General features: G+C 47.2%; 1 protein-coding gene across 3 annotated transcripts; it reads left to right on the top strand.

Moving 5' to 3' along the window:
- Positions 1–73,235: 73,235 nt before the first annotated feature.
- On the top strand, positions 73,236–142,438 carry LEF1 (lymphoid enhancer binding factor 1). 3 transcript variants are annotated; one of them, XM_059817412.1, is made up of 11 exons: positions 73,236–73,445; positions 74,365–74,428; positions 75,922–76,055; positions 113,993–114,125; positions 118,109–118,199; positions 120,448–120,531; positions 122,392–122,514; positions 123,247–123,409; positions 126,043–126,150; positions 129,934–129,982; positions 130,639–130,673. In XM_059817412.1, exons 1-11 carry the CDS (start codon positions 73,236–73,238, stop codon positions 130,671–130,673), a joined length of 1,194 nt encoding a protein of 397 aa, XP_059673395.1. The 3 variants fall into 3 exon arrangements, with proteins under 3 accessions (XP_059673395.1, XP_059673396.1, XP_059673397.1); XM_059817413.1 differs by lacking the exons at positions 120,448–120,531; positions 130,639–130,673 and adding an exon at positions 142,359–142,438; XM_059817414.1 differs by lacking the exon at positions 120,448–120,531.
- Positions 142,439–143,306: the final 868 nt, after the last annotated feature.

Below are 143,306 nucleotides of genomic sequence, written 5' to 3'. Positions count from 1 at the left end.
TCCAGCACACCAGCTTCAAACAATGTTTTAAAACTTTTGTGGAATAAGAACAACCACAGTTTAAATATTATTTCTTAGTACTTGAAGAGTATCTCGCAATTCTTCCACCTTCACAGGAAATTATCCACATCCTGATCAGCATCAAAAGCCTCAGGCAGTATTGGCTGGGAAAGACACAGTGGTCTCTAACACTAATTTGGATGCATAATTTATTCTCAGACTCATGCAAGAGAATCTAGTGTAGAAGACTGAGTGAATTCAAGCGAGAATGGTCTTTTAACCGAGGGAGGTGTGAGCATAAAGGTCTTGCGCCTTATTTCCGCTGCCAATATCTGACACGGCATTGGCTGAGCCACTCGGTGTGACTGCAGACTGGGCTCAGTGGATCAATTTTAGACATGCCAAAACTTTCAACCATGCACTAACCACTTCAGAAAGCAATAGAGCCAGTGGCACCAATTCACCATTTCAACCAAACTCTGCGTAATGCAGAAATGGAGGAAAAGAGGAAAAGGTTAAGCAAACTTCGTGCCCTTTTCCTTTTCACATTAGAACAGCCTCACCAACTTACAGTAGATCCAAAGAGGGACTCTGACAACCGGAAAGAAATAGGGCAAGGCACCACAGATTACTGGTTGTATGGTGGCAGTACTGAAAGGGCACATCGGACTGGCTGACCGTGCTCAGAAAATGCGTTCATGGGACTTGCCAGACCACTTTCCATGTTTTAGTTCTTGCGTACGAGATTTAGATCTCCTAACCCACACATCCCCTCTCTTGCTCTGTGGCCTCTCGTGCTAGCTTCACCTGGTAAAAAGGGCCTCGGGACAGGAGGCAATGATGCTCTGCAGCTAGAAATAGTCTATCAGACTGGGCCCTACCTCAAAGGAGCTGAGTTGGAAGGTGCATGTTTCCTGGCTGCAGCCTCATGCTCAAGTCCTTCCACCCCAAAACCAAACCCATGGAGACAAACATTAAGCAGCTTTCCTCCTCGCTGCTGGAGTGCAAAGGAACTACAGCAGGATGAAGAACTGACATCACAAACACATTTTAACTGGAGAGCCATAGTCCTACGGTCTTATTCCCTTCCCAACTTCTGTTTCTGGACTCACATCATTAACAATCTCCCAGTGTTCCAAATTAAGAGCAAACGAAAGGTTAACAACCAGAACTGATGGCCTAGTGTTGTTGGATGTTTTGCTTAATTTACTAACCCCCTTTTTTTCTTCCCCTGCTGAAAACAATAGGCTAATTCACTCAACCACATTGGGCCTGTAGTGTTGTGGTCCAGGTGAGAGAGGTTCTCAGGAGTCCTCCACAGGTCCTTCACCTTGCAAACTGTTTCGTCCCAATTTTTTCAGGAAACCACACAGTTTTATATCAGAGATAATATATAACAGTGTACCAACACTAATACCACATTTTTTGTGGTCTAAATAGGGATGCTCTGGATATGCACCCTATATTGTAATTTCTGTCGCACTACACTTCAACCACTTCTCATCCATGCGACATACTGGGCAACTCTGTTTACTTATGTTTAAACTTGGTAAAATACTCTTCAGCAGGTATAGCTATCATAACTCATTAATGGATGGTGTATAGCAGATCTGTCAATAGAAAATGAAATCCTCTCACTGTTTCTGTCCAGTTAGGAAGCTTTCTTTATTCAGGTAGTAAAGAACTATGATTGGAAGCACAGGCACCAAGAGTCCTCGTTACAAAGTCAGCATAAGCTATTTGGGTGAATGACACATTACTAGTGGAGCTTGAAGAACACGGATCTGCTGCACAGTACAAGGCACATTGGACTAAGTTCGTTTATCTCTTGCAGGGTGAAATTTTGCCTCCACTTACATCCATACAACACTATTAATTTAGACAGCAGCCGGCCCACTAGCCTCGTGTTAACTGCTCAGCAGCCTGTAGTGTGAAAAAACTCATAAAGCGTTGAGACCACCATGTAGCCAGAGCCACAGAAGGGCACTACGCAGCAATAGGAGAGACAGAGAAAGCCATGCAAAGGTTTCTCATGACAAGCCATGATACTGGAGAAGAAAACACCTCTACACTTCTTTTGTCCTTTCCAAAGAAAAGAAATTTCCAGCTGTCAGATGTCTACCAAATTCCACAAGGCTGGAAGCACGCTGGTAACAATACCACCACCACAATGCTTGATCTTACTTAAAACCTTACTATGATGAAGACAATCCACCTACCAGTATTGATCACCAGTATAGCAGGTTCAGATTCTCAGTATGAGCCGCAGAAATTTGAAGGCATACCAGAAATTTTAAAGAGTGCTTACTCACTTCCAGAACACTGACAACACAACGAGGAATAATAAAAGAACGTCTGCTGTACTTGCAAATATTTTTCCGTCTTTTAAATAGCCCTTTCATTCAACTGATGAGGTAGGTACAGAATGCTTTTGGCCCCATGAATGCAGTACTATCACACTGAATTTTTTTTTTTTTTTAAAAGCAAGCATTAGAGACCCAAATTTCAGAGAGCAAATTACAAGAAAAATGTATCTTTTAACCATGAGTTTAAGGCAACTTATGATTGGGAGCAATTGGAGTTGGTCATGCTGCCAGCTGCTGTATGTACCTTTCTGCATTCTGTCCTCAAGCAGCCATATCAGCAGGGAGGCATGGTACAGCTTTTTAGTTATTCTAACCTGCTTTGTTGTTTTCTGTAGCACAGAGATCATTAATAAAGAAGTTTTTCAGATACAGAAAAACATAACCCAAATTTTTAATGACCTCTCTATCTCAGTTCCCCACTGTGTATGCAGCTAATTATTTTTCACTTGCACATTTCCTGGGCCTTTCTTCATTCTGGTCAGTCATGAAAACCTAAGAGCTACTCATCAAAGGTGACCACCCCCCTAAATATTCTGGCACCTGGGGAGAAGATGTGCTATGCACCCAAGCTTCTTCCGCTCTTAACCTTTGAAAGTTCTGAAGACAACAGAACAGAGGTGGCATCTCCTCTAAAATCAGACTTTCCTGTTTGGATTTGGATTCCAAACCAAGGCAGGAAGAGCAGAAGCAACTACTGCTGGGATTTCCAAGCTGCACCTGGCTGTGCCTCCTTCAGCATTCATTCCATACACACAAATGAAGAAGACAGAGGAGGCTCTTTCAGAGCAGAGGGGAATTTTGCAAGCGTTTGGGGGCATAAAAGTAAGTCAGAAGCATTATAACTCTGTCAATAATGCATTATACTTGAAAGGGCCTGGGTATATCTATCACTTAGCAAGTTACAGTCTCCCTTTTAGGGGAGTTTCTGAATAGAAAACCCTTACCTGATTTGATGGACCAGTGCTTTCAAGCTAGTCAGCACCTGCTCTCAAAGTTGATGTACTCTCAAACTGTTTTAAGTGAAGCCAAAGGATCAAGACTTAATTAGCAGTGAAATACTTCTTATACCGATCGGTTTGCTCCACATCTCCTGAGGGACATAGATTTGTCTCTATCTGGAATCCCCACCCTACCCTCAGCTGCTCGTTAGGAGGTTTGTGTTTTGCCGTTTGGCAGACACTTACCTGCCCCGCGCGCTGCGATGGAAGAGTGCTTTGGGCAGCGGAGGCTGCGCGGCTCTGGGAGCAGGGGAGGCAAGTCGTAGCAGCTTCGTCTCCTATGAGCGCTCCAGCTCTGCCAAACCAAACAAGACAAGGTGACACGCTTTTCTTGCTGCTCCTTAGTAGACAGACTCACTAGTTATTTGTTGGTCCCAAGAGGGTTTTTTCTTTTTTTTTTTTTTTTTTCTGCAGGGATAACAGTCATTCAGGTGTAACACTTCAATTAAAAGGCTTTCCTTCTCTGGCAGCCACCTCTGCTTAGGAAAAGAGCTTTGCTTCCAGCAGAAACGCAGAGGTGAAGGTGTAGCCATTACAAGTGGGATTCTCACAGGCGGTATCACGTGCCCAGTTCAGTCTCTCTCAAGGCCAGAGCAAACTTTTTAGCATCTCAGGCAACACACAGGTACAAAGTATTGTTACGAGCAAATGACACTGGCAAGAATTCAGGCCATAAGGGTCTTAACATCTCTGCTGAACAGAGTGTGTTACTAACAGAAAGAACAAAACAAACTCCATCACAGCCTACAACAGCTGGGCCCTGATGTCTCACTCACTTGCTGTGGCTATGACTTTTATTTTTGGTCACTTAGATAACACAACGTGAGCTAACCTTGTCATTCCCTTAATTTTTGCAAATCTCTAAACACATCTGTCTAAATATCCATGACCTAGAGGGGAAAACTAATATATTTAAAATACAAAATGGGTGCCAAATCTAACTCATCAGTCTCTGCTGGGATTCCTGAGAGTCTTGGGAGGTGGGACCTCAAGCAGTTTATTTTGGCATCGTTCTCAGCTAGGGAATCTTTTGATGGCAGTGACTCTGGAAGGGACCTGTGCTTTGAGAAGAAAGCAGGGTAAGCATTAATGTGAGAGCAGAGGAAAGTCTTAGAGTGCAAAAGCAGGGGAAAAGTGATAAAACTCATCTGACTTTCAGTGTTTTTCATTCAAGGAGAATAAGAAGGCAAGAAAAGGAATAAAACTCTGTTTAAAGTTGTAAGAAAGTCCTTATCTAGGTAATCCTTTCAACTACACAGGGTCACCCTTACCACAATGTAAGTGTTTTGTCCACCCTTCCTTTCAGTCTCCAGATGGAAGGAAACCGTCCCAATCTATTTGTACTATCTTTGAGATATTTTTCTTTGATTAAAAACATTTCCATCATGCTACTGGCACTGCCTCTTGTAGCTCTGCCCCAGGATTCAGCCCCAGAAACAAGGGAAATAAAGAAAAAAGTGCTCCTGTAATTGGAAATCTCATTTACCTTTTGTCTTCTATATTCATTTTATAGTCCCAATGTTTTTTAGCATACTGTCTGACCTGATGAGAGGGCCTAAGGTCCTACTAAAGTCCAGTTTTCCTTTCCCGAGCATACAACCAACTGAGTAATCAAGGTAACTATCAGTTATCATCTTTTTCAACTTGTAGTTGTGACTAGGATGTCAAGACAAGAACCGGGCAAAAGGTTTTTTGGCTAACTGTGGTTTCTTATCTTCCCGCAGCTATTTTTAACAATGTTTTGATTGTTTTGTTTTGTTGGTTTTAGCTTTGGGAGGGTTGGGGGGAAGTGAGAGAGAGAAGAAAGTTGTTGCTAGATTTGTAAGTCTTCCAGAGTAGCTGGAGAGCTGTCGCTCAGGCACTCGGCCGGGCTGTAGCAGAGCTGGGTCCCATCTCTGCCTTGGCCTGGGCAGCGTATGAGCCAGTGTCTGCCAGGTATTAACCTACCTGCTGGGCCATCGGTTTGGGGTCAGGCTGTCTCGGCCTCTCCTGCTCAATCTGTTCTATTTTACATAGAAGAAATCATTCATTAGGGCTCAGCGCACAAAATAACTTCATCACTAAATGGCAGAAAAGGATTGCAGTCCCTGCTCCAGGAGATGTTTCCACTCTTAAACTAAGTAGTCGGCGTAACGCAGCCTGGAGCACAGATCTCATTTCTCCTAGGTGAGTGCGCTAAGCCACAAAATTATTGTCTCCATGGCCTCCAAAATATTTCAGGTATTTTCCCAATAAAAGTAGAACAAGAGGAGTTAAGAACTTCTCTCTCCTCCACCTAAATAAAGCCCTAATATCCGAGTGATAGCGATTCAAATGTCCTCAAGGTGAGGAAGGAATGTAATCCTGGCCTCCCACATACAGAATAAGTGCCCTAATCACTGAGTTCTTGGATGAAAGGGATTGCATCTACTTTGTCATTTCCTCTCCTTAAAAGTGCCATAAAACAAAACATTACATTTGACATTGAGTATTTTGTCCCAAATGAGAAAAATCCATTCACATCCTAGTGGAACAAAAAAATATTTCGCTCAGCTGAAGTTAAACTTTTGTTAAAACTTCCAGTTCAACTGAGCTGAATTTCTTCTCTAGTTTTTCCCGCTTAGTTACCAACCCAATCTGTAATATCAGTGATTCACACAGGCATAGCTCAAATCTTTGTTAATCAATGAGATGATTTAACTAAAACCTTCTGTAAACAATCTCTTCAAAAAGCCAACACTTTTCTGTGTTGGAATATCCAGCCCTCCTTTCTTAGGGACTTCTGTTTGAACATGGGAATTGAAAAAAAGCAGTTCTTGATTGAATCTTGTCTTGTGCAGTCTCAGCTTGTAAGGAATTTTGTTTAATTAAATTGGCTATAAATATATATAAATATGTATATACATGTGCGTGTATGCAGTTTGCTTTAAAAGAGAGATCAGCTAGGAGACCACCTGCTTTCCCCACTTCCCACTGCCGGAACCAGATTCTCACTATCGTGCAGTCCTCACACGGATTGCTTGCACGTGGTTCACCAGGGAACTGCGTTAAACATCCCTGCCCCACCAGCCAGCTGGACTTGTACCGTCAAGTATACCGTGTCCAGGATTTCAATTGTCATGTTGGAAAAAATGTAAGTTTCTTTTTTTGAGAGGTATGGGTTACTCCTTCACCTTGTGTCTTACTTTTAATATTTTCATCACAGCCTCTCATCTGCTCCTGCTGTTCAGAGACCCTAGCTAGGATCCATCTCAACTATTCTCTGCTACTGACTAATCCAGCAAGACACTGAAATCCTCAGCCCCCACTTTCTAGATTCAACCACTGGAATGGCATCTTAAAAAAATATATCATTATTTATTCATAACTGGGCCAAATGCTCTTGCCGTAGGTATTGACAACCTCCATCTCATTACAAGTTTTGGACTTGGATACTGAAAGTTGCTGAAAACATTCTCAGTTATTAATCCAGACAGGAATAGGGGTTGGGACAATCAAGTACCAGGACAAACACAAGGGAAAATTTGCCTTTTTATGGCCTGTTTTATAGTCCTCCAGCTCTTCTAGGATTAGAGAGAATCTGGAGAGTCTTGAAAAAAATCTGTGTCTTTTCCCAAAAACAAAGGAAGGTTTCTGAAAGAAGATTGGTATTTTTCTCGCTGTCCTTGGGTAGCCAAAACTAAAAAGAGTTACTCAGCACTTGAACAAAACAATTGGCCATAGTTTACAACCACTAAAAAGAAAGAACTCGAGCTTGCTGAAAACAGAACTTCCATTCAAAACTCTTTGGTATGTTAAATGATGAAAAGAGGAGAAAAATTAAAAAGTTTCCTGTCCTTTCAGGAAAGTTGGAGCTCCAGGCAGGGACCCCTATGCCTCCAGGGGCAGGCTGGGGGGAATCTGGGATGCCAGACTGGCAGGAGCGCCAGCAAGCCTTCCTCCCCAGCTGTCAGTGAACTCAATGGGTTCCTGAAAGACACATTGATTTCACCCAGCCAGCCCCAGCAAAGTGTTAAGCTTGAACATTTGGGCTGAACCACCCTTGCTTCCCAAGGGCCCAGTTCCACATTTCTTCCATACCCTGTCTTCTCGTGGGCCATACAGGACATTACATGGGGCTGGTAGATGCAATTCTGCATGTTACCAGTACTTTTTAATACCACAGAACAGTACAGATGCGGTTCAAGGGGATGCGAGGTAGTTTATGCACAGCATATTTTGGTGGCAGAAAAAATTAGAAATGTTATTGCATATCTAGTCAATGAAATACATCTTTCCTGGAAGGAACTATCTTTTAATTATCTAGAGACCTCAGTCAATATCCGGTTCAGGCTGTGCTTAGTGCAATGGGTACACGTGTGTGTGCATGGAGATACAGACCTGTTCGTGTGTAAACAGAGCTGCAGCCTCTGCCCTGAAAAGCCTACATTCTTTTAAAGCTTTTAACATCCTTCATCACACCTATGGCGTAACTCTGCCTCTCAGCATCCTGCTGACCTCTGCGAACTCCGAGAGCTAACCCGCTTCTTTACACCTGCTTGCTGTGATGGTGCGTCCCTTCAGGACTGCTGTATCAGGCACAGACGAAGTCGGCGTGCCAGGGACCTCAGCGAACGCAAAGACACCAGCAAGCTTGTGGTTTTACCTTTGAAGCCTGCAGACAGGTCTGCCAAGCCCCTTTTTTCCAACCATAGCTCCCTGTGGCCTATGGTTATTCACCATTTAGGCCAGTTCAGCAGCAGAACTAAAACACAGAGGCAGTAAATCCCGCTGCAGTCTTCTCCATGTACGACACACTTTATTACAACAGAATAAGGGGTTCAGCTCTGCTGGACCAAATCAAGTTGGCCTGTGTTAAGTATCACATTTTCGATTCAAATCCCTGCTAAACCCTCTGCTTATGCTCGTGGTTAACATTATTTTTGTGTCTGTCTTCAGAAATGAAAGACAGCAGCAGCTCACACATAGCAGCAACAGCATCAGCAGCTTTTAAAGGCCGACTCCATAGATTAAAGGGTGATACACTGAGCACTGAAATCCCACCACCCCAGTGTCTACTGATTAGGTTGGGAGAAAAGCTGAGTGACAAACATGTTTCCAATCTGCCTAGCCCATACAGCGAAATGGAGCAATCTGGCCTGAAAAGGGATTTAGACTTTTGTTGTGCGCAAGGGGGGAAAAAGCTGATCTAAATCCAGCAACAATGCTCTCCCTCTTGGTGATCTCGGAGATAAGGAACAGAGTCTGGACACAGTTCATATCCTACCTCTCACCAGGCCCCACACTTCCACTCAAAGACAAAAGCTGGCAGATGAGGGCAAACGATGCTGCCTTGCTATTGAGCCGCCCGCTCATACGAAAACACGTTGTACAACGCATGCAGCCTGCCTGGGGCATTCCATCCAGCAGTTTTTAAAGAAAGCGTGAATCCCCAGCCCAGAGGAAGAGAAATAGATGGCCTTCTAGTTCATCAAGACCATTGCTGTTAAGACATGTATAGGACCACGGGTGCAAAAAGGATCTTTCCGGACAGAAAGGTCTTGCTCTAAGCTGTTTACAGCCTGAACCAGGCAGGCGTTTACACCGGAGAATAACAGCAGCCTACAGCCGGTGCAAGCGCGGCAGAGGCAAAGAAGAGACATGGCAAAAAAAAAACCCACAAAGGAAAAGGAAATAAGGTTTCTAAGAGAGAGCTATTAGATCCCCTTACAAGGAAAGCAGATCACATGGTTTCCTTTATCCTGGTTATTTAATGTATGCCATCCCTGTGCATTTCACTGTGACTGCCATAAGGAGTGAGCCATTATATTCTCTCTTTATCTCTTGTCACAAGGACTGAGAATGAGGCGATAACCCATTTTTCTGAAACCTCTCTCAGACCCTTGGGAAAAAAAAAATATTTTGCCTTGTTTTATCCAAGAGATGAAAAGGTTAAAAAAAATACATTCCTGGTTGCCTATAAGCAAATCTGATCTTTGCTCATCTTTAATTGTACTCATTTTTTTAAATAAAAGTAAAATGAAACAGCCACGCAGGGATGCAGACGGGAAGTCCATCCGTGCAAAAAGCAGAGGCTTGTTTTCTCGTGGCAGAAATGCAGATGACGCCCTACGACAGTGGTGAAGAACATCAACAAAATGGTTGCTGGAAAACAGCAGCAGCAGCCGCTGCCACCATCACCTCCGTTACTCTACGGATGCCCCTTGCGATAGGCATTAGTGCAGAGCTTTCTCGTTCACAATGATTAAAACAGACTTCAGCAAGCCCTTATTGCTACCATCTTTGGAGAGCAGTATTCAGATGCAGATTGCCTTAAATCCCATCAACCCATTCAGGCATTTGTACACAAGTGTGTCTGCCTCTGCGTGTGTGTATGCACGCGTGTGTTTAAGTACGTTTATACACATACACAATTCTCACTATGCGCACACCTTCTCTCCAGCCTCTCCTTCAGAGAGAAAGAGCTAAAATCGTCAAAGACGAGAATGTGTATTTTCCAGGCTACTTTGTCAGATGCTCATGTGTGCGTCTTATAAATATTTCATACCAAATATTTAACATTATTCCTTCCCCAATCGGATCAGCTTTGAAATGCTCCTCAAAGTGAATTCTCCCCTAACAATGGCTTGACGCAAAAGCCTTTTTTCTCTCTTAAGAAGAGGAGGCTGCACATGGTCTGCTACCATAGCAGCATGAATAGTTCTTATTTAATGGAAAATAAAAGATACTTTACATTAATTCAGTGGGGGATGGAAAGCTGGGCACATGCGTACCTTGTGTTTCAAATATGGAGGAGCATCATACCTTGACCTCCCCTCTCCTGGTCCCATGATTATTACCCAGCTTGCATTAGAACCGTAATGGGAAGTGACAAGTTTATGTAAATGATCCACACAAGGATTTTGCTCTTGTAAAACAGAGCAGTTACTCTGGGCTTTCTAATTATTTCATGCCTTGTGGTTCTGTGATGGGGCAGAGATGACTATTACTTGAAAAGTATATTGTGATTGACAAGCCACTATCCCCCTGGAACTCATTAAGGCCTGTGCTCTGCAAGAGGGGGTAGAAAACCCTACCAGGCACACCACGCACGCACACACACATCCTCGCCCCAGTGCCGGTTGTTCTTTCAGATCATTTGTTGGGATTTTTGCACCGGTAGAGAAAAGCATAATCTGCATGTATCTCAAACAAGTACCACCTCCCGGCTACAAATTGACCAATTATCCTCTGCTTTCCTATTTTTCTTTTAAAATCTGTAGGATCACCAGCCACACACCTGTCAAACATGCAGCGGTCTTTGGATTTCAGTGCGCCGGATGGAAAAGTCAGTTGTTTCACTGTACACAGGGAGCAGAGAAGGGCTGGGACAGGGAACGAGGGCTGCCATAAAAACTGCCATCAGTACATTTCTGCTGCTATGCCATTTGTGCCAAGTGCCTTCTAGGGTGTACAGAGGGCCATTCTGCTGCCCCTGCATGACCTGTTTGCCTTTCTTTCCTAATTGATTTTTCTGGCTTTTACATTTGCAAACAAAATGACAATTTGTTTGGTGAAAGTAGAGCCCCATCTTTTGAAACGTACACCGTACTCCGACCACGGAGAGGGTAAAAATCCTATTCAGGCAGCTGCATTGATGTTTCCCATTGTAGAATTGAGTTTGAATTCTGCTGCTGGTTTGGGATGTAACACAGTTTAGCATAAAATCAATTCATTGTTAACTCCATTGTGGTTGGATCTTATGGGCATGCAGCATTTCTTACTTTTAGTTACATTTGATTTGTGATTGAAGTAAATCCTCTGGAGGTACTTACGAAAGGCACATGGCCCACTTCAATTCTTTCATTAGAAAACATTGGCACTTTGGTTACTTCAAGCTCCCTCAATCTTTGCAAACAAAAAAAACCAAAGCACCAATCAACTTTTTGGATTTTCAGTTTCAATTTAACCAGGAGTTGGGTACTTAATTCACAACCCTTCCAGCAACCCACCTGACTATGTCTGCAAGAATTCAGCAGGGGAAGTTTATGATTTTATTATTACCTTCCATAATAGAATTGCATTGAAATAACAACAGCAACCCATCAACCCTGTCTAATACTTTTGTTGTGTCTAATTTACCAGTAGATTTTCCCCCCAAACTTCTGGGTCATGGATATTCAATAAACAAACCAAATCCTCAGGATCCAACTCATCAAGCTTAGGCCAAAAGCTGTATATCATTGACAATCAATCAGCATAAAGATAGAAATACAGGAAGAGAAGAGAATAATAAAAACAGCGAAAAAAGGGAGGAAGACATAGAAGAGTCTGTGTCAGCTACATTCTGAAGCAGTGAAAAGTGGATACAGCAGGGACTAAGGAGGATTTTCAAGCATGATGAGCATTGGCTTGTCTCCGTTGAGGTGGCTCCTACGTTACAAGCCTCATAAGCACAAACACAGGTTAGTGCAAAGATTGTCAAGCTCTGCCTTTTGAGTATGTGCAGTTTGCAAGCAGCTCAAGTGCACTCTCAGGCTGAGAATGAATCACAGGGCCAGGAACTAAGCTCAGCAATCACGTAACCCCTCTGCCAGTCCAAAATGGCAGCTGTAGAAGGAAGCGAGGTAGCAGGGAGAGCAGAGGCCAGTATTGCTAAGTTTCTCTGGCATGCGGCTTTATGCCCTCCGTACCTGCTTTTGCAGCGAGAGGCCACAATCGTCTCCGGCTGGTGAACTGCACCCACCGCCTCCCCTTCCTTGGCTCTCCAAGACACAAGTCTGGTGGCTCTCAGCTACTTGAGAAACTTGGCATGCTGCTCATTGGGAGAGGAAAGTTGCTCACCCTTGTTCAGTGTGCTCACCTGGTGCATATCTCCGTTGAGTCAGACTTCTTGGGAGTGACAGGAGGAACCTCATTTGACATCTCATCTCTTTTGGAGGCCAGCAGCTAGAAAATACATAGTTTTACACGTAAGCTGAGCAAGTACAAACGGAGGGACTCATGTTACGTAAAGCAGAACTGTCCACTAATCATTTAGCACCAGCACAGTACTTTTCTACTAAGCAAATTTTATCTTATCTCTGCTCAACCTATTCAAGTTAACACTCCAGCAATAGCTCACTCTCTCCTTGAGTGTCCTTCAGAGGCAGCAGTGGAGAGCTACTGGTTTTTTATTGGAATATTTGTATCGCAGCTGAGAATCTATTGCTTATGCATCTTCAATAGCAGAAAATACATGGGCTGCAGGTAAGCCTTCTGCTATGATTCCCATCCACAGTTGGATTACAGGGCAGTTCTTAAATATCTATTTGAAACTGAAAACAGAGGGCTCCATGAAACTGAATCTTTTTGGGAGTTTGGGCCCCCCTGGCTCCAGGGGATAAGCAGACACTTTTTCAGTTTTATTGAGAACCTTTTGTCACTGCTGTAACCATTAGCCTCTGACCACGGAGATGAAAAAAGAGCAATAAGTACTTATGACAGAAAATATTTTAATAGTAGTCACTGTAGTCACTTCTACAGAGATTATCAAAAACTTAATGGATAGAAAAAGAGTTTAACAACAATTTGAAGAAAGCAAGCTCAACTAAATTCACCAAGCGACTTAGAACAGGTCATTTACACTGGAAGGGCATTGAAAGGGCCTGGCCAAAATCTATCAATTACGGTCGTAGTCAGCATGCCTTTATTCTAACAGCCCAATTGCTCTAATGAGGTTTCATTATCATTTTGAAGAGTACAAGTTGTGATCACGTACATAAAGACCGAGCTCTGGGAACTCTTGATCACGAACACGTAGCATCAGCCACAGCCGCTAACTCCGTGGAAAACGGAACAGAGAAGAAAATAACAATTTATTCAGAAAACACCTTGGAGAGTTTGATTGTAAAGAAAGATTAAAAAAGGCTGAACCATTTGCCTCAGTGCTGGTGGTAATTGGGTCTATTATGTTATATAGGGGAACCGTTGTCAGTCAAAGGCATGGCATAAGTGCCTACAGCTGTACTTCACTGAATGTATACGATTATCTACGGAAAAAGTTAAGATGGCTCAGTTCATATAAGTAGACTAGTACAAATATTTATGTAAACTGTGCCTTTAAAATCATCTCAGTTACAATTCAAGCTAGCATATTTCTGGCATGTTTATCTAGCCTCAGTGGAAGTGTCTGACCTTTACGTCCTTTATGTGGATAATGGAAACTGCTGTTAATGACATATTTTAAGTTAAATTCTGCTTATTTTGGAATGGAGCAAGTCATATCGTGGAAGTAACATATCTTCTCAGACTGGTCAAGCCCAAACCCTGCTTTTTACTAGAAAAAAGTGCACTATTTTACTAAGTGCATCTGTATATATGCATGTATAGATTTATATTATATAACTATTTTTGTATATTAAACTATATACATATAACTATATAGTTAACTATATACAGGTGTTTAAGGTCTTTAGACCTGGCTACTTCAAGTTCTGTAAGTTTGATAACCTTCCACAGGTTGTGGAGCTTGGGGGTTTGACTTCCTTTTGCAACACTTAATCAAACCAAAGGACTTATTCACACAGGGAAAACGTCATTCTCTCCGTTTCATAAACTGAGTTGAAAGCCTCCCCAAGCCATTTCTACTTGCATTTTTTCCCCACATACTTTTCCTGGTTTCTGAATTCCAGAAACAAGAATCACAGCACGTGCAAAAAAAACCCGAAGGGAGCAGAGCAAAGCTCATGTCAGCTCAGGAGGGCTGCCCCCTCCGAAAACCCCAGAGAACACGGCAGGGCTGTGAGGCTGAGGTGGTCACAGCCCCTGCCTCTTGGAGGGAAAAGCTGAAATGCTTCGGAGAGCTCAAACCATCCACACATCACCAGCGGACGCAGCCAGAGAAAGTTTTAAACTTGAACTATCCGTTGAGTTTAAATACATTATTAACAGCAGAGGCCACAGCTAAACGCATCGATAACCTAAGCCCTGCCTTGACATAACAAGACAAATTCTGTCAGCTTCATTTGCTGAAGGTTAGATGAGTTCGGTGTGAAATACAACCGCTTCCTGAAGGTCTCAGTAAAGAACATTCACAAAATACCAGCCTGAAGCACTTGGGAGCACAACAGACACCGCCCCGTTTCATCACAGAACAAAAATCATGCAAAGTTTCAAATCTAGCTGCAATTAAGTAATTCAGATCTAAAGTCTATAGTGGCCTTTCCGTATACATCTCTGTTCTTTACCTTGCACCCATCCTGCTGTGAAATGTGCAATAATTGCAAAGCAGATGACTTTTGTTTTCTAAGAACATGACATGGCCATTATTAATGGGGCCTGGTATTAGTCTGTTTTCCTTTTCATCTTTATCAGACATCTATATCTCTCTCAGAGGTCTTGTTTACATAAAACAGTGCACTTGGATGCATGGTGCTTAATGAGTTTCTGTATAACCAGGACAGAGTGAGTAAAGTACACTACTCTCTCTAATTATGAATCATTTGGCTGTGTTAAGAGAAAGAACTTCAGCAAATGGTGCCAGAAAGCTTCTTTCCAATTTTTTTTATTGCTATAAAGAACAGCCATAAACTACGAGTTAGGACAATGTTGCTTTGGCTCCAAGCAGAAGCAGTAGGAAGAGAAAAACCCCCGACTGTGCTCATATTTCATGCTCCAGGATCAGTGAGCGGTTCCTTCCTACATCTACAAGGTTCTGCTGAGGATGGTATAATGAAGCCGGTCAAACTCTGGTCTCAGTGGGTCTGACTATGCTGGGGATGCTGAGAGCACTCCCCAGCTTCAGGTTCATATTTTCCCTTGGATGCTGATGAGCCTTGGGCGCACACCGCCCATCCGACACCTCCTGCTTTCTGTCGGAAGAAAACCCAGGGAAGGGGGCAGCAATGGAGGGGTGGTGTGCCAGCACCCTGGCCTCCAGCCCACTGCAGAGCTCGCCAGCCTCACAGACAGGGGCAGCCGGGCAATCCGTGACGTTTTGATGGCCCTGGGTATTTTACCGCACACTCCAAAAACTGAGGGTTTGGTGTGAGAGCAAGACACGCTCACTCCATCGTCCACACACCTACCAGCGCATGGCTAACCGGCTCTACGCCCTTAGCAAACAGCAGTTTCCACAAAAACCTACATCAGAGGACATGAGTTAGCCCCTTTCTCTAAATGTCACCTATCTAGTTATAAGTTCTTCCCATAAGTAAGGCAAACAATCACAATGTTTGTTACTACTGCCGATTCCCTCGGGTGAGCGCTGCATAGTACAACCGTGGGCTGTCTTGTGCAAGCTCCCGTGAAGCCCCAGCACAAAAGCACACCAGAGGTTGGAGGGGCAGAAACAAGGTCCCACAGCACATGCTCTTCAAGACTACTCTGGGCCATCTCACCGGGACAGAAAGCATCACGTTTCCCACGAGAGCTGCAGGAGCAGCAGGAAATCAGAGGACGTGAAGTTCCTTCGAGGCTACCTTTGCCTCCCTCCACCCTCCTTTCCCTTCCCTACCCAGGGCTGCATCCCCCAGGAGAGCCAGCCTGGCTCTGCGGGATCTCCAAGGGAGTCCAGCACTACCAGGGTAGCCAGGGGCATATTTTTTTTATTTTGCAATACAGTAAAGTGAATGTGTCAGATTAGCCAAAATTGGCACCCTCAGCCCAGAAGCCCAAATTGGATTTAACAGTGAATAATAGTGATATCATCCAGTAAATAATGGAAAGCCAACTTGCCTGAACCGGAAAATTATTTCAGAGTGTTATGCTGATACTTACTTAGGGGTAACGGAAAACTTCCATTGCAAGTCAGCAATAAACTTTGCTTTTGTCATCAAAATGAAGTAGGAACATTTTCATATTTTGAATTTTTACATGACTGTTAGGTAAGCTATTCCTTCCTCCAGCAGAATTTCCTGTTAAAATGGAAGCCTTCGCTAGACGTGAGAACAAGGTAGATAAACTATCCTGACTTCCCATTTAACTCGTGGAGCATTATGCCCTTGTTAAGAGGTCAGACTGTTGGGAATATCATAGGTCATGCTGCATGTAAGCACTCTGGAGTAAGAGACATACTATAAGAGGTCAGAACAAATAAGGTTCAACAGCAGAGAAAGAGTTAACCCAGTCATCTGTTAGAGAAATAAATGCTCAGTGCTTTAGGAAATCTCTTTGGATCTGCTTATAGGTGTCATTTGGCCAGGACATTGTCAATCCCAGGCTGGAGAGACATCTTTTCATGCTAATTGTTTTGGTTTATTTCTACATGCATCATCTTTTTCAGATTAAAGAGGTCATTTTTTTAAACTATATCCAAGTTATTTCCCTGGCCGAAGACTGATACTTTGCAAGCATGCCGGATTACAAGGCATGATGCATGCTTGATAAAATAGAAATATGTATGTAAAAACAATTCCAGATAGTCACAAAACAACATGAAAATTGAACTCTATGTGTGCATTTAAAAGACTGATCTTGCCTTTTAACTATGAATGTCAGCACAGAGCAGATAATTCTTGGTATTCTAACTGAGTGAGGAACATAAAACTGGCCGTTTCCTCCAGAAATACCATTTAGAGGGCTTGGACCTCTCAAGGACATCAGTCCAAAAACATGGGAGAACAAAAGCCTGTAATTGCTACAGAAAGTCTGAGCTGATGTAGGGAATATGGTAAAGAGAAGCAAAGCAGCAAAGGGTTCAGGAAAACAAAAGTCTTTCAAAAGTCAGAAGATGTTCAGAAACCCAAAGTAGAAAAGGAAACATAGTAAGTAAACAATAAAAACAGTCATTCTTTTTTTAACCTACAGAAAGACTTATTTTGAGTATGAGCTGATGCTTATGGAGCAGGAGGAGGCAGGGTCCTTTTTTATTTAGCTCATGGTTGAATTCAAAAGCAACTAGAAAAGAAAACCCAAGTATGTTGGGTGCTTCACATGTTCATCTTAGGTTCAAATGCTCCCGAGCAGTGTGCTGATCCATTTCAGTGCAGCAAGAAAAAAAAATCCCAGGCTTTCTAGTCAAATAGGATATTTATTTCTGCAGCACACAGTCTGATTATTATGGATGTGCTCCCACAGGCTTCATACAACCCCTTCCTTAAGACTATTTCCTATAGCTCCATAATCCACAACGCTGTTCCACATAATAACAGGCTAATCACTGCCCTACTTTTAAAAATGCAAAAAGTTTTTGACATGCTACATAACGGTACTTCCCAAACAGCCCATAAACCTGTCCAGCAGATACCTCCTCCATTTCCTTGCTTGGTGTTATCTCCCTCAGCATCTTGTCTCGTAGAGTTCAATTTAGATTGCAATGTCTTTGGGCCAGAGACCACATAAATCACCCACGGCTCCACGCAAATATTGAATAACAGCAGAATCTGACTTTGGAGCCATAAAATGCTTTCCAGACTTTAAGTCCTACAAGAAGTCTCAAACTTTCAGGCATTCCTAGATGGATAACTGAAAGGCCGTACTCCGCAAGCTATCTAATAAATTAGAATAAAAGGTAAGGAGAAAATGGAAGTTTCAGAGCCTTCTTGAGCATTTTTGCTACATTGCACAGTTAAGTCTTCAAGCTATAAATTTAGGTTCCTGATCACATGGGTATATATCAGTAACTCAGTTCCCAACTTTTTCAAACTAAACCTTTAAATCCTGGCTCTGTTGAAGTCAAAGATAATTTTGTACTGTCAGGCTGAGGAGATTTTGTGTTTAAGTGATGAAGGACTCCCACAAAGGGTTGCCACCATGAACTCTGCCATCAAAACTACTAATGTACATGCACTGAACTTGGCACCCCTTTCACAGTCGCCTTCCTTTACATCGTTAGGCTCTATAGTAGGTCCACATTTATCTGATAAAATTATATGTTACATGACAAGTGCTAAAAGTCCAAATTTTACCAGTGTCTTCAAAAAGCTGGGGCAGGGAAAAAGCAGCCTGAAGCAAGGAATGTGTAATCCAAGCATACAATAAAAGTGTTGAGATCCTAAGAAGGAGGAAGGAAATTTCTTACACCCCCACATCACCATGTGATACCCCAGTGCCCAATCACATGAAACAAGGTACAGGTAAACACAAAGAGAAAAAGGAGGTCATCTGATCTTGAGTGAAACCTTTGACTGGGGAAAAAAATACATTCTGGGGCATCCAGACACCTCATATCCACAATGCAAGAAAAACTTGCTCTAGGAACTCCACAGGGCATAAGAGCGATAAAATAAATTACAGAAGTTAGTTTTCAGACAGACTTGTAGAGTGTGTGCAATAATTTTTCCCTTTGAGCTGCTTTATCCAAAAAATTTCCCTGGCATGAAACAAAGGTGGCATTCAGAGATGTGCCTCACTGGTCCAGGTCAGTATCCAATGGTTGCCCGCCATTGTGGCGTGAACCAAAGCCCACTGATCCTGTTGTATCAGCTTCACTGAGCTTCTGATCAGGATTTTGCTATCTGTGAATGAAATATAAGGATGAGGTTAGGAGTCCTGCCCCTAGAGCTGTTTTTTTTTTTGCCCTTCAGTCACAGTAAGAGAGTCAGCAACCCACATCCCAAGTATGAGTCACAGAATACGTACAACCATTGTTTTAAGCTGTCCTAGGGCCTTGAATTGCAAAGTCCAAGATTTGGCTCTGAATTTCATCCCCCCCCAAAAATCAGAGCTGTTCAGATGTGGAGTTTAATTTGGTTTGAAGCCTGTGTAAGGGAGGTTGGTCCTGGTACACCACAAAGGCCTTGTGTCTCCCTGGGGAGAATCCCACCCTTCAGACCGTAATACATGGGAAATGAGGGGAAGAGAATGGAGACAAGCAAGGCCAAAACCCCCTTATTTTGCCTTGGGGGGTTGTACATGTGCAAACTGTTCAGTCCTCGCTGTATGCTGCACCACATCAGGATGGGAGCCCAGTTTCCCATGACTTTTTACTGGTATGCTGGACACAAGCACTGAAGGCTGATGCAATGAAATGAGAGCATGGATCGGGTAATTTACGTCCTTCTGCTAGAGCACAAGCAACTTTATTAATAATGTGCCTTCTAGGCTCAGCCCTTTCTCTAGGGCAGTTCTGCTTTACGCAGTCTGATCCCACATAAAACACTTTTCATCAAAATGCAGTTAGGTTTATCAGCACATGCTGTATAGATACAAATCAAATAGTCTTTGTATAATAGGGTGCCCAACTCCTAAATTCCTTGCTGGGAGATGGAAGTTACCTATTCACCCCAAACACATTCAACTATTCCAATATAAAAAGTGCTCTTATTACTAATGAAATATGCAACAGTACCTCAGTAACGTGTTCTATGCTTGGGCTCTCCAGTTTGAGATAACTGACAAATATAGATACATATTATTTTTCTTCTTAGAGTTTTGAAGTTGCCATGGATATCTGGTTCATATAATAATGTCCCTTAAAGACAAACAGTGGCCCCAGAATTTATCTCAGATACCAGACACCTAAAAAGGGGTGCATGTGAATGGTGCTCCAAGAGGTGAGCTCTGACATTCAGCTCCACAACTCCTGCAAGCAACCACAATTTTGATCTGCTCTGAAGAGCTGATACGGTGCCTGGCTGTCTCTTTGTTGTAAGAGTCTGGGAATTTCCTGCAAAGCATGTAATATGCTTGAGGCATCAAGTTTTTTTACATTTATTTGCCAAAAAAAGGGTGTATTATTTGGCATTTTTCCATGGTGACTTAATTCAAGGGCTATGAACAAAATGGAAATGGAAAACACCTTTCAGTTACAAAATGCCACTCACACGCACTCTGAATCTTGATAGTTTAAACCACAATAAGCATCGTAAGACCTGAGATAAAATCCCAAAGAAATTCATAGCAGTTAACTGCAAGCATCATTATTAAGCTAAGCACAGCAGAGCCCTTCAGTTCAGAGGTCAATGCAATGGGGTCAGAGTGAGGAATAGGGGGGTTTGTCCTCATACTGTGATCCTGGGAGGAATAACATCACTGCGTCTTCTCTCAGCTTCCCCACCACAGGCAGATGAAACGTACCTACCCTGTGGTCAAAGATGAGGCAGAATATAATGCATAGTACTGCAAACTTATTTTGTCTCATGTCCTGTGTTTAAAGTTTCTTATTGCCTTCTCTGGAATTACAGGATTCTGTAAAAGTCCTCCTTTGCTTAAAAAAGGTTTCGGTCTTCCTTCGTTATAAAGTGTGATGCCACGAGCCTTGAGTTTTCAGGGAGGTGGCCACATTATCTATGAACTAATCTGGTTTAAGAGCTTGCCTTGTTTGAACACAGAGATTGCAATACCACGTACAGGAAAAGTAGTTTTAAGATCCCTAAATGAAACACTCTAGAACCAGGTATTTTAGTTATATTTTGTGATTTCTTCATGTTGAACTTAAAATATCCAAAAGTACTAGGAGGGGCAACAACTGAGCGTTTAGGTGTTTTTCCTTTCATCATACTCCTTTAAACAGACTCCACAGATATAGAGGTATTGTTATTACTAGCAATTTCAAGAAAAGTCTTGGTCCCAGCCTCAATTTGTGTTTTAACAGGCCTAAACATTGCTAATCCAAATCTTATGCTACCAGGATAACCTCAGGAATACCTCCAGTTTGGTACAAAGTCACCTGTCCACAGACAGGCCAAATACAAGACTGTCCTTGAAGTCTTTCAAAGCCCCATTTTCTTTACCTTTTCAATTTAATAAGCAGAGGAAGTTAATTTCTCTCCTTTAGAAGGCCTACTTTTCCTAAACCACCAGGAAAAATTGCTTTTGGTTTTTGTAGCATCCTTGAGGCTGAAATTGGGATATTTCACAGGTCTCTGAATACAAACAAGATAAAGTTGAATTGATGGTGTCCATCTGCAGTGATGCGAGACCACATAGCTGTTGGTGAAATGAACCCAAAAGGCAGGGAAATGCCAAATGGGCTGTATCTTCATACTCCTGGGGCCTGTCTGTCCTTTCAACTTCAGCCTCGTTCCTATGCTGCCGGTCACTTCGTGGTCAGAACCACTTATTGGATTTACATAAAGTAACATTAATTTAACTAGCCACTTCTATCCAGAAGAGGTTTTGGCTTAGTTTTTTTTTATAAAACTCTGCAATGTAGGGAATAGGGTGGTCCCATAACACTCCTTCCCCATGGAGACCCTGAACCCGCTTGTCTCTTCCCACCTTGTTTCTCAGATTGGGATTTCCTGCAAGGGATGGTGAAACCTGCGAGCTGCTCGAATCTGCTACATGGTCCGGTGAAATTTTCACAGACAAATTGTCATGTCTGAAACATCAAGCTATGGTCAACAGTTGTAAGCGTCATGAGACAGATACAATGCCAGCAAGGCAGTGAGAAGCAGACAGTAATCAACCTTTTGGAAAGCCAGGATTTATCTCATGGTTATTGCCAGAATTTGTTTAAGAGTGAACCTTTAATGCAAATGTTGAGTGCAGATTTCCTTGAGGTAACATATTTGTAAGACTAAGAGTTCACACATGGCAATAGCTAGATTGATCATTAGACAGCAAATGAGGGAAGAGCGTCCTTAGACTTTCTACAAAGTAATGCTCTTCCAGTTGCCGTTTATGTTTAATTCCAAGTCCTGATATAAGAGAAGCTATAGTATCCCATCATACACACAAGCATTTCAAAGCCTAGATCACTATGCAGTTTTGTAGCAAAATGCTACAGATTTTTAAATAAACTATTAAATTGCTGTTGTCATTGTCTTGACTTTCATTGTCTTGTATTTCATACAGCCAGCTGATGTTCAAATGTGTTTTGTGATTTTAATCTTCTCCCTTAGGCTTACCCACAAAACTCTACCACATACTTATTCAGCAAATTAACTAAATTATTTCCTTCCCAAAGAAAAGCTTAGATCTTCATGGGGAAGGCTGATGGGCTTTGGCAGAAAAGTATGGAATTATGGAGTCACCGACTAACTGTAAATCAGCTACAACCATGGATCAAGGAAGTGTGGATTCAAAGAAGGCCATCGTGAGACAACTCCTGATTTTTTTTATAATCTGTAGCTTCACTGACATCAGTTGAACTACGATCAGATTCCTTCAAATTCTCTTGCCCACAGTACACCGAGTTATACATATGCAACACAGAAAGTTTATTTTCACCACAGCCAACCCACTTGGCCATCTTCTTCCCTTTTATATCTATTAAAGGTACAGATTATAAGCAATATATATTTTAAATTACAGGTTACGCATCTTCTTTATTTTTAAGAAGCATTGTGAAGTTCATTACATACAAAAACTAGAACAGGGCAAATTCTCACTCAACATGTCGGTTTTGAGGTGCTGTATTTAAGCAATAAACAATCCTTCCTACAGCCGCGAGGTGCAGCACGCGAATCACAGACGGCCTTGGAAGAGAGACACGTTGATGGTCAGACAGCCATGCCAGTTGGCTGCCTGCCTTCTGGACAGGAAAGCTTGAGATCCTTATTTCCTAGGCACGAGCCCACTGCCACGTCCCACTTACACAACCTCAGCGGGGTAACCTATTCTTAGTCCTCTAGAAATAACATTGACCTACGCTGCCCGCAGGTCAAAGGTGTGGAGCCTTTCAAGCTAAGCAGCCCCCTCCCCTATAATCCCCCTTTCCCTTTTCCCTGGGCTGCTGACAGCTCTGGGTGGGCCCTGCGGGACTCGAAGGTGCCCAGCCGACCGAGTGGGCATCACCCTTCTTTTAGCAGTGGCAGGAGAGCTACCTCACTGCCGCCCGTCCTGCACACACAGGCAAGGGAAGAGGGATGGGGGTGCCGGGGATCACGGAGCCCACGCGACCCCATGCAGCGCTCGTCTCAGTGCTGGTTCAGGGGCTCTCGGTTGCAGGCTCACGCCTTGACCATAACGTTCAGTGCCTACCGCTCTCCAAACCTACACAACTCCTGGGTGGCCTTTTAGGCAGTTGCTGGAGACCGTCCCCCACAGGTACCCCAGGGGAGAGAATGCCTCCCAGGGCAGGCTGTCTGCACCAGCGCTGGGGATGATGACGGAGGGTCTCGGTTTCCTTCATTTGTAATGGAGGGATTTGAGTGGGAGCTGAATCCTGTCAAGTGCTTCCTGTCCTGCACACACCCTTGTCAAAGAGCTCTTTGGAGAATACAGAAAGAGGATTAATGCTAATAGTTATCTGCCTGTCATTTGAAAATCTCAAGCAGCACTTGCTGGATTTTCCTCATGAATCTCTAATGCACAACACTGCAAGGGCACCTGAAAGGAAACTTCGCAGGGAGTACGCACGGCGAGCGACAAGGTGGACGAATGACCCTGCAGGGTGCGAGTGCAGATCACAGCCTACACACCAGATGCGGTGAAGCCTTTTGGAGTAGGAAAAAAAGCATGCATTTGAAGCCGTTTTGCCATCAAAGTAGGTTTACCCAATTCATTCCTTTCAATCATGTGCTATAATTCATTCTGCTATGCATTTTAGAAACAGTCACCCTGGGACTGCATTCACTTAGTAACAGCACACTACCCAGGCAGTCCTCCTTATCCAGCACCAGCACTTAGACTTGCAACCATATAACAGACATTCAGTTTCTCAAACCAGTCTAACAGCTTCATCGGTCGGGTCCTAACGAAGGGTCCAATCTTAATCCCATAGGAACCTTCAATAGGAGTGATTTCTGACCCTCAGGAGTTCTGTGTTTTACTTAAATAAAATAACCAGAGCATTAGCATAGCCCTTGGAGATGCTGCATGTAATTCTTGGAACAAGGCAGCGGAAGAAAACACAAGGTGTACAGAATTGATAAGATGACCAAGAGCTCACCAGCTGATCATGCACATTAGCACTCAGGTCTCAAAGAATGAGGCCACTATCCAAAAGCCCTGTGGATTACTGACATTGCAGGAGGGAAGGACATCCATTTGCAGTGCCTTGAATTTGTTCCCTTTACTTTGGAAAGGGGAGGATGGTAAGGACATTCATGCTGACCTCTTTGAAGAGCACCCTAACAACTCAGAAAGACGCTCCTTTGGCTCCGGAGGCAATTCCTTTACAAACTGTACTCAGCTGTGCTCTTATCCACAACTTCCTTCCTTCCGCCACGCTCCGACCTCACCTTCTGCACGTTCTCCAGCTATCCTAAAGAAGCAGCCTTGCAAAATGTGAAGCGAGGTGTGAAATTTGACTTCATAGTCTCGGACCATGTGCCCTCTACTGATGATTCACCTTAGTCAGGTTGCCAAGTACCCAACACCTACTCTCCCCTTGACATGCTTCTGCCCTGTTGTGGGTTAGCCCTGGTAGGCAGACGAGCCCCACACAGCCGCTCGCTCACCCTCACACCCCCCAAGTGCAATGGGGAGAGAATCAGAAGGGTAAGCATGAAAACCATGGGTTGAGATAAAGACAGTTTAATAGGTAAAGCAAAAGCTGCACACACAAGCAAAGCAAAATAAGGAATTCACTCACCGCTTCCCATTGGCAGGTGGGTGTTCAGCCATCTCTAGGAAAGCAGGGCTCCATCGCACATAATGGTTATTTGGGAAGATGAACACCATGACTCTGAATGTCCCCCCTTCCTCCTCCTTCCTCCCAGCTTTTATTAACGAGCATGATGTCACACTTTGGTCAGTTGGGTCCCCTCCCAACTTCTTGTGCACCCCCAGCCTGCTCGCTGGTGGGGCAGTGCAAGAAGCATAAAATGCCAAGACATAAAATGCCTTGCTCAGCAGCAACTAAACCATTGGTGTGTTATCAACACTGTTTTGGTGCCAGATCCAAAACATAGCACCATGCGAGCTTCTACAACTAACTCTATCCTAGCCACGCCCAACACACATCCTTTTCACAAGCACAAAAGTAACACTAGGATTTGTATTATACCAACAGCAAACAGTTTCCCTTCATTTCATTAAGGGAAATTTTTTAGGGTTTTTTTTTTTTAAACCTACAGAAATGTAAAAATACGGCTTTTTCTTTTTTTTCCATCTCCCTTTGGTTATGCTCTTGGAAAGCAATAAAAAGGCCTGCAAGATACATGCTTAAAAGTGCTAAGCAGAATGTTTCAAAATAGAGACGTCACCAGCCACTGAGGTTCAGTGCTGTTCCTACACAATTAAAAACTTCTACAGCTTTTGCAGATTATGCTTTATTTACCTGCATGAATTTTAACACAGAAATGCAAGAATTTTTACAAAATGAGCGTTTCTACAAAGCTCAACGCAGCCAGACTACGTGTCAGAAGAAGCACGTGGATGTATTTTTAAGACACTGCTGGAAGTAGACATTGTATAAAGTATTTCAATCGGGTATGGGGGAGAAAAAAGAGTATCCGAGCCTTAGCTGTGAAAAAATGGACTATTCCAACTGTGTCTCTAAAAACAAATGAAACTGCAGAGAGCAGAGAAACTGGCTGGGGTTGTAGTTGTGAAGGCCAGCGTTCCCCGCCAGCCCCAGGCCGGCAGGCTTTTACTCTTTAATGGCTTCATGCCCTCTAATTAAGGTTTCCAAGTACAATCCCTTTGAACAAATGTTTACATTTGTCTTGTTAATTCCCATTACTTAATAATCAGAGGCCCCTGCAGTTACCTCCACACAGGGAAGATGAACGAAAGACATGATCATATCAGGGGTTTTGACATTTAAATACCTGATTTGCACAAACATAACAAAAGCGAACACCTGCAGATGTGAAAAATGAATGAGCAAAACTGACGACGCACATTTAAACTCCAAGTCTGAAAACACAATTCGTGGGATTATAAACTAAGGTATGACATGATAGTCTCACAACAGCTTATTTAGTGCTTTTTAAAATTATCTTGCCCAACTTTTTCTTTAAAAACAATGAGTTAGCCAGAAAAGAAGGAAAGTCGCCTTTTCCTTATGACAGATGGGACTCAGTCATTTACTGTCTGTGCTGTTCTCCTTTGGAGAAGTCATTAAATCTCATTTGGGCTATATTTAGTGAAGTAAATGGGGGCAATAGCACTTCCCCATGTCACCAGAGTGCTGTAAATGAGCAGACCCTTTAACAGATGTGAGCCACTCAAAGCTGGGTTGAGGGAACTACAGAAGCACCTGGACAGCTGAGATAGAGGCAGGAAAGTCAAGCAGATCAGAAAAGCCAACCAGGGAAAGACCTCCTCATGCCGAATGATTTTTCTCTCTTGAGAGGGCATTGAAAGCTGTGCCTCTAAGAAAGAGAGCACAGAGCTACAGAAAAACATAGGTGTGTGGGAATGGGTAACACTGGTTTGTTGAATTTTTCATTTGTGGGTTCTTGTGATGCTGGGAGACAAAAAACAACATTGTTTTGCCTGCTTTGAAAAAGAAAAATCAAGCCCCAAACCAGAAAAGATAAAAGCAGAGTGGAAAGACAAAAGAAGCTAAAGGGGATGGAAAATGTGTCATGCCATTTCATGCAAGAGTTGAGGGTATGGAAGGTTAGCAGAGACAAGAAATGACTTGGTCACAGGGCTGTATCACAGCAGTTGTGGTAACCGCCAGTTCAGCTGAGGGCTAGCAGACCAAAGTATGCAGTGCTACAGCCAGCTGCCACCCTGTGCAGGACAGCTAATGCGAGCATCACACAACCCCTCCGGGCAGTCAGCAAGGTGACAGACTCAACTTTCCACTCAGTCAGGAGAACGAGGGTCCCCGCTCTTCTCCACACCAGGCATACCTTCACTGCAAGTCTACTAGATAGCGCCAAGCTACAATATTTCTTCAAAATCATGATGCCCACTCATAGCTTTAACTTGTAATGCATGCTTACATTTTTCCTCCCTCCTATCTTATATATCACATACCTGCCTAGAGCAACATTTTATGGACAAATATAAAATTTAGATAATGAAGGTTTATTGTAAAAATGTGGCACAACTGTTACAAACATGGGACAAACTGGCGCCACTATAATTAAGTAGACATTTAAATGGGCAGTTGCTTGTTCAGTAGCTATTCGGCTGCACAACATCTAAGCTATTCCTCAACACCTCATGCTACCACCTGACCCAGCCAGCTTTCCCAAATAAATAACTGCAGCAATTTCCTTTTTGCTGTAGAAAAAAGAAAATACTGGAATTCTCACGTTCTCCTGGCATGTTCCATGCCAGGAGCCACATGCTCATCTTTACTAGATGCAGCCCAACAGAATGGCCATCTGTCCTTGGCACTTGAATCACAAAATTTTAGGAGTCCTTCCCCTAATGGCAACCTGTGTTATAACTGTGGGAAGGTACACCTCCACCTATTTTCTGCTCTTTCTCCAAGGGGCCTGCTTATATCTTCTGTGGGCAGTATTTCTTGATTCTGCTGCATTCAGCAATGCCTACGCTGTGCCCGCTTTGCCAGCTGTACCATGCCAGCAGTAATACCAAACCACTCCAGATCCAAACACATGGAGATCAAGGTGGGCTGTACAGATCTGCCAAGAAATCCAGCTCTTACGTGCACAGCAGGAGCCACATCTCCCAGGATATCAGGTAGCCAAGCGGCTTGCAGCCCAGTGCTGCCAGCATGGGGAACATGCATTATTCTGATGCACTTGCTGTACTGGGTGGAAGTACTCAAAAAAGCCTTTGCTCTCATTTACCAGGTCCAGTTGCCAGTTCCTCCATCCAAGTCAGACTACAACTAGTCAGTGATCAGTCAGACAGTCTTAAAACAAAATCCGTGAGGTTTTTTATTGGTAGCTTTTTAAGGAAGGTTTTAAAGCACTGAAACAACTATAAACAGCTGTATGGACTGATTTTCTTATGGTTTGCTGGAAGGTACAAAAGAGACCTTGCTCTGCATAAATCCTCTTATTTTTCTTACCGAAGTGAAAAGCTGAGGCAGGAAAAAAGAAATTTACTGGCCTGAAACAATGTCTTGGCTTGACTTGTAATTTCCAAGCCTTTTGACACAAAAATTGAAGGGCAATGTTTTAAAACAGTCTTAGAAGAAAACACAACTCCTTTTGCAATGATTTTTTTTTTTAAACAACTGAAAAAGACAAAAATAAACTCCTACAATACTAATTGGCATCACTGAATTCCCATTTTAACACGCACTTCCCCCTGCTCTGCGGGTGAGAGCCAATACGCTTGCTATACGCCTATATGCCCGCTTCTTCCAGATGCTGGCATAGGCAAGCTCAGTTTCCTCAGACACCCATACTCAGCCTTTTAGCAGATAGGTGCTCTAGGGTTTCAAACAACCAACCATCCCCTCAGTGTTAAGACACTGGTTTTTTTTTTTTATTTGCTTCTTGTTTGCTTGCTTGTTTGGTCTTGATGAGCTCTGCCTCTTTCTTGTTTTGGCCTTGCCCCTTATTACTCAAGCTTCGAGAAGTAGCTTATCTTGCATCTTTTTCTCTCACCTATTTCTCTCCATCCCCCTGTATTAAATTAAGCAATATCATTATGCAGTAAACAGCCCAATAACCCCAGTCAGCATATGGTATTCATAAGTTCTTACTGTGCAGCTCTAAATCTGTCACAGCCTCCATTTAAATATCCTGAACTTTGCAAAGGTCTGAACCATGTGGTAAAGATACAACTTCAACAGCAGTAGAAAAACCGTCCCATTGGAGCTGAACAGCCATCCAACAGTCAGAGACATCATATACGGACAAACTGTGAAGGGCATGCAGGAGAAGGGATGTCCAACTCCACTGGAAAGCACTGGGCCTGCTCTACGCATGTAAATCAAATCATACCGTGCACGGGCATTAAGACTGGCCACAAAGCACAGCCTGCTTCTGCTGGTAGGTCCGAGCTCTCCAGTCCCCCCGGCCAGAACATCTGGGCACAACTGCTGTCTAGCACAAGGCAGACAGGAGAGCAAGCATCCCCTGTGGCACAGCCTGCCCAGCAAGTAGCATGGTCATGGGACAATCACACAGAATCACTACGGTTGGAAAAGACCTGTAAGATCATCAAGTCCAACCATCAACTAACACCACCATGCCCATTAAACCATGTCCCACAATGGACAAATCCTTCCTTCTCTTCTCCTCCTTCAATGCTGATGAGCAAAGGGGTATTGACAGTCCCCACCATAAGAATAATGCAAAACATTTTGTCGTTGATCATTAGATGAAGGAAATCTCTTTAACATGGCCATTGCATCTGACAGCTGATTTAGTTGTATACACACAGAAAGCAGCAAACAGAGCAAGAAAAACAAAAAGGCACAATCCACCCCTATGTTGTGCTTGGTGGTGCTACACAGGTTACACTGGGAGCTGTATTAGCATATGACCTACATTTTAAAATTAATTTTGTTCTCAAGTTAGGTGTTCAGGGTTTTTCACTCCTGCAGGCAATTGGTGCTATTGTATTTGTATTAATATATCAGCTCCACCATGTGCTTCCCCTCCCCTCCAGTGTTTGCAAGGGAGGTTTTAAGTAGCAGGAGGAGGATCTTCTCATAATCAAGGTCCAAGCATTGCTGACTCTCCCGTTCTGCACACTGCAACACTCGTGTCAGCAAAGCTGCAGTAGCAACTGATGAGTGTTCACACGGGACCACTCAAAGCTCCAAGGACAAAGAATAATCTGTATTGAAATGGAGGAGGAGGAAGAAACTAAATGAGAAGGCAGAGCCACTTAAGGTTTGCAAGGAAAAAAATAAAAGGCCATAAAAAAAACCATAAAGGAGAAAAGGAAAAACAAGTTGATCTGAGCTGGAGGAGGGTTAGAAGAATGAAAGGTTTCTGCAAGTATTTGAAAGAGGCAAAGCACAAATTTCAGGAGAAAGAAGGATATGAATAACTAAAATTATTAGCATCATAGATGCCTTTTTGGAATTGCCTAGCAAGAAGCAGAAACTTTGAATGAAGTAGCATTTGATTTCTGTTCATTTATTTTTACAGGCAAGGTTACATACGGAAATGCTATGGGCTGGGATGACATTTATTTTAAAGGGTTTGGGGAATTAAGACATGTAGAAAATTAGAGAACCTCTGAGAAATACTTTAAAAGAGCACTTGGGAAGTGGGGAAAATATCAGGAGGAAAACACAGATACACTGAGTTTGAAGCAAAGAAGAATGAGTGATCATAGCAATTGTCACCCAGCAGAGCATTTAAAAAATACTTATTTCAGTCAGTAATTTCAGACACTGAGAAAAATTATAGGAATTAATACTGTGGACCAGATCTGAGAGACATCATCATACCCACTGGATCAGTACTTCGTAGGACGCTACAGCAGCTAATACAAACTGAAACAGGACACTTCCACAAAAACTAAGTCTCTTTTAGCTGAAGAAGAAGTTCTCCCTTACCAATCTGGGAAATTTTGGTCCATCTACTATGTTGCATGGCACCTTGTAGCATTTGCATTGCCTATAACCAGCTGCAGAGAGCTCAAGTTCCTCATATTGCTGGAATTATTAGGTCGATGTTAAAGTCTCCTTGTTTCCCTTTTTATTTGGTAGTGGTTTTGAACAGAAGTTGTCTGGTTACTGTGACTAATTCAGTGAGCCCTAACCAATACAAGTAAGCTCTAGTCTGAACTAGCCCTTCAGCCTCTGGCGAGGCATTTTCAGGCACGCGAGAGACTGCTTCGGAGCTGGTGGTTTTAGGTGCTCTTTGCCTGGAGGACCGTGTTCTCACCTGGGACTTGTGCGATACTTGCTTGTATTCCTGGCTGTCCTGCTGGGACAGAGAAGGCTTTTCATTTCTTTGTCTCCTCTTTGTGAGCTGGACAGATACATGGAGTTCAGTGAATTGGGGCCAGTTCCACCTATGAAAACCTAAATGGAATAGGTAATAATGCTGTTTGCAATCTGCTTCTTGCAAAATTAAGATAGGCAAAGAAAAAGGGTTTTTATCTTGAATTTGCAAGTTTACAATATGGTTTTTTTCCTCTGTGGATGAAAGACTAAATGTTCTATTAGCACGAACGCTGAATTTAGTGGCTAGCCTGCATCTGAGGGGGACAATTTGTTGAGACATAACAGCCTCTGATAGTCACCTTTGGTGGGGGGTGTCTACATCAGCACACCTTCCTCAGCACATGGCCAGATACGTACTACTCACAATTAGAGGTATTTAGTGGGTCCCACCTAAATAATTCCCTAGCTGGAGACAGGAAGGACTGTCATGCAACTCAGATCAGGCAACCTATTACGGATGCACATGCTCCATCATATGGCACCACATGTGCTCCTCATGTGAGCAATGCTGTCATTTTGATCAAAGAGCAGGAACAGGTCCCTGTGCTCACGTGCTGGGACGGGGGGGATTTGCACAGTTCTAAGGTTGGGGCAGTAGATAAGCAGGACCAGGGGACTGCTCGCCAGGGAGCCCTGGCACATCATACCCACCCCACAGGCACTGGGACACTATCTTTACTCTACACAATACCCTCCGCAAATTGGGATGCCCTCTTGACCTACGTGATAGAATTGTTTATCTTCTTCATGCCTTTCTCGTCCCTTTTTTCCCCCCCCAATAAAGCTTGAATAATCTCCATGTTTTCCACACCTCTCAGGGGAACTGTGGGTATTCTTTAATTTTCTTTTCTCAGTTTGGATAACTCCAAGATATATTTAACAAGGAACTCTTTCCATAATGCCCTCAGGATAAAGAGAAGAAAAGTGAGGTTTAAAAGGAAATGAAAGACGACAGCCAAATCTTTCAAATCATAGAAACACTAATCTCTGTTAACTACAGTATCTCCAAATCACAGAAGTTCACTGATCAGAGCACACTATTTGTCCTTCTAGGTAGAGAGAGATGCATTTTGAAAAGCTCCAGTGAGCCAGTGGTATTGTATTCAGTGGAAATAATTAAAACGATAACTGTAATCACTACCAAGAAATACTTACAATTTAATTAAAGCCAAGGATTCTTTGTCAGTGTCTAACTAGAGCTCTCTATGGATGTGATTTTCAGAAGCACTGAAATTTCAGAGGGAATAAAGTAATTTTGGTCTTTTTCTTTGCCAAGTTTCCAATTCATGAGAAAGGCTGACAATATACAAGCGTATCTAGTTCTCAGAGGGATTTTTAGGTCATCAAATCCAGTCCCTTGTTCCAGAAATCAAACGCATCGTATAACCTTTTTTTATAGATGCGGACCCAAACCAGCGCCGGCTGCAGAAGCATCCTTCAGCAGTACCGAGATGCCTGCTAGCAGGTAGTGAGGCTGGGTCACAGCTGGCCAGCTGCTGTAAGCACCTAGTCCCACAGATGTGGGAACATGAAGCTCCTTGAAAGGTCTGAAACAAATGTCTCTGCTTTTAGATGTCATGCTCAGCAATGCAAACCAAAACAAGCAACACTCCTGCTCTCACCCATTATCATCAGCAGTGCTTGTCAAGAGATGATCAGTATCATTCCTATATGGGAAGCCAAATGAGCATTAAACACATTCAAGCTTTAGGGCTCTCTTTTTTGCAAGATAACATCAGATATTAGCCACCATTTCTTGCCTCATCACATGCTGATCCCCTCAGTAATCAGGATTTTAATTACACAAATCTGTCTCTGGATATTTTCTTGCATAACTACTAAAAGGCATGAGCGTACTGAACTTGTGGCTATAGCAAAGATGTGCGTTACAAACAAAACCCAAATCCAGAGGAGGTTTTCAAACCTTCCAAAGTTCGGGGGTGCTGAGCTCTATGGTTTTGTATCAGGGTGTTTCAAGATATGGTTTGGTGGCTTTCTTTTTACCCTGACCTGGAAGGAGTTTTGGTAATTAGAGACATATGCATATATCTGCATATGCAAACATTTGCCAGCAATCTATGAATGGAGATGTTTACGTTGGCAGTTTGCAGAGTGCTGGCTCTTGCCTTTGGAAGCTTGTTGCAGGGAAACCTGACAAAGCATCCGACCTGTGACCTTCCACTCCTGACAGGATAACCTCAAGCAGTTCAGAAGTCTGGTTACTTCTGATAAACACTCTCCACTTCGATTGCTTAATAACCTCCATCTGGTGAGCCTTCAGCCTGAACCAGGCAACCCTTGGGTTCCAGCCCTCTCACAGATTTCAGCATTCCCCCATTCAGTCCCCCAGTCCCAAACAGAACAAAAAAAAGAGCCTGACACTATAAAGATAAAAATCACAGACAAACTTGGCTCTGTTGCCAGGGGAGCAAAGGCAGGGGTTTAATCCTCCTCCAAGCGTAAGGACCTTGCACATCCCTCTACAGGGCCTATGTTCCTATCTCTTCAACATAGACTATTTTTTACAGCGATACATGGACAGTAGCTACTAGTTTTTAGCAGGGTAACCAAAATCAGAACTTGACTTGAGGTACCAAGAGATGAAATTCCTTACCTGATCTTTTCTCATCCTACATGAGGATGACAAAACACACCACCCATTCCACATACAGCCTGCCTGAAAGCACCACTGTTCCCATGCTTCAGCACCAGTTAAAGTGATGTGCCAAAAAGCAGTACCTGCTTGCTTCTTTATTGGTATGCCACAGGTGGATGCTGTACTGACTCACTTCCTTTCACATTAAGCATCCTCTTAACATTAAGCATCCTCTTAACATATTAATTTTTGCACTGGTTTAAGTTACTAAGAAAAAAATTAATGTTTGCTAAGACTGGAGCCAAAATGGTTTCAGTCTTTGTGACGCGGGAGGCTCACTAGCATCCCACATGAGCAGCTGACAGCATCCTGTGCTAGGAAATGCTTGGAACAGAGCTGGACTCGGAATGACCCAGTCCAGGAAAACATGTGATGGATGCAAGCCTCAAGCCCTTCCCGCCGCAGAAAAATTAGTGCAGTTCAACTTATTAGCCAGCTTTTACTACCACTCAAAGACGATACATGGCTTAAATTAAGATCTTTAACAAGATAGTTAAACATTACCAAAACCCTGGAACTGAATTAAGATTAAAAGATAGGTTCGAGGGATGTGGGGAGGAAAAGGTAGACAGTGATGCTCAGTAGAGGTAAATATCCATGGAGGCAACTGAGGAGCAGAGCTGGCCACCTTCTGTTTTTGTGATATAGCTTGGTGAGCTTGGAAGGCAGCACGTTGTGGCATAGGGAAAACAGAAGTTCAAGCTACGTTTTCTTTGCTATTTGCAATTTTTTTTTACATTTTATTAGCTTCCATTATTTCTCTCTTCCTATGCTCAAGGTGTTAGGCCCCATCTCTTTCAGTAGTTTCACAAACAAGAGTTTTTCAGGTCTTAATAACTTTAGGAGGGATGTTACAGATGCTGTAGTTCCAAAGCTCAGAAAAAATTTTGAAAGAGGTAGGCTTCTAGTCTAGGTACTCTGAGTCTCTCCTCTGAGGAGCCTGTCTCTGCATTCACTACAAGGAGATTAAGCTCCTAATCAAAGCACTTCCGATGCCTGAAGCTAGATGATGCAAAGCCTCCCCGCTTCATCACCACTCCTGTTCCCCCTTAGTGCATCCCGTGCGCAGCGCTCCGCACGCCAACTTGGACGGTCACAAGGAAGACCTTCAGTTTGCATCCAAACACACGACTTAGAGCAACGCTGAGCACTTGCCAACTTAATCTCTGAAGGCAAGGCCGAGGGACTGTTGGAGATCATTCAGAGACAAAATTATAGGAAAAGTCTTTCACAGTACCACAGTGCTAATGTAGCCGCATCTTTTGAAACCGATGGAATGACACCTCTGCTTCCATATTGCTAGAGCCAAGCAGTGAGCAGCGCAGAAAACACAACTCCCCTCAAAGCCAACTCTTCTGCAGTAGAGCAGAGCTCATACAAAAAGACGACAGCCTTGGGTTGCTTTTAATTTGTATAATATACAGCTTGCCCTAGTTTATAGACACTGCAGCATTAGGCAATTAGACATGCTGAAGTATCATTATTCGCCTGACTCGCAACTGAGCATCCTCCGTCTCCGCTCCCCTTCTCTCCCCTGAGTGTGGACCATTATCCTCATTTTTGCAACTCTCACAGAATAGCTGCCCCACAACTATAATTAATCCACTGCTTGTTTGTTTTAATAGCTGTATTTTCTAAATCAGAAGTGGCATTCTTTTCTCAACAATCTTGATTATTTGCAAATTTTTGCCTAGGATATTTCTTTCAATCAATAGTTTTTCCTCTATTTTCACATCTTTGTGTGGAAAGGAAAGGGCTTAATTGAAGTTAAGATTGCCAAACTTAACTTCTGAGCTTAAGTATATTATAGGATTACGATATTTTCAAAAATTATTAATCTTTCACAGAAAGTGTCAAAAAGCAGAAGAAAAAAAGGGGTTGGAGAAAAAGTATTTGCAGCTGTTTTTTATAAAGCAACTCTAAGGTTTACAACTTTTTCCCAAAGCATAGAAACAATGCTTCCCCTGTAACCTGAGTAAAATTCATATCATGGAAGGATCACCAACAGTAACATATATATAGCCAGATACTTGTAAAATGTCTAACTGTTGATAAACTTCGCCAGAGAGACAGCACATGTAAAATGCACAATATATAGCAAAATATTGTGAAATGCAGTACATATGGAATACTCTGATGGGCATCGGAAAACTTTTTCACGCTATTTTAAACGACATGCTACTTTAACTTAAAGATAGTATCCCATACTCATGCCAACAAATTAGGTCATGTGATCATGTATTCCTCTTTATTTACAATATCAGATAATGTTGGAGAGACTTTTAAAATTGCTTGCTGGGATTACTTTTTGTCTAAACCTACACTGCATTAGTTACCATTAATCCTGCTGTGTAGCTCCCAAATGGCAAGAAAAATAGCCACTTATTTTGAAAAATGCCTAAAAATGACACTACTTTATCATCCATCATCTTGCTCCTTTCTAGCCCTAAGGAGTTCTTGTGTAGTCCTTTGGGAGGCTTAGAATATCCACCACTAATAGTAGAAACACCCTATTTTTAGATCTACATGCTTGTGACATATAGCTTCCTAAATCTAGTTTCAGTTTATCCCTAAATATTTTCTTTTTTGTACATCAGGCATTTGTAGTATTAAGAGAGGCAGGTAGGAGGAAGAAAACACTCAAGCTACAATTTCTTAGCTGGCTACCTAAGTTCTTTTCTGAAGATTTTTCAAGGAAATTCTGGGGACTTTAATGTGATGGCAAAAGTGAAGCAAGTAAAACTAATTTATCACATGACATCTACTATGCCAAACACCGAAATCCATGGAGCATTAAGACAGAGAAATAACTCAGCCTACAAATTTAGTATTTTTCCTATTCATTGAATAATATTAACTAGCAACTCCCTCATGCTGGGGCAAACATAATCTTTGTATGTCTTTTCTGACACGACCCATGTATTGAGGCTCTATCACTTCCAAGGATCAGTATTCCTGAAACTGGACAGACATAAGTTCCCACGTTGCCAAAAGTACAAAGTGAAGAGTAGCTCAGCACACCCAGACCAGGCAACTTCAAGTTCTGCTCAGAGTCCTTTCAAAGACTACAAGGCTGGATTAAATTGTGGATTTGTTTGGAGGGTTCAGAGCTTTCCTGTCTCAAGGGAGACTGAATAGCTCATGCTCTGTGTATAGCTCAAGTAGTAGTATCTTCTCAGGCAAAAGCTGGTGAGCTTGCTACAGCTAAGCTTAACAGTTCAGAGCCTCCTTATTTCTTTACTCCATCCACCCAGGCAAGACACAGGAGTCCTGGGAGTTGAAATCTGCAGGGATTTCTTTCTCCAAGCTGAAGAATTGCATTGCTCTGAAGATCTATTCCATTTTTACTAACAGTTGCTCAGTGGAAGAGTCACATTTGAACAGAGATATGGTCACCAGGGGTGTAGTTTTTCTCCAAATAAAGCCATAAAAAAATTTCAAACCATGAACTAAAATGGCTAACCTCAGAACACTGCAGCACTTAGTTAAAAAAACAAGAACCCAAACAAACAGTCAGTCAGGTACATCACCATTGCAAGCACCCAAGAAGCATCAGGAGTTACATGGCAATCTCTTGTGCCATTCCCAGTTTCTGGGAGCTCAGCACAGCACAGCTTCTCAAGGATGGGGAGGCAGACAGCCCCGGTGGGGAGCCCAGCAGGCTCCCGTTGTATCTGTGTTCCTCTCTCTCCTACGTGGACTTCCTGCAGCAGAAGGGAACAGGATGCTCACCATGAGTCAGCCACCATCTGTAGCTAAAACATCAGATGGCAATGAAATAGGAGAGGGGAGTTACTATTCTCTTCCAACCCTATTCTTTCAACAAGATGAAGGTGATGTTCAAGACATGAGATGAAAGGAAAGAAGATGACCATGGCAGAATAGAATTTCAGTCTACAGATTCAGGTGGTCAAACAGCCAAAGCTCATAGATGGACAGTCTCAGGGATGCTCTAAACCCTATTCTTGAACACTCCTTGAGAACCAAATATCAGAAAAAGCTATATTTATCTGCAACAGTGGTCATTGGTTGAGGCAAAATATATATTTTTATTTAGTCATATCCCAGAATAAAAATATGCAGGCAAAAAAGGGATATTATGCAGAAGAGAAAGAAACTCACAGCCCATCAAATTGAAACACTATTTCGAAGTCCCACATCACTGAGGATCATGATAAAAAACCAAAAACCTGCTCTGGCCCAACAAGTGCAGATTTTTTTCATTAAGGATCTCAGTAGCCAGTCCATGAAACTGTTTAATTGCCATAGGGGGTTGGTAACAGAGTTTAACTTTGGGACTGTTTCACATGGAAACTTGTTTCAAGAGACCCAGACAGCAGAACAAGCCTAGAGAAAAAGAAAAATCTGAGCTTGTGTATTTTAGCCACAGCCTTTTTAGCAGAAGCAAAATGATCGGTGATCGTGATGTGACTCGATGACTCACATGAACATGCACCACTATTAACAGAACTCTTCAGCCCCAAAAAGAACCAGTCGGCAGGAAGGTAACCAAGGATCCAGCAGCTTGAGACCTGTATTCTTCCAACACTATGCCAGTGCTCAAGGAAGTTAACATGATTTGGATGGGCACTTTTCAAGTCTCAATCTCTACCTGTTGGATGATAGGCCAGCCTTTCTTTTTTCAGCTTCACAGACCTCTGAATATTCACACACACTCACAACCAGGGGAGCAGAGCACCTGCGATGGCCTGTTTACCTGACACAGTAGCCTACATCACAAAAATGGACTGGCCCCCTAATTAGTATGAAGATAATAAAGTAAGTTTGGAGGAATTATATCAACTCTAGGCTTACACTGGCCTGGGCAACTGAGAGGAGTGCATTAACATAGAGACGAGAGAACCTTCAGAGTACCTAATTGATTCCTTTCACCTTTCCTATCTTTAAGTGTTATTCTTAGACCAGTTTTAAATATCCCACGCTATGTCTCCAGCACTCCTGGAATTTAATCCAACTTATTTAGAGCTATCTCTAGCATGTCTGTCCCACACGGCAGTGTAAACAAACCTGGGGACAATGGGGCTTCTCCATATTCTTAGGAAGGTAGAAGCGACTTAGGATGCTTTTAAGAATCCTTTAGGAAAACCATCCCACAAACACACAGATTAGACTATGGGAAGTCACCCGTATTGCTCTCAGTTGTGCCATTTGGCTCATCTTCAACTTTTTTCCCCATATTCTTCAATGAATATTAGATGTTTATCAAGTATAAAAGGAACAATCATTAGAATTCTCGTATATCAGAATTTTATATATGCAAAAGTACATATTAATGAAAGATAAATTAACACTGAGTGGAGACCATATACAACATCTAAAACTATTTCACTGCTGAACTGCAATGGAGATTAATAAAGATAGAGCTTTATATAGTATTTAGCATGGATAAATAATGCAATTAATCATGTGCATGTGAATTTGAAGAGAGAAAGAGAATATTATCCCTTCATGTTCTGTAACACTGGCAGCCTTAGGTTAAATATAATTTCAAAGTGTTTCTTGGCTGAATCTGGTATTCCACTCTTTTGAGGAAAGTTGTTGGATCCCACTTAAAAGACCGATAATCCTGCAAAGAGGAAGACCACATTACCACAAGCGACTAAGAAACCCTCCAACTATCAATTATTAGACAACATTCACCAACAGGCCTGGCGTGCTCTAAAATAAGTTAACATCATACTATAGTAATTGCAGGATATGTTGCTGTTTTAATCACACACTAAGCACAAGAGATTCCCAGCAAGAAAAGTCTCTTGGGTAGAAGCTCCAAAGCCCTCACTCACCACAGTAAGACATGTCCCTTCATGTTGGCATTATGCCTGGAGCTGGACTATGGGAATAACTTATTTTTCAGGTTGGCAACAAAACAGGGAGGACAGGGCAGGGTCTTGACTGCAACCCTTCCAAAATTTTCACTTCTTTTCTCCCGAGAGTGAAAGCAAGCCATTTCACCAGGCACAAAACATGTTCTCAGTATGAAACATTTCATCGGTGGGGGCTTGGAGGAGAATCAAATGAAGCAAAGGGCCAGATGCACAAAACCGCAGAACACCACTGCACGTCCCACTTATTTAAAAGTGGGCAGAGCACTCACCCAGTCTCAAATCCTCCTCCACCTGAGAGGGCATGAATCCTCATCACCTACACAGGAGTTTGCTGGTTAGAGGCAGTACAGGAGACAGGAACCCAGGAAGGTGGTGCTGGTGGGTACTGCACGGTCCAATATAAATCAGGAACCAGTTCACAGCGGCAGAGACCAGAACCTCTCTGCTGTGTCCTAACAGCCTCGCAGCAGTGGGGGTGACTGCCTCCGAAATGCTTGGCTTGCAGCTTTCCCCAAATTACAAGTCTCACATATAAAATACTTCGCTATCAGTTGAGAAATCAGGGGGATCAGGTATTTTTCCTCAGCCAGGAGTCAGGACAGTTCCTTCAGACGTAGGACCTCTCAGCTCTAAGCTTCGCTATGCCTTCTTAGCATCAGAAGAGAGTACTAATGGGTGCCCTTGCTTATCTTCCAGCCTCCTCCTGCCTGCATCTAGCAGGCTGCTGGAAGGCTGCAGCTGTGGGTTCACACTCCCATCAGCAGCAACCCACCGGCTTCCACAGCCCCATCTCTTGCACTAAAAAAGGTGACTGAGATAAACGCTTTTGAGAGCAGCCCTCCCCTTACCACCTACCCCCCACCCTCCATACACCCTGTCTACCCAAAAAGTCTATTATAAGCTGGATAACAAACCTTACCTAAGATATCAAAAGCCTGTAACTTGGGGGAAATACTATCTTCCATCTACATTTCCTCCAGCCTGCTTTTATTGCTCCCTTCTGTGAAGAGGCAACTAATTTGGAGGCTGGGTCAGGCCAGGGGACCTGCAGGTCTGCCCCCAGAGAAGGTGATGCCCACACTTTCACAAGCAAACTGGCTGGAGACTTGCCTGCATGTATGGTCATCCCAGCCTCATCCCAGCCTCCCGAGGTCTTTTGCTTCTACGTCCAGAGAAGGGTGACGAAGCTGGTGAGGGGTCCGGAGCACAAGTCTGATGAGGAGCAGCTGAGGGAGCTGGGGTTGTTCAGTCTGGAGAAGAGGAGGCTGAGGGGAGACCTCATCACTCTCTACAATTACCTGAAAGGGGGTTGCAGAGAGGTGGGTGTTGGTCTCTTCTCCCAAGTGACAGTGACAGGACAAGAGCAAATGGGCTCAAGTTGCGCCAGGGGAGGTTCAGGCTGGATATTAGGAAAAAATTGTTTACTGAGAGAGTGGTGAAGCATTGGAACAGGCTGCCCAGGGGAGGTGGTGGAGTCACCATCCCTGGAGGTGTTCAAGGAATGTGTGGACGAGGCACTGTGGGACACAGTTTAGTGGGCATGGTGGGGTTGGATTGGTGGTTGGACTTGGTGATCTTACAGGTCTTTTCCAACCATAGTGATTCTGTTCTCATGGGAGGGGAGGGATCAGCCCCCACTTCCTACACTTGGGAGACTGAGCCTTAAGGCTAGACTGTTGTGTCGTATTATCGAACATCTCATCGTTCCGACTGCATCACTCATCACACTAACATGTTCCTGCTTTGGCGTTCCAGAAAGCCTTCTGTGACCCTCCCTCGGCACGCTCTGCACCCCGGTGCTCTGCAGCCACCGGATAGCATTGATGTCCCCTAATGAAAACAAGCCCTTCCTTTTCCTGGCTGCGAGGCAGGCGCTGTGACTCAGCAGAAGCTACTGTACCAATAAAACACGGTGGGCCAGATCCGCCTTGACACAAGCAGACCTTTGGCACCCTTCTGGCGACGCCAGAGAGCCCTAATGTGATTGCAATGTGCTTTATGCCCGCTTGAAGGTATTTCTGCAGTGCCAGGGACATGCGAAGTAGCCTCCAAATAAATGAAATCAGGCCCAGCAAGGACAGAAATGCTACAATGGCATTTCTGTGGGAACTTTCCCAGAAGTCATCTCCCACTGAAACTCTACTCTAGGCTGATGCGCGTTCTGCTGGTCACATGTGGCTCCCAGATCTTTTCAGCTCATCAGCCTCTGAACATATGTGATGGCGTCTCTGTGTGGTGGAAAAAAAAAAAGGAAAAAAGAAAAAAGGTGGTTCCGCTTCCAACTCCACAAAGGATATGAGCAAGCTGTGTATGCCTCTGCAGTCCATGTCACTCAGTAAAATTAGATCCTTACAGCCCTCTCCCATGAAGACATGTAACCAGCTACACATCAGGCTGTACAGGGCTCTGTTAGAGGCACGAGTGCAGCGGGAGAACGGTAAGAAGAACGCTGGCTTGGTTCTACCATCGCCAGGGTCTTTCTGATAGCTGGTCACCTCAAAGAGAGCGCAGCGGTGGACAGGCTGCAAAGGCTACGTAGATATATAATCGGCGCTTCTCAAATTATTACAGTATAAATATATACAGTGTTCTCTATTACAACTTTCTGATGAGCTTTTTGAAGTAAAAGACAGGAATAAAATATCTGCACGTTTTTAATTATTTTAAATTATAGATTCATGGCTTTGTTTTTCTTGCTTCCTTTTGTTTGAGTTTTAAGATGAAAGCAAACAGTCCAAGGTTATCCTGAAGAGAATCTAGGTATGCAAAGCTCTTGTTAATTCTGCCTATAGGGAAAAATAGGCTGCTTCTCTTCAAACCTTTAAAATAAGGTTTCATACCATAACCAGTGCAATAGAATGAACTGATTGATTGTTTGAGAAGGGCAAGAGGGGCTAATCTTCCACAGACATGGCCAGTACTGTCTATGGTGTCTATGCTGAAGATTATACTCACAAGCCTTTTACAGCACTGCTGCCATCCCATGCAAATTCCTTTGCTAACTGTATATTAGAAACATTCACAGTGGTCTTTTTAACCTCTGTCTCTGTGTCCCCAGTAAGAGGGAAGTTGACTGAAAATGCAAAGACCAATGAGCACTTACTTCTATGAAATTTAAACTGAGGACACCCCAAAGAGGTATGTCATTTTGGACATTTGCTGACTGGTTTTCCCCTTTAAATTAAGTCAAGAGCTTTAAAAAAAGAAAATAAATTAGGAGAAAAGCCTCCCGAAAGGGTTAAATTTTTCCCCTACAGCTTCTCTAAGCGGAACTGATATTCTTAGTCTGACTTAAGGATATGGAATAGAAAGGCTGCCAACATCTGTTGTGGTCAGAGACAGATAAAAGAGACTAATTCAGAGCTGGAAGAACCCATGTACAGCATTCTGTGTTGCATTACCCTTTTCATAAAAGCACGCAAAATAGTATTTGATAGTACCCAAGATAGATGCTCACCTAAACTTCTTCACTGCAGAGACCTAGGAGTTTCACGTGTATATAGGTACCCTCATCATCACACTGAGAGACAGAGAGGAGAGCACAACATGAAATGCTAACTTCGAACTGGAGATTTCCAGGCTGAGAATATTTCAGAAACACCGAGTATATAATCACGCTGCTATATAATGGGAACGAACAAAAGAAAAAGAGACAGGTGATTTGTGAGCTTACCGGTATTGGGAGCAATATTGATTTTGCCTGCCGACCACAGAAAAAGTTAGCACAGAACAGATTAAGATGCTAATTAACTTTGGATGTGGATTAGCCCAAAGTCTATGAAGGCAGTCCGAGCACGAGTATCCGCATAGAGATTTGAAGAAAAGCTAATGTCATGTACATTCACACCCTAACTCAGTTATTAAACATACTTCATGGAGACAAGCCTTCAAATTACTGCAATCAGCAACCATTTCCAAGGAAGCCAATTGCACTATGACAGTATATAAGCATACAGTCAAAACCGGCTCAAAAATCTACAGACTGCAAAACTGTTACGTCCGTCTATATTTACTTTTGCCAGGACTGATCTCACTATGGGAAGGGAACTTCAATATCTGAAGTGGATTTCAAATAACAGCTATTTTACTACAGGAAGGGATCATTTTACAGGCAGGCGGCTTAATTGCATTACAAGTGAGGCTGAAGTGACACCAAATGTTTAGTGTCTAAATGTTCTTTTGGTGCATGCTCTGCTGTCCTTATTCCAAGGAAGCACTCGGTGAAGTCAGCAGAAACTCTGCCCAAGGAAGGGCAGCCAGCCTGCCTCTTTTGTCATAAGCAAGAATTATACCTCACCTTTTGTTTGCATCAGTAGGCAAGATGCAGGCGTGGAACTAAAACTCCCCAGCGATGGGACCATGGCGTGCACCACTGCCAGGGCTAGAGAAGAGAAGTGGTCACAGGGATGGGGCCAGCTGCCCAGCTTCTGGGAAGGGTAGAGCTGGGGAAGTCCTGCCTTCATTTCTTCTCCTAGGAGGTGACCCAGTCCTTACTCCAACAGATGACTGAGCTTAGCAGTATTTCTCTCTACCTCTTACACCCTGACACGTCCCTAAAAGCACATCTTTCAGCTTTCTGCAGAGGTGCAGAATGTTATTGGCATATGTAGCACCCAGTCAAAACCTCAACAGTTTAGAGAAATTCTCCTTTAGCCACCTCCATCCATTTTAAAATTCACTTTGCACTTCCCAGTTTTAATAGTTTGGAGAGCCTCGCCAAACATTTCCCACTTGATATAGAACAGTCCAGTTGGAAGGGACCTACAACGATCATCTAGTCCAACTGCCTGACCACTGCAGGGCTGACCAAAAGTTAAAGCACACTGTTAAGAGCATTGTCCAAGTCTGACCCTCCCTGACACAGCTTTATCAGATTATGAAGCACTGGTTTGCACCTGCACTGATCAATAATTAGGGATTCTTCACATAAACACCAGTTTCTTCTCATACACTTAGAATTGTGCATGCCTGTCACAAAACAGGTGTCAACTTAGAAGCTGGCTTTGTGAACTCATCCCCCCATTGCCAAACTTTTAATTAAATCTGACTTTTTCTACTCAATAGCATGCTTATGTATCAAATATACACAGAATTATTAAATCATATTTACTGAGGTTTTACCACTGTTAGAGACACATATTTTGCAACATTAAAAGCCTCCAAATATGTTTTAAATTATTTATAAGTATTTATTTTGTCATACTGGGTTTTTTTGCAAATATAAATATGTTTTGAATAACTCATCTTTACTTTAGATGGAAATCAATTATTTAAAACATATTTTGAGGTTTGATCAACTATACCATGTCTACCTCTTCCGTAATCTCAAGCTGCATATATCAAAATCAAGATTCATGCTGCCACTTACTTAAAGACAACTTGTTACAGCTAAATGAAGTATCTGATACAGCTCTTACATCCCACTGTATGTCTCCCAGTTGTTAAATAATATGCCCAGGAGGCTAATAGCAGTCTTTGTGCAAAATGCGATCCAGCAGGATTTTGCCATCCAAAACCTGCCAGCCTCTAGATCTGTATTTCTACGGCTGCGATGGCAGCTCCCTGCTAAGAGACAGGGTTTGGGCAAGAAATAGAAGGCTTTAGTACACCACACAAGTTCTTCATGTTCCACAGTCCAAAATAGACTTATCTGGAGCCAATTTACTGAGTGTAATTTATACCAGACCCTCGCTGGAATGACTTGCACTCTTGCGGCTCTTCAGATGTATATCCAATAGGGAGCTGTCACTCCGTATGAGTTTTAATACAGAGGTCCAAGTACAAAATCCAGTACCCGGAGACACCATGTGGCTTTGTAGCTCTCCTTGAGAGAAGCTGAGCCAACAGCTCAGCAGCTGGGCTACACACATCCATGGAGTCCTCCTACTTGTGACAGGTATAATACAGGTTATTTTCTTTTTGACAGTGTTCTTCAATAAATAGTGAGGTCAAATAGTTATAATGAGGTTTTCAGCTCAAGTAGTTTGATTTTTTTTTAACTTAGCTATTATTTCAAAAGGACAGACCTGGTCCTTAGAGATGCTGAGCATTGGCTACACTTATTGGAAAAAGTGTATACGGAATAGACAATTTTCTTATGAACCTGTAAGGCCCTGGTAGCCTTTCACAGTGTTTACAAGCCAGAAATTCAAATGGCACTATATAATAGTCTTCTATACATCTCATGCCCAGTCTGTATATTACATACAGAGAACCTGAACCACAGTTCATGAAGCAATAGTAGTCACCAAGGAATATCTGCTGTATGTGGAGGAGCTGTGCTTTGGAAATGGTACACGGAAGGTATGTCTCCACCGCACCCCGTGATGCGGTGCAGATACCCAGCTTTCAGCAAACCAGTTCCCATCACAGAAGCAGCCCAGACTACACAGCATAAAGCTCAGGAGGTGACCTTACGAGCACTGAAAGAGACCCACAATAAGCAGAATTTAGTTAGTTTCGTTGCAGTTATGGCATCCAGAAGTCCTCAACTAAAAGCGTAAAGTAACATTCGTGTTACTTTTTCTTCAGAATGGTAGGAGCAGCTTTTGTGCAACCTACTGCCAAGCTTTCTGGATATTAATATACAGAAACTAGATTATATTCACCTGCAAGAATACCGTAGACCATAACACCACTGAACTATCAAAAGGCAATTTTTAGCAGTCTCACACCACCACTGTGTCCTCACTATGTCTATTTTTCAACAGGGAGATGAGGTACAGGGAGGCTAAGTCCAATATCACACAGACAGTCAGTAAGGGAGCAGAGCGGTGAACATAAACCTGCCACGTCCTAGATCACCACCCTAATTTCCAGAGCATCCTTTTAGCTTGCACAGGAGGAAGGAGCTCCCTTTCACTGCGTTCCTGAACACAAAGCAAGGCACCGAGCTTGCAGGGCAGTGAAAGCTCCACCAAAATTAAAACAAGTAGATTTTCATTACCTAAACATGCAAATGGCTTATGCCAGCAACATGGCATGTTCTTAGTCCTTCATTTTAATAGGCCCACTCCCCTCTGGGAAAGGACTAGAGATCCTTCCTGGATATGTTTTGCTGAAGTAGCCGAAATTGTTACAGCATCGGGTATAGTATCAGTATTTAAAGCTCTCATATTGCAAACCCTCAGCCACACACAGCGGTCTCACCAGCTTTGATATTTATCAGTGATAAGAAAGCTCTTTTAAACCCTCACAGCAAGCAAAACAGGGCAATGACCCTAACACCAGAGAAGTGTAGTTACCGACCACGCAGCCGGTGTGGCTGCCCAGCCCCACCAGAGCAGGGGACCCACAAGCAAAGAAGGGCTACGGCAATGCCAGCATAGAGGACCCCAACCTCCCGTGCCCCCCATCCCCTTGCTGGGGCTGGTGTGGCAGCCCGAGCACAACCCGCAGCTAAAATGTGGGAAGCTGAGACGGGGAAGGTTGAGGAACAGCGTTTATGTAGGTGTTCATCTAATTAGGTACTGAGGAAAAGACAGACACAAGCAAACTCCCTGGCTCGTGACACACCTCTGCCTCCGCCTGTGCCGGCAGTCTGCCCCATGCACGCTCAGGGTTGCCAAAACTGCCTGTGAGACAGCAGCAGCCACCCCATCTCTCCATCACAATGCAAAGCATTAGACTCACACTCAAGGGCTTATTTACAAGTAAGCAGCACAAGAGCAGGGTTACCACCCCCTTACTTCAACACCTCACCAGCTGAGAGACAACACGTGGTTGTCCATGCTGGGTCTTGCTGCTGGTGGAGGGGGATGCAAGCCATGGATGATGATGTGCCAAGCTTTAAGCAGATGTCGAAATGCTATTCTGAACCCAGAGGGATTTAAGCTTGTGTTTAAGACTAAAATTTGCCTAGTGTTTTACTGAATGAGACAAAAAAGACACCAAAAAACCCCACCAGAGAAAGCCTGGAGGATACCAAGGAGAAAGGACAAGGCTGGGTTCATTATTATTTTAACAGCAGCCCACTCTTTCAAACTCGTTGATACTTCTGAAGGCTGTTTGAGTGGCGGAACTCTTTCTAGGCTATTAAGTTGGTGTAAGTATTTACTCTGAATAATATTTTGTGATTCAGCTGCCAGATCTCTTTTATCTGTAGCAATTCCCAGTTAGTAGGTGTCATTTGCACATTGCTTTACATATATTTAAGATTTTACAGATTAGCCACGTGCTTCCTAGCTTTGTAACAGCTTTCCAAACCTCTTGCAAGAGCTGATTCAGCAGTAGGACACCATAGGCTACAATATCATCAAATATATCTTGGGCAACCGATACATATTTTGGCTTTATCCCTCACACAGTATCAGAGGTGTGTAAACTACTAGGAATACCAGCTTTAGGAAAACAGCAGATATTGTTGCTCTCATAACACCACACATTAAAATATGAGTTAGTAATGGAGAACATGCCTACACCTTTCTGTGGACTGTCAACATTTTAAACGACTAAAATAAAGGAATGCCTTTTCATTCTTTAGCCCTCAAATCCAGTGATTTTAAAGCACTTTTTACAGCCTGCCTCTAACACCACCTCTGCTTGGCACCAAGCAGTCAGAAAAGGCAAGAACCCAGTCTCAAAAAGCTTACAGTTAAAAGAAAAATTCATCTCAAAAAAACACCTTATGAGATCAATAAATACTATGCTCCCATTTCATAGATGGATAGAGCTCTCTCTGCTACATTTAATAGACATACACAAGGCTTGCAAAGTAAAAGAGCACAGGCTCCAGAAGACTGAGGATTTGCACAAGTCAGAAAACACAGAGAGCTTGCCCCAGTTCTTCAACCAAGCATTTAAGCAAAAAAAAAAAAAAAAACCACAAACATTTAGTCATGACAGATTTTGATATCTCTTACCCCCTCCTCCTTTAAAGCCTCAACTTTCTCCATGGTGCAACGAGGAGGGCAGCAATCCCACGCAGCCCTCCCGACCCACAGCCCAGCAGGGGAGATGGGGGGCCACATGCCCAGCCCCTCAGCCCTTTATAGTTTCTTTTGCCACCTGGTGTGAGACACAGCTGGGATGAATCTTCCAGAATTGCTCCATCCAAAGCACTAGGCTGTGTAATTCATGCAGGCTTCCCGGCTGTCAGAGCGGGACCGGGAGACGATCCATCTCCCAGTGCAGCAGCAACTCTGTCTCCTAACCCGAGCAACAGCAAGTCCCACAGAAGGCCCAGAATAAAAGTGTAATGAGCTCCTTGCAAAGTCCCTGCAGAAATCCTTCCAATCTTCTGCAAAAAAAAAGCTACTCCCTCTCCTCCATTAGAAACACCTTCCCAATGGTGTGCTGCTCGCAGTCAAAGTGATACTGGTACCTTGTTGACACAGACCTGTCACGAACAAAGACCACAGAAATAGTTGAGAGTTGTCAGATGATGGGGAAGCGCCAACATTGCCCCATGGCAAGAGACATAGCTATCAGCAGCAGCCTAAAAAGAAAAGGGTTGATTTTTGTTTACGATACTTGAATGTGAGAGCAAACTGGGCCACCCATTTAGAGCTGGATCCTGCTCCCTGACTGCAGAGCTATTTTTAACTTCTGTGTTTTTATAATAAGTCTGGCTAGGAACTTTGCTACAGCTCTCGTACAAAGAGAAGTCACGGGATTTCAGCAAGACTGCCGTATCTTACATTAGATGGCAATTTTATTTGAAAAGTGACAAGGAAAAAAGTGGCTTCTCTTACTTGGCAGATCTGTGCCCTGTGTGCATTCTGTTATAATTTATTCATGCTGCTGATGGAATACATTCCCCTCATTTTCAATCGCTCAGCCCCGCAGTGCTGGTGGAGCTCATAGAGAGAAGAGCATCCACAACTCGGGGCCTTCCAGATCACACCTGTATGAAACTTGAAGTGTTTGTGGTTTTCTTTTTTTTTCTTTTAATTTGGCTGGAATTTCTATAGGTAGCAAGCACAGGTGGATCTCCCCTACAGCTGCCCAACCAAGCTATTGTGTGTCCAGATGCTTGTACCATGTACCTTGTACCTTGTACCTTGTACCAGGACCCCCAAGATCTATTCAGCTAGCAGCAGGTAAAACATCATGAGATTCACCATGAAGTTCAATCTATGAGATTCTCACATTGCCTCCGATAGCTAGGGCTTTGAAAAAAAGTTGTCGTGTTTATGATAAAAATCGCCAGGCATACAAAAATGCCACGGAGGTTAAGCAAAAGCTTTACAAGAGATGAGTCTGCAAAGGTAAGCAAGGATGCATTTTGGCCATAGCACCAGGTCTGTCCTCTGGACCCGCAGCCGCAACAGCCAGCTTCGCCTCCTCCTGCCGATAACGCCCAGCGCAATGTGTTGCAAAAGTCATCACGTTGACTAGCTACAACATATATCGCATCATGTCTTGCTTCTAAGAAAAACTGTAAGAGGTGGTGAGTCCAGTCCCAACTTTCAGAAGCGTTCCTGCAAAAAGGCACGTAGAGAGGACAGCGGAGGAGCGGTCCTCCCTGTCCAGGGATGCATGGGATGACCTGGTTTTGAAGACAAGCAACGCTCCTACAACATGTGTTACGCGCATTTGTTTGGTGGCATGTACAAGCGGTGTTCCTCAAAGGTGGCCACCAGGTAAACAACGCAGATGACACAGATGCAGCTGAAAAATGTATTCCTCACCGGTGGCTCCCTCCAGAGTCTAGCTTTTCGCTTCCTCAACGTTAGCGGGAAGTTTTATTTGGGGGAGGGTGGGAGTGTTGGTGATTTGGGTTTTTTTAATTTCTACAGAATTTCAGTAGATTCCCCAAGATAGAAAACTTAAGAAATGAAGCAGCCAAATAGATAAATAAAAGGGGAGGAAAAAAAAAAAAAAAAAAAGATGTCACCCTCAAGCAGTTCCATCAAGGGATGACATTTTAAATCACATCATGTCTCACACCCATTTCTTAGTGCAAAATAAATCACTTGAACAGAGTGCAAGCCAATTTTTACTTTAAAAAATGTTGTGTCCTAAGGCTCTCTTCTTGAACTTCAAAAGCATACTTCATAATTACTCTACCTATCAAAGGAAACTCAGTATTTCACCTCCAACCTCCCTCCGCTTGTGTTATAATTTTTAATTGTTAATAAATTGTATTAATTTTAAACTGGTTATTCTCTCTTGAAATTACATCTTTCAAATGAGTATGCAAACTTATTTTAAATTAACATATTTACCTTAAAATTATATTTCAGTAATTTGTTTATGACTTTTCTTCCCTGTTAATTCTTTTATTAGGATTTCAATCTTGGGTTAGCCTACTTACTTCTATTTGAATACTATTGTCTCAATTTAAGAGTCAAAACCTCTTTCATAGAGCTTGAGATTTCTGGAAAGCAAATACTTTTCTTTTTTTAGCACATTTATATGTTTTTGTTTGGAGGCATTATTATGCACTGCACAGGCTTTTGTCATTGCAAGCTTAAGACACAGGAGGAAAATTTGCAGGTCTTATTTATAATCTAAAATCTGCTTTTACAGGTGCATGCAGGCACTTTTAAAGAATATACCACATCAGTATTTTGGGCAGGGCTACATTATTTTCTTCAGCTAGCAGGTATTTTACTTAATGCTGAGTCCTTGCAAAGGCATTCAAGAAGGCCAAACGTGGCAGGCTTCAGGTACGGTATTTTCTGTAAAGGCAAGGGTGCTCCTGAAGAAGGAAGCAAGGCTCCTGGGCGTATTCAGGTCTGACAATGACGGCATCATTCTTCATAGAGTCCAGCAGGCAGCATTTGGGAGTTCTCACTGATTTTTCAAGGCTGGTCACATGCTTAAATGGATGAATAACTATTGCAAAACGGTAGAAAAATGTCAGTACGCCAATGCCAGTATGACATAAATCAGCGCTCTTAAAAACTCCAGCATGCAGGAATTACCCTCATGGCAGGACCAACCGAAATAGGTTGCAACGTCTTGTGCTGGAGGGTGACCTGAGCTGGGAAACAGGCGGAGAAGCTCACACCCAAGCAACGCTCAGTTGGCTTCTGAGGCTCTCAGAGTGGTTCAAGGCATACTGGAGCACACTGCAAAGGAAAAAACACATCCAGTTGGTGAACTCAACTACGTAGCTGAACAAACAATTCCCCGTTGAAAGAAAAATCTTCCCAGAGATGCCTTCAGGATTCCTGGACAGCACACAGGAAAGAAAAACAAAGCGGAGATTGTCCCTGGAGAGTACATTGCGAATGTTCTGTTAAGACCAGTGTCTACAGGACACTATTCAGTGCCAGGTGGGTACTCTTTAGTCTGCAGGGTGTTTTTTTTAATAAAAAAAAAGAAGACTAGGACTGTCTCACCATCCCAGTAAATTACACAACCACATCTGAAATTATTTTTTTCCAAAGTATCAGTAGACAACTGCAAATTGCCCATGTTAGAAGAACTCTGGCTATCAAAGGTGTGAGACAAATAGTCTGTATCTCGAGACTGCTACTCCCCAAACCTGCCACATTTTGTTGTCTTGCCCTCATTATTCTTTATGCACAGCAGTCTTCCTGTAGGAAAGAAATCTGGGTTTTGCTCTTCCTTCAGCCAAGCTCTCTGCTCGCACTCAAATCCACAGAGTCAACAACTTTTTGTGAGTCCTGACAACACCCATCACTGGTAGATCACAGGAGGACTAAATCACAGGAAGATGGAAGAAGTACGAGCGTACCAAAGAAGAATACTTTCAGACCAAATTCACAATCTTGCATAAATCTCAAGATATGCTCCCAAGTCCCAGCTCATCAAGATGAAAATGTAGCTCCTAATTCTTCCCATATGTTTCAAACAAAATGTTATGAATGAAAGATGGATCTTCTTCCCAGTTGTTCCCTTCCCACCCAGCTCTGGATTAACCCACTTCGTTCTAGTTCTACCTCCTCTACGTGGTCAGAAGCGAAGCAGGGAGCTGCGCCAACAAAGACACTGGGCTTCTCCTTGCCAAAGTGAGGTAGAAGGCAGCACACGTTGGAAAACTCTGATGTCAAACTACGTGGTTTTCTCCAGCAAAACAAGAGAGGGAGGGGTCGTATGGAGCGAGGCAGCGCAGTTCCTCTCCTTTATGTTGCGAGAGCTTCCAAAGGAGAAGTGTCTTTCAAAGAAAAGTGAGGCCACAGGTAACTTTCCAAGTGTTCCCATTTATTTCTGATAGTTGTCTTCATTTAAGGAGCAACGTGTTTTCTCTCGAGTCTGGCATAGCCACTGGCTGAAGCAACAGATGTACCACACTGATGATCCTGAAGAAGGAAAACACATCTGTCTGCAGTAGCTTTTTTGGACTCTGAGGACTGAGTCTGTAAGCCTGTGGGAACTTCACAGACACTTGAAGTTCTAATTTATTCATTGTTGATTTATTTATATACCTTTATGCAAGAGCTTTGGTGATACACAGTAATGTATATAGAAAAGTTTTAGCATATAAATTACATTTGTTCCCCATTTTAAGATATCAAGCAAAGAAAAAGAAGAGGCTTTAGGTATCTGAAGTGGCATGTCGTTAGATACTTGCATATAGAGGCGGACGTCAGACGTTTTAGAGTGTACACAATTGGCACACCTGGGAAAATGCATACACTGCCAGCTAAAATGCCTAATCTCTTCTTTAGCACATTTATGGTTTAATTACAAAACCTAGTGAACAATTAGAATTCAGGTCAGCACACAGCAGCAATACCAGCCTTTGATGTGGGGTCAGTGTTGGTCACAGTCCTGTACTCATTACATAGGTTAATCAACTTAGTGGAGTAAATATGACAGGGCTGACCAAAAACCTATGTAATTACCATCACTCTGAGAGCACTGGCGAGCAGGGCTGGTTTATTTGTCTGATAGACGAGCATTATTTCTTCTAAATAAAACGCAGGTCCGGAGCTGTTAGCGTAAAGCAGATTTGCTCCTTCCATGAGCAGTCCCTCTCGCCGCTGCTGTCCGTCTGCACGCGGCAGGGCACGCACCCCCCACGTACACACGTGCAAGTGCACCCCCCCGCAGACCACAGCCTCGTCATTAGCTTTGTACAAGCCACTACTTCAGCCCCTGCAGCATCCCGCCGACCGCAGCTGATTGTGCTCCACGCCGACTTGCAAAGCCACCGCGCAGACCTCGTGTTTCGGATGAAATAAGGCACACGTTACTTTTTCGTCTCAGAAGGAGAAAGGCATCTGTGTGACATTGGCACTGAAATGGGTTGGGAATATGTAGCGATACACGTTTGTGACTGCCCCAGCCATCTTCAGCCCCTCGTCCAGCTCACAGAGAGACCTACTTTATTGTCAGCGCAAATTTTTGGACACTTTTCAAAGAGTAACCACTCAATAGAAATGGATCGCTACAGCCAGATCAAATATTGCTTCCTCTTGCCCAGATGTAGAGTCTCCTTGATCCCCAACTAAAGGCAACCCATCACAAGCCTCAGACAGGCCATACTCCATCCAGCTTGAGGGATGTAGAAGGCCAAAATGTCAAAACCCTCCACACTGGAAAAGAGAGATTCCCGCTGGCGTTCAGGCAGGATGCATAGTGCTTGCTTCCCGCCCTGAAAGCCCGGAGTTATCAGGCTGTTCAGCCTGGGATTTTCGCAATAGGCACCCAACTCCCCCTGAAAGGAGAGTGACAGCTAGGAGGTTTGAGCTGGGATTTTTGCAACAGCCACCAAACTCCCAGGGAAATTCAGCAAGAGCTGAAGAGTTTTGATCCTTCGCGTGAAAGTTGATAGCCAATTAATATGCATTTCAATGGGGGTAGGAGTAGGTCCGGGTGCTGCACTCCCATAAGCTCTTTTGAAAATCACAGCCTTAAATGGTAATATTCTGATATTCCAAATATGTGGGGTTAGGTATTTTTTTCTAATTCTTAAAAATGTATTAGTGATAATTTTCTTCCACCTTTCAGTCCCTATGAGATAAAAGGAGTCTGGCTTTACAAGCAGCCAGATTTACCAAAATAGCCCCAGAGAAGTTTTAAGCCATGGGGTGCTGGCTTTGGCTGGGCTAGAGTTCATTTTCTTCATAGTAGCTAGTATGGGGCTGTGTTTTGGATTTGTGTTGGAAAGAGTGTTGATAACACAGGGATGTTTTCATTATTGCTGAGCAGGGCTCACACAGCACCAAGGCCTTTTCTGCTCCTCACCCCACCCCACCAGCGAGTAGGCTGGGGGTGCACAAGAAGTTGGGGGGACACAGCCGGGACAGCTGACCCCAACTGACCAAAGGGATATCCCATACCATATGGTGTCATGCTCAGCGTATAAAGCTGGGGGAAGAAGAAGGAAGGGGGGGCACGTTTGTAGTGATGGCGTTTGTCTTCCCAAGTAACGGTTACGCGTGATGGAGCCCTCCTGTCCTGGAGATGGCTGAACACCCACCTGCCCATGGGAAGCAGTGAATGAATTCCTTGTTTTGCTTTGCTTGCCTGCGCGGCTTTTGTTTTATCTATTAAACTGTCCTTATCTCGACCCATGAGTTTTCTCATTTTTACCCTTCCGATTGTCTCCCCCATCCCACCGGGGCGGGAGTGAGCGAGCGGCTGCGTGGTGCTTAGTTGCCAGCTGGGGTTAAACCACGACAACCATTTTCTCCAATATTTCCAAATTATTTCCTAGTTCTTCCTTCTGTAAAATGTGTGCCATGCGGGGTGTAGGACTGTGGGCGCTGTCCCGCATTTGTCCGGGCTGGACGTGCGTGCGCTTGCGATGGGTGTCATCTGAAGCCTGTCGATGACCTTTGGGGCATCCTCCCTAGGAGCAGCCAGCCAGCCATAGGTGACAATTAACCAAGGGAGGAGGCCACAGAAACACGCCGGAGGGTACACACAGTCGTAAAATACATGACACCAGAGTACAGCATGGCATTGTAGTGGCATGCTGCGTTTTCATTAGGGTGTGTCGAAATATTAAAATAGGACAATAAAGAAGAAAATGTCTTTGTAAGAAACCATGGGTCATCCCTTTGTAAAACAAAAGCTTAACGGCTGTAGAGATGAGGTCTGTGTCTTCTTGTGCTTGTTTTCTGGCATCTATCTCAACGGCCTCTTTATATACTATTGGAATAGCAATAAATAACAGGAGCCTTTAAGTGCTGTTCCAGTGTTAATGCTTACTACTAGTAATAGGCGTTGATGAACAGATCCTTACCGCTGATTTTCTGTTTGAGTCCTACTCCCTACAACACTCTGCTCTCTCATTCTCCCCACCCACTGCATTTAAACGAACAAACCATGTCATCCCCATCCATCCCAAGAGCTTTGATCACCAAAGGGAACATGTCAGAGCTGGCAGTGTTCTCATTCTGGGGGAAATGTTGATATTTCGACCTTATTTTTGCTGTGCATCTGAATGACAGAAAGTATTTTCAATTGTTTTAGTTTTCCAAGGGAAAAAACACTCTGGTCAGGATAGCTTATTTAGCTTACCTTTAACATATGATTTGTAGTTTGACTGATTTTATTTTTTAAAATTACTTTTTAACCGCTTCCTGAAAAAATAAAAAACAAACCTTCAAGAAAAAATTGCTTGGAAACAAAACACTGAAGCTGCTTGTTGTGGCAGCAATCAAAAAGGATGTATTAACATCTTGCTTTTATATTTTCAAACAAAATTCACTGAAATGGTCGCAAACCCACTAAACATTCACTTTTTTAATTAAAAGGGCATTTTTGGTGGAAAAACATTCTGAATTGTTTTTCATGGACTAGCTGAACCTACCAGGGACAAGCACAATTTGCTATTTCTCACCTCCCTGTTACTGAGTTTTACTGCCAGCTATTCTGTGGACTTTAGCTGGGCCACCATGGAAATGTGGGAACAGAAAGTATGTTATGACCCGCTTGAACTGAGTTAGTGGAGTACCAATCCTGCATTAGGGACTGTATAAATAGGTAACTGTAGCAGATTGGGCAGTGTCAGTCACCAGAGCCGTCCCCATCACCACTCACAGCAGCAGAGCTGGTCCCACGCTGATCATTTTCCTTTATCTCAAGAAACCTCGCTTGGCTTCCTTTTTTATTCCCAAGTCTGGAAAACACGAGCAGTCCAAGGGCAGTGCAGTGCCGAGCCTGCAGGAGGTGCTCCTATAGCAAGAAAATCTGTCCAACAGAATAAATCATAGATACCTGGCACCAAATTTCCCTTCCGCTACAATATCATAAACGTTTGGCATACTCAGAAAAGGGGTTTCGGCATAGGAGGGAAACCAGTCTGAGCTCTCCTACTGCAGAAACCTAGACAGATGCGGTATTTCTCTTGTTTTTAAGTTACTGTAATCAAGCATATTGCAAAAGAGGAAAAAAATAAACGAAAATATGTTATTAGGTCCTAGTAGACTTGCAATTTCTGAATTTCTTTTACAAATGCCCATAGAGTATTCTGTCTTTATCCTCCCAAGTCACTGAGAATAACACATCAAAGAGCATGTTTGCATTTCTATAATAGATAACAGCATTGACATAAGCTTCAGGGTTCATACAAACTATAAACTGAATTACCAATCTTCTATCTCACATATTTATAAACTGTAAGTTGAGCCTGGAGAAAAAATTCCAACTCCAGGTGAAGTAATTACTCCGGAGCTTTTAAAGAGTCACTTCTGAGCTGCAATCTGAATTCCAGCGGACGTGAATTATCAGTTTGGTTTGTATCAGCCTCTGCTTGCGTAGCAGGAGTCAGACGGTAACCCGGACTCTGCTGGTCACTGCCGCAGCAAGGCTGGCATCATCTTTTGAACGAAAGATTTTGTAAAAGCCACGGGTCTCTGTCTCCCCTGGCCGAGGAAGGAAGTGATTTTCCACTGCCATGCTCTTGCATTGCCTGCAAAGACCGCAGGAGCCGGCTCTCCCGCAATCCTCCGAGAGGCCAGAGCCTGAACAGAGCAAGCCCTGATGGCCCAGAGCTTCTGCTTACGAACCTGAAAGCATTATAAACTATGACATCTTTCTCCTCATACCTTAAGGAGGAAGAATATAATTCCCCTTATTTCTATAAACCAGAAAGCTCACACAGAAAGGGCACATTTTTGGAGAAACTAGGCATCTTCAAAGCTTCTTTAACACCAAAGCATCAACAAAGCCAGGGGACTCTGCCTAAGAGGCAAAGATCAGCGTAACAGACACAGCGTTTCCGTGAGACCACAGGTAACCCAGCGGTAAGTATGTCCTGACACAGGCCAAACTGGGAAAATCATAGAATTATAGAATCATAGAATGGTTTGGGTTGGAAGGCACCTTTGAGGATCATCTAGTTCCAACCCCACTGCCATGGGCAGGGACTCCTTCCACTAGAGCAGGTTGCTCAAAGCCCCATCCAACCTGGCCTTGGACACTGCCAGGATTGGGGCATCCACAACTTCTCTGGGCAACCTGTTCCGGTGCCTCACCACCCGGTGAAAACTCAACGAAACTGCCTCTCTCCTATTGCCAGGTGCTGGGTTGAGCGTGACTCACCTAAACCACAGGGCTGAGACCGTAATTCTCGGATTAGGACGCATGTCAGTGAAATACAATGTCTGGAGACAGCGTGAGTCATTCACGCAGCAGCTCTCTATACAATCACATTGAGGTTTTGTGCGCTATGTTGTCAGAAAGAAAAGCAAAGTGAAAAGGAAAATACTGCTAAAAAAGGCTATTGTGCTGTCTCACGCGAATGTGTTAAAAGAGAAACCGAAACCCTTAAGCCAATACCACTTCTGGAACTCCAATACCAGTCTGAGCCATCAGCTCCTCGCCATAACTCCCCAAAGCATCTCTTCTCCTGCTGCTACTGTTCAGCATGCCCAAAAGGAGAAGAAACGATAGGTGTCAGAGGACATAATGGTGTGGGATTTGAGGCAGGATGTTCTTTTACTGGGTAGTTTGACAAAGACTGACTGGAGTCTAAGGTGGACGCGTTTGTTTCTAGACCTCACACAAAAACAGTAAACCCATTTTTTTTACGCCAGCTTGTCAGTAGGACACAAGAGGATTTGGTTGTGGACTATATAACAGTGCATAGGCTTTTAAGATATGCAAAATTAGGGCACTTTAATTATTACAGTTTTGTTTTGAGAATTCAGACCTCTTCTCTTAAGGTCTTAAGAAACTATCTCGTCAAAAATGGCTCTAATTTTTCATCTTAGAGACTGTATATTGCATCAGCCCTACGTTTCCTCACCACAATACAGATAGGAACACTCCATTTCCTTGCACCATCCCCTGTTGCATTACGCAAACACTAGAAATCCATTAAATCCAATATTATTAACCACCTTGCAACTGAAATGATCAACTGCTTTTATTTCAGCTATAGGACAAAAAACTTTTCTCTAACATGTTGCTAATTTACTGAGCATTTATTAATTTTAAAACCTTTCCTGACAGACAGGACCAATTCCAAACCAGACCAGGTATAAAACACCCAAAGTTTTGCCGCTTGGTGACAAAACCAGCCTATAAAATGACTTTCTGGAGATTCTCTTAGCCTCGTCAGCGTGATCGATTCTTGTTCGCCTACTAGCGCACCAGTAAGCGCGGAGTTGGCACTAGGATTTGGGGTCGGATCAGCGAAAGGATTCTGCTGACAATAGCAGCATTCACAAGCTCTGTCAACGCGGCATGGTTTATTTAATTCAGCAAACACTTAGCTTTGGCGGCAGAGAAAGGCAAAGCAATGTAGACAGAAATATTAAGGTAGAAGTGCAGAGAAAAAAATTTCTCCTGGCTAGACCATGTCTAGATTCAAAGGAAAATTGAGGGGGGAGCAAGGGAATGGGATTTTTTTTCTTGTTCCTGGGTTGTTTTTTGCTGAAACAGAGTCCTGTTGTTGTGCTGCAAGTGGCAGAAACATGAGGTGAGGGTCATTAAGTGATGAAGGCTCTGCAGCTGACAGATTACAGGACAAATTCAGATCAGTCTCTTTAACTTTGCTCCTCTGCGGATTGAAACACTCTTATTTTTCTCGTTGGAGACATTATCTAAGAGGATCGATACATGGGAGAAAAGCAAGTTCAGCTTTCTGGGAAACAGGGACGAAGCACTGAGAAGACGCTCAAAAAGGCACTAAGAAGTACTTGACTCTTGAAAAGGTTCGTATTTAAAAACTTGGACGGTGCAAGTGAAAGATGAAAAACTGTTCCACTAGAATATGCAACAACACTTTAAAATGGAAGTTTACAAACAAGAGCCCCTTTGTTCAGTGGCGCCGTTTCGTTTGGGGTTTGGAGGCTTTTTTGTTCCTTTCTGGCTCCAAATTGCCTTAAAAGTAACTAAAAATAAATCTTGCTCCAAAATCCTGCTGAAAAAATATTTTTAGGTGAAAACAGACAAGGAAGCACATGAACATGATGGGATGGTATGTTTGACCGGCTCTCAGGTCAAAGGACTTCAGAATTTGCTAGCAATAGAGAAGTGGGTCAGATCCTCCTGTACATCAGAGATATGGCCAACACCACCCCAATACTGAGGTTGCTCGATAACACACAGGTGCAATTATGGAGTGTCCCTGATGCCCCCATGTGATATCTTACTGGCGGGTGTCTTACTTTTTTTTTCCACATAGCTTGACGCTTTTCTGCTTGCACTACTCCATAACCATCCCAGCTGGCAGAGGTGCTTGAGCCAGACGCTCCGAAGTTTGAAGGAAGAAGGGCTCCAGGGTACGGCATTTGCTGTGAGGCTCCTTCAGCTTTATGGAGAGCTCTCCCCGCCTTTCCCAGGACAGCATCAGCAAAGGCTCTTCACGCACTGCTAAGAATATATATAGGCTGCAGTCAGGAGGGATGGGTTTCTGAGAGAGGAGCTGTGCTCGCAGAGTTGAGTGAGCAGTTTTGTGTTCTTCTAATAGTTTCATTTGGTTCAAACATTTAAAGACTTACAAACTTGGAGAGCTGTCCTTACAGTCCTTACAGTTTTTGTGTAAATGAAATAGATCAGTATTCCTGCAAAATTCTTGCTGATAAAGCCTTCCCGTTACACCGGTGTGTCTGAATGGGCAGGCCTACCCACCATTACTAAAGAGATGGTGGACTCTTTACAGAAACCTTCCTAGGTTAAGTAAGTATGGTTAAGGGTACAGCCCAGCCGCTCAGAGCAATAGGCTGTTTTCATATACGTTAACTTGCACAGAAGAAAACCTTTCACTGGAAAGGAAGAGAAGAGGTAACAACAAATAAAACGCCCTGGTTCAGCGGCCTCCCGCCTTTCCAGAGAGAGAGGGCTAAAAACTCCCCCTCTGGAAAACCCCTCACAGCTTCCCAGCTTGGCCATCTGGTTGAAGCAAAGACATTTTCCATCCTCAAAACCAAAGCGGTACCGCACACCGTGTTGTGCCGTATGGCTGAAATGAGTGCTGTTGCTCTGAGAGGCCCTCACCGGGCTGCACCACCCTCCACATGCGGTAATCGAAGAGCGAGAGCAGCACCTACAAATTGAAATCACACCCGTATTTAGTATGTGTGACTACCACGGACCTGCAGTGTTAAAACCACCGAGAAAAAGGTGTGCCGAGTACGGTTCACCTGAGCAAAGAAAGGGGGAGAGCACGGTTTCTCCGCGGCAAGGCAGGGAGCCGCGCTGCCGGCCCAGCGAAAGGAGGGCGAGCCCGGGCCCTTCTGGGTCTGCTTGCCTGGGCCACTGCCTTGGCCACAGAGATGTTCACACCAAGCCTGGTTATATACGCTCTACGTATACAAACGCATCCGCACACATGCATATAGGTGTATATTCAAACTCTAATTGGGATCGGAGTCCCGTCGTGTCCCTCACGGTACAAATACAGAGGATACCATGGGCCGGCTCCAAGAGGCAAGTCTCTGAAACCACAAGTAAGGATTAATTTTAAGCAACTGCTGCCAGGACCGCTGAAAGTATGTGCCTGAAAAATCATTGTCCCTTGTGCTGGAGACCGAGAGATTAGGAAGGAGCAACCAGCCTCCTTCAAACGACTTTTTACAGGACCCTAAGCCCAGCAGCACCACGGCGGCTCTGGCAATCGGCTCCTCGACTTGTTGCATGAAGAGTTCATGTTTTCTCGCCTTTACTGAGGAACAATCGACATTAAATATTTCTAGGTCTTGGTCAATGCTGTTTTCTTTTTCTTTGTTGGCCTCATGTCTGAGTCTTATAAAACTGAGACCCACAGACAGTAAGTTACCTTGGGGCAATTTTCAGACCATCCGCCTGTTGCACATAACTTCACAGGCAAAAGAGCCTGTGCCCCCGATACATCCAGCACGGAGGGAAAGACTCCCTGGAGGGCAATTGTGAAGGCTATGTCACGTCTTGTGGTCAGACCTAGGGCTGCAGTAAGCTGTGCTTTCAGAGCTGAACACCTAGCAAGCTCTTCCAGCCTTGGGATGGCCAGGGAGCCATTTTTAAGGATTTTTTTCCCCCCTGTCTTTCATTCATTTTCTTCCACGCTACTCAGTTTAGCCACCTGTTGTGCCTGAGCATTCCCATGAGCAGGAAAGCTTCTGCCTCCTTCCTTGCCTCTCCCCTGCCCGGCTAGTGGCACGGCTCCCCCATTGCCTGCCCACCAGGCAGGCTCCTCTCCTGCCCCTCTGCCAAGCATGTCACTGTGCCGTGCACTCTCCGTCCTCAACCAGCCTGGCCCATCTTCCCTCGGAACCGCTTCCAACGATCCTGTCGGGGCACAGGCATTTTCTTCCTGGGCCTGATGGCAGCTCACGCCTCTCTCTGGGATCCTCCAGCCACACAGCGATCTTGACGGAAGCTGAGCACCTGGGTCAGTCTCAAGCCGTGCTTTTTCCGCATCACCCAAGTGATGGCCAACATTTAGGCTCCTAGCAGAACAAAAGGGGCAGAGAATCACAGAATCACTAAGGTTGGAAAAGACCTGTAAGATCACCAAGTCCAACCATCACCCCAACCCCACCATGCCCACTAAACCATGTCCCGCAGTGCCACGTCCACACATTCCTTGAACACCTCCAGGGAGGGTGACTCCACCACCTCCCTGGGCAGCCTGTTCCAGTGCTTCACCACTCTCTTAGTAAAGAAATTTTTCCTAATATCCAGCCTGAACCTCCCCTGGCGCAACTTGAACCCATTTCCTCTTGTCCTGTCAAATGTTAACTCTTGCGTGCTTACTAAATTACGTTATATTATAGGAACCTCTCCATTATCATAGGGATGGATTTCAGAATCAGCATGAAAACTATTGCAGCTGCTGCTTCTTCCTCTACCATATCACAAAAGGGCATTTGCGCTTTTGACGGGAGTAAGGCACAAAGGATCCCTTGCTTGTGTGACAGGCGATAGCCACCGCAGGCAGATGCCCTCAGCCTGGGACTGAGGGTGCCCAGCGGGAGCTCTTGCATTTACGCAGAGCCCTGCTGAACCGACGTGCAGACGTTGGCCCAAGTATGATAGTTTCAGGCATTGCTCCACCCCAAGTTATATTTAATGCGGGGGGCTAAAGTACACAGCAGATGAGAAGAAGTCCCTTTGAAAAGGCTTACAAGGTGCCACCTGTTTCCCAGGTCAGAGTCAGGACTTTTTTTACAGGATCCAGCTCAACTGAACGAAGTAAACATTAACAGGACCCCCTCGCATGCTTGGGCATTGGGCACCAGGCAGCGGCCCTGGTGCCTGGCTTGAAATTAGCAGCAGCCCCCAGGGAATGGTGCGGGCTTCCCCAGCTGCTGGGAGAGTCCACAGGGAGGATGCGCAGCAATAACAAGGGACACAAAAGTGTGACTGAGGGGACAGGGAGCTTCTGAGAGGTGAGAAGGAGCCAAAGGATAATTCATTTCCCCAGATGAGGATAATTCAAGTAAGTTCAAAGACAGGAGCTTCCTCCAAAGCAGAAGCTCCCCTGGGGCAGAGACCTGCTAATTCGGAGAGCATCCTGTGCACAACAGAGGCTGCACGGGCACCTCCATAAACTGGGGGGGGGGAGCAGGTGGGGAGACCTTCCTGCCCGAATCAGACCTCCGTTAGGACCCACGACATCAAATCCACCAGCACAGGTCGGGGTGCAGATGAAATAAAACCAGCCCATTGCAACCCTGCGCAAGAGCTTGCATGAAGCAACGGACCTGAACACCTCCAAAAGCTGCTCTGCACCCTCCCTCTGGATCTGCCTCTGGAGTCTGTTTTTCAAAACACCACAGCAGTTCCTAAAGCACCACCACTTCAATATCTACGTGCAAAACCTCCGGACGTGTTGGGTTTAGTGAACCACAAACTACCTTAAAAATGCAACATAAAATTAAAGAATTAACTGCTCATAGCTCCAAGTAGGGAACCGAGTAATTAATATATAGCTTAATCTACAGCTTCTGCTATCCTTATACAGCTCTAGCGCTTTGGCCTGCAGCCCCTTTGCTTTAATTGCTCTCGCTAAAGATAGCACTCTTCTAATGCAAAATAATCTGGTGAATCCTACGCCCGCACCGGGGCTAAATGCAGAGCGCGTAAGAGGAAAAGAAGAGAGCTCAACATAACAAGGTGTTTGCTTGCATTCAAGGAGAAACAGAAAAGTTTACTTAAAGTCAAAATAATATATCGTAAATGAAATTAAATCCCATGAAACACTAATTTTTCTAGTCATCTAATATTGTTTTTATTATGGTGAATGTTTTACGAATGATCTTTTGTTAGCATATAACGTTGAGCCACAGCCTGTCCGCATGCCAATGATACCCTCTTTAAAGAAATATAAATACCATGCAACACTTCTGATCTTTCTCGTATAAAGATTTTTTTTTTAATGAAACACTATTTAGACGCTTCATGGCCAGCAAACATAAATAAACGTTATAAAAAGTAAACTTGGCTGCAAGAGAGGTCTGAAAGACTGAATTCCTCGAGGGACAGACAAATAGACCAGGGAAAGTTTTATTTCATTATGGACATAGCAGAGGCATACACACATCGGCTGGTATTAATCTTGGTTATAGCTTCAGGCCAGTGACTGACGGCATGCTGCAAATTCAAATTCTGAAATAAAAAAAGGCGATCCCCTCGATCGTTACATTAAATCTCATTTCAGGTTAGATCGGATTGCAGGCATCTGGCTTTTCTGTCACAGCACGCGTTTGGGGCGGTTTCTGCAGTTTTTGGTTCAGGGACGTTTTAAGCTGGAGGTTATATCCAACCAGCCATGTTTCATAGCCAAAATGAATTTGCCTAATCCGTTTCTGAATCCATTCATCATTTCAGCCTCCATAACATCTTACGAGAAGGAGCTTCATAATTTAATTACACATTGTGTAAAAAGGTACTGAAATTAGTAAAAGTTCTTGAAGTCTTTTAGCCAAGAAGAGTATGAAGAGCTGGAGTCCCTTGTTTTGTTGAAAAGCCTTGCTGGGTGGGCAAGGACGGTCGGTCCTGCTGCTGGAGGTTCACCCAGACATGCGAGTTTTGCAGCTGCTCCTTCCTTCTGGCCACCACAAAGCGGGAGAGGAGGTAAGGTAGAAACGGGAGAGAAAACATGGCTTTCTGCGGAGGTATGCAAGCCAGAAGACGGCTGATCAATGGTGGCATAACGGCCCGACCTGGCAGATGAGCAACAACAGCCACGATCTGGACCCTGTCTGGCTTCAACCCTCCACAAGTCGCCAGTCGGTCTCAACAGGTCCCTCGCTCTCATTACCCTTCTCCAGCCGGGCAGAAACCACCCTCCTCATTAGGCAGGGCTTATTCCCAGGGGGGTTGAGCACCCACAGCTCGGGCTGAACTCAGCAGGAGCCGCAAGTGGTCCGAGAGAGTCAGGCCAGCACCCCACGGGGAGTTTTGTGATGGTAAGCACAACCATTTACCTACTGTTGCTTCAAGTCTTCTCCTCTACCCTGTGCTTAACATCAACCCCCTCTTTTTCAGCTCAGGGGCTGATCTGTGGCCCCTGCTCCAGCACAATTATGGGTCAAGGTCTGCAGAATTTGACCGAAACATCCTCGTTTGTGGGGTTTGCCCTCCTTTGACAACCCAGCCACGCCTGCGGGACTTTTGCTCGCATCCCTTTACTTCCCTCTGCTTTAGAAGCCTTTCCGAAATTCCGAATTGCAAGCCAAAACCGCCTGTTTTCCCAGGACGTGGGCACAACAGCCCACGAGACCCACGCAGAGGAGAAGGGAGCTCAAGGTGAAGGGGCCAGCTGCAACTCGGACTGATCTCGCTCTTCGTTGAAAGGAACTGCTGTCCCCATCTGCCGTGCCTCTCTGCCTTCCCATCACCGTGAAGACGCATATTTTTGGATCGTTACCAGACCCAAAACCGTGAAGCTGTGATGCTGAGATGACAAGGCTCTGAACAATAGCCCAGCCTCCTGCAAACTCTTAATTGTCTTCTTCTGGCACTTCCCTAGCAAACACCGCTGCCTTTGCCCGGCATTCAGCTGTTACTGTTTCATACCTCTGTCGGGCAAATTAATGGCAGTTACTTCCCCGGGAAGTGAGAGATGGTACTTTAAAATAAGACCCACCTCCAACTAAGTTCCTCAGCAAGAAGGAAAATTCGCCACCTCATTACTTGCTTCAAACGCTTCCCCCGGGGGAGTGCCGCGCGTTTCTCCGAGCGCAGCGAGATCCCTGGTACAGCCCGGCTGCGGTTCCCCCTCCCCGTCCAGCTGCGTATGGGCGACGGACTTGGTCAGACAGAGGTCAGAGAATTAAAAAAAAAAAAAAAGAAAACAGGAGTCATGCACTGGGAGCACACATTCACCGCATTGCTGAACTGTCTTACTAACCCAGGAGAAGCCTCCCACACTCCCATGCCGTTAGTGCACAGCTGCCGCTGGAAAGTTGCCCGCGAAGCCTCCCTCCCCTCCCACCTCCTTCAAAGGACCTTGTCTGGAGCTACCAGGCTTCTGCCGGCAATATTCGTCAGGGCACAGAGGACTACTGTCACTTAAGAACAAGCGAGGGATTACAAGATGCTTTGATTTCGTTGGGAGCACAGAAAGGGAACGGTCGCCGTTTCAAAAGCTAGGAGGAAACGCTGGTGTACAGTCAGCTCTGCAGGTCCATTATCTATTTGGCAGAATGTATCAGTTGGTTTATGCTGAATTCCAAAACAGGCCCAGCTATAGCCATGCCAAGGGCTTTCGTAGAAGGATGACTTCTCCACAAAGCACCTCACCTACTTCTGGGGCTACAGATATTAATTTTGTGCTGTACAAGCAAGTACCGCTAGAAATAAACATTTTCAGGATGAGGCTTCCAATGCCGCATGCGCAAAACCCCTGGCAAAAGCCCCTCGGTGCCTTTCCCCGGTGCATCCGAGAAGTCGCAGCGCGAGACGCGCGCCGGCACTTGCGAGCGCAAAGCTAGAGGAGCAAAAGCAGGGCTCAGTCGGAGCGGCCTTTGAAAACCTGCCCACCGACACTGCCCCCGGGTGCGGCATTCTGGCTCTCAGGGATGGAGAAAATCTCATCCGTTCTGGGCCACGTATAACATTTATTTATTCAGGAGCAGAACTTCCCCCTCTAAGAAAGTAGGAAATGTTGACGTAAACGGGCGAAACTGCTACTCTGCAATAAAAACACACTTCTTCAGCCAGAATCTCTCATAAATGTAGCGTCCAACAAAACTACTAAAGTTTAGACTTTCAAAGGCCCCCTCGGGGATGTAGTGCTCTACTCCCTTTGAACATCTCTTTGGTCCTTGCAAAAATCCCAGCCTAAAAATCCCTGCTGGGGGGCAGCACGTTGCTGCGCTCTTCTCAGGTCTTACCTTTAATACAACATTAAACTTCACATTTTGCATTCTCCCACGCGTGCCTTTCTGGGTTTGGTCCTGACTCTGAGCCCTGCCTCCCCTTTTATCCTCACGCCGCGGATCATCTGATCTGGTGAATCATCAGAAATAATCCTGCAACGGCACTGCTCGATGTAAGGGTTCGTTCGCAAGTTACTTCGTGTCACCATTTATTTGAATAAACCATGCCACTTCCCCTGTATGTTATCTTGCGCTTAAAGAATGAAGAAGAAAGCAGCCCCTGAACTGCTAACTATTTTAATCTCAAAATAAGGTAGCTCAACATATTCGTGAGAGCTGAGCCACCAATACCTTCCTCTAAACAAAAGCTCTTACAGGAAAAACGCGCTGGTGAGATTTGCCCACTCAAATCTCATAAAGCCCATGCTGTCGCAAGGGCTAAGGAAACCTAGCTCTTTAAACAGAGTAATTCTGGGCTAAGAACATTAACGGCATCCCAGAACTGGAAAGCTGGATGTGTAAATTAAAAAGCAAAAAGCACATATACACTCTTAATATCCTAATACCTATTATATGTGATCTCTTTCAAAGTAGCTTTAAATGAGAAGTGCAGTTACTCTTCCATATAGTTGCTAGAAAGAGAGCCAGGATGCCCTTTGTTATCATTTTAAAAAATGAGCCCGCATTTCATCAAGACTCGTAACAACTGAGTTTTCAAAACCAGCGCACATTATTCCCTTTTTGGTTTTTCCTCCATTCAAAGCACAAATCTGCGGCAAATACGGAGCCGATGCCTTCACTCGGCAGCATCCTCTTGACTTTGCCCAACCACGGACCGTCGGACAGAAGCCCTTTGAGCCACCGTAAGGGAAATGATGCGCACGGTGAGAAATCCTCCCGATGCCACCCCTGCCTAAGTCCCGCCGAGGCTGCCGGGGACCGGCATCACCGCTGCATCATCTGGGACCCCAGCAGCGTCCGGAGACCAGAGCAGGCGACCCACGCCGCCAAGCAGCTGGCTGTGGGTCATGGGGCTGTAGGCCATGGTGTCTGCAACCCCAGAGCTGGACCCAAATCCAAAGGCACACCAGCTATCTGGACCCTGCGTTAGTCCAAAGGGACTGCACTGCCAAAGCGACCGTCTGCCTGGTACAACACAAGAGTGAGGGCGCTTTGGGTTTTGCCCCCAAAACCATCCAGACCTGTTATTCACGGCTTTTCCTACGGCATTTGATGGAGGAGCGGAGAGCCTCTCACACACATCACACTCATTCTCACAGGGTGCAAATGAGGCGTAGACGTATTATCCTTGTTTCAGAGGCAAGGAACAGGTCTGTATTTCTAAATACGTTCACGCGCGCTGAGGCAGCCTGGGGCTGGCTCCCCGGCGATGCCGCGCAGCAGCGGCAGTAACGCTGCAGAGCCCGGGGCTGATCGCCACATCCCTGCTCGGGCCCTGCTCACCCCGCGTCCTGACGGAGGAGGATTTATTTGCTTCAGAAGGAATTTGGGAATTCAGCCTGTATAGTCAACCTGCACATAAATCACAGATGGTATCTAAACAGGGTGGCAAACGCAGACCCCGGGAAGATGCGTAATTCAGTCACGCTGCCTTGAAAAGGCACTGTAAAAGCTTGATTTGAGAGACTTTGAAATCCGACATCCTTTTTTTTTTTTGTTGTGCTTTGCAGGCCTGAGGGAGCAGCGGGAGCCCGGAGGTGGGTGGCCGTCCCCGCGGGCCCGGGGCGGGCAGGGTGCGCAGGGCCCCCCGGGGGTCCCCTCCCGCACCCCAGCTCTGCCACCCATGCGCCTCACGGCCCGTAGAAAAGCCGTGCTGCACCTCGGCAGGGGGGTGCACGCCTGTCCCGTCGGGGAGCCGCAGGGCACAGCGTGGGCTGCCGCAAAGGCCGCCCGCCCCGCAGCGCACCCACCCCTCGGGGGAGAAAAGCCTGCGGAGGGTTTGCCGAGAAAGACTCCCTCCAAACTGGCACGGGCCTCTCGGGCGGGGGGGTGGAGGTGGGGGCCTGTTGGCTACTGTTTGCTCGTTCATCGGCCAGCCTAAAAGTTTCCCCGCCGGGGCCGCGCAGCCCCGGCCCGGCCGGGCTCAGGGACGCGCCGTCGGGCGGCACTTCGCGGCGGAGCCCGCTTGGCTCCGCAGCCCGGTGGTTTTAAACAAAAGGGATGGGGGGGGCGGTTTGTTGGTTTGGTTTTTTTTTTTTTTCCCCCTTCAGAAAATAACTGCAACCCCCTTGGCGAGAAAATATATATATTTTTTTTTCCCCTCCCGGAGAAAACTACCTCCTTCCCACCGGTGCCTCCCCACCATGTGCGCAGCGCTCCCCCCTCTCCCCCCCCCCCGTGCCTCCGGGCTGGCACGCGTCCAGGCCGGGGGATTATTTTTTTTTTCCCTTCTCCTTCTTCTTTTTGTATTATTATTTTTATTTTATTTCCACTGCACATTTCGGCTCCAGCTCCCCAAACTCTTTGATCTCACCCCCCCCCCAGCTGCCTCCTTACCCGGAAGAAAACCCCTGCCCGCTCAGCTGGGAGCTCGGCGCACACGTGGGCGCCCTGGCGCGCCTCCATGCTCCTGCCAAATTTAGTCACACAAAGGGCCCGGGGGGGCCCGGGGGGGGGGATGAAAGGGGCCGCCGGCGGGACATCAAAGGCGCCGCCGCCCCGCCCCGCTCCCGCCCTCCCCTACAGAGGGGGCGCCGGCGGCGGACGGCGCTTCGCACGCGAGGGTGTCCCCCCACACACACTAAGCCCTGGGGGGGGGGGTGTGTCGTTGAGAGCCCGGTTCCCCCCCCTCTCCTCGGGCAGCCCCCCTGAAACTCTGCGGGGGTCGTCCCGCTCGGCCCCGACCGCCGGTGCTCGGCCCGCCCCGGGGCCGACGGCGGGTTTCCCCTCCCTGCTTCCCCCCCCGCCCCGCGGGGAAGGGCGAGCCGGGCTGGCCGTCGGGGAGTGCTGGAAGTGCGGTCCCCCTCAAAGCTGAAATAAAAAAAAAAAAAAAGGAAAAAGAACTAAAGAAAAGAAAACCCCTCTAAAACGCCCAAACCCGCTCAAACGACCGAAAAAAGCTAAATGCAAAAGCGCCCAAAATGAAAAAAAAACCACCAACCCGCGAAAATACAAAACCACCCTGAAAAGGAAAAAAAACCCGACCCAAACCACCTAAAACGCAAAAATCAGCCTCGTTAAGGCACTCAACCGCGCTGCAGCCGGCGCGGAGCCGGGGGCCGGCAGGCAGCGGGCACGGCGGCGGGAGCGCTCCCGGCGGCGCGGGGAGGGCGGCGGGGTCCTGCCCCCCTCCCCCGGGCCGTGCCCCCCCCAGCCCCACGAACTGCCAGTAAAGCGACAGCTTTGTGTCGTCTCCAGTCAAATCTGGCGTTGGAGCTGAGGTTTCCTGAGTTTATCCTCTTGTCATAAATCATTACGGTCTCCACCTCTCCCCCCACACACACACCGCCCCCACGCCGGCCCTTTTCTGCCTTCAAAATCCTTCCACCAAAAAAAGTGATCCGGGGACAAACTCCAGCCCACATGAAGGGGGAGATGCCGGGGGCAGGCTGCTCTTCCCGGGGGAGCCGGTAATGAAGCAGCCGGGTGGCCGCGCTGCCCGGCTCCTCCGGCGGGGACCCCCGCCTGCCCCCGGGCCGCCCCGTCGGGGGGAGCGGGCCGCAACGCTCGGGCGCTCGCCGTAGGGTTGGTTCGGGTTTTTTAATTTCTTTCCGAAAGGGACTGGCCCGGGGCTCCTTTCCCCCGCCCCGGGTGGCCGGTACCCGCCGAGCGCCGGGAAAGGGACGAGGGGCGGGAGGGATGCGGCGGCATCTCGGCGCACAACCCAGCCCCGAGCTGCCGTTTCCCGCACAACCGCTCCCCGATCGCCTCTCTCCAGCCGCCTCCGGGAGGGAGGGAGGGGGCTTCCCTGCGGCCGGGGAGCGGTGCACAATGCAGCCCCTTCCCCGGCTTCACACCTCCTCGTCTCCCTCTCTCTCCATTATTCGTTTCGCGCACTTGTTGGAGTTGACAAGTCCGTCCCCCGTCTCCCGCCGCCTCCTCCCTTTCTCGGGGTTTGGCGGGGCTCCTTCCTCCGCCGGACCTTAATTACTCGTTCGCGGGCAACGACGCAGAGCCCCGAGCGGCGGCGGGGGGGCGGCGGGCTCAGCCCCCCCCGTGTCCCGGCCGGCGGTGCCGCCGCGCCGAGCCCGGCGGCTGCGGACAACGGATTGAGCATCCCCGCGGCCCCGCTCCGCCGGTCCCCGGCGCTCGGGGGTTCCGCGGCCTCGCGGGGCGTGTGCGGAGCACCGGCCGCGCTTTTCCCGTGCCAAAATCGTGGGAAGTTGTTTCCTGCGAAATGCGTTGGCAAAAGAAAAAGGAGATGCGGATCCTGACGTTTCCCAAACGCAGCGCCTGCTTTTGTTTGGATGGGTTTTTTGGGGGGGGGATTTCTTTTATTTCAATGCACTTGGACCCTGCGGGGGGGCGATGCCGTGGCAGCCGGCAGCTCCCGGGGCTGCTGCGGGAACGGGACGGGGCGGGAGGGGCAGCCCTCCCCCTGCTCCGGCTCCGTGTGCCGCTCTGCAAGCGGGGCGAGCTCTCCCCGGCTGGCTTTCCCCCTCTCCCCGGCTGGCTTTCCCCCTCTCCCCGGCTGGCTTTCCCCCTCTCCCCGGCTGGCTTTCCCCCTCTCCCCGGCTGGCTTTCCCCCTCTCCCCGGCTGGCTTTCCCCCTCTCCCCGGGGCACCGCGCCTTGCTGCCGGGCACTCGCTGGACTGAGTGGCGAGGGGTGAATTCCGCCCTTCGGCCCAAGCGAAGGGCAAACCCCGCACGCTCCCCCCGCTCCCCTCCGCCGGGCAGCGCCATGTGGCCGCAGCATCACCCCCCCCCCAAAAAAAAAAAAAAACCGAGGAGGGAGAAGCCTCCGCCACGCAGCACTAAAGCCGCCGGTCCGGCTGCCGGGGGCTGCGGCCGGTGCCCCTGCCCGCCTGGGCGGGCTCCTGGCGGGGGAGGGAGAGGAGCGGCAGTGCCCCCGCGCAGCCCCCCCGCTGCGGCACAGGCATACCCGCACGGACAGACAGACAGACAGACACACAAACACAGAGGCTGCCCGGCGCAGCCTGAGCAAAGTTTGCCCGGGGGCAGCCCCGCACCCGCTCCCCCCCGAGCCGCCGGCCCCCTCCGCGCCCCCCCGCCCCGGGTGCGGTGTCAGTCACAGCGGCGGCTCCTTTCATCTCCGCCGCCCCCGCCCCGCCCCGACGGCGGAGGGAGGGCGGGCGGTGGGGCGCGGTGCTGAAGTTGCGCCGCCGCCCCGCGCCCCATCGCCGCCCCCCCGGGGGGCGCCGCGCCCGCCGGCTGCGGCAGGCGGCCCCGAGCCGGGCGCTGGGCGCGGAGGCGGCCGCGGGCGAGGAGGCGCCGCGGCGGCAACTTTTTTCCCTGCCCGCGGGCGCTGAGGGAAGCGGGGGGGGGGGGGCGCCTCCCCGCCCGCCCCATCCCTCCCTCCTTCCCCCTCTCCCTCCCGCCCGGGGCTGCTTCTTCCTCGCCCCCCCCGCCCGCCCCCCCGGTGCCGCCGAGCCGAGCCCAGCCGTGCCCGGAGCCGCGGGCGAAGCGGCGGACAAAGGCCCGGTGGGTGCGCGCCGCGGGCAGCGCCGTCCCCGTCCCTCGGGGCGCCCCCCCCCCCGTGTCTCCCCCTCAGCCATTTTAACTCGGGCCCGCCGGGGTGGCGGCAACTTCACTCGGAGGCGAAACTCGGGCGGGCTCCGCTCCCCTCCGCGTCCCCCCCCGCCCCGGGTGAGCCCGGGCCCTGGGGGGTGGATGGAGGGGGACGGGGCTCCGGGGGGCGGTCCCCGGCGCCGTCCCTGGGGGCGGGCGGGACACCAGCGGCTGGAGTTCGACTTATTCCGGCGGGGCGGCGCGGCGGGGCGAGGCTCCCCGCGGGGCCGTGAGGGAGCGGGGGTACCTCGGCCCGAGGGGGCGGGCGGGCGGGCGGGGGTCTCCAGCTGCCGAGAGCAACCCTGAGGACTTGACGGGATTTTTCCTTCTTCTCTCCTCCTCCTCCTCCTCTCTCCTCCTCCTCCTCCTCCTCCCTCCTCCTCCTCCTCCTCCTCCTCCTCCTCCCCCGCTGCTCCTCCCGCTCCCGCTCCCCTTCCCGCGGCGGGCCGGCGGCCGCAGCAGACGCCGCGCTGCCGTGAGGATGCCGCAGCTGCCGGGGGCCGGGGGCGGCGGGGGGGACCCGGAGCTCTGCGCCACCGACGAGATGATCCCCTTCAAGGACGAGGGGGACCCCCAGAAGGAGAAGATCTTCGCCGAGATCAGCCACCCCGAGGAGGAGGGCGACCTGGCCGACATCAAGTCCTCCCTCGTCAACGAGTCCGAGATCGCCCCCGGCGCCAACGGGCACGAGGTGCGCGGCCGCGGGGGGCTCCGCGGGGCAGCGCGGAGCGGCCGCGGGGGCGCGGGATGCCGGCGGGCTCCGGACGCCGCTGCCGCCGGGAGGGAGGGAGCTTCGGCGGGGCAGCGGGGAAACCCCTATTTCCCGAATTTCCCCTAGGAAAAAAAAAAATCCTCCCACCCCAGCTCCCGTTTCCAGAGGGGCGGCGGGCAGAAGCGGGCGGGCTCCGCGCCCCTCCGCGCCTCTCCGCGCCCAGGGGTGGGCTGGCGGGGGGGGGGGGGGGGTCGGCCCCCTCCGCGCTTCGGCCCGGGACGAAAAAGTTGCCGCGAGTCCCCCGACGGTGCGGTGGCATCAGACCTCAAGCAGCCATGAAATGTCCTCGGTGGAATCAGCGGGGTCGGAGCATTAGCCGTAAACTCTTTAAGGGATTTGCATAAAACTGGTCGGGAAGAAATTCCCGACGCTAAACCAACTTCAGGGCTAGCGGGGAACCTGCTTTTTTTTTTTCCTTTTTTCTTTTCTTTCCTTTTTTTTGGTTGTTTTTTCTTTTTTCCCTAAAGAGCGAGTAATGAGGGCAATATGATTTTCAGTATTATTTTTGATATCTTTTTACCAAGAGCGTTTTGACCACCAGAGCTCCAAATATTTTCCAGAAATAAGCCCCTTCCGTTAAATGTAGGGCGCTTCTGCTAGAAACGCTGCGCAAAGCCCCGTAGTTATTAACGTTGTCATGAAACGCTCTTTTACGCAAACGTTTGTGGTCCAGCTGCCTTCCAAGCGACTTAAGAGGGGAAAGAAAGATGCTTACCTCTTGCCCTAACTTTTTTCTTTCTACAAGAAGCTGTAGCGCTGTGATCGGTAAACGAGCATCCATACAATGATTTTCCTCCTTTTTCTTCTTCTTTTCTGATGGTGGATTCCCTGCGGTCAGGTTTCCAGGCAGACTCAAGCGCAGGATTCCTACCATGATAAAGGCAGAGAGCACCCCGAGGAAGGTGAGAAGCGCACGGTCCTGTCTTGCGGTATCGTCCCTCTTAGTCCCCCTGTGAGCCTCCTCGCCGTCCCCAAACTGGAGCTTGGTTTCTTTCGGGAAACGTAAATTCAGTACCTTTTGGGGAAGGGGGATGCCAGGGTGCTTTCAAAGCACATTGAAAAAGGAGGTGAACGTGCAGCGCGTTTATCTTGAGTGACCAAATGGTATTTCAGTTGTTTAGAAACTGATAAGTAGGCCAAATGGATCTTCACTGAAGAAATAACTATTTTTAGGGTATCAGCTTCAACACATCTATCTCTTCACTCATCCAGTGCAGCCGAGTCGTGTGCCTTCAGAAACTCCGTGCTTTTCTCCCCCGTAGCCAAAGGCTGTCGCTTAAATCTCCTCTTCCAAATCTAAGCATGAACAGACCTCTTGCTTTTTTTTAATGTACCAGCGGGTTAATTTGGATTGAGGAGGACAGAGTTTGCTGAGTATCACTTAGGAAGCTGGACACGCGTACAAAGAATGTGTGCCGTGAAGGATGGGAGATGATGTTTAAAATGAAATGCTTATCATCGCAAACTAAACCAGCTCATAAATTCCATATAAAGACAGGCACAGTTCAGTCCTGGTGCTTTCCGGGACGCTGTGGCGATCTTTTCTCCAAATTGGTCATTAAAGAGCCTAAAAGCAATAATGCCCGTGCTCGTAGCGTTTTGGCAGCGAGGGGGAGGAGGAGGACAGCTCTGTATAGTCTTCTTTGCAGCCTTGCACCCTCTAAAAACCTCACCTTCACGTAGTGTCATTGTCAACGGGCATATAGGTGGGAGACCTGGCCACCCCCCTTTGCATGACCTGGTCCCAAATTCTTTATTTTCCCCCAAAACAGCCTCCCTCACTTGGCTTCCCTCTTGGCTGTAGTGCCATGTGCGTACAACAGCCCCCCCCCTCCCCGAATCATTAGGGTCTCTGTCCAAGCCAGCCCCTGCCCTCTAATTGTTCCTGGTGAACGTGGCCGGGACGAATTGTTCGCTGCACACAGTGGCTCAGCGAGAGAAGGAAACAATTATATCTAGTTATCACTGCCCTGTTCCTCCCTTTCCTAACAATGGTGTCAGAAACCCGTACTGGCAATACTTCCGAATCCACGAATCCTAGAGGGATGTATAAAATGGGGGAAAACTGCTACTTGAGAAATGAGATGTCATTGCTGATGTTTCTGCCTTGATTTGAACAGGGACTAGCAAAATAAATTGGTTACTCTGAGGCTATTCCGTATTTTAAGCATAAACTCCTCACTGAGAGTACTTGCTGCTTTAAGAATTAACTCTTCTTAAAAAAATGTTATTACAAATTGCCACGGACCACTTTCCGTCAGAGGTAATTTCCACGAGTAAGGAAACGTTTGCATGCAGAACATTTTTATGAATGCACAGAACCTGTTTTAAGTGCTCTAACTTGTAAGAAATGCGTATGTGGGGGATAATGTAATCATTGTTTCCTCTTCCATAGGAAAGCATCCAGACAGTGGCTTATACAGCAAGGGACCATCATACTCTGGTTATTCTGGGTATATCATGATGCCAAATATGAATAACGACCCGTACATGCCTAATGGATCTCTGTCGCCACCCATCCCCAGAACAGTGAGTTATCTCTTCCAAAGACCGGTTTTGGCGAGCTGGGTTTCCTCCTGGTCGGTCTGCGGTGCGTGCCGGGGCGGGGGGCGGTTTGGGTAGCTGCAGTCACGGTGAAGGTTGCGCTTCTGCTGTTCAGAGGCTCCGTCCGGTGGAGTTTGAGAGCTCTTAGAGGTGTCGGTCGCGATTGCGGTGGAAAAGCTTGAGATGAACGTCTTGCGGTGTCTGACGTCCTTTGAACGGGGCTGGGGGCTTTGGGAGGGGGGAGCCCTGGTTTACGACTGTGGGATAACGTATGGCGGAATGATGTAAATGCCGTCTTTGTAGTGACTGGGGCAGATGTGCGTTTTCCGGCTTTAACTCTTCATTTGTTGAGGAAGATTGAGGGCTGGAAGCCGAACTGCTAAAGTTGCTTGTCAGTAAGATGAAAAGATTGGATTTTTTTTTTTTTTTGCCTTCAGATGCAGCATTGCTCTTTGCTGGTTGATATTTATTGCTGCCGTCGGTTGCTCTGGGCAAAGGCCTTGTGTATCTGGGAATATTGCTTTGAAACATCCTCTGTATCTTCAGCCCCAAATTGTGAAATGGTCGTTTAGGAATTGCTATCAACTGTGACGCAGTAGATAACAGCTTTCCTTTGCGCTGTGGCGGGCACTGATTCTTCCAGGTTGGTCCCCCTGTTTCCCCTGGCATAGATGCACGTTTGATGGATTTTAATGGACTTTTAATTTTGAATAGTCAATTCCCATTTGTTTTTTGTAAACCTCTTGGTATACGTAGGGAGCGACGGGGAGGCAATGTTAGAAGATTTTATTAGTAGAACCGGAGTGGAGCGGGAAACAAATTTGCTCGTCGGCATGCTGCTGAAAAAATGCCGCTGCAGTTGTGTGTGCTGTGATACGAGAAGTTGGATGCTGGTATTTCCCTGTGATAAAGCAGTTTTCATCTTACTGGCTGTTAGTTTTTTACTCAGCGGTCTCTGTCAAACAACTGGCATTATTTTGCTCTCCGACGTTCTTGAGTTTTTCTTCAGGGTTGTGGCTTCTGCCTTCAAAAACAAAAAAGAGGGGGCCTAGTCTGTATTGGTGATTTGGCAGTAGCAAAGTGTCTTAAATTAGTGGATGTTTGGATTCAGAATGACAGGGCGGTTTGGCACTGGGAAACACGCGGATCTGCCCCTCTTATATGTCACCGTTTGCGTCTGAAAGATGCGAAAACTCGTGGAATATATTGCTTTGTATAGCCCTGTTTTTAAAAAGGACCTTGTTTGTGTATAAATTACAGTTCAGAGGCCTGTAGCCATTAGGGTGAAGCGTGATGGCCACGGTCTCTTGGTATTTGTTGGGGTAAATGCTGCTCTACTGAAAACTTCAGTTCGGATGTATCGTGGGGGAAAGGATGCCGCTCCTCGAGAGGGCACCGAGACTCAAACCTGCCCCTTTTGAGAACTGGGAAACTTCAGACCTTTTTTTACCCCCTCTTTCCCACGTCACCTTCCTAAGAAGGTCCCTAGTGCTGGTGCAAGGCTTTGAACAACAAAATCCAGTTTTAATTATTCACTGAGGATTTTCTCCGCGTACGCGTGCCGTGGGGCTGCTGCTCTTTTCCAATCTGGCACCGATGCCCCCGGAATACCGACGTCTTGCAGGGGCTGTCCGCTCAGGTACTTGAGGAACCGTCCTGCGTGGGTACGGTGGAGGGGAGGGGGGGAACACATCTGCTTTCTAGTTGTGAAGCTGCCTGCCGAGCATCTGAGGGGCTAATTGAGTTGAGCGTTGCTCTTGCATGTTGGAGCAGCACCACTATTTCGGTAAAATAGTGCTGTTGCAGGGCTGCAATGTTGACATAAGCCTGGAGTTCTTTCAGTTTAACCACAAGGCTACACGCTTGAGTTATTAAATAATTTTTTGGTTTAATTGCGCTATAATCTTTGTTAGTCTCCTAGCTGACAGCTGGGTTTTAATTCGCACGAGATCAAAACGCCGCATCCAGGAGATGACACGCTCGCTGGCTTCATGGCTAACCGCAGCTCCAGCGCCGCGCGCTGCTGCCCGGTCACCTTCCTGGGGTCCCAGCCGCCGGTTTGCTTTCGCTCCCCTTTTTGGGGAGACGCGCCTGGGCTTGGGGGACAAGGAGATGGGCAAGCTCTGGAGGTGGAGGTCTCCCCTGGGGTGCCAGTCCCCGCCATTTGTGCGCTGCGGTGTGTACCTGCGCCCTGCCATTTGCATGACAAAGCCGCTTCTTGTTGATGCATCTGTTGCCTGGAGGTGTCAGGCAGGATTAAAAAGCCGCCCTGGGGCACTGAAGCTTTTTGCCGCCCCAGCTCAAACCCTTGGAAGGACCTGGCTGCCTGCAACTCCCCCCCCCGGGGGCTGCACCCCTGGGGCAAGGCGGTCAGGTCCAGGATGGGGACCATCTCTCTTGGGTCTACGCCAGCACAGAGGGAGGAAAGGTTTCCTGGAATGGGAAAAAAGTTACTTCCACCACCGTACGTAGGAAAAAAAAATGCCTTTTTAAAAAAAAAAAGGCCAACGCTTTACCTTCTTGCTCTGTAAAATTAAAAATACAAATCTGTAGCCTGACACAACGCGTCTGATAAGCCTTAAAAGAAGAAAACTGTCGTGTAATTTCAGGGCACCTTTTGGAGGGGAGAGGTTGTATGAAGAGGATTTCAGATTCTCCTAAATCTGCTGTCGTTGGAGTGGTCTCATCTTCCCTTCTCCTCTTTTTTTATTTTTTTAGTTTTTTATTTCACTGGCAACCGATTTGCCTTTTACCAGTTGGATATGTAGGAGCAGGAGAGCGTTAATCCCAAGTTCAGGCAGAAGCCTCGCGCCGCAGTACAAATTCTTCTCAGATAGATAGCTGGGTAAGTGAGAAAGCGAAGCAGTTGGTTTGGGCGGCTGCAGAAGCGGCACGTGACGGTACTAAAACCGCGGCAGCACCTGGCGAACGTGCGTCCTGCGTGCTCGAGATCTCTCTTGGTGGTTTCTCAGTGTCGGGGGGGGGACTGAAGATGGGAGCTGGAGACAGCTGTTTGTTTTCTGACATGTGTGGGTTTTCTCTTACTTTTTCGTTAACGAGACTAGTTTTGGGGTAGCAAACCTTTCTCGTCTGCGTGATGGGAACGTGGGGACAAAGGAGGTGACGGAAGAAGAGTCATTTCTCTGTGTCTTAAATTCATCCAGAAAATCATTTTGTCTTTGTTCCTCCCTCTTTCCCAATGAATTAAACTTCCTGTGGGAAGATAGAGGATTTCTGCAACCTCCCTTTTGTCTGCTCTTACCTGTTCTTGGGGTCTGGGTTTAGTTCTTCATGGCCGAACTGTCTCTTTGTAGCAGCTGGAGATGTTAAATAGGTTGGAGGATACAATCTATAAACACCTTACAGCGACTTGCAAAACACAGCACGTCCGCTCGAAAATGATGAGGAATTCTGCTGAGAGAGTTTGAACGCGAGGAGCAACGTACATACGTAGGACCTCCCTACCCTGCCCAAATTTTGGATATTCCTGGTGTGCTTCTGCATGGCAAGGGGTATGGAGATAGCTCCTGTCGTGAAGAGCTAACATCCCAGGAGAAATTGTGTGGATGATACGGACAGGAGGAAGGATGAGGGTGGAAATAGCACGAGTGAGTGGCTACAGAGCCTCAGTAAGAGGGTTTTGTTTCCCTAGCTGCATCTTGCTCTCCCTCTGAAAGCAGGTTCGCTTGGTTGGGGGGTATTTTGGGGACCCCAAGGGGAACGTACGGGAGCTGCAGAAGGACACGAACCTGGTTTTTCATAATACCGTCTTTTCCTGATGGTTCGCTTCTGCTGACTGTGCGATTGTAGGCACTTGCTGGGAGCTGCGGTCAGCTGAAAGCTCCCTGGCCCAATACGAAATGGACTTTGTAGCACAGATGTTGGGGCTCAGCTCCTGCTCCCAGATCACCCGTCAGAAAGCTTTGCATGAATTCCCCAGCTGGCGTCGGAGCAGGATGCTCCGAGGGCCGTAGGCAGCTGTGGTCCGGTCACAGGTCTCTTCCTTCCCCCTGCAACCCCAGCCCCGTGCCTGAGGAAGCGGGTTGCACAGGCAGCCGAGAGGCTCGACAAGCCGGAGCTGCTCACCCACCCTGCGCGGCGCGTGGCTTCTCGGTGAAGTTGAATGATGCCGATTAGCTCCTTAAATTCAAAATCAGGTGCAAAGGAGCACAAAGCTTCCCAGCTCTATGGAAGCAGAACTTGCCGGGGTTTATTCGAGTTTGCATGCGGAGGAATTTTAGCATTTTGGCAAGGCGTGCCAAATGCCAGCACGAGGGGGGAAAAGGAATCTGCTCAGCGCTAATAGAGAGACCTCACCGCTGCAAACGCGCCTTGTCGGCTGCTCTGACTCAAGCGTCACAGCTGATCAGTCTAAGACACGAGCCAGGTCTCTGTGGAACACAAATCCAAGCCATGAATGGTTGTGGGCCAGGTTTGGGTGCCGCCGTCTCTCTCCCCCTTAGTGAAATGAATTCTTCATTGGGAAAAGGAGGGGCAGAAGAAGTTGCTGAGGTGCCTCTAGGTTGGCCTTTGTCCAAAACTTGATCTGGTTGCTCGTGATAAGATGGCACGATCCAGGCAGAGTCTTACGTACATCTGTCCATCATTAGTGTCATCTTTGGGCACGTACTGGTGAAGAAAACAGCCTTTCTGCTTTTGCTGCCTTCTCCTTGTCAGGGTGATGCAATTAGCAAATCCATCTAATTGTCGATGGGCAAAAGGGAAAGAAAATGCTCTCCTGACGTCTCAGTCCAGAGGCGGCAGTTGCGTGTGTGTGGCTTCAACGGAGGTGTAATCAAAAACCCCACCCATTATATATCATCAAAGTTGGAGCTTTTGTATATCAGTATGTGTGTACGCTTATGTCCTAAATCTCCTTTTCCTCTATATATCTAGGAGCTAATTCAATATAAACTGTAAAAGGTGGAGCTGCCGCTTTCATTTTAAGGTGGTTTAAAAGCAAAACGTCATTCCCGTTGTTTCGGTGCTGTGCCACCTCTTCTCCAGCTTAATCCCAGCCCGGATAAAAAGTTAATAAGAATAGCTTGTTACGGGCGGCAAGTGCCAGGGAGGATATGGCTCAAGAAGAAAGCCTGGAGCTCCACAGGTTCAGGCATCAAAAGAGGAAAAGACTTTTTCCAGATACTTGCAGCGCTGCGTGGCTGCAGGCATCGAAAAGCCTGGGTACCGCAGGCCTGGCTCCTCCCGACTCCTTAACTTCTGCTTGTAGTTAGGGAAAACTCCTCCTGATACGGGAAGGAAATAACCCCCACAAAAGCATTTTACCGCTGCTGTAATATTTCTGAAGTCCCATTAGAGGCATGTGCTTTTTATGCTGGTAGTGAAACACTGTCTGTGCATCTCAGAAGAAGACACGCATGCAAGAGCGTGCTTGAGTACGGACACGGAACCTTTTGCAGCCTGAGGTCTGCGTGTCGTGTAGCCCGCTGTGAGCTCCCGTGTTGCTCCTGCATGGACAAACACGGATCCCGCGTGGGGCCGGTCCGAGGGACACGCTCTCGCGAGCCGGGCGCTCTGCGGGTCCTCGACCTGGGGGAAGCGGGTTGTCCTCGGCACGTCCCCTCCCCACTGCTGCAGGTAAATGACTCCCGTTTACCCCAAATTGCCCCCGTCCTGGCTAGCAGGCAGTTCTCGTTAAGCTGCTTTTGGCCGTAAGGCATGTTTGGCGTGAAGACCGTTCTCATCTGGCCGTTGGGTTTGGTCCCTCGTCGCAGGACGCAGCGGGGAAGGCGGCGCAGCTGCTTGGCGTGCGGCTCCTGCCCGGGCAGTTGGGGATTAGTGTCTCTGCCGCTCCGGCCCTTCATAAGCATTAGATTCACTTAAGAAAACTGCATTCAGAATAACTTAATCTAGCAACCCAATGGCTGCTATTTTGAGACTTGGATCTTGTGGATATGTTTATTTAGTTTGGGTTTCCCCCTTCAAAGGAATCTGTCCTCTCAGCAAGAAAGTGATTGAGCACTTAAATAAAAATGTATTCACTGAATCTTTGGGATTGAGCTAAGAGTGCAGCAGGGAGTTGTGCGTGCCAACTGTGCTAATCAGCCAGGGATTGCCTCTTCTCCTAAAGGGAAGAGGGGTCCGAACTGCCTGAGGAGAAGTGGCGTGCCTTCCCCTGGCTTCTGGCCCTGGTGTTGCTCGCTGATGCTTCAGGCTGAGATGAAGGACCTAGAATATCTTCGCCTGTGGTCTTCAAAGTTACCAAATCCCTTGTGCAGAAGAGCATTTGCATGGAGCTGAAAGGTCGACTCGACCTTTGTTTATTTTCTTTAAGTGGCTGTGAGTATCGGTGAGGTTGAGGCGTAAAATCGATAGGATGAGCTTAGTCAGCAAAAATTGCAAGCGTAAAGTTAGGAGGCTTTGATGGAATATTTATAAAATGGGCAGCTTAACTTAGCAGTAAGTGTCCCGTTGTCACCAGCTGTAGCACGTAAACCAGAGAATTGCTTTGGTTAGGAGCTCTTAGGCAAGCCAGAGAGCAGTTAATTCCCGAAGGTTTCCGTCTATCCAAGCGCTTTCAGTACCCTACCCCTCTACTTCAACCAGTGCCGCACAAGTCAGCGGGCAGCTCTGCTTCACCCAGGCCGGTGCACGGGGGAGAACTCCCTTGGGAGCCTGGGATTTCATGCACACGTTTGCCACAAAGTACCTTCTGGAAATGCCGGTGCTTCGAGCGAAGCTGATGGCAGCTCAGCTTCCCCCTTGGCTGACTGGAATGGAGCTCTGGACGGGGATGCAGGGGTTATCCAAAGAAAACCAGTCTGGGAATGGTCTGATTCGTCACATATGTCCAGAAAAACAGGGAAGGGGAATATGGGGCTTTCGTTGGGCGGTTTTGTTGGCTTGGAGGTGGAGAGTTGTGAGCTCTAAAAAGCTATCTCTGTAGGACCTCTATTTCTGGGCTGGGGTCCTGGTGACACCGGTTGCTCAGAGCCAACGCTCTGTCTCAGTAACTGGTTGCTTAGCTATGCTCTAAGGTTCTATTTCTTCAATTTTCTGCCTCTATCTGTTTTTCAAAACTGCCTCGGAGATTTATCTTTGTGACCGTCTGTTGTCTCTCCACAGTTTTGGCATATCTTCTTGCCTTGATCTTTCTTCATCCCCCCAAGTCTCGCATTGGCAAGCTTTGTCTAGCATAAAAAAAGTACAGTACGGCGGTGACGATTAAAGGTGTCAACACTTGTCAAATGCAGGCGGCGCTTGGGGAGGAGGCCTTTTCTCTTGGCGATGTGCTAAAATGCAGATAAACTGTGTCCGGCGGTGCAAATGCGTTTACTTTGTGAAAATGCCACAATCCGGCGATTTGGTCAGGGTCTCTAGTTTCTGAAGTTTGACCGCTGCTGTGTCAAGTTTAGGAAGCTGCAGTTAGAAGTGGTAGTTGTGTTTTTTGGTCGCGCTCTATCCTCCTACCCCCAGTCCTGTACTGCTTTCATTGCAGTTTCGCGTAACCCCCGTGTACCCCCACGGTGAGCAAGGTTCCCGTCACCCACCCGCGTCACGTCCCACGCAGCCGTGCCGCAAAACGGCACCGCACCGCGGCTTCCCGCCACGCGGCTTTCCGAATTCGTTCTTACCAAGCGGCTTCCTTCTCGCATCCGTGCCCTCTCCTCAATTTAGGGTTTGTGGCAGCTTGTTGCATCGCGTGGCGCTCCTTGCAGCCTGGTCGGTGGCCTTTCTGTTTCTTAAAGCGAAGAAACGATTGTTACGGAAAAGTGGAGGTGAAGCAGGAGAATAGCCGGGGCTTGACGCAGTGCAGGGACCCCTCTGAATTCAGGGAGACTCTGATTTCTCCCCTCAACGTCCGCATGTGAGTTAGCCCCTGCGACGAGGAAAAATTGTCCCCAGCTTCACGTACAGGTCCTCCTCTCTCCGATATAAATGCACGTGCGGGTTCAGCCTCTTGAGGAGCTTTTGGGAGCGGGGTGGGTGATGGTCGGGTGTGGGAGCCTGGGGCGGCGGGGCGGGCTGCAGCGTGCCCGGGTCCCCTCCAGGCTCCTGGGGTTGACACCCAGAGGCAAAGCCAGCCCAGTGCGTTGGCACTGGGAGAGCTTTTGAGGACATTAACGGAACCGCTAAGGTTGGAAAAGACCTGTAAGATCATCAAGTCCAACCATCAACCCAACCCCACCGTGCCCATTAAGCCATGTCCCACAGTGCCACGTCCACACGTTCCTTGAACACCTCCAGTGATGGTGACTCCACCACTTCACTGGGCAGTTTATTCCAGTGCTTCACCGCTCTCTCAGGAAAGACATTTTTCCTAATACCCAGCCTAAAATTACTGAGGAAATAAGCCCTATGCTGGACATACTAAAATACGTTTCGAAAAACATAAGCGATTAAACTCATTTACCCTATAGAATGCCCATTTTCGTTCCGCTGCCCTCCGACACTGGCGTGCTGGGTTGTGTTTGTGTCTGTTCTTTGCTGCCCCATTTCCTCCTGCACACAGCTGAAATTCAGCTGAAAAACTAAGCTTGAGCTGAGCGTGTTGGATTTGAAAACTTTGTTGCTCAAAACCCCTCTGTCTCTCACGTTATTTTGTGTCTTAACTAGCCCTGCTACAGGAGGAAAAGGAAACTGTGCTGGATTTAAAGGAAAAAAGAAGTAAAACTTTAAAAAGCTTAGCTCTTAAGCATGTGGATTTTTCTGGTTTTGTCGTGACTTTTTTTCCCTCTCTCAGTTATTTTGAGGATATTTCTAAGATAATAGTGCCGAGATTCTGTTTTGGATGTAAATCTTCTGAAGGAAAACTCGGAATAGGAGAACTGCAAAAAAATGCTGATTTCTTAGGCAACTCACCAGGCAGTTTGACAGCACTATCGCCAACACGTTCTTTTTAAACCGGCAACTATAAACTTCTTATCAGAGTGACCTGTAAAAGGCGACTTCATACTTTGTAATAAGGAAATACCAAGAGGCTATAGGAGAGCTGGTCAAAATGCTGTTTTGCTAGAAATTTTTAAATTTAAGGGCCCTCCTGAAACAACTTGTGTAGAAGGCTTTCCCTCTTCCTTTGAAACGTTAAATTCTTCCCTTTTTTTTCCTTTTCTTTCCAGGGATATGTGTGTAAATGAGAATATTACAGGCTAATTGGGCAGAACAATAAATATTCAGTTGGGAAACGTGGTTTAATCAAAGCCGGTTCAGACACCCCTGTGTTCGGGGCAGAGGCAGACTTCCGAGGAGGAGATTTCCGAGGGGGTTTTGTGGGGCTTGTCTTCCAGCTCTGGCTCCAGGACTGCACGTAAATACGTTCTCCTAGTTAAAGAGACAGAAAATGTACAGAAAACACCCTCCTCCATTAAATGACTCTTTCTGGCTAACTACCTGCCCAACAAAGCATTTTTTTCAGGTTCAGTCAGCAGAAGAGCCTGCACGTGGGTCTTGGCATTTCTCTTCCAGAGGCAGCGTTTCGCATCCCGGGAGCCCATAGCCGACAAGTCAGCCATGGGCTAACGTTGGCCTTTCATGCGTTGCCCGCATCCCCTCTCTTCTGCCGGGCTCGGTGGGTGCTCCCAGGAGGGGACGGCTGGTTAAGACTGAGGTTTGAGCCGGGGGGGTTAAGCCAGGACTGGGATTGCTGCCTGTAGTAACGCAAGTGGCGCTGGTAGGTTCTGGCTGTTTCGAGGGCGGAGCAAAAGTTTGTGCCTGTGCAATTAAGCGTGAAATAGGTAAATTCTGTGTATAATTACCCCGACGTAGAGTCTAGCGTGAGGACGTGACCCGTGGAAATCGCGGCGTGTCGGTGGCTGCCGGCGGATTCCCGGGAGGTATCCCTGGTGCCCACGCTGGCACGGGGCGGGGGGGTCGTGTCCCCTGCCTCCCCCCAGCCTGCTCCCAAAAGCAGAGGCACCGGCTGGGAGGAGGCTTCTGCACATGAGGACCTGAAAAAGCAACGTTCCTTCAGAGGCTTAGAGGAGGGCGATGGTGGAGGTGGGCACAAAATCCGCGTTTCCCGAGTTCACTTTGGGAAGCCGCCTGAAAGACAGCTCGCTGATAAAGATTTGTTTCTTGGGTTCTTGGGTTGGTTTTTTTTTTTTCCACGAAAACAAACGCGAAGTCTGAGAAAGTAAAAACTGGGATGTGCGTGGAGGGAGGGAATAAGAGGATTCAAAGCAGTGCCGGTAGGAAGAAGTTGGCATCAGTGCTGGCTGTGGCTGTGTTTCACACCCAGCCTTTCAGTTAAGGACCAAACCATCCTACTGAAGTTTCTAAGTAAAAGCAAGGAGGGGCTTAGGAAAATCAGCTTAAAACCTTCTTGTCAAAAAGCAGACTTTGTTTTTTCTCATTTTCCCTCCCTGCCATTGCAGCACCAGCCGCATCTTCCCACTCTGTTTTCCCTTTGCTCTTCCCCCGCAGGGGATGCAGGCTGCTTGCCCTCAGCATCATCGTTTGCACCCTCCACTTTTGCCTCAGTCCCTCTCTCCGAAGTTCAGCCCGCAGGCGGTTGACAGCCATCATGGTTAGACAGCCAGCACGGTTAGACAGCCGGCACGGTTAGACAGCCGGCACCGTGCGCTCCCTCTCCCAGGAAGCTGCCGTTGGCTCGTGGCTCTTGCAGACGACGCTCCGGGGATGGCCGACCGGGGTTTCTCAGCCGGCTCCCCTGGGCACCGGTGTGGGGGGGCTTTTTGTCCCTTACCACAGGGCTGGAAGGACCTCACGCTGCTGCTTCTTAAAGCGGCTATTTGGGATGGCATCTTGGCAGTGATGGCATCCGCCTTCCTCTTCCAGCCGTGGTGGACGCCTGCCATGGCCTCAGGGATGTCCGTGCCCCGCGCCTCAGCAGCCTCCGGTGGGAAGAGTGGTTTGCAAAGGAGGTGCTGGCTGGTTTGAAGCTGGAGCCTTTAAACTTCTGGGCATCCTGAAATCCCTGCTACTTCAGTATTTCCCCAGGCTGTGCTGGCTGGAGCAGAGCTCTTGGCTTCCTATCTGTGTTTCTCCAGCGGCGTGCCCCGGTGGCATCGCCTCCCGGGGTTACCCGGGTCATCAGTGCCGTTTTCTGTCTCCTTCACCGCTCTGTAGCTGCAGCCTCTACGCAGTGGCCGCGGCTGGCGGCCGCGCGTCCCCCAGCACCGCAGCCCAGCCTAAAACTGCTGCAGCCGTGCGGGTCGTCCCTTTGCAGGGGTGAGGATTTAAGGAACCTGAAGGTGAGGTTTGCTGTCGGGTCCCCCGGCCCTCCCTGACGTGGTCGCTGGAAAAGCCTGCGTGGGGAGAAGCTGTGGCTCTGCGTGGGCACGGAGAGCCGCTGCGCGGGCTCTGCGGTGGGCTGCGCGGTACGAAAAGCTGGCTGGCAGCCTTCGCCTGCCTCCTCCGGGGTGAATGGTGTCTCTGAAATGTCAGTGAATAGGGCAGAAAAGTAGCAAGCTGTCAAGCAAAAGTATCAAGTAGCAAGGGAATCCTCTGCAAATGAACAAAAAAAGTCCCTGGAAGGGAAAATAAGGAGTAATTACAGTAAAACATACTTTTTCATCACGGTAATGGGTTGACGCTGAAAGGCAGGGTTGCAGCATCGTATAAAAGTGACTTCTCTGCTGCTGTTCCTTCATAGCGGCGAGTGTTTTGGAGGCCTTTGCAATGCTACACGTGTTGTTTGCTCAGTTTCCGGAGGCTGGCATTCGTTTGCAGATACTGGGGGCTCCTTGTGGGATAGGCGGAAGGTGAATTAGCTGCCCTGCCAGCATGGCAGCAGGTACCTCTGCTTACGGTGACTGCTCCAGCCCTCTGCATCGCGCCGCTCTTTCCTCAGGGTTGCTTTACGAGCGTCCCTCTGGGTATCAGAGTGGACACCAGCGCCGTGAAGAATTAGTCCCGATGTAAGAAAGCAGGCTGTGCAGGGGAAGCAGTAAATGTGCTGGCAGGAGAACAGGGTGGGGGGAAAAACCCAAACCCTTGGATTTACACAGAAAAGACTGTCTTAATACTACTAAAAAAATATAAGCTTTTACATCTCGGTGAGGAGCTTGCTACGCTTGGCTCTGGTTTCAGCCTCGGTATGGTTAGTGTGTGTTAAGGAACGGTCAACATAAAAACGAGACGGTTTCCCAGCCTTGAAATGATACGGACATGAGCGCCGTGTCTACGGGGAGGGAGGGCAGATCCTTTCCCTGTTGTCTTTGAGTCGGGGTTTTAACGACTACAGGGGAGAAAGGAGTGTTAGAACAGCAGAAGAAAAACGATACAGCTAAGAGGAAATTATTTTTATTGCTCATACATGGGTGCTCATAATGTTTAATTCTTTACAGCTTATAATGTTTAATTCTTTACAGCTTACGCTTTATTTGCACATTCCTCCTTCTTCACCACTCTGCACGCTGTAGTGGCAGCTACCGTCTTTTAAAATCACTGCTCTTAAAAGCTCCTGTTCGGTGGTTTTAGAATGAATAAAAATATTTGTCGAAGTAGCAGTGGTGCTCAGACTGGTTAGCGTACAGACACAGCGTGGTTCAGCTGCTGCACCCTCCTGGGCTCTCGCCTTTTGCGTCCTCCTTATCCCCCCTCCTTTCCACGGAGAAGTTTGGGAAGTTCCCTGGGAATATTTTTTCAGGGCAGTGTAGACGTGTGTTTAATCAGAGTTCAGGGCAGGCTTTCTCGATATGGATTTACTTTTGTTTCCACCGGGGAAGCCAGATGAGGAGAGAGGAGGAGCGTGGGAGCCTTTGATGCCCCTGCAAACAATATTGTGGCAAGAGTAGTTGTAAGGCAGCCTACGAGTTGTCTGTGGGACCGGAGGAAAGGGAGTCTTAGAGGAAGCTTTGCGGTGTTTTACGCTTTTAGATCGTTATTTCTCTGCCTAGATAACTAACGGGGATTTAGCGTTCGTTCGCCGCGTGCCGTCCGTCTGGTTTAGGGGAGGTGAACCGCTGCCGCTTTGCTCCGAGGGGCTGCGGAGGGGAGGCGGCAGCCTGGGCATCTGCATTATTTTGCCTTGCATCAGGTGCTAAAAGTCACTAAACGTACCGTGAGTCCCAATATTTTTTCCCAATTCGACTCGCTTGCCCAATCGTATTTTTACTTCAGCCTTTAGGCTTGAAAAAGCATGTGCATAATCAGTTCATTTTGTGTGGTCTAGGCTATAAAAATGCCCCCTCTGTTCTTTCCATATGAAAAACGTGTTTTTAATTTCGGGGAACTTATATAATTTTCTGTGCTTTCTTTTGTATCTCAGATTAGAAACAAATGCTCCCTTCCCCTAACTTTGCATGTTCCAATTACGGAGTTGTGAAAATAAGTCATCCTTTAGCTTTTGTTACTTTCAAACAGCTATCGGTGATGTCAGAGTCAATACTAAAAGCATTAAGAATGCTGGCAGAATGTAATGCAGCTGCAATCCAACATGATGTTGGAAATGGGGTTGAGAGCATAAAGGCTTTCCATATTCCCAGGGCGCACAACTGCTCGCGGCCTTGGCTTTGATCTCTTCAAAGGCTGCTGCCTCCTCCTCGATGGAGAGACTTGGCTGCCACTCGCTCGCATTGAAAAAAGGCAGAGGTCTCTATTCAGGCAGAAATCAATCACTGTGCAGAAACAATTATGTGTAATTCAACCATCATGAAAACAGGGCGAGATTATGGGTTTGTTACCTGAGTGACTGCGTGGAGATGGGGAGCAGGGGACGCGGGAGTCCTGCTGACACGCCGCATCTTGATGACAATTATAGACACATGAATGATGCGGCGGGCGGGGGCGGCGAGATGACAAATGCTGGTCACGCTGTCCAGCAGAGCAGAAAATGAGGTTACAATTGGGAGATAATGTTTGCATATGTAACCATATTTCAGCAAGCTGGGCAACTTCAGGGAATAGCGGGGACGGGCGATCGTAAACAAAGTCGATGTGTGCCGTGGCTGTCGGCTTTCCACAATACAGACGCGTGTGGGCAGTGAGAAACCCGGGTGATGCGTCCTGAAGAACCGCTTGTTTAAAAAGCAGCGTTTTTTCGGGGGAATTGCCCGGGAAAAGGAGAAATCTCCCGAGTTCGGCCCTCAGGAGGCAGAGGAAGCAGGCAAAAATCCTTCTCCCTCCCTCCACGTCGCGGGATAGGGCGGGTATGAACGTGGCGATGGGAGATGGCTGTTGGCGGACGGCGTTGACGAGCCGCTCTCGCGTCTCCTGCCTTCCCCTCCCAGCGGGGATTTAGGCTAGCCTGGTGGCAGCGCATCTCTGAGCGAGAGCGTTTTCAGATTTGCATGGTAACATTTTGGCTGCAGTAGGCTGTCGGTAGTGTGACGTGATGCTCAAAATATCTTCTGATGTATAATGGCCTCCTTTAATTAGGAACTTGGGTTTTTTTCTTCTTCCCCTGAGTGGTGAGCAATAGCTCACCGTCTTTAAAAAGAGAACTGGCATGTGTAGTATCAGCCATGAGAATATTTATTTAAAGTATTATTGCCTATAAAGTCTTAAAATAGTTTTCCTCCCAAAAAGGCAAAATAAAACACAGATGACTGATTATAAAATGGTATCCCCGCTCAGTTTGGTACACAGGACAGGCGTTACCTTTTATACTGCTCAGGCTTAGACATCAGAGGCCCAAGAAGCTGCTTTGAGTTACAGATCTTCAAACAATAAGTCAAAACAAAAAAATCAATCCCTCCAGTCCCTGGGTGCAGTTAGCTAGAGATAAAAGAGAAAAATAAAGTTATGCTAAAGCAGATAGAGGAAAGGAACAGATACGCCAAGGAAACGCAGAGGACAAGTGCAGAGTTGAAGTGGGCCTAGTGCGAGCCAACATCAATGAATTTTTATCTTATCAAAAAGTTTTAGGGTTGCCAATTCTTTTCAAACTGGATCCACTCCGCTTCAGGGCTGCCTGAAGCGTTGTCTTCAATGGGAGTTGCTTCCCCCCACCCTCCGCACACCTCACTCAGGGTACGGAACTTCACTCCAGACGTCAACAGTAAATTAAGGACTCTGATAATCCCTTGTTATTGCAAATATCAACTGTGATTTCTTTTAAAGTATTTGGTGAAAGATGCACAATCTCAAAAAAAGTAAAACCCTTTCCTTCCGGTGATATTTTCCCCCCTCCCTCTGCCTCCCAATAAGTGTAAATGGCAAAGGAATTTTCTAAATAGATTTTTTTTTAAATTTTAATGGCATTTTTTAGCCCTTTTTCATAGCTGATTCGTGAAATTTTTAATGCCAGTTAACTGTCTTGATTGAGTCAAGTACATGGCATAAGCCTCAACCTGCGAAGAAGAGCGCGTCACGCCCCGGAGTTGCGATACGTAAGCTAAACCCCTCCGCGTCCTTCAGGGTCGCCACCTCAGGGTGCAGTCAAACCAAAAATGCCTTCTTTGGAAGGAGGTCTGTTGGCTTTGGGCTTCTCCTGTTTCTGTTGCGTCTCTAAAGGTGTTTATAACAGGGGCCAGCGTGCCTGCCCGAGTCCGGTCGGGAGGAGCTGAAGGCGGCTGTCGGCGTCGCTGGCTCAGGATGGCCGGTGCCTGCCCACGGGCACGTGAGAGGCAGACGGGAGCGGGTAACGCTTCCCCTAATAGCTGCTCCAACAGCAGAAAACACCTTTATCTAACCAAAAGCGATTAATAGACATGGATTGTACATTGCGTGCAAAAATACCCGGGATGCACCAAATATTTGAAGGATTTGGGAAGGTCTAGTCAACGCACGACTTCAGCCCAGCAGCTGATGTCTCAGGACCTGTTTTCCATCCGCAGTGCGGCGTGATACCTGTTTCATGGGTGGGACGACAGAGCAGAAGAGGAAGAATGACGGGTTCAGGATATGCGGGTGGAAGTAAGCTGAGGCAAGGGTGTTGATGGTAGGTCGTCTTCTTCACCAAGAATTTGAGGAGGGGATTTCAGGTGGCTGCCTGGTAACCTGGGGCTGCCTCTTCCCACTTCATAGCTGCTGATCTGCTGCCTTCGCTGCTTTGGGAAAAACATAAATCACGCTTTTCTGTGTAACCGATTGCATGAGCTGCTGCCGAGGTGTTTATAGGATTACGAACCGAAGGAGGAAAGGGTTAGTGAGCATAGATACTGCTGCGAGATACAGTGCGGAAGATGTGGCCCACAATGTGAAAAAGCACCATCTCCAGTCTCTCATTTCGATAAGGTAGAAGTTACTGGAGGTAACTCTACTCAGAAGAAACGTTCAGCCAGTTATTGCCTTAAAAAAAAACACATTAAAATCTGCAGCGTGATAATTCTTCCCGTTCATCTCTGGGTAGATTGCATCTTAAAGATAATTTTTTTTAATTGCTTTAATAGTTCTCCTTACAGTTGTCTTCTTTGAAGCGAAGAGCAGCGTGGCATGGCACCTCTCGTCAGGGCCGGCCGCACGAGGCGCTGAGCTGAAGCTGGAGGCTGCTCAGCTACAGCTGGGCGGTGCAGAGCCCAGTTTTGGTTTCCTCCCATCCCAGCTGTAGGTGAGGTCCTTGTCAGCCGTAATTGTCAGTCTCTCAAAAGAAGTATTTTACGTTTTGCGGAGGCAAAAACGGGTCCAGGGCTTGGTACTCAAAATGCTGGGGGTGGGACATGCCACTTACCGACCAGTGTGGTTTTGTAAAAGTCCGTGGGGAGAAGACCAGTAGTCCTTGGGATGGCTGATGCAGAGCAAAGACTACTGAGAAATAGTGGATCTTGCCCAGAGAAGCGGGGCACGCGAGGCATGTGGTGCGTTGCAATCCTTTCCGTGTCCTTCCTGGGGGATGCTAAGCACAAGCTCCAAAATGTGTTGTTTTGAATGAGGGTGAACCAGGAGACTTACAGGGCTTAAAGAACCCCATCTGAAACGGAAGGTGCCTTAACCGACCTTACAAAGTATTTTGATTTTTTGTGGTTTTTTGAAGTGTGTGTTGAATGGAAGCAAAGGACGGAGCAGAGGTGAATGGGAGCTGCAGCGCTCTGCCTGTCCCCTGCCCCTCCTGCCCTAGGAAAGCACGCCTGTCCCTAGTCACTTCGGGAAGAAGCATCAGCCATCTCCCTTTCCCATTTCAGATACGATGATTAAAGTATTGGCGATAAATGTGTTGACTGAGCCCGGTTCCTCTCGGCGTAGGGCTTTTCGTTCTTTGTCTTTTTTGATCTGGCCTGGCTGAGCATCCCAACAATAGCAGCTGATTGATTTAGCCTGTGTCAACTCACTGCGGCACAGAAGCTCGGTGATTTCAGCTCTCCCAGTACGGCATGCAGGGAGGAAAACCAGCAGCCAAACGCTGCGTCGGGCTGGGATGGAGCGGGGGCTAAATGTGGAGCAAGGGCAGGGTGCGGAGGTGCGTGGCGAGGAGCCGGTGCTCCGTTCTGCGCCCTCCGGGCAGCCCCTGGGAAGCCGGAGCTTGCGGCATGGCGGGGCAAGCGCGATTTCTTCAAGCTGGCCTACTTAGCCTCTAAAGTAAACACCAATTTGCGGTCTCTTAGTAGGGAGGGAGCAGTCCAATAACGCCGGGATAACATTCTTGCCAGGGACTCTTGTCGTTCAGGGCAGCATTTAACTTTGCCTAATTGGGACGCTCAGGTTTCAACAGTCGGCTTGCAAGAACGACAACCTGAAGGTGCCAAATGATTTGTTAGACATTCAACATACATAGCCCGTGTCTCTCCGGGAAGGATAACCCCGGCTGGGTCCTCCCGCGGTGGCACAGGCTCTGGGGGCTGCTCCGTGGTGCGAGCAGGTACTTCTGGCTCCTCTGATGGGAGCGGGAGCGGCGGCAGCGCGTGGGGAAAACTGGGGGAACGTGAAGTCGGTTGCAGCCGCGGGAGCGAGGAGTGACCACCCTGACCTCCCGGCAGGCCTGTTTCTGCCCTGAGGTCGCTCCGGCAGCGAGGAGCCCTCTGCGGACGCGCCGGCTCAGAGGTCTGCCCTCTTCAACTTCGGTCCCGGTGGAGCCGAGCCTTAAATAACAGGCAGATGTTTGCAGAGCGTGTATTATGGAAATCAGACCAGTCATAACTTGACTGCTCTAAAATAATGCGTGTCTCTTTAGAAGAGCGGCGGCTTAGTTTTTTTTGGCTGGAGGCAGAGACAAATTTGTGTGCGCAAGGCAGTGGCCTGTGTGGGGCGGCTGGGGGCCAAGCCGTGCCATTCCCACCCCTCGGGGCTCTCGGGCCGTCCCGGGGTGGCCCTGGCTCCGGCAGCACATCCCCTGCTCCGGCGGGAGGGTTTCGCTCCTTCCCGCTCCTCCTGGCTCCCCCCCGGCCCCCACCCCGAGAGGGCGGTGGGCGTCGTGGCAATTAGGAGGTTGCCGTCGTGGCAATGAGGAGGTTGCCGGTGCGGCCGCGCAGCTGCTGATTTGCATGTCTGCCTACATCGAGCAACTTTCATGTCGCTCTGCTTTCCTCCCCGCGGCCGTCAGCGCGCGGCCGTCTCCCGCGAGCTCCTTCCCACGCCCCGGCGGGCCCTATCCGGCACGCAGGCGATGCGTCTGCTGCCTTCGGTGCCCCGAATCGGTGGGTCTGGCTCGGCGGGGTGGCTCAGCAGCGCTTTGGCGGTTTGGAAACCTGCGGCTGCCTTGCGGGGTTGTGCTTTTCCTCGGCCCGGCACGTAGTGGCGGGGAGCGCTGCTTCATCGTTAGCGCTTGCGCAGGGTCGCCTGCCAGAGTAATCCTATTTTAAAAATAAGCCTTAGTCTTGTTATTGGAAACTTCCTTTATTTTTTACGTTTCCTGCCTTTCTAACCCTCCGTCCATTCACGCCGCCCGCTCTTCCAGAGGAGGTGTCAGCGCGGCGGCAGGAAGGCTGCTCTCCCGTGGCAGCCTCATCAGCTGGACCTGGAGAAGTATTGAATTAGCTTTATTATGCTGCTGATTTGAAGTCATTACTGGTGTAAGCCGATGCAGTTCCATTATTGTTGATGGGATTGGGGCTCTTCATGTCACAGGTGAATTGGACTCAATTAACCGAAGCCGTGGTCTTAATTAGAAGCTCGGCTTTCAGTGGCTCCTCCCGGGTGCCGGAGGTGGGACACCCCCCGCCTCGCCTCGCCGCCCCGCGGGGCTCTGCGAGTCCGCAGGGGAAGGTACCATTTTGTCCCGTGCGGCATCCGCCGGGACCGGGCGGCATCCTTTCCTCCTTGTGCCGCGCATCCCCTTGGCTTTGCTCTGCGGGGGGGAGGAAACCCAGCACGAAATGTGGAAAGCGCGAAACCACCCCTTCGGGCTCGCCGGCGCGGAGCCCAGTGCCCGTGTTGCGTTGGCTCCAGATCTGCCCCCATAGTCTACGCGGTCGGGCCGGTGGATGGGTGTTTTGCTCTTGGGAGACGGTTAGTCAGAGGTTTTGACAGATGCTTGGCTTGACAAGCTAAGGAGATTTTGTGTTTTCACTAGCTGACAAATTTTCAGTGGCCCTTATTAAATATTACTTCCTACAGCCATGCCTGGCTCTCCCAAGTGCCTGGATGAAGCAACGTGTCCGTAAGTGCTTTACGAAGAACGCGACGTTCATTATCCCACTTACACAGGTCGAAAAACCCGGGCACAGGGAAGGAAGCATCCGCTCGTGGGACAGGCTGGCGGCGCAGCTCCCAGGGACGGCCAGGCTCCCACCTCCCGCTCAGCTGCTCAGGAGCGGGGACCGCTACCCCGCAGGCTTGCAAATGGTCTCCTGCAGCCTGCCTTCACCTTTCTGTAAGAAAACTGGCTCTCCTGAGGCATGCTTGTGCTGAGTGCCGGCACGCACCGCTGCAGCGGAGCTGGCATGCGGGACCTTCCCGAGGGCATGCCCGGGGTCCTCGCCCCTGCTGCTGGAGGGGACGACAGCCCTTCCGAAATCGTGCACCCTCCCGCTAAATATAGCATCGGTCCAGGCTCTATTTTTAGCGTGCATTTTAAGTGTGCTTTTCAGCAGGAGCCCTGCGGGATTTCGGCAGCAGACCCCGCAGCTGGGCTTCCCGGGGGTTCGTGTCCTTTCCCGGTGAGGAAGGATGTGCCGGGGACGGAGAGCTCACGTGGTGCTTGCCGGTGGCCCCGCACACCGCATGCTCGCCTGGCCGGCTGCTGCAAAAGAGGCAGCGTAGCAGCTCGTTGTTGCCTGCTGCTAATTAAGAGCTTCTTCCTCTGCTTGGCCGCTGGGTTTTTTGTGCTTTCTCTCCCCTCCAAAAGCCGGTGGGAGCGTGGCTGCTTGGAGACCTCTACCCCCTGCTCAGGTGTGGCCACGGTTGGCCAGCGTGCTCCGGAATTAAGAGGGACTAAGCCGTAAGTGTGGGCGAGGGTTGGTTTAACCTGCAACCTCAAGTTAAATCCCTTTCAGACCACTTCCCCCATTCAAGTCGGGGTTTGGTACAGTTGCTGTTGCACCCCGTTCTGCGTCTAGCTGTGGACTGGCTCTAGACGGCGAGGAGGGGGTGAGAAGATGAAGACTTGGGTGGCAAGGGAAGGCTCAGCGTGCCGTGGTTTAGGCTTGTTGCAGGGGACCAAACTGTTTTGAGCTGTTGCTGTAGATGCTCACCCGCTGGCAGCCCCGGGGGGACCATCCCTCCCTGCTCCACGGCTGTTTGGGAAGGGCTGCTCTTTCTGGTAGCCATCAGGAAGGACTCTGCGGTTCCCTAACCAGTGTCTGGGTGGAAGATAATAACGGGAGACCCATGCTTAGCGCCTCTGAGTTCGTCAGCTGGAAGATATACTTGTAGCTGCACATGCTGGCAGTACTGTCCCGCATGTGGCCCGTGCCCGGGGGAGGCAGGGGAGAGAAAGGTGCTGCTATTTTTGTTCCAGCGGTGGTTTATGATGGTTGTTCCGTTGCCTAGATAGCTTACGGTGGGTGGCATTCACATCAGACGCTACCCCACACCCGAAAAACAGAAAACAAACAAAAGCTGAGATAAGCGGTGCTTTAAGGAAGATCAAAAACTCGTCTGTGTGTTTCTTCTTCTTGGGGCAACCTACAGTCCCACGGACAGATCAAATGCGGGTTTACGTACGTATACGCAGGGCTCTCAGGGGGCCCTGTTGTTGCCCCCTAAAAGCAGCAAATGAGCAGTACTACTGAGAGGACGTGGCAGGTTTGGGATGAATCACCCCATCAACACACAAAAAAAGTATTCTCTGAAAAGGTTATTTTTGTCCCGATGTAGATGGTCGAACGTTGCCTCACGGTGTTGCTGGGACGGTGCCGTATAGGGTGGGAGACAGTAAAATGGCTGCTTTTCAGGTGGTAATCGCACAAAACGCACATCTCGTTACTTCACCTCCCTAACAAACTTGCAGCGGCGCGCATCATTAGCTTCTAAGCCTGCTTTATTCTCATTTCAGCTTGGCTTTACTGGAGCAGCCCTGGCTTGTGCTCAGCGTACCACGTACCTGCCTGTGTGTTAGCAGCCCTCTCCCTCAGATGGGTCGAAACCCGATGGCTGAATAGAAAGCGTAACGTCGTTGAGCTGCGTTTTCTTGCTGAACGCTTACGTGCATCTTCATTTCACTTGCATAACTCGCGTACGTAGGGGCTACCCTTTGCTGCTATTGCTATGCAAGAAGTCAGCTTCTAAACTTAGCTCTGATCCGAGCCACCTTCCCCCGAAGATGCATAGCCCTTCTCGTTGCTGCCAGGCGGGTTTTATTCCATTCACATCAAAGACCTCTTTTCAGTGCTCCTCGGTGCCCGTCTTTCTTTGGGTTTTACCCTCCGTGTCCCTCGCGTGATGGCCCTTCTGCCGCAGCGGTGCGGGCGGCGGAGCCGGTGGGCGCCCGGCACGCGTGGCTGCGGGAGGGGCCACTGGTGTTTCGGAGGGCACGGAGCTGACTCTCCTCCCATCGAAGCAAAATCCTCTGCCAGCTGGGTAATGGGGAGAGATTAATGACTGCCTTGGAAGCCAGTTTTCCAGCATACTGGCCGGAGGGCGAGCATCGTGATAGTTGTAGCAGCTTTGGAGAGGAGGGAAATGAGGGGAAGATAAAATTGCACGCCCAGAATGCCAGGGTAGCCTGTGTCCATGCTTTGATGTCTTCTCCCTCCACACCCTCCTGTGGGTTAAAAATGAAACGAGACTGCATTTATAATGGGTGTGTGAATATCTGTATTTAGCTCCAGCGAGCGAGCTCCTGGACTGGATCCTCGTGTGTGGAGAGATACCCTTCGGCCAAATGCAGGAACGGGTATTTTCCATGCCCTCATTGTGGGGACGGACGGACACACATGGACGGACGCACACGCGCGCACGTCATCTCCTCAATTCAGGCGTCGCAGCCTAACGCATTCTGACACACATGTGCACGCTGGCTTATGAAAGGGAATGAAGGGAGATTAAACATCCTTTTGTTCCTCCTTCATGGTCCTGAATGGTGTAGGTCAGAGGGTGGGTTCCCGCTTTGGGGTTCGGGCTGCGGGGAGACGGCGCTGTTGCGGTCTGCGGCAAGGACGTGGGCACCCTGCGGTAAGGAAGCGTAGCTGCGGACCAGCCTTAAAATCTCGACAATTGATTTGCCCAACCGGAGAAGCGGAGGTGAGCATCCTCCCCACGATGCTCGCAGCCTCGGGAAGGCCAGGGAGGGAGACGGGCTTCTCCCAAAGTGGCAGGCGGGGTGCACGCGTGAAGGCAGGTCGCTCGGAGGAATTCAGTCTCCCTCCTGTTACTGCGTAACACTTCTGCATCCACTTCTGCATCCACTTCTGCACGGCGCGCTTTAATCAGCAGCCCTCCCCCCTTGGCCCCCGGGCCTCGAAATTCCACAAAACCCAATTAACAGAGATGAGAGAGCTCCAGCATGTATACATATGAAATTTCAGAAGGCTGAAAAAGAGACTCTTAATACCATAAAGCCTGCCCTAAAGTAAAATTTGCATCTGAAATCTACATAGTTAACCCCCGTGAGGAAGACAGCATAGCTGAGCGCAACTTTTTTCTCCCCCAGAGGGGCAACTTATCCAGGTCTGCTCGGTTTGGCATCAGCCCGCTTGCAGCTGAGGAGTGCTGCAGAGCGAGCGCCGCGCCGCCTGTAAAACCTGCAGAGAGCACCGAGGAATTGTAGCTCCAACTTTAGAGGCCCTACTGCGGCGGCCCGAACAAAACAACGCAACCCCAGCCGGAGAAGAGCGTGCGAACGTCTCTAGGTTGGTGACCGAAAGCAGGCCGGGTGGATGTGGTGCTTGCCTTGACTCATTAAAGGAAGTATTCGAGTCTCATCTAATTATCACTTACAGATTCAGCACGTTCAACCCAGCGCTCCAGGTGTTTCACGCTTTACTACCCTGGTGCTACCCTGGCTTGTTTAAATTGCCCGTCATGAACTGCCCTGAGAAGGACACCCCCCCTTTAAAATAATTACAAACAAACCAAAAACCCGCAGCGAATCCAGTCCTTTCTGTATGGGTTCAGCGTTCAGAGGGGAACTGGGGATAAAGCTTTATTCCCCTCCTGTGCTTTCCTCTATCTCTTTTGCTATCATCTTGTTTGTGTAAGACACCAAATTTCTCCTCCTGCTATCCTGCTTACAGCTTAATCGCGTACTAATTGGAGACCGTACTTCTGTTGCTCTGCTCTTTTTTTTGAGTCTCTGTATGTGCGTCTTCCCTAAGAGCGGTATGCCAGTACCCTCTTCAATTAAGAGAAATTAAAGAAGAGGTGAAAACTCTCACCTGAATGCTTTCTGCGATTCCCCTACTTGACAGCGAGGGGTTTGGCTTTAAAGTGACTGGTGTCTGGGGAGGGTGCTGGTGGGGACTGGGGCGGTGTGCTGGAAAGGCAGGTAAGTATTTCCCTGCAAAAACACGAGGCCTCAAAGCTGCTTTTTTTATTACCTCCGGATTCTGCAAAGGGCTGGTTATCTCACGCTGCGAGCCAGCATGATCAAAGCCCCGGGAAAGGTCAGGCATTCCTCCAGGAGTGACACTCGGCTGCCGGCAGCACTCCTCCAGCCCACGGCTCCCACAGCCCAGGCTGCGGCACCGCGCTGGAATCCTTTATCTCCTTAACGAGTGAACCTACAGATTAGCCAGCCTGGCCTTAGCTTGATGTTGAGAGCATGTAACACCTGGCCTGGGTTTTCTGAAGAGGAAAGGTGGGGTTTTTTTAAAAAAAAAAAAAAAAATGTCTGTGGGGGAGGCAGCGTTTCCTTCCTCTGACTTAGCGTGAGAGCGCTCGATGCTGAGAAAAGCCGCGCTCCGTCCCTGTGCTACACCAAAGGAGCGGCTTCCCTAATGTTCTCAGCTCCTAATTTTGTGCAAGTGATACAAAAGGTGAGTTCCAAAATACTGGGCGGGTGAGAAATCATCCTCAGTATCTTCCTGCGAGAGGATATCGTTCTCTCACTGTTTTGGTAGACTGGCATCTAAGGACTCCTTCTGAGCTGGTTATCCCCCACCAGCAGCCTGTGCGTAGGACAGGGAGGTTTGGGGAGGGCGAGCGGAAGGAAGAGACGTTCGAGGTGAGCAAATCCCGTCCCTGCTTCCGCACGTTAGATGCCGTCTTTTTGCATCTGTGCTTCTTTGGTGGCGTGAGGGGGCTGCACCCCGTGAGTCGGGGCGGCGTGGGTTCACCCCGTGGCTCACGGTCCCGTCGCTGGCTGTGGCCGGGGGCTGGCTGTGCCGAGCCCGCTTGGTTGGCGTGGTGGTTTTGTCAGCTTTCTCTTCAGGCGCGGGCACTGAAACTATATGAAAGGCAGGGGGGACTTCTTCTGCCTGCGTTTCACGGCGTGATAGCGTCTTGGCTGTGACCCAGCACCTGTGAGATGGCGGAAGCACGTTAACAGCCTGAAATTTGGGGTAATTTTTATTTTTAGATGAGGTTAAGGTATCCTTACCCTAGGTATAGGATAGGAGTAAGAGAGACCTAGACATGCTTTCTCTCCAGCAGCATGCAATATTACACAGTAAGGGCACTTACTGCCATGAAAGGGGAAAATTAATTTTATTCTTTTTTTAGAACAGAGCACTTGATTCTTGTTTAAAGGTCTGAAATCGATGCCCCTGAATGTCTCTCTCAGCTGGTTTCTTGAATAAAGGGGTAGTAAAAATTTACTTCATCCGCAAATAAATGTGCAACTGGCTGTGGACAAGGGGCCTCTCCAGCCAACTGAGAACGTGTCAGCGTGTAGCATCCACCGGCCCTGCAGCCGGAGCGCCCGTCTCTGCTCCGGATGATGCTCAGATCCCAGAGTGTCAAGCTAAAAAGCGTGCTCCCTCTGCAGGGGAGGGTCCGGTCCCGACATCCGAAATGCCCTGTTGGGAATGTTCTGCTGGGGATGGGGGAAAGAGAGAAGGAGGGGGGGGAAAAGAATATTTAAAAAATTAAAATGTTCTCCGGTATGTGGTTGCAGACCTCAGCCCCGTTCCTGGCTGGTGGCAGCAGCTGGAGGGGTTGCTGGGTGGGAGTGCTGCTGGCTGAGTGCCCCCAGCCCACCCCTGCAGCGGTTTCGGGGTTTACTGCCCCGCGGCAGCACGCGTGCAACGGGCAGGTCTCGTGTAGATACCTCCTGTGTCCACCCCAAAAAAGAAAGGGGTTAAGCGTTGCCTTTGGGCATCTCCGGCACTCCGTTCATCCCGTTGGCAGTGGAGGGGGGAGAGGGGCTGAATGCTTCACCGAGCTCTCCTGGCATGAGCTAATTTTTTGCCTGATGAATTGTTTAGCGGTGTTTTGCAGAGTCTGACGTGGCTGTATTTCTCCCAAGCGCAGCCTTTATCGCAACGAAAAGTACCGAGGAAGGACGCGGGTATGATAAGAAATTGTCCACCTCTCCCCCCGCCACGCTTCAGGGGGGAGTTAATTGCACAGGGGAGCGCTAATTGCGTGAAAAATCAAACTGTTGGTAATGACGGGGTGATGGTAAACTTCGGAAGTGCCTCTTTAATGAAATCGAGCATAACTCTCGTATAATGTTCCTCGAGTTTAGTAGGATTGAAATATAATTGCGGGGCGACCCGTTGCTACTACCTGGGCTCTGCGTGCAGCCGTAAGCCCATCTGGAAGGGTGATTTACTGGAGGCTTGGGCAATCTGGCAATTTAGTCTCTTTTTTACGATGTTTAGACTTCTAACCGTGTTATAAAGTGCAGCCCACGGTTTTTATGAGGATGTAGGTGCCTGTTGCACAAAACTTAGGTTGTGGGCTGTGTGTGTGTTTTTTTTCTGTTTAAAAGTGATTTTTAAATTTTAAAGGGCAGTGCTTGAATGAAAAAAAGAAAAATAATAAATCAAGTCTAGCAGCAGGCAGAAATAGCCTACGCAGGATTTAAAAGGCGTCACGTGTGTTGTGCATACCAGCAACCTTTTTTTAAGCCCTGTGGCCAACTGGGGGAAGGAGCTTAGTAGTACAGACCAAATGGAGTGGGGTGGGAAGGGGGGAGCAGGTGAGCCCCACATTTCTCCCGTCTCCCCCCATCTCGGGGGCTGCCCAAGCTGGGGCCACCCCAGCCACCGGAGAGCCTTTGGGTCAGTGCCCGGGCTGGCTGCGTGGGCAAGACCTGAACACTGCGGGCAATGCCTGGTTTTGGGGAGCCCCGGGGTGCTGTGCAGCGCAGTAAAATGAGCCGGGGGGACCGGGGGGGGTCCGGGCAGTTTCCCAGGGCGAGTGCAAGGTGGTGGGGCAGAGGCGAGGACGGGCGGTGAACGGGGCTGGAGCAAAGGCGGAGGAGAGCCAATGCCGCCAACACTGGGAAAGACGCGTTTTGGGTCCCGAGGACTCCCCGGGTGATGAGGGTGCGTTTCGGCGGGGATGGGCAGCTCTCGGGGGCTGATCTCGCCCCAAAGCCGACGCGGGAGCGTCCCTCCAGGGCTCCTTCGTTGGCTCCTCTCTGCAGCTGGAGGCAAGGCTTGCCGTGAGGTTGCCGTGTCTGCTTTTCGCGGAGGGGGAAAAAAATCTTTCTGAAGCTGCCCTGGGAGACAGCAGGCATGAAGATGGGGAGCTCCATCTTTTCCAGGTACCTCTTTTCCCTTCCTTTCTCTGCTCCTCCTGCAAACAGGCTGGCAGCTTGCACGGGCCCATTGGAATTACAGCACTCCCCAGACCTGAGTCATCTCCCCCCGGCAGCCCGTGCCTGGAAGCGTCGGTCCCTTTTTTGTATCTTCCGAGATGCCGATTGGCAAACGGGGCTAAAAATAGAGAGCGTTTAGATTGTGCGTCGGTAGCTCAGCATCCAGCGGTGTTTTGCGGTAGGTGTATCGGTCCTGTTTACACCAAGAGTCCAAATGAAACAGTCGGCATCGATGGTTTGGGCCAAAAAAAGTGTTTGCAGCCCTGCTCCTTTGAGCCCGTGCCGTGTTCAAGTCGTTCTTTGCTCGTCCTTAGCTGTGCGCTGTGATTTTTATATTTTTAGCCAGATGTAAATGTAATTTTAGGGCATGTTTTTGTGTCTTATTGACGTGACGAACCCTCGTGGGACTGATCTATAAAATTAAGTTGTTAGCTTTTCAACACGTCTGTTTGTACTGAAGTCATCTTGCACAATGTGGTAGAGAAATAATTCCTGTTGTGACCTTCTACTGGTGGTTCAAACAACCTGTCTAAGAGACATCCTGTTTCTGGAGGGTTCTATTGCTTTAATTCCTGTTAAAATTGGGTTTGCCTTCTGTGGAACAGTGCTGCAGAAATTAAGTACTTGCAAATGCGTTTTACCTCCAGATAAACGTTGCAGTTTGCATTTCCAATCCTAGTGAAGCTTTAGCAGGCTGCTACTTTCGGCCTAATCATTTGTACGTTTTTAGGGATTTTTTTTTTTTAGTTTAAAAATGAATATTTTATTTTAAGCCTTTGGACCATCTTGCCCACATCCAATGATGGATGTCTAATGAGATGACTTTTTACCTCCATTAAATGGTTATATTGTTTGCACTGATGTATGCTAAGACTTGATGCATTAAATCTTTGGTCATTAGCAGATGCCATTAGCAGAAAAGTCCAAATCACTTAGAGCTGGGACTTAAGACTTTTCATTAAAACCTGAATTTGCATGTTATTGGATAAATCTGTTAATATGGTTTAGCTGGACTCGGGGAAGTTTCGTGAAAACTTTTTCCAGTGCGTACGCAGGGTCAGCGGTGCCTGGGAGCCATGAATTTGGAGAAACTGGCCCCTCTGGTGCGTCCTTCAGAGCCCGGCATACACCGAGCGACCCCTGCGTCGATCCCACCCGGCCCTGCCTGCCGAGGAGTCATCGATGTAGTCAAAGTTGTCACTCCTCATTCTTCACATCCACTTCTGTCTTTTTTTCGCCCCATTTTTAGGAGGCAGGTGAGGCAGGAGCACTTCCAAAAACATCGGTCATGTTGGGTAGCGTGGCCAGCACAGCTTCATCTCTGTTTTGCTAGAAGTAAGCAGATGCTGCCTGATCAACCTCTAAACTGCAAATTCAGGCATGGTGGACAGAGGTTTTGGACACGTAAAGGTGTGTTAGATGCTTGCATGGGCGCCTGAGCCCTTGTCCTTACCTTCTGTGAGACAGAGCTCAGACGTCTTCCCGACGCATGTCATGCTCTCGCATTTTCTTCATCAAGAACATTTCTATTCAGTGCACCTTAAAAATGCTGCTCAAAGAGAAGTTGACCCATTTCACAGTCTTCTGGACCTCTGTGGTCTTTGTTATGGCAGCTAGTGTTGAATAGGCTGTCACATAGGCTTAATGTAAATACATTTAGTGGAGGTCTTATTTCAAGCACTTTTGATCCATTGCCTGTGCGATGCCGAAAGGCATCTTCCTGTCACCAGGGTGCAGGACGGGGTTTTTTCTTGGTTTCCCCCAGGAGCCTTGATCCGTATCCTGTGGGATGTGAGGAGGCTGATGAGGAAAAGTCGTCCCATCCTGTGACGCACGTTGTCTGCCAGAACAGGAACGCCAGGCTTCAGAGGCTGCCGTCGGACCGCCTGCTTTCACGCCAAACTTGTATCTTTATGTAGTAGATGGCATTTCATTTGCCTGAGTGGTTCCCGTGCTTGATTTAAGTGGGTGCTTGAGGGTGTAGAGGAGTCCCTGGTTTGAATATTGGACCGAAGCGCATCCCTTTGCCCAGGAGAGGACCATTAGCTCGCGGGTCTGAGTACCCCGGAGAAGATGCCGAAGCTGTTGTGAGCGGCGATGCTGATAACCTTGCGGCAAGCAAAACAAGCTTGTGTCTCTGTCTTAACTCAGCAGACAGCTCTGGTGCCAGAAACCAAAGCAGCATTGCCCTCGGGGAAGAGCTGAAGATGGCGCAAGAGGTGACACCAGGATGGGCTCCAGCATCTTTCCCCCCCACCCAAAACCCCCGGGGCTCCCGGGCAAGCGGCCGGGCTGCGGGCACCGGTTCCTCTGACGTCCCGCCAGCTTCCTCTGCTGGTTTAGGGCAGCGGTCCTTATCGTCGAAGCAATTAATAAGCCAGACCCCTGCAACTCAGGGGCTCGAGCTTCGGCTTCTTAAAGCAATGCAGTGCCTGTGTTTCCCCCAGCCAACAGAGAACAGAAAGGGCTGTGGGCAGGTCAGGAAACGACGGGGGAAAATGCCTTTTCGGCTGACGGGACCGGCTTGTGTGTGACAAGGATGCACGAGACAGGAGCAGGGATGCTGTGCGGGATAAAGGCTGGGGAGCCGCAGCTCATGGGACATGTTGCGATCCGGAGACTTACGTATTTCTCACGCTGGCAGTCCCATTTACCAAGTTTTGGGACTGCTTAGTGACCCTGGGGTCAAGTGCGATTTGATGCTGCAGGTTGCCTCTTGTTGGGTGCGGGCTTCTCGGTGCGCCCGTTTACATCGGGAAGAAGACGAATTCTTCGGGATGGGCAAAGTTCAAAGGACCATCTTGTGGGTAGCAGAGCTTAAAACGAGCATTGGCTGGGGAATTGCGGAGTGTTTACTGGCGATTAGGCCATTGGAGAGGACCTGGTGCTGAGTTTGGAGAAGGAAATAAACTGCTGCAAACTATTTTAACAGGGAGACCCTTCCCTGTGAGCATGTGGCTTTGCTGACGATTTAATGCCCTATCAGTCATTAGTACGTATTTCTAAAACTAATGGGCTGTGCCACACTAAGTGTAATCTGCGTATATGTGAATTTGCCATATGTAAATAGAAACGGGCTTGTCCTCCCTCGACCGGCGCCTTGCAAGTCCTGCCTGGCTCCCCGCGTGGTTCACCAGCACTCCAGGTCTCCCGACAGCCTTCCTGAGCAGGCGAGAACAAACAAATTAAGAAGTCACGGGAGAGAAGAAAACGGAGATAGCAGGGGATTTCTAATCAAGCTATTTTAATACTGGGTGTGCTTTAATCACTTACTTAATGGCAGTGCTTAATGAACACTTGCAATAAAGCATGTTTCTGTCAGAGATTCAACACCCGTGTTTTTAAAGCTGTCTTGAGGGAACTCAAATGTTTATTACAACTTTTCAGCAAAATCCTGTCACAGTTGTGCTATATTAATTTCCGAGACTGAAGGGGAGGGCGGGGGGGGGAAAGTTGGAAAAAGACAAGAATGTAGACAAGCCATTAGCGCGGTGGTTTCTCACTAACGTCGCAATTAACCTGAATCCGGTTACTGATTGTAATCCGTCTAGATAGATGCTTATCCCAGGCTTTATCAAATCACATTTACTCTTCTCTTTGCAATGCTCCCCTGGCTGTTGTGCTGAAGTTCTGACTGCGCGCCGGCCCTTCGGGCTTCGGGCAGAGCCGTTTGCTCCGACTCCTCTTGCCTCTCCTGGTACGCTGCCTGCGTTCCCAGCCGCCGCATCCCCTTTGCTTTGGGTGCTCATCTTTGTGCCCGCAGAGCGTGGCACAGCACCGTGAAGCCGCCTTCCCCGTGCGTTGTGGCCACAGCCGGCTGGGCTTCCCAAGAAGGACGGCGGTCTGGGCAGCTGGAAAAGGGGCACAAACTTTTCCTGGGTGCCGCCTTTGCCCGCTGATGTGCTGGCAGCTGCTTCTTGGGGTCTCCGGGGCTGCGGTCGCCTGATGCAATGTGCCCTGGGGAGGGGGGGAAGCCTTCAGCGACTGACTTAAAGTAACTTTCTTCTTCTCCCTTTCCCTGGCTCCCAGCACTAAATACAACTTAATTACCTGACGAAGCGCTGAAGCACAGGATGCGAAGAAAAGGGAGACCAGGAGGACCTTTTTCTGACTTGGGTTAGCCCCCGAAACGTGCAACTTTGATACCACTTTTGTTCTGACTAAGGGTTAGCAGTTGCAAAGCCGTAAAGCTTCCCGTCGAAGTGGATGTAGTGTTTCACTTTGCCTCCTTACCGCGGCAAGTCCCTGGGATGCCACCCTGCTGTTCGTAAGCACGAAAGGTCAGGGAGATAAATGGCCTCCCATTGCCAAGTTGTGAAGCGGGGTAAAAAGACTACGCCTTTTTTATTTGGCTTTCATAAATCACAATATTCCTAAGCCCCTGTTTCCTGTGAGCGGGGCGTTCCTGTGGGCACGCGTTCCCCTCCCTGCTCCTTTTAGCTTCAGGTGAGGCTAAAAGTGGGGTTACAAATCCACCCCCCCCACCATCTGCTATGTAATTTTCCCAATTGCGCTGTCTAACGATTGGAGGAGCGTTTGAAAATTAAGCATAAAATGTTCTTTGCTGTCAAGAGCCTGGGAGGAGGTTGGCTTTGGAGATAAAACCGTTTGCTCTAAGGAAATGGTTTGGGGATGGGGGAGAGTAACCTGAGCTCTCTATATATCAGGCTTGCTGCATTGTGGCCAAGTTGGCTATGGAAAGGGGTTGTACAATAGCTCCCAGGGAGGTGGCAAATTGTAATTGCAATTATTGCTGGTGTTGATTAGCTTATTTCATCTATCGGTAACTAGTTCCGGCCAAAACACCTTGCTGTGACCTCCTCTCCTTCCACCTCTGGTCCCCCTGTGCTAAATTTTGGCCATGATGACAGGGCCATGATGAACCAGGACACGAGGCTGGTTTTGACATTGCTCCAAAAGTACCTTCTTCTTGGTCTTGCATTTTTATTGCAACAGCTGGTTTATTGCAACAGTGAGGGCATAAATGCAGAGTTAGTTTAGCCATTCAAATGGTATCGCTGTTTTGGGAGGACAAGTGAAACTGCCGACTTCTGGGTTTGCTAAAACCTTCTGCCTAAGGATGATCTCAGGGCTCTAGAAACTAGAAGATAAATAGGCTAAAAGATGGATGGATTTTTCATGTCTCTTCAGGTCAAGATATTCTCAAATCCTCCAACAAGTCATTGGTCTTTTTATTTTGCTGTACTGCTGTAGCAATAGTGGAAGGCTTTGGGGTTGGCTTTTTTTGGAGGAGCTGCCTGTTGTGTTTTCCCCCCTGGATTTAACATTTGCTGTCAAAAACTTGAAGCCGTGATTTTTTGAAATGACCCTGTATTTCAGGAACAAAATGCATGCATTTCTCCTGAAGTTTTTGTTTGTTTGGTTTTTTTAATTGGCTTATTTTAGTCTGAATTGAGAAGACCATCTGCTAGTGCCTGTACCCAGCGCACAACTTGTTGACAGGAGAGGAGAAGTAGACAGGCTGGGGCCTTTTTTGGCTTTTTAGAAGTAGCTTCATGTTTAAAGAAAAGAGGAAAAACAAAAAAACAATGCAGGACCTCCTTGGGTGTTGTCCCGGGGACGCTTGAGTCTTGCATGCACTTGCTTGCTCGCGGTTCCCTGCGAACCTCCCTGCCCGTCTGCGACCTCCTTCGGAGATGTGCGTCCTTTGGAGGGTTGTTAATTTAATATCTTTCTCTGCGTAGCAGCTGGAACAAATGGTCCTCCCAGCTCCAGCGGGATCTCCCAGCCGCCCGCCTCGCCCAGCGCTGACCTACAGGCATTTTTGCCGTGACTGTCTCGGGCTTTTTATAGTTTTCGCACACTTGTTGCATATGGGATACCTTACAGGTGCGGGCCTTCGCTGAGTGTTAGCTAGCTGTTTGGGAAGGGCTCGGGTTTGGGGTTTTTATCTGGCAGCCTTGCTTTTCAAAAGTCAGGGAGAAACTTCCCAGATTCAGACTGAATGCAACATTTTACCATCAACTCACCGGAGATGAATTCGAACTGTCCCAAAGCGTACTCCTCAGATGAGGAGTGCTTGTTTAAAATGGCAAGTGACACCGCCGCATTCCTGTGCCGGTAGAGGAGCTCCTCCGCCGGCGCTGGGTGCTGTGCCGATGCCGTGGTACGGCATCCTTGCCCTTCCCAAAACGCCCAAGTCCGGTTCAAGCCTGACACTTGCAGACCATGGTTGCCGTTTGCAAGGGAAACGTTTGCTCTTGCATCAACTTGGGTGGTTGTTCCTGCGTTACCGTAACGCAGCGATAGTTTTAAACCGGGGTCCGGTGCACAGCGAAGCTCCTGCCAGGGTAATTGGGTCAGGGTCCTCGTCCCTGCGAGCTCCTACCCTTTGCCCACTAATGTTTCATTGGGGATTTTGGTGGGGTTTTTTCAGGTTGGTCGTGAAACTCAATAGCAGCTTCATCCGTGCGCTAACTGGCCGAATAATTCAGCTGCTGCGATTTCCAATAGATGTATTTTCTCCCAGCCCTGCCTGTCTGCCCTGTTGGTGTCCCTTCAGGGGACCATCCCCTGCCTGCACTGCCTTGCCTCAGCCTGAGCACGTGCTGGGGAGAAATAAAAGATACGGGCTGTGAAGGCCAAGCCGATGAGCAAACGTCCAGGTAGCAGAAGCATCCCAGGGAGGACCGGGGAGAGTTCCTTTGGGTGCAAGGCCAGTTCCCAAAGGATGCTGCCGAAGGATGTGCCGTGAGACTGTGCTGCGGGACCGGAGCCCTGATGGGCCGGTGGCCTCCTCAGAGGCCACCAAGGCTTAGTCGCTCAGGATCGAGTGTCCCTTTGAGCTGGGTCCCGTGGGGCACAGTTGGGTGTCCCCAGGCCAACAGGCATGGGTGAGCTCTTCACCGTTAACCTCTAACGTTCATCATGGGTTATGACACCCGCATGACAAGGTGCCTTACAGCCTTACAGCTTTATAAGCCACAGGTCCTCATTTTTAGCTATTTATTTTGGTTTTTCCCAATTGCAGATCTTGAGCTAGGCTGTACGTTCTATTTCCTTTACTTTCCGAGGCGTGTGAAGAAGCTTAGGCCCAGGGTTTAATGAAGGTGACGAAAGTGATGTGGTGTGGAAGTACACCGCGTACGCCGCGTCGGAGCTGTGTTAGGAACCGTTTCAATGAACATCCAACTTCTTCCCGTTGTCTTGGAAATGACAATGCTTTATTGCGTTTCTAGAAGCCGCTTAGGTACCAACGTGCACCAAAATACTGCATTTTTGTGAGTGGATGAAGTATAATTTCTGTACTGAAGTATGGAAGAACCTCCTGTAGGACAATGGATATTTATGCAATTGTCTCATCGAAGGCGTGTGGACTGAACGGGTTTTGCAGGAGGTTTTTAAGGTTGTATCAAGGAGAAAAGGTCCTCCACCAACCGTGCCTCTATTAGATGTAAATGTCCCCAGTGTGCCGTGGTGGTTGCTGGCTTGGTTAGCAGGGGCTGAGCAAAGTGTGGGGGACCGAGTTCCCCTGCATGGAGATCATGTTGACCCAGATAGGCGATCCCTGGGTTCAGGTCTCTGTCAATCACTCAAGTGTTTCTGCAGCTGTATATACCGTCTTCGGAGGATTTGGGGAGACAAATGTAGGAGGGGTGGCACATTTGTGGGAGGAGGAGGAAGCCTATGGGCAAAGAAATTGGGCTGTAGTAGGAGGAATCTAATTAGGGCCGTCTTGTACCTCAGTGTGAGGTAGAATTTTGGCCGTGTTGCTCAGCCTCTGGGGCAGTAGGTGGTGGAAGGGGCTTTGGCATCGTCCCCGCTCCAGATGTCCCCAAGAATGAAGGGTGCAGACAGCATCCGTGGGACCGGCCGGGGTGCATGGGGCCGACCTCCTCCCCTCACCCTGACCCGGGGGTGGGAGGATTGGGAGGGCAGCGTGAGGGGCATCCAGGTCTGCGTACCAGATCTTGGTCTCCTGCCCTGAACCCTCTCTGGGAGGAGGGCCCAGATAACCCGTCTGGGTTGACTTGTAGGGCAGGTGCCATAGCAGAACTGATTTCGTCCATAGGGCTCTTGGAAAATAAGCCATCAGGCCTTTCTCATCCTGGGTTCGTTTCGTACGTGCCGCCCTGTGTTTTCTCCCCTGTCAATCACTGTGGTCGTCTTGGTGGGACCCCAGGGAACGGGGGGGCTCAGCCTGTGCCCACCGAGCCCCCGTCCGGTGGCACATCTGGGTGCCCAGCAGGATTTAGGTGCCCAGAGCTCCCTAGGTCCTCCCAAAGCAGTGTGGGGCAGGCAGGCTGGAGAGCTTTTTATTATTGTTATTACTTATTATTACTACTTTTTTTCCCCAGTTTCTGGCTCTGCAAGACCCCCAAATGCTTTTAATGGCGATACGCCTCGTTTATATGTTAATTTTAAGCCCGCTGACAAGGGGTTTGCTTTTCTCCTGACTTCTCACGGTTCCTTTGCCCGTTGAAAGCCGCTGCCGTGGGCTTAGGGGATAAGGTGCTGAGAATTAGAAAATAAAATCAAATCTGTAGGATGCTGGAGAGCGAGGGGGCACGGGGATTGGCTTGCTCGAAGTACGAACGGGCGATTTCTGAAAGCAGGTAGCCCTGATACCAGGGGCGTGCATGACAATTACATCCAGTAGAATACAAAATGTTAATTACTAAATTTTGAGAAATTAATGCTGATTAGCAGCTGCGTGTGTGTGACCTAAATACATCTATTGCTTGATCTTTATTCATAATGTACATTGTTGATAAAGTAATTGCTGAATGGTGGGCTGGCCCGCAAGTCTTGTAGCTAAAGACTGAGGCTTGATTTGTACAGCGTCTGAAATTTGTTGGCATCTGTTTTTTGTTGAATTTGTACAGAGAGGGAAGATGAATAGCAGTCTGAGCTACCCCCTTTACAACTCAACTCCTATATATTACTGAGAATTCATATTGCTTTTATTATTTGGTCATGAAAATGGACCTAATGCTTGTTGGCTTTAAAACACCTACCAGCGCTGCTTTCTCTCCCCATCTTGCAAAATATAAGACAAGGCCGAAGCTTAAATTAAAATCCTCAGGTTCTTATCTCTTTCCCACAGGAAAGCAAATCTGTGTTGAAAACCGTAAAATTAAGAGGAGAGCAAGGATAGCATAATTTAGCAAAAATTCATGGCACCAGATTCTGAGCTATATGACTGGAGGGATAGGTCAGACATTAAGAAGATACTGCCTACTAATGCAAGTTCCTTAAGGTGGTGCTCTGGAAACAAGGCAAGCAGAAAACGCTGCGCCGGTTCCCCATTTGCTCCCTTTCCTCTGCTCCTACCAGCCTTAACAATAAATTGAGTTGTCCATTTCATAACCCTTCTGCTTCTAGAAGGCCAAAGAAATCCTGGGTTTGTACTTGGAGTATTGTCCTAACATCTGTTTGTGCCAGGATTTCAGTAGCGAGCTCAAAGAAAATGAATTTCATTGGGCTTTCAAATTATTTTTTTTCTTTTCTTAATTCCTGCTATTCGACAGGCTGTCATTGCTGAGTTTTATCAGCATTTCTTTCTGAAGGACTATTAATTTTTTTTGCCTTTCTTTTAATTTTTTTTTTATAATTTTAATAAAAACCCAATTGGGGCATAATTATTTTTGCTAAAGGGCGGGATACAGAGTGGCAGGGTACAAATGAATAGTGCCTGTTACATGCTGGCATCATCGCTGTCTCATCCCACCATGTGAAGAGCAACTTGTGTTTCAAGCAGTGTTAATAAGGCAGCATTTTGTTGGGGTTGCAGAGAGGTGGGTGTTGGTCTCTTCTCCCAAGTGACAGCGACAGGACAAGAGGAAATGGCCTCAAGTTGCGCCAGGGGAGGTTCAGGCTGGATATTAGGAAAAAGTTCTTTCCTGAGAGAGTGGTAAAGCACTGGAAGAGGCTGCCCAGGGAGGTGGTGGAGTCACCATCCCTGGAGGTGTTCAAGGAACGTGTGGACGTGGCATTGTAGGACATGGTCTAGTGGGCATGGTGGGGTTGGGGTGATGGTTGGACTTGATGATCTTACAGGTCTTTTCCAACCTCTGTGATTCTGTCATTCTGTGATTCTGGGACGGACGAGTCCTGTTGTGTTGCAGCCTTGATCCAAGAGCGTGATTTTGGGCAGCGTCCCTCCGTCACGCTGAGTGCCCCCTCCCCTGCGCTTCTGTGGGAAGGGACGATGGGAAGCGTGCATCTTGGCCTGCATGGACATCGCTTTACGGCACCCATTTTGGGACCCTCTCGGGCGTTTGTAGCGCTTCCGATTTCTCCTTGGTGTGACGTGGCGAGAGGCCTCCCAGCCGTCCCCAGGCAGTCAGTGGGTCTCCTCTCTAACTGACCCCTCTGCGAGGCCACTGCCGACTGCTTATATATGAAATTAGGCTTTTAAGGGTGGCTCTTCAGTTACCTTCTACCCAGACCAGGAGATTTCAAGTGGAGTTTGTTAAATTGCCAGGGAAAAAGCCCGCCGTACCCTCTGGCAAGGCCGGGGGCTTGTGCCCGCTGCACCGTGCCGCGGTGGTTCAGGAGAGCGACGGAGAGGAGGAGTGAAGTCGATGACGCTTGTGTTGCTCGTAAGACTGGAAATGTGGCAAACGTGCACTTTAAACCTTTTTTTTTTTTTTTTTTTAATGCTGATCCCATAACCAAGCGTTTTCTTCAGCGCTGCTGCTGGCTCTGCCGTCCTTCGGTCGCAGCCCTTGGTGTGTGGTGCCTGCCTGCCCGGCACGGTGCTCCTCCTGCCCTGCGGCCCTCCGGCCACCGCTTCCCCGGCCCCATCTCCGTGCTTCCCAAACGCCTTTCCTCTTCCACCCATTTCCCTGCATTTCCCCAACGCCCGCATCCCTCCTCGGGTGCCGGTGGTTCGAGGATGCCCATTCTGGCGGCAAACCTCGTTGCCATCTGCCAGCCCCAATGTTGCCCCCCCCCCCCCTTCAGTAATACAAATACGTAAAAATTGCATTTTGAAAGTGCTTTTTAATTTCTTTAATGCAGAAGCCCCACCTCGCTAACACTATTTAATTTAATTTTTTTTCTTCTCTTGCAGTCAAACAAGGTGCCAGTGGTACAGCCTTCTCATGCGGTTCACCCCCTCACCCCTCTTATCACCTACAGCGATGAGCACTTTTCCCCGGGGTCGCACCCGTCTCACATCCCCTCTGACGTCAGCTCCAAACAAGGTGAGCCCATCCGTGTCCTGGCAGGGATGCAGAGCACTCCCAGTGCCCCCCGTGCTGCTGATACAGCTTTATTCGTATTATTTTAGAGGGAGGGTTCCAGGCATGCATGCCCGCTTTCAGAGACAGTAATTCTGCTGCGATGCCGATATTTAACTTGGCCGTTAAAATCTTCGTGCGCTTTCTGATGTGATAATTCAGGCTTGCTTTACTCATCAAAATCTTTTAAGATCTCAATAAGCAGCAGCCAGTCCTCACCACCCCCTGTTGTGCCCGAGGCTTGCAGCGTGCGGATGCGGAAACGACAATCATCCCGCACCTTCCTGAAAAGGGGGGAAGAGTGCTTCAGTAGTGGTGTTACTGAAAGCTTTTCTTTCTCCCTTTCACTCAAAATGGTATTTTATGTCCTTGTATCCTGGCTGTCCGAATTCTTCCATACATCACTTGGCATAACTGAAGCGTAGCCCATAAGATACAGTTTTGAGCCTGCGCAGGTTAAGGCTTTGCAGACGTGACCTTTTTTAGTTGTCTGATGCCCACTGCCTTCTGCAGAAAGCATCGGTTTAGATGCCAGAGTTGCAGGTGGCAGTTTTCTCTGCGCCCCTAGGAGTCCTTAAAACAAACACAGGTCCCCAGATCCTCGTCGGGGAGCGTCAGACCAGCCCCGCTCCAGGTCAGCCTGTGGGCTCCCGGGGAAGCACTGACAACCTCCCAGGTGCCGAGCCCAGCCTGCACCGAGAGTACCAGCACCCCGGCGAACCCTCCCCAGGAAAGCCCGGGGTGTGTTTGCTTGCATTGGGGTGCAGGAGCTGGGGGGAGGATGTGACGGTTCTGGGGGGAGTGGAAGACGAGGACTGACGCCGGACGGCGCGGCTCTGAGCCAGGGTTTGGGCGAGCAGCCTGAGGAGGAGAAGCCTGCACAGGAGAACTGGTGGCGAGGAGGGAAGGAGAGGGAGCAGAGGGTTTACGAAGGCGTTCGCTGAGGTCGGGACGTCAGTGCCTGGGTGTGAAGTCTGTCGGTGCCGGGGCTGGAGGGTGCCGCTCCCCGCCTCTTTCTGCTCACACGTGTCCCACCACGTGGCGTGACACCCGGTTGACAAGTTCATGAAGCTCTGTTTTACCTGGGCACACGTCCACATGCACAGTTGTCCCGTTGATCTGGAGAGGTGTCTAGCCACCATCGTTCAGGGAGACAGACATTTTTAGTTCTGACTTTCCCTGAATGCCTATTTTTTATTTTGGCCTTGCTCTGCAGATAATAACATGGGCTACATCCAGAAAGTACCATAACCTTGTGGCTCTGTGGGGGTTTTGCTGTTTGTTGGTTAGTTGGTTGGTTGTTTTTTTTTAGGGAGCGGGAATACGAAAAGCACTCTGCCTGGAAAAGCTGGCCTGTAAATAAATGTATAATATTTTTTTCAGTTGGAAGAAGCAAATGGAGACCTCCTGTCCTCATTTGTCTTCCTCCTTAGCATCAGTGCCCAGGAGAAGGATATTCATGCTCATTCCTTGAGATCTCACGGGTTAGAGTACAGGATTTCCACCTCTTGCCCGAGCTGGCTGTGACGGCTGGGGCACGCTGCTGCTGCCGTTCGTCAGCTCAAGAGGTTTTCACTTACTGCACGATGGGTTTGCCCTCTTGCGCCCCAATTCTTTGCCTTTACCCCTGGTTTATTTTTGTACTCCTCTCCTGCAGACCCAAACTAAATATCTGGTTTGTTGTTTCTGCTGCCTGTCCTCCCTTCTGCCTCATCTCGCCCTGTCCCCTGTCCAGCCCCGGTGCATCCCACCGCCCCCGTCCCCATCCCCAAGCACGAGCCCAGAGAGGGGCTCTCGATCCCGGGGGGCGGCCAGGGGCATCTCTGGCGCAGAGCTCGTGCCCCTCCGATGTCCCCGAATGGGCTCTCGATCCCTTCGCACAGTGTCTGGTGGCGATGGGGATGCATAACACAGGCTGGAGACTTCTGGTTTTGGCTCTGACGGCCTCCTTGACGTGTGTGGTCTTTCCATGCTCCCCGTTTCGGCGCCGCTGGCGTGTGGGAGCAGCCCCAGTGAAGTGGCCCATGCAGTTGCTGTGAAGAGAGGATTTTTTTTTTCCCTCAGGTCCTCTGCCAAACGCCTTCAACCATTGTTTCTGTCCTCGACTCCCACCGTGGGTCTGGAGCGAGGCGCTGCCCCGGTGCCCCAGCCCCGGCGCCGGGGTGCCCTCCTCCCACCGAAATCCCCCGGTGGGGAGGCGGCAGGGGAGCCCGCAGCGGCTTCCCCGCAGTGCTGCCTCTCTCCCCCCGGGCACGTCAGGGTGGACACACAGCCACCGCCTTGCTAAAGGCGCTCACTTCTTTCTTCCCTTTTATTTTATTTTTTTTCTTAACCCACCCATGAGCCAAAGCTTGCTTCGGAGAGCGCTGGCCGCACCGTAGCTGCGTATGTTCCTGCGTTAGGTAGCTGACAGTCCCCCATAAGGGGCCACGAGTTCTGGACTAGTGATAACCACTGCGTCTTAGAGCAGAAAGAGCAGCATCGTCTCCCTGGGTCAGAAATGCGGATTTTGGGGAAGGAGCAGCCCAGATTCTTGCACAGAACTTGATCTGGTAGGAGCAAGGTTGTGTCGTCACTCCCAGGAGCATCAACCGTCACCAGAGATGAAAGAGATGAGAGGCCAGGCTTGTTTTTCACTTTTTTTTTTTTTCCCTTAAACTGCTCTAAAAGAACATTCCTTTTCACATAGAAACCCTGAGTTATATAAAGCGTTCCCTCTCCTCTCAGCCACCAGCCGTTTTACACCTATGAAAAGACAACTGGCCACAAATATGATGCTCAAGTCCGAGAATTCAGCTTTTTTTTGCGACAGTAGCACCACCAGTATTGTTTTCCATCCTTTTCTGTGCACAGTCCCAAAAGATATCCTCCAAATCTTATAAATAAATTCCGAAGATTTAAATACAAACTAGGGAGGGAAAATAAATCAGTAGCATCAATCTATAAACCAAGTCTCAAGGTAGCACGCGCTCAGCCTTGGACCTTTGGAGTGTCACCACATAAATATTTAATGCCCCTTTAAAGCAGCTGATTTAACATGTGAAGTAGACTTAACAATTCCTTCTGCTTCAGCCCTCTCTTCCCCAAACACATTTAAATAAACCGATGTCTTTGTGGCCTCTGCAACTGTAATTCCATGTCTCCTGGGGGCATGAGGTTTAGGTGAAGAATGGAGACCGCGGACCCTTTTGGGACTAGGATTAGCTTTAATCTTGAGGTGATTCTTGCAGTTGTAGGACTCTGTGTTCTGGGGAATGTGAGCTGATGGATCATTTCTGATGTGACTCTTATTTTTCCATGAAATACTACCAATGCAAAACAGATTGACCTTGGAGCCCACAGGAGTCAACTTGACGAAGAGCTTAGTTGGAGCTGGAGTGACAATTGGAAGCCAAATGAATCATATCAAGTGTGACCATTACAGGCCTGAAAATGATTCTTAATTAACCACTGATCCTCTGTGGTAGCAAGTTTCCAAAATCTGTGAATCCATAAGGGAACTCGCGAAAATGTACAAGTAGCAATTTACCTAATGTAATAGCTCTGCTGCGCTGCCTCTTTGACAACGCTTTATTTTCCTCTTGTTTCATGCTGTGTTGGAAGAGGTCCTCAGGATCCGATCGGGTTTGGTGAAGCCGTTGAGAGGACAGCATTGCCTCACGCACTTTACGGGAGATCTAAACTTGCGCAGGCTCTTACCCGTACATTTATTCCCTCCTTCCACTTTGTTTTTTCCACTATTTCCCTTTGAATTGCAATATCGTGTGCAAGTTATTATTTTAAAGCTGGCACGGGTAGCCTTTTGCTTTTAACACTAACCAAGACCGTGGTTATTTCTTATCTAGAGCACTAATTCCATCATAGCGTTGGCCGTGTTAGCTGTGAACTGTAGTTCACGTGTAGTATTTTGAGGGGAAAGTCATTCATTCTTCTGTGCTCTTTAACAGGCATGTCCAGGCATCCTCCAGCTCCTGATCTCCCTACCTTCTATCCCTTGTCTCCAGGGGGGGTTGGACAGATTACACCACCTCTTGGCTGGTAAGATCTTTTAGCTTCTTTTCAGACAAAGGTGCATGTTCACACCATTCGCTGTTGTTGAATCAGTCGCAGCATTGACAAAATAAGAATGTCGCTGCAGTAAGAAATGGCGACGTTATTGCACTTGAAAAGATCAAAAAATGTCGATCTTTGAAATGAATTGAATCTGGTTTTTGAACACGTACAGAAATTGAAGTGTGTAGATTTCACTTTGAAGTCTATATATTTCTCATGGCACAGATTTGTGGCTCTTGGCATTTGGAAAGATAGCAGGAAACAGTTCTCAAGGAATTCAGTGTGTATCTTTAATAAACAAAATTGCAATTACCGAGGGAAGGGGAGGTAAGAAGGAACTTTGAAGTGTGTGTGTGGGGAAATCTTGAAACTGCACCAAAATGGCAAATAAACTTTTGCAGGCTGCTGCTTTTTACAGTTTCTGTACGGAGGGAAGCCTCTGTCACCGGGAGATTTTGCTGCTCTTGCTAATACTAGCCCTCTCAGGATCTTTCTCTGCCATCCAGGGTCTCGTTTTCCTTTCGGAGGAAACACATGGTATTTTCAGAGCAATCAGTTTGGCAGGAGGCTTCATGTCTGCTTGGGGTGGATAGGTACTTGCCCTCGGATCTGTTGGAGCAAGGAAGAAGGAAACTCAGCAACAATTTCAGTGCTTTAGAATCTGTATCTTGACGAATCTGTGCCCACGCAACGAGCGATGCAGATGATTTTTTGGGAGGGAAACATGATCCAGATGACAATAGGCACAGAAAGCAGAGAGCAGAAGATGGTGAAATGCTGTATTGCTGGCAGATCTTTCAGGAAATGCCGCATGCCTTTTTTGGAACAAATGATTATCAGATATCAGACACCAAACTAAAATATCCGACTCTCGATTTTTTTTTCTTATCCCCCGCCCCAGCCTCGCCGTTCGTCGCTGCTCGGCTGACTCCCCACCTCCACCACCACCAGGCAGTTCCTGGCATTCGTTTTCCAGATGTGGTCAATCATTTCTTTTGAATGGTTTCTCGATGCAGAGGCTGGGGGGAGGGAAGAGGCAAAAAAAAGAAAGGAGAGACAAGATTCGATCTTACAAGGCTTGGGGATGAGTTCAGCAGCGCTCGCTGACAGCGGGACGTACCCAGCCGTCCCTTATGCTATACAGCCTGCAGCTGCCTTCGGGGCAGTAGTGCTGCTGAGGCTCCCCCCACCTTTTTTTCCCCCCTTCCCTTTGAGCACTGCTCATTTCCAGTAATGTACTCCCAAGTGTGAAACCTGTATCCTGAACCTTACAAGGCCAATATCCCTTTTTTTCCCCTCTGAAAGCTGATCTGCCAGTCAATAAGGAACTGTTCAAATAGGATTGATGCGTGTGGTGGTCTTTCTGGGCTGGGTCAGGTATTTGGGCTGAACTGGCATTTGTTTGCATTACCAAGGCGTGCTACTTCAGGGTGTTAATCGTAGTCACGACCTGAGCCATTGCTAACTAAAAGTAACCAAAATGTAGTGACGATGATAAAAACTAGAGAGTCCAAATGACAGGCTGGTGACAAAATATTCCGTATATGTGGGAGTATAAAGGAGGTAAGAATTTCACACAAGCTTCTTTTTCTGGATTGCAAAGTTTGAACTTTAAGTAGTTAAGATGGACTTGTGTTGCTGTGGGCTTTTAGGTGGCTGTGGGTTTTTTAATCAAATAAACTTATACTTTCTTAGAAAAGCTGGCCACTTCTGCCTCACTATAGAAGATGCGAATGGAAAGAGTCCTAAGTTTTCAAAGACTTAATGAAACTGTTCTAAAGGTTTTCTAGTTTGACAATTCAGAGTCTGGTGTTCTTGCTCTGATTTACAGTAGAACTATTTGGAATAAAGTGCCCCTTTCCTAAGAGCTAGTTAAACAAATCTGAATCCAGTGCTTTTAAAACTAGGTGAGAAAGGGATAAAGACAGTGTGCATGAATGCGTGTGGCTGTGGCTGTGTGTGCGCACGTGCACGTGTGCTTTGGGGGAGGAAGGCTGGTTGTTTTGCTTTCTTCTCCAGTGGAAACCCAGATTGGGAATCTTTCAATAGCGAGGGAGAAAGTCCAAAGTGTTCACGTATACGTTAGCTTTGAATACAGCAGAACTCTTGAAAGTGTTACTATTACTATTTTTTTGTGACTAGTACTGAGTTCCCATCAAGTGCTTGTAACTCTAGAGTAACTACTGAGTACCGTATCGTATGATTGATGGGTTCCTTTCTTCTGTGACCTCAGGCAAGGTCAGCCTGTATATCCCATCTCGAGTGGATTCAGGCAGCCCTATCCATCCTCACTCTCAGTCGACCCTTCCATGTCCAGGTAGGTGTAGGAGGTGAATGACTGACTGGGGAGTAACTGCTGGCATTAGAGGGCAAGTTGCTCTTCTGCTTGCATCTTGGTCTGCCTTTGCTTGCTTTTCAGTCAGCTAAAACTTTATGCGTACATTTTTATTTAACATATTTGTGTATATACAGTTTGCCTGGATCCCACACTGGTCTCATTCAGCGTTTTCTTAGCAGTCTCTGAAGTATTGCATTTAGGAGCACCGGTGGATTGTCAACAATTAATTGAGCTGTTTCATCTGAAATGAGTCCTTCATTCATTTCTAGATGCAACATATAGTATGCATCCTTGGGTTTTGCTCATGCAAGTATGCAACCAGCTGGATTGTCCCTCTAGTCTGCGTTCTCTAGTTCTAATTTCAAAGTGGTTGGTAATTAGTCTGGAATCATTTAGGTATCAGTCCGTGTGGAAACTTGCTCGCAAGTAGGTATTTCATAGCCCAAAGCCACTAATGGCAAGGGATGCCAGCACAGTGCGTTTGTGTACTGGTGTGTGAATCAGGCACTGTGTCTTTATGTCTAAGTCCAAGCAAGCAACGCTAACTGAGACTTGGCCATGACACACTCCAGACCTCCTCTTCTCTGCTTTTGCACTCTAAAGACAGCTTTTGCATCCTGTGCTTGGTGTACACAAGGTTGCAATATGCCATTCTTGGGGGGTTTTTTTGTGTGACCTGTAGAAGACACATCCTCTCGCACGGGGACTTAAGACAGGCCACTTGATAAGTGGTGGGTCCTCTTGCCTCTATTTATGTGGGCTCCTTTGGGTTATCGCTGTCGCTTCACTTCTTTACAGGGGAATGATAAGCATGTGCCTGTCAGGGTGATTGGGAAGGAAACTCATTCTTTCTCCATAATAAAATGACCTGATTTGGTTACAGGGCTTTGCAGTTACTTTATTTTGATGGCATGAAGGAAAAGGGCAAGGTGACTAGGGACTGGAGAAGGGAGAGGCTGGATGTGATTCCTTAACCAGCACCCATTGGAGCATGAGCTTGCTTTTGATGTTAACGGTGCTTTCCACCAGTTCAAGATAAAGCATGCAGGTTTTCTGCTGCGCCTGAGCTTGCAATGCTCAGCACCTTCAAGATCCGCCTCAGCTATCCTTGAGGATGCCCTGGGTTAGGAGGGGGGGATAACTGAGTTAGTGGTACTTTGCTTTGCTTTTCATTTTCCTTCTTGTACAACTGAAAGGGAAGTTTATTTAGGACAAAAGTCTCTCTTCCCCCCCCCCCCCGCCCTTCTTCCAGGATGCAGGATTTTTTTAGTTTATTTTAAGCGTTTGAGGGAAGGATAGTGAGTTTAGGTGAAGTGATGTTAAAATCTTTTAGCTTAAATACCTTGAAAAGTAATAGATTCCTTAGAGAGCCGTCAGGGACTTCTTGAAAAGACTCTTCTTCTTTTATTTTATTTGTTTCTGCATGGCAGTTCCCTCCTTTGCATTGGCTGGTGGTGGATATTTTAAGAATGTTTATATCTTGGTGTGGAAATACAGTTTTTGGTTAAGAAATGTGTATTTTTATTGCTAGTCAGTGCAACAGTCCAACCATTAAATGTTTCTTGTGTGCATTGCTAAAACTGTTTGCCTGAAAGGTAATAAAATAACTTCTTTACAACCAAAATGTTGACCGATTTGTTTGTTTGTTTGTTTGTTTTTCTTGAATAAGTGGGCTACAATGCACAAATCTTAGCCAAATATTTTTCATGCACTCTTTAAGAATTGCCTTCCATTGCAAGCTCCGTAGCGTTTGCATTCTTGGGGTACCCCGCTGCTGTCATACGTGTTTGGTGCCTGTCTTCAGTAGGGTTACAGACCTTCCTTTGTTTTCTCTTTTAGGTTTTCACATCACATGATTCCTGGTCCTCCAGGCCCTCACACAACTGGAATCCCTCACCCAGCTATTGTAACACCTCAAGTAAAACAAGAACATCCACACAACGACAGTGAGCTAATACATGTGTGAGTCTGACTTTCTGCACTAGCCCTTAATCTATAAATGTTTGCAAACTAACTCTGTCTGAAGAAGAGTCAAGGAGGTTAAAAGAAAAAAAAAAGTGCTTTTCACGTCCTCGTTGAATTTTAACTCTTCTCCTATAACTAAAATGGGAGAGGTAGGCTACGGTTTGGGAAGAGTAATGAAACATGAAGCCATTTCTCATTCCAGTTGAGCATTTTTAGCTATCAGCAACAGTCATCTTGATTCAGACGTAATCATGGACCTGTCTACCTGTGGATGTTGCTTGAGTGTGAACTCACAAAATTCTGCTGGAAAAGGTCTTAACTGCAAAACCTGTTAGTAAAAAGCAGCCCTTTTGCTTAGTACTTGAAGGCAAAAGGCCTAGAAAGAAGTGGATGAGGAGCTATCCTCTGGCCTGTGGCAGTGGTCTTCTAGGGTGCTATGGATAGCCTTTCAAAAAGAGAAATGAGACAAGTGATGAATTTGGAGCCGATTCACAGATCAAATGTTATTTGCCAGAGAATGTCAACCTGACATCCTCCCTGAGCATTAAATTAAGTCAGTTCTCGGAAAAGATACGAAAGTGGATGGGACATGACCACTGAAATTCTCATTCTTACTACTTAAATGCTACTGTAACCACAGGTTGGCAATTTTCCATTGGGGTTTTTTTAGGCTGAAGGTAAATGGATGCTTTTTTTCCCCTCCTTTCCCTTTCCCCCACCACGTTTTAGGAAGCCTCAGCACGAACAGAGAAAAGAACAAGAGCCAAAAAGACCTCATATTAAGAAACCTCTGAATGCTTTCATGTTGTACATGAAAGAAATGAGAGCGAACGTTGTAGCAGAGTGTACTCTGAAAGAAAGCGCAGCTATCAACCAGATTCTTGGCAGAAGGGTATGTACAGGACGGGGTGTGTGTACTCACGTGTGCTGCTAATTTGTGTGTGTTTCCCTTTAGTTGGGTGTGATGGCTCATTTTCTGCTTGAGGTGCTAACTAATGTGCAACTATCAAATTAGGTATAGAAGATAAAATGTGCAACTAAAAATGAAAACAGTATCTGGATTTTCTTTTTTCAGCACTAGCAACATCATCAAATTGGTGTCTGTTCCACTCACGTCATGGTGTCAGCACCTCAGGCATGAAATATCCTCATTCACACATGGCAGGAGCATTCAGATCTCCTTCTGGGTCCTCCCTTAGGCTGGCGTCCGTCAGAGCAGGAGGGGATCATTCAAAGATGAACACTGGACGCCAGCAGAGGTGGAATTCAAAAGTGAATATAACGTGGTCCAATTGTGAAGTCATGTAGGTTGGGAGGGACCTGCGGAGGTCGTTGAGTCCAACGCCTGCTCAAAGCAGGTCCAGTTACATCGGGTTGCTCAGGGACCTATCCAGTCAAGTTTTTAATGTCTCTGAAGTCAACAGCCAAGTACTGATGATTGCGATACACGTCCCCGAGCCTTGCTAAGAGCCGTTTGCTTCTGTGGCGTTGTAGCCTGTTTTGTTCTTTCCATGCTCAAAAAAAAAAAAATACGCAGGCCAACCCACAATTACAAACTTCATGTTCGCTGTTGGTGGTGTTCTTCCAAGGGAAAGCAGCAGAGGTAAATGCCCGTTTTGCCCTTGACTGTCCCAGAAACGAGAAAAGGGATGACTTTTCTATCAATCTCAGTTTGAGTAGGGATTATTCAAATCCCCTTACTCAGTGAACCCCTCTTCTTGACCACTGACTAAGGCAGTATGGAGAGGCACTGCAACTCGCTGAAAACCCTGTGCTTTTAAAGTGGGAACTCAGTACATGACCTTAACTGCTACTTCTCTGTTACCATCTGAAGACTTGCCCCCCACCAGCCCCCAAACAGAGCAGAAATCTACTGGTACTTGTTCCGGTTCCTGCAGCCTTCTGCCTTCTCTCCGATGTTACCTCCTCTTAAAGGACATCTCGGTGCTTGCCTTTTCCATTCTTTCACGCAAGTCTCTAGGATCATGTTTTCATTCTCACTCCCTCAGTGATCGATCTTAGTTGCTTCATATGTCAGCCTTGTTTTCTTGGCCTGAATGAGGGCAGTGGCTTCTTTCTCTCCATTTTGGTAATGAATCAAGCCTCAGTGCTCCACTGCCTGCTTTTTCCACAGCTTGGACTCCTCCTTTCAAGTTACTGTTCTCTGTGAAAGTACCTCAAATTCCCCTTTTACTGTGGTACAAACAACGTATGAGTTAGCCAATATAATTGCTTGGAGATCAATTATTATCAAATGTTTTGTGTTCGGTCATCCTGGTCGCTATTTACTATTACCCTGTGCCACTCCGGAACAGGAACCACCTCTGTTCTCAAGAGCTGACTGGGCTCTCTGATGCCACGCAGAATGTTCACTGCCTTCCAGTTTTGGAATGCACGTGTGGAGTTTGAGAGCTGCAAATAGGCTGAACTGCTGTGCTCTCAGCAACACATCGAACTTGCCAAGTCAAGACAGACAAGCGCTTCAGTTCACATCTTCTGACGTGTAAGAAAATGACGTGTTAAATCATACAAATGTGAGCTGATGTGAAATCCTAGTTCTGTAAATTATTCTTGCATGAGTGTCTTAATGATTTCATGTCTACCTTTTTTTTAATATTTTTTTATATCTTCTTCTCCCCCCGCCCTCCCATGCACTCCCATGACTTGTTATCAAAGACAAACAAGAAGATACGTCTAATGCTGCAGCAGTGGAACCCGATTCTAAATAAAAGCCATTCACTCTTCTTGGTTCAGCTCTATGATAGGTGTTTCAACAAGAACAAAATGAGTCGATATTGATGTAGCTGGTGCCTTTTCAAATGTGCAGGTTGTGAGGGGGTTTTTGTTTGGGGTTTTTTAAAGTACATAAAAGCAGGACGTTTATCCCTACTTGGCTACAGAGGTCAACTCACATAATTTGGAAGACTACAGTTGTGTGGTTTCTGTATCTTAGAAACTTTTTGCAGTTGCCATTTTCTTCTGTTGCAACAAGAAGAAAGCAGAAAGCAGGTACCTTGAAGCTCAGTACTTAAGGTTGATCTTGGAACAGGAACCTGACGGTGCCCAGAAAGCCCTCTGCGTTGGCATTGACAACATGTGCGTAGCTGCTGCTTAAAAACAAGACAGCAAACCCTTCCATGGTGGGGAGCTCGCTGCCCTTTAAAAGCAGCACAAAAGCTTTCTGTTTTGTCAGAGCTAAAGGGTGCTTTTTGAGTGTTCGGGGTTTTTTTTTTGATTTCTTTGGGTTTTTTAAAGTAGCGTTGGGAAGGCATGGTTCTGTGAGCAGATTATTGGTGAGCCCGGTTTCCGTAAATGAGTTTTGTCTTGCTCAAGGCACTTGGCAGTTGCAGAGCTTACAAATGCCTGAAAGTTGGTTAATAAACATGGGTGCTTGTAATTCCTAATGAATTTCATTTTTGCAGTGGGGAAGGACTGAATCAAAGTCATAGAAACACTTGCTCATGTCATCCTTTGCCTAGGTATGAGTTATTTCCTAGTCTAATGCTGTGTTTATTTTGTTTGCAGTGGCATGCTCTCTCCCGTGAAGAACAAGCGAAATATTATGAACTAGCTCGTAAAGAAAGGCAGCTACACATGCAGCTATATCCAGGCTGGTCTGCAAGAGACAACTATGTAAGTCGCTCACTTAAAGGCTCTTTTCAAATTAACGTCCTTTACCTAACTTTTTTTTTCTTTCTTCTTCTCTTTAACTTGTGGAAGGTTCTGGATGGAGGGATGGTGAACAAACATATAACATAAGCCTTATATTTGTTTGCATTTCAAGCATCCGGAAAACTTGAGATTTTGTTGTTGTTGAGATGCTTCTTATGAAGGTCACAGTTTTTGAAGGGAAGAAATTAGCATGGAAAGGTTTTTTCTAAGACAATCATCAGTACTGTCTGAAAGCTTGTGTTCTACTGTACAGCTGTGAATTTTCCATAATTTTCTATCTGATCACTTGCTATCCAGAAATCTTCTTTAGACCTGAACAAAAAAGGGGTGTCTCTCTTTCAAGAGAACCGAAAGCCCAGGGGTCTTAATGCAAACTGAACTTCAGCTGAAAGTAATTCAGAATGGTCCATCTCTGAAAGAAAGCCTGCAAAATTTGTATAAGTAAACGTCATGATAGATTCTGCTTTTATACAGTTTGGTGAAGCTAAGAAGTTTTCTTACAACTACTCTTGCTTTATAATTAAGTATCAAACACGTGTCAATAGCACAGCTTGCACAGCACAATTATACTATTGTGCTTACAATGAGCTGTCAGTGTAGTCATATGTTTTGTTATGCAACTCGCAAGCTGCAATCCTGAGACTGATCCTAGCCTGAGATCTGGGCTCCTTTCCGTCCCCCCGTCAGCTGTGACACTATTTACTGTGACAGGAAGTGTACACGCTGTATCTGGCTCAGTTTTCCGTCTGTATTAGGTGGACAGTAGTATTTCTCTACTTCAGTGATGTCTTGTGGACATTAAAGAGTATGAGGCAGCTGAATACGGCGTTAACAGAAACTGCAGAAGTACCCAGCATTTCCAATCCAGCACAGCTACTGTTCAGCTTAAACAAAATTCTCATTGTAAGCTAGAGTCTCTTAGGGAGGTCTTTGGTGCGGAAGGCATTGACACAGAAACTACGTGATCATCTCCAAAGCAAATGCCTTGGTCTTGCTGACATCCATGCCCAGTTTTGGAAGCATAGACACTACTGTAAGCCCTAGCAGCTTGTTTCTGCCTATTTATACCGTCATCTTCCCTAGCAGATGAGCTGTCGTGACTTTAGGCAGGTAGGGTTTATTTCCAGTAACCAGACCTTGTCAACAGAGCTGTCTTGAAATACAGAAATACACCTGGGAAGAAATAGGACCTTAGTGACATACTCCCTCAAAACAAAGGGATTGCAATTGTCTTGAACTTACTTGCTGGAAAATCAAACCATTTTGGAGCCGCGTTAGCTCACGTTTACTGACCGTCAGCCGTCAAGATTGTCCTGTGCTGCTTGGTCACATTGACTTTAAGAACCTGATGTGTTTTGCCACAGCCTACTGCCTTATAGCACAGGCAGTGGACCTGCGGTTTCTTAAATGCCTTGATAGACATTTGGAGGGTGTAAGGTGGCATGTATGAATTGTCTCTTTGATGTGCTTCCAACCTACATCTTGTGTGGAAGTACAGTTCTGACATACTCCAGTCCTACACGTTACAGTGGAGAACTGTTATCTTCCTCTTGCAGTCCTCCTCTCTGCCCCTGCAGGAATGCCCATGTTTGTTGCAGTGGTGGTGAGAAGGTGATCATAGTAGTTCACAGTTTATCACTGAAACCTCTTCAGGTATATGTCATCTTTTTTTTTCCCCTCTTTTCATTTTTTCTAACTTGAGCAGTCAAAAAATGAAATTGCATTCATTTAGCACAGATATTACTGCAGTATTTTGAGAGTTGGAAGTGACTTAGGGGTGACTTCTGTTTCACGTGGCTGAATTTCACAAACAGTACAATTAAAAAACCATGGACTACCTGGTTTTAATTCTTCTATTTTGGCTTGCCTGGTTATTCAGGACTTCAGAAGTTTCAAGAAAATGTTAAGCATTGCTACTCAACTGTTGACAATATCTGTGTGCTTTTTATTATGTTTTTATTACTGACACCCAAAGTAGTCCTGCAAAATTGTGCCATAGTCACAAGAAGCACAGTGTTTTCATAACGTGATGGTGTCTGCGTGTGCTGGAGTTGTCAGAAACGACCTCATTTGGGAATGCTGACAACTAGTTTTCAGCCCAGCCTTTGCCTTCTGTTCCTCCGCTTCTGGTATCTCATAGACAGATCTCAGATCAGCTTTCGGTATGTTTTAGCTGCCGTGGAGAAGAAAACGTAATTTTCCTCACGTGATTTTTCCATGTTAACATCCGCAGTAATGCACTTTCCTCTGTAAAGAAGTCTTGCCTTGGTGCCTAAGGGACAAAGCATATAGCTGTGAGTTTCCCAGAGCCTTTGAAATCCGCTTTCCAACTTCTGGTCTTGGTCCCGGCTTTGGGAGCTCACTCACAAGGCATTGCCCAGCCCTGGTGCCAGCCTCAGGATAAATAAGGGCAGGAGCTTAGGAGTCAGGCAGGCCCAGAGCATCAGAGCAGACTGGGGACTACTTAAATTCATCTGCCATAGCTTCAGCGTAGCCTGTATTTGGAGCCCTCGCTTGCTGTCCGCCCGTGAGCGCTGCAGTGATTTGAGGCGGTATCTCACATCACCTGCTGCCCATCCCGTCGCCTTGTGGAGCTATAGCTAATGGAAAGATGCGTCCTTCCACCTCAGCCCTTCCAGTTTGTGGCCACCCTGCGCGGCACGGTGTACGCCGGGACACGCGTTGACGGCTGCCGGCCATGCTGAGCGCGGTAACCCCTGGCTGGGGGGCAGAAGGATGGACAACGGGCTGCAGTCTCGCTTCGAGCAACTGCACCAAGGTTTGTTAGAGCCTGTCCTGGCAGCTTGAAGGCTGCTTTAAAATATAAATGGATATGACTGGGGTTTTTTACAACAATCAAAAAAAAAGCTTTGACTGACAATACAGGACAATAAGGAGAAGTCAGATGGAGGAATATCAAAGTGGTAATTAGGGCGATGCAAGATGACTGAGGTTTAAAATTGTGGGTCTAAACTGACCTTTTGTTTGCTGAAAGACTGTGCGAACCAGGAGCTCTGGCTTTTTCCATAGACGGGGGTGCGGGAGAAGGCTGAGCGTGTGGGTTGGCACGACGAGCCCACGCTGGCACGCTGGTGCCGGCGTGGTGTCCAAGAAAGACAGCTGCCAGACGTCCCTTTCTGTCCCGCACCTCTGTCACGTTAAGGGTGCTCCTCCGTACAGCAGTCTGCTATTTGCTTACTGCACAGCGCGTTCTCTGGGCACAGCCATGCGAGGCTTGGCTTTTGTTAAGGTACGAGCGTTATCAGAACAGTTTTAGTTGGCTGGTTTGCACCCCGGGGACAAGTCGTGGTCGTCCTAGGTACTTTCAACACCCTGTCTGCTGTTGCCATGTATGACAGTGTAAGTATCTGAATGTGTGAAGAGTTCTTGTAAGAGCCATAAATTATGATATCAACGTACGTGTCATCGGATTATTAAGCGTGAGAAGTCTTTTAGATGCTTGTGGCTGCCAGCATTAGTTGAAAAACTGCCAGAAATAGTAATTCCATGTGGATATAAAAATGTGCGTTGCTCATGTGTGTATTTCTCCATAGATGCTGAAAGCAAACCTTGTTACCATTGAAACAGTTGGAAGTGGGTTAGAAAAGGTTGTAGCTACCCCAAAAACTGGGTTTTTTCCTCTCTCAGAGTCCAGATGGCTTTCGTTTCTATGGCGTGAGGTGGGGGAGCAGCGAAAAAAAGTTCTGTGCATGTAATGGTATGGTAAAACTTCCTATTTTTCAGGGGAAGAAAAAGAAGAGGAAGAGAGAAAAGTTGCAGGAATCAGCATCAGGTAGGCTGTGACCAACTCTTACTTACCTTTCACCTCAGGTATATTTTAGAAGCCAGGGCTTGTGCTATTTAATTTTTACATGCTTTTCTCTAACACTTGCTTCTGATGGATGTTTTAAGAGAGTTCACTTTGAATGCAAGCTTGTGAAAATGCACACAGTACCTGTCTCCCTTCCCTTACACCTTTCCTTGCGGCAGTCCTGACGGCATCGACGTCTTTGGCTGAACTTGGGCATTGCTGCAATCACTGTCCTGCTTTACCTTTGCTTTTCTCCTCAATCAACGTTGTATCATCCTTAGACCTAACTATGCCTCAAATACTGTGCGGGATTATTGGACACTGGAAACTTTACACTGACCTTTTTGCAGCCACTGTATTTTTTTATTGCTGTATTTTACATTTCTGTGTACACTAACAGCTGCCTAGTAGGTTGGCTAAAAGCATCAGTGAGGTCTCCTCTTCGCCTGTAAAATATATACAAAGAAACACCCTGTTTTCCCCAACAAAAATGGCTGGTATAAGAACCATAAAAAAACCCAAACAACAAAACCAAAACCACATCAAAAAATCCATGTAATACTGTAGCAAACAAACTTATTTGGAATGTGCAAAAACTCTGTAACAGGAATTTGTTAAAGGAAAACAATCTTCTACAGGTACAGGCCCCAGAATGACAGCTGCCTACATCTGAAGCATGGTAAGAACATCTCTAAAGCTTTCCTGATGATAAAACTGAATTGTAAAATAGGTTTTCTTAGAAATTTTATGCAATAATATGAATTTAGCAAAAATTGCAGAAGTATCATCGCCCAAAGCTAATGTTACTTTGACTACTGATGGTTTTTATACCGGCTATCTATTAGGTGTTCACCATTTCACTTCTTAACCTTACTATTTTCAAATTGACCGTACCTCACTGACTCGCTGCAAGTCTGCCTGTGAAGCACAGGGCTGGGTTTGTTAAGCGGTGCCAACCCTCCCAGCCAGCAAACCGTCACAGTCCGCGAGAGCAGGTTAGACGCTGACTTCAGAGTACCTTTTATCTGCTGACATCTACAAGGTGCTGGCTGGCTGGGTACACTTTTTAGAGTTATTCACCTGTATACTAACAAAACATCTGCTAAAAAATGGGACTGTACTTCAGTCATAGCAAGAATTTCTCCCTCAGCTGTACAGTGGTATTTCACCTGTGGTGCGGGTTGGGTTTTTGTGTTGTTGTGTTTCCAGCGTGTGTTTTCTCGCTTCATGTCGTATCAGCTGCACAGGAGGTGGAGTGACTAGTGATGACACATACCCAGGAACACCATCTAGTCTGCTTGTGAGTGCCCACAGTACCACAGCGAGATCCTCATTGCGCAGGGATTGTGTTGGAAGGCAGGTCCTTCTCTTCCTCTCAGCGTGATGTGTTTCTAGCAGGAATGGCATTCATTTGACGTAAACAGTTGCTTCTACACTAATTAACCCAGACTGCTCTCGGGAGATCCCCGAGAATTCTAGGAACCGTGCAAAAAAATAACACTTTCTAAACTCACCTATGCATTAAAACAGAAATCGGCTCTTTATCCTCTCTCCCTCTGCCTTGTTTGGCCACGATCCCCTTGGCACCCAGAGCGGTCAGCAAGGCCACCTCTTATTGCCCCTCTGCTCTGCTCGGACTTTCAGCCAGAGAAAGCCAAGTTCAGTTTGCTCTGTGCAGCGTGTCAGTCAGCCAGCACGATTCACGCCTATTCTGCAGTTAGGCCGTTATGCTGGTTAGTCTAAACTGGGTTGGGTTTAAGACTTCGGGGTGTGGGGTTTTTGAAGCTGAAGTGAAAAGGCAAAATGCGTGCTCTTTTTTCCTTCCTGCTAAGCAAAAGTTTTTCAGGCAAGCAGAGAGTCTTGCCCTTTGCAATATGCTTGAGTCACGCTGATTTTAGATGTGGATTGCAGCATTTGGGTTCTGTAGCCTACACAATAAATATAGCTGTAAAGTATCGTTAGTTACAGTAACTGCCATAAGTAGTATGCCTATTGAAAAAAATAAAGCAAGTGCTTTAACCTTGAGTTTTATAATTGATATTTCAGCTTAGTTGCCCAGGTCCATGATTGTTGTGAGTATTTTTCCCTTTGATGTTAACACAGTACCAGTAAGCAAAACGCATAATTTTATCTGAATTGATGCAGAGCACTCGATTAGGATCGGGATACAACTGAGGTCCAAGTGACAGTTGCAAAGCAGGGGATATTTGGTTCCTTGGATGCCTTACAATCTAAGGATGACTGCGTTGCCTACACTGAACTACTTTTGTTGGAGTTTCTCTGTTTACATTTTCCATAGTAGAGGATGAGTTGAAAGAGAAAAGGATGAACGTTCTGAGTACGTGGGTTTTCTCTTTTTTGCTTTTACCTCTACACCCCTTCCTTCCTTCCTTCCTTCCTTCCTTCCTTCCCCTTAAGCTCTGTAACAGTGTGGAAACTGTTGGTAATACCTGTCTCTCCGTCCTTGTGCGTTGCTGTTGACTCCATGTACGCGCCTGTAGGCAGCCTCACTAAAGGTTGCGTGCCGAGTGAATGCTCTCCACTGGAGAGGTACAGATGTGCTCTAGCTGGAAGTAAACGCGCAGAATGATTTAGGGAACCTGAATCAGCCAGACTTCAAAGTAAACTTCTGAAGGTTAAGACTCTTGCCCTTTGCAAGCCTAATCCAAAGAATGTTTTGCCCACAAGCGTAATATCTTACCAGGCCCACAGCAGAGCCGTTGTAGTCTTTACTGGATGGAGATAATAAGTTTGGGAATGCCGTTCAGTGAGTACCGCAAAGAGCTCTTGAAGACAGGAAAACACTAGCTTTCTTGCTCGTACGGCTGGTGCAAGGAAGAGGGGGAAGGCGGGTGGGAGGTCTGGGAAGGAGACAAGCGTTCTGTTATCTGAGAAGAATCAGAAATGAGTAGGTGGCAAGACCAAAGAAAGAATCTCGAGATCAGCACAAAGGAGATCAGCCAGGGCTGTAATTACGATGATGTAAGTGAGAAGGATGAAATGGTGGGAGGGTTGTGTGGTGGGATGTTCAGAGGAAAGTAACGGAAGAGACATGCAAACAGAAATGATTTAAGATACTGTGAACACTTCAGCACAGAACTGATTTTTAAGGTCGACCTTTAACCTGCTTCTTTGGCTTGGACATCATTGGAGCAGTGGAAGTCAAGGTGGTAACGTCAAGTTGCTCCTCTTCCCGGGGTTGTACACAGCAGCAGGCTTCTTATGGCTTCACTGCTTAGGATTTAGCTGAGTTCTTCAATCTCCAGCCTCCTGAATGGCCGATTTGTAAAAGACTTTAATATTAGAGTGCTTTAGGAATACTGTGAGCTGGTGCTCCAGTCTTTGCCAAATTATCCTGGGGAACTCCAAGGCATGTCGCCGTTCTTTAAGAGTTGTGGGACTGTCCCCAAGCAGGATTTTGTTTTCAGTTGACGTGGCCCAACACAATATTTGAAATAACTTTTATTTGTTGAAGAAATAACTTGTATTTATTCTCTCCTTTTGAAATCAGTCGAGAGTGGCATAAGACCTGATGATGCTAAAAAGGAGTTTGGGAGAGGCCAGGAGGGAAGGGGAAGTGAGGAAAGCTTAGCCTTAAGGACAATGTAGAGATCAGCTGTTGAGCACCTTTCAGAAAGGTGGGTGTTTTCTTGTTACTTTAAGCACAACCTTCTACAACTTGTAAATGGGAGCAATTCTGTGTTGGAAGTGGAGATTCCCCATTTCCTATCTGATTTGACTTTCGTAAGGAAAAAAAGCTGATCTTTAGCATCTCATGAGTATTTAAATCAGCAAGGAAATAGAAGGGTACTAACAAAAATTCCTCATGATTGTTCCACAACGTGGAAATAGTTTAACTTCTGATGACTTGCCATGTACGGTAATTGTAAAAGGGCACATCATTTGACGTATGGCAGGATGCAATTGGGAAGTCCTCACAAGCTACATAATTTAACATTGTGTTTTGGCGTATTTTCAAGGGCTAAAAAGAGTGATAGAGAAGCTTAACAGACATTTGAAAACCTGTGAGAAGTGCTTTTGTGGCTTGCAAAATTCCATGACAATTAGCATTTAGATTAGCGAAGCTTTCAAAAATGAGAAAACTTGACTAACACCGATTTACAGTCAGAAGCACTTAAAAGGATCAGATTAAGACTGTTTTAGCTTTAAACAATGAATTATCCATAACGTTTCAAACTTCCTACATGGAAATTAAAGCCAAATTTCGGTGCAGAAGTGATTTTTGGGTAGTGTTGTAACAACCAATTTATGACTGGATTATCTTTTCCTTATTACTTAGAAATAAAATGGAGTGAGGCTGTGAAAGCAGACTATGAAGTGGACCAATCTACAGCCAGAATACTGTGGAAAAGAACCACCTGATGACTGTGGTCATGGTTGACCATGGGTTTCTGGCCATCATCCTAGAAAGGAGATGCGAAGAGGATGTGGTACCTTGCTTTCTGAGGCACATATTTTCTAACCTGGCTTGTCCAGTGCTCTTGAAATTGCTGCTGGAAATAGCTGAAAAGGAAACAAACGCTCCACCCCTTTCCATACCTCTTGACTGCTCAGAAGCTTTAAACAGAGCCTGGAGGATTTGCGCGGAAGTTAGCGTGTGTGAGGATTCATGTGGCGATGGTGGTGCAGAGAAAGGTCCTGATTTGCTTTAAAAATGATGTTTCCTGTGTGACCCATGTTTCCCTATTCCCCATTTTGGCTATGAACGGTGGCCTTCAGCATAGGCATGAGGGACAGAGTGAACAGAAGAGAATTTGCTGGATTGAAACATTTCTATTATTGAATACTTTGGTTAACTTTGGCCTTTTTCAGATAGGCAAGGGAATTTCCAAAGACAAGGAGATCCAAAGACAGACAGATCCCCTCCTACACCTTAATTCTGACCTGACATTGATCCTGCCGGGGTGAAAGATAGAAAACCTCCTCTCCTTCAGGCTCTCTGACATCAAAAAGAACGTCAAAAGAGCCAACCTGAAGAAAAGCCGCCTCCCGTTTAGGTGGCAGGTACAGAAGGGCACTGACAGCTGCCGGGAGGGATGCGGCAGAGCAGACCAAGTTCCCCGCTTTCCTTTCCCAGCCTGCGGAGGAGCCTTGGGAAGCGCACGAGGGAAGGAAGGAAGGAAGGAAGGAAGGGTATAAAAGCTATTTTGGGTGCAATCAGAGACTATGGGAGGGATAAGGGTAAGTCAGGGTAGGAGCCAAGCATAGGTTTTCTAAATAAAACAACAGCAGAACGCTTTCAGCATAGATATGGTTGGACTTGATGATCTTACAGGTCTTTTCCAACCTTAGTGATTCTGTGATAGTGATTCTGTGATACAGGATTAGAGAAAGAAGAACAATTTTTAAGTATTTACAAAACAATTTTTGCAATCAAAGGGTGCAGTGCAGTCAGCTATGAAGCTGACCTTCAGCATTTCATGTTTTAAACTGACAGAGGGCAAAAGCAGGTAATTCAGCAGGTGAATGTCTGGAACCTGTTTTGTCAGAGATGCTCAAGCTGCAGATGCTGCTGTGAAGTTAGAGATGCCTAACGAAGTTTGGACTCGGGCACATTTACAAGTGATTAAAAAAACCCCGTATCGTTTCACTTCGGAGGGGTTAGCATTAGGCGGCTAGAATGAAGGAACAGTGGGATGACTATTGTTCTAACCCTTCCTGTGGGATAGGGTGGGGACAGGGAGTTGACGGCTGGGGCACCATTCTTCTCTGGATGAAAACCGTGTATTTTAGTGGATTTAGTAAACTCGCCACCAGATGGAGAATTGTAAGGTCATGAGAAAAACTCTGTAGAAACAAACTGTTTCATAAAGAAAACGTAGGATTTTGAAATGTGGTTTCATTCCCAATCGGAAGAAAACCACCATTTTAGTGTTCATCTCAGGCCGGGATTGCATTTTCATTTTTTAGTGTATTTACATGAAAAACTTCAAAATGAGAAATTGATACTGTATTCCTGAACAGCTAGAAAGCAAGTTGTTATGACATTGTCAAAGCCTTTCCTATTTGTTTCTGGAGACTAAGCTTGGGTGAAACCTGTCCTCTAATTTCAACAGAATTGTATTCAAATGCAATTCGGTCAAAGCTCAGCAAACTCTAGCACTGTGTTTTGTTTCTATCTGCCTCTGACTTTTAGAGATTATGACTGAAGAGGTCTTCTGATATACATGAATGCAAAACCAGCCATTCTAAAGACAAAACCAACCAAAACGACAAAACCAAAGCAAAAAGCCTAAATTTGACGTTGCAAAAGTCACTGCTAATAGAGCCAGCCTTCTCATACCAGTCAGTTCCTTAATCTTCTAAGACTTTCTACGCAAGTCATCTTTTAAATCTCTAACCCTTTACCTGCTCGTTAAGATAACATAACCCGTTTTGAAAGCGTGCCGATTGGAAAGCTGTGCAAGGAGGGAAGATCCCAGCAGGGCCAGCTGAAGCACCGCTGACAAGCCACTTCGCCGGGAGCCTGGCAGCCAGTCGGACAGTATGGGTTTTAGCCCGGCCTGTCAGGACACCGGCTTTCTGCTGTCGGTTCCAGCGGCGGGAGCCAACACCGGAAGCATTTGTGCAGTGAAGGCGTCATTGGCAGCGGGGTGCAGTGTGTGAGCAGGGTTAGATGCACCTGAGGGAAACGGTACCAGCGACCATCTCGCTGAATTAGTGTTCTTGCCACAGGCATCCGTAGAGCGGGATGAGTGGTAAGAGAACTAAGGAGGCTTAACTGAGCAGAGAGATGTAACTCCTGAAGTTGCTTCCTCCTTGCAAAAGAAAGATACATGTTTCTTCATTAATATTAAGTTGCATCAGAATTAAACTCAGGAGTTTTGAGAGCCCTCTATCCTTCATCCCAGGAATACCTGAAGTTGCACGAGGTAAAACATTATTGCCAAAATAACTACATATCACTAGTTTTATGGTGTGTGCATTTGCCTTGACACTAGGTAAGGCCACGTTTTGATGAACGGTTGGGTTTCTTCCCATGTGTGTGTCTTTTTGAGATACGCAACAGGAGGCTTGTGTATTTCGGACCAGTAGAGATTTTCTGCTGAGATGACTTAATTGCATCGAAGTGAAGTTGAGGTGTTTGAATTCTGTAGCGGTTTCTGTGTACTACTGTCCTACACTGGTAGTGTTGCTCTGTGGATGCCTGTGTGTAGAAGAGTTGATGAAGCTCAAGAAGATATTCAGGTTACATCTGACTTACCTTTGGTTGCATGAAAGCAACTCTTTAAATTATTCCATGTATTAGAAGGTTTACATGTTGAGATTGTCTTTCAAAGTACAGTGTAAATTCTAATCTATGTTTAATTGCGTCAGAAAAGATGATCTACAAAGGAAACTTTACCTACGTTATTTCTTTCTTTTGAAAGAATTTTCACTTACTACTTTACCAGTGCCTCATGTCTTTCCTGTTACAGCAGGTGAAAACTGAAGTAGCAATTTCAGTGCCCCTAGAACCGATGCATCTTCCTTCACAGCTCTCAGTCTATAAAATAAATAATGAAAAGTCTTCTGAATATTTATTATATGCCATAAAGACACAAAAAGGGGACAAGCCTATTTCTTCCTCCCTTGCAGATCACTTTTAGTATATTATTCCTCTTCGAGAAGCTGCTAGAGACAACTGTCTAGAGGTAATCTGGTTTTTATTATAAACATGGAACCTCTCTCCCCTCCCACCCCCAACAGGAAAAACACGTCCTGGGTCTTCCAAGAGGATCATTTTAAAGATTGTAGCTCAGTGATAGAGCTTCTAGTTTCATGCTGCCTACACTGGGGGCCCTTGATAAGAGCCACACCTGCTTTGGCCTCACTGACTTCAGCTGCACAAAGCGGGAGCCCTAAAATACCTGGGCGTTCCCCGTGCGGCGGCTGGCCTGCTCTGGAAGAGGTCTCTGACTCACGGAGGGGGGGTATTCCTGCTGTTCACGTGTCCAGCTCAGGCCAAACTAAGAGGACAGGAGTTAGGACTCCAGACCGCACCCGCAGTCAATGGAGAGGTGTTTTCAGAGGTAGTTACTTCAGGACATCTAAAACACCAGTGGGTAATTTGTTACTGGAGTCTCCGTTCACAGCTACCAGCAACGGGCTGAGGCTAACAGTAGCAAGGGAGGGGGAAAAAAAAAAAAACACCCAAGAAAAACTTACTACTGACATAGCTTTGACATGGCAGTATCTGTTACAGTTTTAGGGTACAATTCTATGTAATTTCTTTGGCAGCAAAGGCAGCTTAAAAGGTTTCCTCTGCTGCCTGCTGGTATCCAGCTCGTGCAGAGAGGGCTTTTTCCTGTCTCCCGTAGGTCTTTCCATCCATGCGCTGTAACAGCTTGCAGGACCCTGCAGCAAATCGGATTACTAAAACGACTGGGGTTTTGCTGGGAGGTGTGGGGTTTTTTTTCTGTTTAGAAACAACAAAGGTTGTGGAGTGTTTGTTTTTGTTTGCCCAGACCATTTCAAGGATCTGGTCTAGGCTAAGCCCACAAACCGTGGCACAGCTGGGCAGGAAGAGGAGCAGACTGCAGCGCCGGCATCTCTCTGCTCGCGCCCGAAACCCTCTCCAGCTCTGCTGCTAAAGAAAATACAAAGGGCCTTCACAAACAGCGTGAACCTTTCGGATAAATAATGACCCGGTTTTGCATACCCAAGTTTCTGGAGTATTGGATAAGTCCTGGCAGTAAGTCGAACGCGTTCGTTATGGACTTCAGCAGAAAATGGCAGTTTCAGCTGCCGGGTCCCTGGGTTTGCCATGGTGTTTGAAGTACTGGATTAAAAGCCAGGTTTGGAGACTGACCTTTATTCTTTTTTTTTTTTTTTAAATACATATAACTGCCGTTAGACATAGTCTTGTCTCTTTGTACAATTGTATGAAAACAACCTATGGTGGGGAAAGGTGTAGGAAAAAAAGCACCTGGTTAAAAATTTTTACTTTCTCTTGCGTTCTGTGAAGGGTTAGCTCTCTCTTTTACTCTGTACTTACTCCTGTACCCACTCAGACACTCTTGACTTTCTTCCATAACCTCTTCCGATTAGCAGGACCTGGGTGAAGCTGCATAATCCTCTCCCTTGTTCTAGAAAAATGGAGATGAGTTAAAAACCAGAGGAGGAGCACAAGGCCCTTGCGGACCCACCCTTCAATCCATCTCATTCCCAAGCATGGGGAGGACTTCTGATCCCCCGCTGATGCTCTTGCCCTCAGCCATTGAGCCCAGGCTTGGTAGGAGGCTTTAGTTTTACTGTAGTGATTCCTGACATAGTTTTATCACTTCAGTAGTAAGACTTTTCTTTTTGCACCGAATTATTGTTGAGTTTTAGTTCTGTTTCTTTCTCAAGGTGGGTTCCCCCCCCAGCCTTTCCTCCCGCAGTCAGATGTACACTGCAAATGGCACAGACAGTGCCTCCTATTGTGGCTCAGGCTCAAGACTTCACATATGTAAAATGTGACTTGCAGCACTTTCTTTGAAGCCTAACCACAGCCAGGGAGCTGTAATTGCAGTCTTTGATTGCGCCGACTTCACTTGTGGATTGGGCTTTGCTAGGGCTTGCCTGGCTTGGCCAGACTTCAGCTACAGCCCCCCAGTGAAGCCTTAGATGTGGGAAGTCTTCAGTCTCCTTAGCACATGCCTGTGGTTTCTTGAAAAGAATCCTGATTTGACCTGTTTTATATCTGTAAGGCAACACCATCATTATTCGTATTTTTTAGGCATTATTCGGTTTATCAGCGGTAGAAGCCATTTCCAGCGTGTAGCCTTTAATGTGCAGCTGGGGAAAGGCTGGGTTCTAGATACTCTTTTCAGGACAGCTACCGTGTCGTTTATAAAAATGGGAAGTAAAAATAGTCAGGGCTTCCCTGTGCCCGTCCCCTTGCAGAATCGCAGTAGTATCTGCAGCCTCTCTCCCGGAGCAGGGGAGAAGGGAGCGCCGAGCGGGGCTGCGGAAAGGAGGCAGGCGCTGCGAACGCTGCCTTTGGGTCGAGAAGGAAGCGATGGCCGCTGTTGGAAAAAGCTGAGGGCCAGAGCAAGGCCGCGGTCGTTATTTTAACCTCCTGACTTCAAAGACAGCTTGCTGGTAAGGGAAGGGGGGAGGAGGCAGGGAACCATCTCAACAGAAGAGCATTTCATTTCCTTCAGTGAAGTAGACATTCCTGGCTGCTAATGGGGAGTAGCTCTGAATCACGGCGCTTGTATCAGACTGCTGTGAACTACTGGCCCGGCGCCTCAAGGCCATTCCTCAACAGGAAGCTGAATGTTTTCATGTAAGACTGAGAGGAAAACCTTCCCAGGAAGAGCAACCTGGACCAAACCTTTGAAAATCCGGGATGAAAAGGCACAAAATAAATATAAAGCTGCAGGGTGCTCTCCCCAGTGTTCCTCTGCTGTTTGCTTGGCCTCTCGCTCGTGCTCCTTGGAAAGGTAGAGCCCTTCGCAGCTCTTTGATCCGCATGTGTTACGGAGCACTGTGCTGCTTTATAAAAAAAAAAAAAGGCAGGAAGCTCGGGCGGCTTTTTTTAGTTGGGACTTGGGCTGGTTTTATGAGGAAATAGGAACTGGATTAGTCAATACAGACCACCTCTGTTGAAACCACTGGTTCGCCAGTGGACTTTCAGCCGTGCTGTTTTAAGAGGCCATAGTGGCTTGAAATGTCCTTTTGTGGCTAGCAGCAGCAGGTGAAAATTATTCATTATATATCTGGGATGGTGGTATTTGGGGGGAGTGTCCTTCAGATTACAGCTATACAGGACAGTCTGATACAAATTTGTGCTTGTTCTTTCTACCTTACCTACTCTGCAGCTAAACTTCAGTGCCCTCAACTTCCCTTTCCACTAAAACAAGTCATGTGGGTGGCCTCTGATGGGGCGTCAACTTGGTTAGTAAGATTTTTGGGGCCTCAGCTTGCGCTCACTAAAATCAAAGGGTCCAAAATCAGTTTCTACCCTGGAGTACATCAGCCTGTGTAACTCCTTAGTCAGGAGCTGTACTCAACCAGTGTGGGCAAAACGCTTTGCGTTGTAATGGCTTACACGGAAGCTGCAGCAGATGGGAGGTGGGTGCCCAGTTAGAAATGGCCCTGGTTTAAATACTGCTGCTGTAATATTTGCTGATTAATTCTGCTTATGGCTCTTACAGGCTCAAGGAGTCTTATCTATTATGGTTAGTCTAACAGAAGTTTGACTTGTGGTTTAAACCATTTCTTCATAAACTTGTTCTGTCTTGCCTTGTGTGATTCAAGGTGCTGGCAGCGTATCTTCTTTGTGTGACTAAGCATTTTGTGTTTCTTCGGGTGAAAATTCACTCACCTTCTCCACCGAACTGCATTCCTGCGCTAATTTTGGTCATTCTCAAAAGCTCTGCCCATTGAACCCTCTACTTGTTTGGCAGCTGAGTAGTACCTGGAAGCCTAGAGGTTAACGTAGATTTTTTGAGATACCAGTAATCCTGAGACCATTACTGGAGAGCATGTGTCCGTCTGTGGAAAAAGGCCTGACTCATGAGACAGCCTTTGGGTGGAGTCCCTGTTATAACCCAGTTGTCTGGGTCAGAAGGGCAGGGTTGATGGTTGAGTTAGCGGTTGTGTAAGTCAGCTGATGTAACCCAGAGACCTAATGATGAAGAGCTGTTTCTCTCTGGATGAGCAATACCTGTAAGGCTTGCACTGTTGGCCTTTTCACGTGCTATAAGAACGTAAATCCTTCCAAGATCCTAGTGAACTTAACTGCTAGGTAAGAGGCCCAAGGCTTTTATGCAACTGGAAGATGTTCCCTACCCCACTGAAGAGCGGAACAAATCCTCTCTAGTCATGTGGCTGCATGGTAGGGTCAGTGTTCCCACAAGCCTCACCCACCACGTTCCTCTACCCAGCTGCTTACAGAAGACAGCATTTCTTCGTTTCAACCCGGAGTAGAGCTTGAGGCTCTGAAATAGAGGTTTAATTGACCTCAACCGCTGTAGTACCAAAGCCTGAGGATGTCTAATTTTGTAACAGGTATCTGGGTCAAATGTTGTAGATAAATGAAATCCACTACAAAAGGGAATTACTTCTGTAACATGTTGAATGTCTGAATAGCTTAAAACCCCACCTTTCTAGTTGGTGTGGACATCTATTTACAATGCAAAGTACTCTCCATAAATATTCTTGCAAACTTCAAGCAAGAGCAAGTAACAATACTCTGCACTTACCTTTGACATTGCAAACGCACATTCTACTAATACAGTTGTGTCATAGAGTTCCAGTGACCCATCATCAGCTTCTTGGATGGATTTAAGAAAAAAATTTAAAAAGGCTTCATATAGTCTTTATCACTCTCTCTCTCTCTCTCTCTCTCTCTCCTCTCTCCCTGTAGGTGGGAAAAGAAATGCTTTCTCAACTTGCAAAGCAAAGGCGGCGACACCAGGACCCCTTCTGGAGATGGAAGCTTGTTAAACCCTAGGTGTGTCCTTCATCCACACAGACCACCCCCAAGGAGTCTGTCTAGGATGTCATTCACCCTGATGTCACTGCTAGAGACACTGAATCATAAAGACAATCACTGCCAAAATCCTTCACTATCACAAGGTCCAGCCCCGATATAAATAGAGCAAATGAGCTCCTGGGTCAGCAGAGCAGCTTTTGTCTTCACTCCACCTCTGCCTTGCACTCTCAAGCCCCCGTCTCATCTGTGTCCGTATCGAGTCAGCAAACACAGTAGCGTGGCTGTCTCTGCCTGCTTCAGCCAACAGAGTAACGTAGACCACAGCTGCCCCATACAGCACATTGAGGAACGGAATTTGCCTGGACCAGGATGACACACTCAACCTTCTTTTTATTTAATGGTGCGACAGGATCAATTTTGGTTTTAGCTTTTTTAAGAAACTTGAATGCTTTTATATTTTAACTTTTAGTTTGTAATTTCTTTGGTGTATATTTTACTAGGTATGAGCTTTTAAACAAGTGTCAGAAATCTGAAATACTTTTTAAATAAAAGGGGTTTTTCTTTTTTTTTTTTTTCTGCCAGAGGAAAAACCTGTATGGAAAAAAGGTGGCTTTTTTGTTAAACTATTTGTAACAAATAGTGGCCTCTCAGTCTATATAATACAGTGTCCTATAGAACTAAATAAATGTAACAACAGTCAGCTGGTCAGTAAACACGTCAGTCTTGCATCATCTACTCTGTAAACATAAGCAATACATCCAGCAAATCTGACTGCAGTGAGTTCTCCTTCTCACCCATTCCCCTTCTCCTTGTAAAAAGCCCAGCACTTGAATTATTACTTCAATTGTTCTGTATTTGTATCTGTTTTTGTTAGCCTGT

This window comes from Gavia stellata, chromosome 5 (genome assembly GCF_030936135.1).
Source record: "Gavia stellata isolate bGavSte3 chromosome 5, bGavSte3.hap2, whole genome shotgun sequence".
Lineage (NCBI taxonomy): Eukaryota > Metazoa > Chordata > Aves > Gaviiformes > Gaviidae > Gavia > Gavia stellata.
Note: the sequence above shows the minus strand (reverse complement) of the source record. Positions and strands in the feature narration are given on the sequence as shown.

Bases quoted from the DNA above. Each gene is read 5' to 3' on its own strand.
- LEF1 (XM_059817412.1), top strand. From the start codon at position 73,236: ATGCCGCAGCTGCCGGGGGCCGGGGGCGGCGGGGGGGACCCGGAGCTC. The intron at 74,429-75,921 runs GTGAGAAGCGCA...CCTCTTCCATAG, and splicing joins CAGAGAGCACCCCGAGGAAG to GAAAGCATCCAGACAGTGGC. The intron at 122,515-123,246 runs GTGAGTCTGACT...ACCACGTTTTAG, and splicing joins GACAGTGAGCTAATACATGT to GAAGCCTCAGCACGAACAGA.